Raw genomic sequence first — 144,179 nt, forward strand, 5'->3', positions numbered from 1 at the left:
TTTATATGCTTCAAAAGGGGTTGTGACTGGCACAACCAGACCAGGTGAGTGTACCTGCCAGTATTCACTTCCACGTGTTTACCGGATAAGACCCTATTTGCGCCTTATCTTTCCACAGTTATCTCATCTACTGTAACCAATCATAGGCGCCGGTGGGCGGGGAAAGCAGGGAATACGAGATTGTTTAATGGGCGGCCGGCTTTTTCAAAACAGTAAAAGCCGCCGGAGCAGTGTGAATGCCGTGCAGAGCCGGGGATCGGGGATCGGAGATCGGTGAGTATGAGAGAGGGGGTAAGAGGGATAGACTGACATGGACAGAGAGAGAGGGACAGAGATAGTGACCGACTGACAGAGATTAGTGCATGACAGACATTGTGAGGCGCTTCAGAACGCAGCTTTTCAGCTGCGCTCTGAAGCGGACCTTTTTTAAGTTGCGGTGCAGAGCGCACACCTGCGCACATAGCCTCAGACATCAAAATCATATGAGGGATGTCACACGTTTCAATTGACTAGGTTCATACAACAAAACGTCCAATGTATGAGGAATAAACGACGTGTATGCGATCACCGTATTTTCGTTCAATCTTGATTGCATGTAGGTGTCACACGCAAATACGTCACGAACGATGCCGGATGTGCGTCACTTACAACTTGACCCCGACGACGGATTGAAAGATTTATTGAAGCGTGTAAAGCAGGCATTAGGGCTCATTCAGACAACCGCATAAATCGGACGTGCGCTATATGACTATTTATCAGCTAGCACACTGACCCATGTTATTCATTGAGGCAGTGCAGATGAACAATTTTTTTACTGATAGAATCAGTCTGTGAAAAAGATCGCAGCATGTTGCGATTTCACACCTGAAATCGGAGGAGAATCACCCATTCAAGTCTTTGGTTGCAAAGGAAAAAATTGGATTCCACAGTACAGCATCCAATTTTTATGGGTACATTACAATTCTGTAATGTAAGAAACTGTAACTGGTCCTGTAAATTATTAATAGGTGCTACTGTAAAAAAAATGGATTGTACATAGACAAACACAAGTGAGAAGAAAAACACCCCACTTTCGTACAAGAAAACTGGACAGATTTTTATACCATTGTGTGGACCTGGTATTCAAGAGAATAGTGATTGTGAAATATGCTCACCCTCTGACTATCCACCACTTGGATTTAAAAGTGCCTTTTAAATTGCTTCATTTGGAGCAATTTATTTTTAGATATGCCAACCACTCGGGGACCACATCTCACTACTTCACCTCCTCACTTAGGGCAGCGGAACCAACCGAGAGGGCAATGCTGACTGCCCAGGACTCTCGCTCATGGGACCTACCCCCACTCCTCCACCTCGGTAGTTAGAGCTCTGGGACCTTCCAGGAGGACATATCGCCCTTTTGGATCTTCTGTCCAGTTGCTCATATATGACTCTTTTCACATGTCATTATATGTACTGCATATCTGCTCATGGGTATAGTATGGTTGTTAATAGTAATATTGACTTCTGCATCATTTCACTCACCCTACTTCTTACAAAGTACATTAAACGCCAGTGTCATCTCAGGCATGAAGAAGGTCAAAGAACATTATTGTCATTTACAGCTACAGCCTACACCTAATATGGAGTAATTAAATCTGCCCTGATGATAGGAATACAAAGTTCACAGTCCGAATAATTCCTCTCGGTCTTAAGGCCACTTTACACGCTGCGATCTCGCTAGCGAGATCGCTAGAGTGCGTACCTGCCCCCATCATTTATGCGTCACGGGCAAATCGCTGCCCGTGGCGCACAAAATTGCGCGGACCCGTCACACTACTTACCTGTCTAGCGATGTCGCTGTGACCGGCGAACCGCCTCCTTTCTAAGGGGGCGGTTCGTTCGGCGTCACAGCGACGTCACTAAGCGGCCACCCAATCAAAGCGGAGGGGCGGAGATGAGCGGGACGAACATCCCGCCCACCTCCTTCCTTCCTCATTGCCGGCGGCCGCAGGTAAGGAGATGTTCCGCGTTCCTGTGGTGTCACACGTAGCGATGTGTGCTGCCGCAGGAACGAGGAACAACATCGTACCTGCAGCAGCAACGATAATTGGGAATAGGGGAGGATGTCAGCGATTAGCGATTTTCCACGTGTTTGCGACGATTTTCGATCGCACGTAGCTGTCACACGCAATGACATCGCTAACGCGGCCGGATGTGCGTCACGAATTCCATGACCCCAACGACATCGCTTTAGCGGCCTTTACTCTCTATGACCTGTACAATTTCCAGAGGAAACAGACTGTTGAATACTGTGTTAGAAAACATACTAGCAATAGAGAAACTGGTCTTCATTGCCCACTGCACCCAAACAGAGATCAGCTAACTGTTTTGAAACAGCTCTGATAAAATATAAACTGAGCTGTGATTGGTTGCTATTGACAATTAATAATTTATTATTTACCCCTTCACAACCTTGGACATACTGGTACATCATAGGTTGTGTCCTTTTGAAGTGGGCTCACACGCTGAACCCACATCTGGGCCTGCATATGTCGGCTGATCTGATCAGCCAACATCTGCCTCTAACAGCTGTGGGTGGATTGGAGGTCAATCTCTGACAGTGGGATTTAAAGGGGTGGTTCACTACTCATCATAGTGGCCACACATCGATGTAAACCTCATAAAGAAGGCTTTTTTCAAACACCTTGTTTAGTCAATTGTGCCTCTGAGCGGTGCTATTGCGGTTCGCTCATCCCCATCACATGATCCCCAGGCTCCGTGACCTCTGAAATCTGGTGATGTCATGTAACGGCAGACCGGGACCACAGACATAAAATGGTTAACCCAAACCGACTAGGGATAGTCGCCCACTAAGCAGGATCCCAAGGTACCCTGAAACCCTTAAATCCCTACACAGTGATCTGGATTTACAGCAAGATCCAGGAGATCGCTGCCTACAGAAAGGCTAGAGTCCAGAGACAGAGATAGTCGCCAGGTAGAGTCAAAAACAGGAAGGCAGCAGGGTACAAAATCAGAAGGCAGGATGAATGCTCAGAAAACAGACCGATGTCAAAACCAGGATGTCTGCAAGGTACAAAATCGGAAGGCAGGATGAACATCAGGAAAACAGGCCAAGATCAAGCAGGGGACAAGGTTTACATTGATGTGTGGCCACTAATACTGCGTAGTGAACCACCTCTTTAACACGTTCCGACAGAGATCACGCCATTCCCAGGATGGATGTGTGAAGAGGGACTAGGTGGGTTTTGTATTGGAATCCACATAAGAAAGACATTGTGTGCACATACCCCAAGAATTCATAGAAAATGTTAAAGAAAACTCAGAGGGAAGACTTTTGGAAATACAAGTTCAGTTTTAACCAAAACATCTTTATTACAAACACATATATTCTCCATTTGCAAAAAATAATAGTTGCTGGAAAACAATATTCTAATAGAAAGACCAGAAAAGCTAGAAATTATTTATTATTTCGGATGATGCTAATTGCGTAGTTGATATTAAACTTAAAGAAGCTTTTTAAGAAAAATAATATCTCATTAAAATTAAAACAGTAATATACAGTATATCATAATTATAATGTATAAATTTTACATGATAAGTTATTATTTTTACATTAGTCTGTAGTAAAGAAGCTTCTCTCTTATAATTTATCTTTAACACATATGCACAGACAATACAAGGGCTCCAGAAAAATAAGTATGGCGATCTTCTCCAGTGGCGATCTTTTCCGGTCATTTTATTAAGCAAAATTGTCCTTCTATAAAGGTGTTGTATTCTCAAAGGCCTCATTGTCCACTCCTTCACAAAACTGTAAGCTCTCGATGTGATCTCCATTTTCATCCCCTTCTGTGGATTTCATCCCCTCTTCACATACTTCATTGTCTTCAGCTCTTGCTTTCTTTCTGCTTCTATTATGAAGAAAAAAGCGGTCATAAAAATATATACGGTGATCATTTTATTTCTTAATTTTACTTATTTATATAGTAACACCATATTCCACAAACATTATTATGGTCCTCATAGAGGCTCACAATCTAAATTCCCTATCAGTAAGACCTTGAGGTGTGGGAGGAAACCGGAGTACCAAGAGGAAACCCATACAAACATGAGGAGAACATACAAACTCTTACAGATGTCCTTGGTTGGATTTAAACCCAGGACCCAAGTGCTGAAAAACAGCAGTGGTAGATGATAGATACAGCCTCTCTTTTACTAAAAGAAAGCCCTTATCACAGACTATCAATTATTGTATCATGAAAAAACTATAAGAGAATTGTGACGCCCTGGCCTATCAGGTCTTCACAGGGTATTGTGCAATCTGCCCTTCTGCACAGTATCCGCATCCTCCTTGGTTACGGATCCCTGTTCTTTGGTGTTGTTAAAGAGCTTAGCCAATCAAAATCCTAGGAACACTCTGCACCACACCCACCAGACACACCATTGAGAGGCCTGAAGGGAATAGGGCCGCCCTCTTGGGGGGTTGGTAGGGGAGAGTCAGAAGTGTTAGAGCAGTCAGTGAGTGGAGAGTGAAGTGTTGGAGGGGAAGGAGAGAGGAGGTCAGGAGCAGGGCTCCTTGATAATACTAGGTGGCAGACGTTGGTCTGGACCTGGTAGGAGCTGGAACCGCGGTCGCAGGGGGATCGTGTCAAGGGGCACGGATCTGCCAAAGAGGGCAGCTGGCGGCCTTAAGCCATCTCCGGGCAGGAGCCAGGGCACGATGGTGTACGCGGACCCCAGGCTGGGAAGTAGCTTCAAGCGTCCTGGTAATTACCCAACGGGGGTAAAGTCTTCAGGATTCATCCCTCACCCGCTCCAAAATCGGGGGTACTAGCGTAACGATGGGGTAGGACTTTCCCACTATATCGTCCAGAAAATCCCAAGCGTGAACCCTGAGAGCAAGCTCACTCCGTTAGCCATAAAGGTGAGCGGGACCTGATTAGTTCCACACTATAGGGTCCAAACAGTGAACAAGGTGCCACGGAAAAGGCCACAGGCTAACAAGCAACACCAAGAGCACGGATCCACACGTGCTTCCTCCTTGCTGCAGCGGTGCTCAGAATTATGGTTTACAAGCTGTCGGTGTCAGTATTCTTGGGCTCAGTGAGTACACAGAAAACCCTTTCCTCCCCAATGGCACCCTCTCACTACCATCACCGGGCCCCCGGGGCAAAACCCCCTACCCATGGAGGGGTTAAAACACCTTGCTGCCACACCACCGCCACCGGGCTCGCCCTACAGCAGTGGTGGTACTCCACCTTACCACACACCGTGGATGGCGTCACAAACTTTTAATCCCCCTGTACATATCCCTCCCTTTCACTTCGAGTGTCCGTGCAACTCCCCGGGTCCGGAGACCCCTCGAGCCACCGCAGTTCCGGATCCGAGCGGCTCGGCCGCTGTCACTGGTGCGGTACAGAATGGCCAACATTTATCAAACATAATTTGCCCCAACCTAATAATCCCTCCACCGAGTGTAGGCATATAACCCGTGGAGAGAAACAGTGACCACAAAAATCGAATAAAATTATATTTTATTGAATCAAAAAATTAAAAACAAGTAACCACAATACCTGGGTGATAAAAGACAGGAGAATTCCCAGATTGTGGCAGCGGAAGCGAAATGACAGTGCATATACAGAGACTATTGCATGTTATCGTATGGCATACATAAACAAGTACAAATGGTGCTGTGCATGTGCCTAAAAAATAAATTGTATGTTAATGAGGGCGGTATGAGGATAAAAAAAGCCATGTTGAATTATGAAAAACCTTCCTCCAGGTGAGATGTGGAAGTGGAAAGGGAAAATAAAGTAAATAGTTGCAGGTGGCCAAAGGGGATATCCACTGTTAATCACAGCAAAATCACTATGTAAGTATACCTCAAGAATGTGAATCTGTACAGGTCCAAGTGGTCGGTGCATCTGCTGCCAACCCCGACACGTATTTGGTGACTTCCTCAGGGGGTGCTGGGTCCCCTATTAATGTTAACCTTTTTTCTTTATAACAATTTGGGTTTTTGCAACAGCTATTTCAGTTTCATATATCTAATAACTGATGGACTCAGTATTATTTCTGGATTGAAATGAGGTTTATTGTACTAACAGAAAATGTGCAATCCGCATTTAAACAAAATTGACCGGTGCAAAAGTATGGGCAACTCAAAAAAAAAGTGACATTACTATTTTGTAGATCCTCCTTTTGCAAAAATAACAGCCTCTAGTCGCTTCTAGCTTTTAATGAGTTCCAGGTTCCTGGATGAAGGTATATTTGACCATTCCTGTTTACAAAACAATTCCAGTTCAGTTAAGTTTGATGGTCGCCGAGCATGGACAGCCCGCTTCAAATCATCCCACAGATTTTCAATGATATTCAGGTCTGGGGACTGGGATGGCCATTCCAGAACATTGTAATTGTTCCATTGCATGAATGCCTGAGTAGATTTGGAGCAGTGTTTTGGATCATTGTCTTGCTGAAATGTCCATCCCCTGCGTAACTTCAACTTCGTCACTGATTCTTGCACATTATTGTCAAGAATCTGCTGATACTGAGTTGAATCTATGCGACCCTCAACTTTAACAAGATTCCCGGTGCCGGCATTGGCCACACAGCCCCAAAGCATGATGGAACCTCCACCAAATTTTACTGTGGGTAGCAAGTGCTTTTCTTGGAATGCCGTGTTTTTTTGCCTCCATGCATAATGCCTTTTTGTATGACCAAACAACTCAATCTTTGTTTCATCAGTCCACAGGACCTTCTTCCAAAATGTAACTGGCTTGTCCAAATGTGCTTTTGCATACCTCAGGTGACTCTGTTTGTGGCGTGCTTGCAGAAATGGCTTCTTTCGCATCACTCTCCTATACAGCTTCTCCTTGTGCAAAGTGCACTGTATTGTTGACTGATGCACAGTGACACCATCTGCAGCAAGATGAAGCTGCAGGTCTTTGGAGGTGGTCTGTGGATTGTCCTTGACTGTTCTCACCATTCTTCTTCTCTGCCTTTCTGATATTTTTCTTGGCCTGTCACTTCTGGGCGTAACAAGAATTGTACCTGTGTTCTTCCATTTCCTTACTATGTTCCTCACAGTGCAAACTGACAGTTTAAATCTCTGAGACAACTTTTTGTATCCTTCCCCTGAACAACTATGTTGAATAATCTTTGTTTTCAGATCATTTGAGAGTTGTTTTGAGGAGCCCATGATGCCACTCTTCATAGGAGATTCAAATAGGAGAACAACTTGCAAGTGGCCACCTTAAATACCTTTTCTTATGATTGGATACATCTGCCTATGAAGGTCAAAGCTCAATGAGGTTACAAAACCAATTTAGTGCTTTAGTAAGTCAGTAAAAAGTAGTTAGGAGTGTTCAAATCAAGAAATTGATAAGGGTGCCCATACTTTTGCACCTGTCAAATTTTGTTTAAATGCGGATTGCACATTTTCTGTTAGTACAATAAACCTCATTTCAATCCAGAAATATTACTCAGTCCATCAGATATTAGATATATGAAACTGAAATAGCTGTTGCAAAACCCAAATTGTTATAAAGAAAAAAGGTTAACATTAATAGGGGTGCCCAAACATTTTCATATGACTGTATATGCCTACACTCGGTGGAGGGATTATTAGGTTTGGCAAGGTACCATAATGACTCTTTGCGGAGTTTTTTGATTATATAATTTGCCCCAAGTCTTATGTTCACACGTCAACAGTGCAAATGATGGAAGTTCTGTCTGATAGAAGTGTGAAGCTGATAAGCAGTCACTGATGGGCTGCAGTGGTCACATTACATAACAATGTCACATATCTGCTGGGAGATACAGTGTCGAGATTACAGTCCAGGAGATATGTATATATTTATATTTTTTTTGCCATTTTATCTGGATATTTTAGTATTTAAAAGGGTGGTCCAAAGGCTGAAGAAATTTCAATCTAATTCACAATCTATTTATTGCCCCGATCTAAACTAATTTCTAATATGGCTACATTAAAAATTTCCTACCCTTCCCTGCCAAACTATTGATTTTTTTTAACTACTTCCTGTCTGATGATGCTTTTGTTTGAGATTCCCAGTGCATGCTGAGATATTTAAACAAAGCATCATCAGATCAGTGAACAGATGCTGCGGTCACTGTCACAGCCCATGTCACATCCCTGAAATCAGCGCAACTAGTGACTCTCATTTCAGGGGCTGCTCTGTCCCTCCCTGCTCATTGTGCACTGTGCGATCTGCACAGTGACAGCATCAGCTCTATTGCCAGCTCAGTTCAATAATAATCTGCGTACAACATAATGTTGTCAATACTCGGCATGCAGGAGGGTAGAGATGTCACTTGCAGGGGCATTGCTGGTCTCTGAACGCTGCCAAGTACTCTGAGAGACTGACAGTGTGCACTGCCCTGTATTGCCGGCTCTACTGATCTGAGCTGGCAACAGAGTGGACACTGTCACTGGGCAGATCGCATAGTGCACAGGAAGTAGGAAGGGACATTACAGGTACAGAGCAGCCCCTGAAATGAGCATCACTGATGACGCTTCGCTTCAGGGAGGGGGCAGGGGCTGTGGCAGGGACCACAGGCTCTGCCTCTTGTTCTGATGACGCTGTGTTTGAGTATCACAGCATGCACTGAGATTCTCAAACGACACATCATCAGACAGAAAGTAGGGGAAACAACACCAGTAGATAGATGTAATCAGGGAAGGGTAGGTCATTTTAATGCAGCCATATTAGAAATTAGTTTAGATTATGACAACAGATAGATAGGGATTTAGATTAAAACATTTTAGATCAATGTTTCATATTTTGCAAATTAATGCAAAAATTGCAACTTTTTATGGTTGTTAATTGGTATACTTCCCAATGTTAGAAAAGAGCAGCAATAGTGTATGGTAACAGAATTTTGCACACATTTTTGGGGATGTTAGAAATGGTTGTAACATAAATTTATTGTTCCATAATCTTTCTAGAATATCTGACTTTTGGACGATTTTAATGGAGAAAGGCAATCATAATCATGACAAAATGTTAACCGAGCCTTCTTTTTGTTTGCCATATTTAAGTTTGTCTAAGTTATTAAAATTAATGTAACAAATGGAGTTGAGCAATGATAAATTTGGCTTACGCATTTAAGATAATGAATATGTAATTTGCTAAAAACTTTGAAGTAAACACAAAAATAAATGTGCTCCAATGTATTTACAAAACGCATTTTTATGACAGTTATCAAAGCATTTGTGCCAAACTCCATTTATTAACCCTTCAGTGGCAAAAGCCAATTTTGGCCTTAATGACCAAGGCAAATGAGGCAAATACTTTGATCATATCATCATTAGTTCGAGGTATATGAGCGTATAAAAAATGATCGGTCTGATTTTCATCCAGAAAAGTGGTACTTATTTTTCTCACTTGACATCCTTGTGCTGCTCATGTGCAGTCCGTTTTTTAACTCAGGAACTATTAATCATTTACAGGACCATTTACAGTTTTCCTATGCTACAGAATTGTAATGTATCTGTAAAAATAGGATGACTAAGATATTGGGGCACAATCACAGAACCAGCAAAATAGTTGCAAATAGTCAATGGGGTCGAAAAAACAAGTTGAAATAAAAGAGATACACAATACCTACAAACAATTTGAGAAGACTCAAATGTGAAAGTACCAGGACACCATTATCCTCCAGTGCTGTCATATTCCAGATCCACGATCTCCCTGGAGGCCCAAAAGTACAAGGTAATCAGTGTTCAGAAACACAGCTGAGGTAAGGAAGGCCGAAACTGATCATCACTGAGCAAGGCACAGATGGAAACGTCAAGACTAGGCCAAGAAATATTTGGAGACCGCTTGTTCAAAGTTTTTATGGACTGATGAGATGAGAAAAACTCTTGACGAACCAGATGAATGGACCGTAGCTGGATCAGTAAAGGGCATAGCCCTCCACAGACCTCAGAAACCAGTAAGGTGGAGTTTTGCACTGTTATGTGCTGGAGTAATTAACATGAGCCAGCTGGACATTTTCACGTTGAAATTGGACTAATTACGCTGGGGAACAAATGAAAAAACTATTTTTGGTGCCTTAGGTTGTAGGCTTGATTTTAGGTATACTCAGTCCTCTGAATCAGTGATTCATTTTTTTTGTAGCAGCTCTACTTTTTAAGATTTTTTTTCCTCAACAGAGGTATTAATTACAGAATCAAAAATGGTCATAAGGTATGTGGCAAATGCTTGAATACTTATTAAATGCAATGCGCATTAACCCCTTCACGACCGGCCGTTTTTTCGCTTTCTGGTTTTGTTTTTTTTTCGCCTTTCTTCTTCTGAGAGATGTAACTTTTTTTATTTTTCAGTCAATATGGTCATGTGAGGGCTCATTTTTTGCAGAACTAGCTGAACTTTGAAATGAAACCATCAGTTTTACCATATAGTGTACTTGAAAACGGCAACAAAATTCCAAATGCAGAAAAATTGCAAAAAAAGTGCGATAGCACTATTCTTTTTGAGATATTTTATTCACTGTGGTCACTCTATGGTAAAACTGATGTGTGGGTGTGATGCCTCAGGTCAGTGTGAGTTCATTGACACCAAACATGTATAGGTTTACTTTTAAATATGGGGTTAAACAAAATCGGAAGTTTGTCCGAAAAAAGTGGCGCACGTTTTACGCCATATTCCGTGACCCGTAGCGTTCTCATTTTTCGGGATCTATGGCTCAGTGATGGCTTATTTTTTGCCTCTCGACGTTTTTAACTGGACCATTTTTGCGCAGCTGCTACGTTTTGATCACCTATTATTGCATTTTGTGCAAAAATTGTGGTGACAAAAAAAGGTCATTTTGGCGTTTGGAATTTTTTTGCCGCTACGCCGTTTACTGATCAGATTAATTGATTTTATATTTTGATAGATCGGGCGTTTCTGAACCCGGCGATACCAAATGTGTGTATATTTTTTATTTTTTTAACCCTTTAATTTTCAATGGGGCGAAACGGGGGGTGATTTGAACTTTTAGTTTTTTTTTTTTGTTTTTTTTTTAATTTTTTAAAACTTTTTTTTTTACTTTTTTTTATTTTACTAGTCCCCCTAGAGGGCTATAGCAATCAGCAATCAGATCACTCTGCCCTATCTGCTGATCACAGCTACACAGCTGTAAACAGCAGATATGCTCACTTTCGGCTGCGGGCCGAGTGAAACTGAAAGTAGTTCATGTGTAGTACAGGAGTCATCACATGACAACACGTGACTTCCGGTATCGGGCGGTAAGTAAAAGTTTACCGCCGATGCCGTTATCATGGCGCTGTCACATATTGACAGCACCATTTAACGGGTTAAACGGCACGAGCAGATAACGATTCTGCTCGTGCCTAGCAGGCACACATCTCAGCTGTAAAAATCAGCTGAGATGTGCGTCGATCGCGGCATGCTGCCACCGGCAGACCGCGGGCAGTGACATTATGACCGCTAGGACGTCATATTACTGCCCACGGTCGTTAAGGGGTTAAAATAGTTATTAAGGTATTAGTCAAATACATAACTGACCATCTGTGATTCTATATCAACCAAGCAAATGGCGGCCGTTGGTAGTTCCAAGAGGAGCAAGAAATGTGAGCTTTTACACAATGGAAACTAATATGGATCAATCCCAATAGGTCACTCAACTAAGATGACAAGAGAAAAACACAATTGCTCTGAACCTACAGAAAATGTCACAACACGAACATCAGTTGCCAATCTGTGTGGATCTAAAGATTGTGAATATTCTTCTGGAAGGCAGACTGGATACACTAAAGGGTGCTTTACACGCTGCGACATCGCTAACGATATATCGTCGTGGTCACATTGTTAGTGACGCACATCCGGCGTCGTTAGCGACATCATAGCGTGTGACACCAAGGAGCGACGATCAACGAGCGCAAAAACGTGAAAAATCGTTGCTCGTTGACACGTCTCTCCTTTTCCAAATATTGTTGCTGCTGCAGGTACGATGTTGTCGTCGTTACTGCGGCAGCACACATTGCTATGTGTGACACCGCAGGAACGATGAACATCTCCTTACCTGCGTCCACCGGCAATGAGGAAGGAAGGAGGTGGGCGGCATGTTCCGGCCGCTCATCTCCGCCCCTCCTCTGCTATTGGACGGCTGCAGTGTGACGTCGCTGTGACACCGCACAAACTGCCCCCTTAGAAAGGAGGCGGATCGCCGGCCAGAGCGACATCGCAGGGAAGGTAAGTCCGTGTGACGGGTGTTAGCGATGTTGTGCGCCAAGGGCAGCGATTTACCCGTGACACACAACCGACGGGGGCGGACACGCTCGTTAGCTATATCGGTACCGATATCACAGCGTGTAAAGTACCCTTAAGCGTCCCTGATTAATCTATCTCTGTGATAGATGAAAATATACGTACTGGTTGAGAAAACAGAGAGAACACCTGGTATAGGAGAAAAGAATAGAATTGTAGAACCATTGGTTGACAGGAATAAGATAATTTTACCACTACTGTACATCAGATTAGGTTTAATGAAGCAGTTTGTAAAGGCTCTAAACACAGACGGAAGATGCTTTCATTACATCTGCAGACATTTTCCAGTGCTAATCATGGAGAGGCTAAAGGCGGGTATTATTGACGGTCGTTCCTGAAATCAAAGGACTTATAGAAGTTCACACCTCAAAGATTCATTGAATAATTCTGAGGCAGATGTGTCGTGGGCGGGGAGGGCGCTGTGCTCACCACGCTCGGGTCCGGCGCTGCTGCTGCTGCTGCTCGGTGGCTCGAGCGGTGGGCCGGATCCGGGGACTCGAGCGGCGCTCCTCGCCCATGAGTGAAAGTGGGTAGTTTGGGTTTGGGGAGTTGGTCCGTGACGCCACCCACGGTTTGTGGTGAGGTTGGGACACCACCGCTGCTCTGGACGGGGATCCTGGGAGCGATGACAGGGAGCAGCCGAGATGGTTCTCTCCCCTCCGTGGGTAGGGGGGTTGGTGGTCCCGGGCCCGGTGAGGTGTCGGGGAGGCAGGGTTGGCGAGGTGCAGGGTCGCGGAGGCAGCGCGGTGCCAGATGGCACGGTGGTACTCACTCAGCCAAAAATGGATACAGAGTCTCCGGTAAAACAAACGGCTGGATGGACGGGTCCCGCAGCCAGCTGCTGTGGTCACTCCCGGTAGGTTGGTGGTGGCTGCCTTTCCCTGCACCTGTTGTGTATCTTCGGTCCCGATGGTTTCCCACCAGTAACCCGCTCCCCAGCTTGGATATGTGCCAGAAGAGCCCCTTTTTGCCCGCAGGCTCTGGCCCTGGGAATTCTAGCCTTGGCGGTAGCTGTATTTCCCTTTCTCTGTTTGGACGGTTGCCTTCAGTCGGGTCTTTGCTGCTAGGAAACCCTGGAGGTTCCGGTCGCTAACGGATTTGACCGGTTTAACGGCGACTCCAAGCCTGGTCGGGGTCCGTAGGCCCTGCCGGTTTGTGCTGGCTTCTCTTCGCTCCCCGGTTCGGTACCGGCGGGCCACCGCCCATCCCCGGTCCTACGGTTCTGCATCAATCGGCCTCTCCTGCAGACGGCCCCCACTGTCTGCCAACCTTGCTCTTGGTGCCCGGGCCACGTACCCGGACACGGTCAGATTGCTCCTCTACTACTACTTCACTCCTTCTCCTTCACTCTCCCTAACTGATCTGACTTCCTTTTCCGCCTCCAGGACTTTGAACTCCTCAGTGAGGGGGCCAACCGCCTGGCTCCACCCCACCTGGTGTGGACATCAGCCCCTGGAGGGAAGCAACAAGGATTTGTGTGTGACTGGTGTGCCTATCTCGGGGTGTGGGGTGTGTTGTTGCAGTACCTGTGACGACCTGGCTTGTCCAGGGTGCCACAGATGCATGGTCTCCTTTCACTATGGTATTATCTCCACAGCCACCTTTATTGTTTCCCAGAAAACCTTGATGACCTAAGTGAAGAGTAGATGAACTACCACCAAGATTTAAGAACTATAGGGAAAGATTCTGAGATACCGACAAGATGACACGTTACTGCTCGTCTATTCTAAGTGATTGTCTTGGCGCAACTCATAGCAAAAAAATCTTTAAAGCGCCGAGGTATCTCATTAAATAGACAGTATCAATGCCAACCTTTTATGGATGTTTAATTCTTATTCTGTGATGTAAATTGTTCATAAATAAAATAAATCTACATGTATGAATCTGTTCTAATAACTAAGAAGACAAAAATAATAATGTTTAGTAGACATCAGTCCTAGTGTTCAATCTGATTTATGCATACACATTGGGTATATCACATCTCATTAATTAGGGCCGACAGAAGAAAAATAAGGGCAGATTTAGAACCAACAACAAGAACTGACCTGAAACCAGGTTAAATATCTCAGGCACGATTTTTCTTGTTCCCCAGTGTTATCAAGCCCCAAACTTACTGCCAGTATTTAGAAGACACTTTCATTAAGCAGTGGTACAGGAGAAAGTCTGCATCCTTCAAGAAAACCTTGATTTTTATACAGGACACTGCTCCATTACAGCATCGAAGTCTCCTCTACTACCCATAATGAGATGCATGTAATGACATAGTTTATGACATTTATGCTATTATAAAAATAAATACTGGAGATTTACATAGCAATGTCTATTCAAGAACATAATTCAGATAACATGCTTTTCAATACCTGTGTCCATTGTCACCGCCTCAGATGCAGGGTTTAGGCTCAGTGCGCATGATCAAAAGTCCCAGCACTTCCCGTCATGCGCACTATGAAGGTGGGTGTCCCGTCTTCAGAGAGGTCTAGTGTGCATGACTGGAAGTGCCGGGACTTCTGATAATGTGCACTGAGCCTAAACCCAGCATCTGAGGCTGTGACAACGGACACAGGTACACGCGTCCATGCCAATGACGCTGGGCACTGAATAGTATGTTAGCATGTCCACAGGTGTGTGCTTACATGCTAAGAGGGTAGACTAGTCAGGGATATAACACCCTTGTGACTAGTCCCTGCACTCATTAGCATATGATAAAGGATCTTTAGAAATACTTTTTCTGAATATCTCTCTATCTATGCTAGTGTATGCAGGGACAGTTAAGCAAGAATTAGCAATAGACACCCAGAACTGCTCGTGGTTCTAGGCATAGGGGTTCCCTTTAAGGACATTTATATTGAAAATTGGTTTAAACTGAGCTCAATGATTAGCTGCAGTTCTGTCGAAATGACGATGTCAACGCTGCAGACAATAACAGTCACCAGGCACAGCATCAAATTCTGAGTTATAGACCTCGGGAAAGTGAGAAAACAACAGTTTGGGCACAGAAATTTTCTGAAAATGGAAAACCCTAATCAGAGTTTGACAAGTCTTTATTGCATAATATACCAACAATTTCCTAAAAAAACAACTACCATATACCGTGTTTTTCCCAAAAAAATACACTGTCTTTTACTTTTTTTTGCCCCCCAAAAAAGCGCTAGGGCTTATTTCTGGAGTAGGTCTTATTCTTGGAGAAGCATGGTTGGAGGTAATGTTACCCTGCAAAAAAAGCAGACCCCTCAATTCCCAGGAGACTCATACTTACCAGACCCTGGACGTCTGTGTGGCTCCCAGGTCCTCCTGTGATCTCCGGTGGGCGCCCCCAGCAGCTATGCTGCACGCCGTCCTCCCCTGCTTCTGGCCGACACACTTACACACATCAGATCACACACACATCAGATCACACACACCCAGACTCACACACTCACTCACTCACTCACTCACTCATCACATCCAGCGTTACAGAATCCCTCCGGCCGCAGGGAACGATGGGAGGAAGTCACGTGTCTGCAGGTCCTGTAAGAAAGCACTGCACTCACAGGTCCTTGTGCTCTGCTGCACAGCCTCTCAGGATTCTGCCAGCGAGAAGAAATCGTGAGAGTGAGAGAGTGTGTGTGTGTGTGTGTGTGTGATCTGATGTGTGTGACCTGATGTTTGTGTGTGATCTGATGTTTGTGTGTGATCTGATGTGTGTGGGTGTACAATCACTGCAGGTCCTCCTGCTCGGCGTCTGGTGAGAATGATTGCGAAGTGTCCGTTGTCTATAATGAAGTGTCCTACAGTATCTGTAACTTTTTTAGCTGCATAGTCACTTCATTATTGAACCGCGACTAGGGCTTATTTTTGGGGGAGGGCTTATATTTAAGCCTTGCTCCGAAAATGCTGAAAAGCCCTGCTAGGGCTTATTTTTGGGGGAGGGCTTATTTTTGGAAAAACACGGTATCACATCAAAAAGAAATATTCATTGGAGGGGATAGATCTTTTTTAAGGGAGAATCTACCAGTTTTGTGATAAGATTATCCACGCCTTTGTTGGTTTTATGGGTGACACGATGCTCACTTTCCATGCCAAGAGACACTAAACTCAGAAACAAAAAAAAAACCTTAGAATTTCCTTGACCCTTGATCGGGAGGTACAAAGGCTCATTATTTCACATGCATTGCAGGGAACATTTGTTTTGAGATAACTAGATAAGAAACTCACAGATCATGAATTATGCCTATCTTAAGACTTTATGACACAGTAAGTGGAAATTTCTACACTCAGAAATCATTAACTCTTATTGCATTTTATTTTTATTTTGTTAACATGGATTCAGTTCATGTTAGCATGATAGGAAAGCAATTACGATGATCCATAGCTATTAGTTGGTAATCAAGTATCTATATTTCTAATTGAGGCCAATTAAACTGTACTGAAAATGAGATCATCGATAACAAAGAGAAAATATTATATATCATGAAACAAAACTGCTCAGTATGTATTGTGCAATATAATTTACCATGGAAGTGCCAATCAGGGCATTACTGCCATTACTGGTGTATGGGGCTCAGTGAATAGAAACAAAAAGGGCAGAACCCGGACTGGGCAAGACATGCTGCGTAACATGTGTGACGCCCTGGCGCCGCCAGGTGGTCACACACCAAATAGGCCCCCGCACAACACCTTCCCTCACAGGGTTACACCAAGCCAACAAAACCCTAGTCATCCCCCTCAGGGTAGGACAGGCACACCAGTGGGCGGGACCAGGCGGATGGAGAACGCCCACCTAGGGGTCTAGAGAACCCGGGGCGGGAAAAGTAGTAGTTAAGCTAAGTTCAGTTTGGAGTGAAGTTCAGTGAGTAGAAGTGGAGTTCAGGAGGAGTGAGGAGGAGAGGAGAAAGTGCAAGTGAAGACAGAGAGGAAAGGCGTCGGGGTTGGAGCCCCGGCGTACTGGCTAGGTGGCAGACAGTGGCCCGTGTCTGTCAGGAGATGGGAAGACGGCTGCCGGAGATCCGAGGTGGACCGGGACAGGGTTGGAGCCCGCCAGTACCGACACCAGAGAACCGAGCCGGAAACCGTGCACAGAGGGGGTACTTGGACCCTGAAGCCAGGACCGGCACCAACGGCCTCGCTAATTAACCAATTGAGGATAGGATTACAGGTCCTGTCCCAACCAAAGTCCCAAAAGAAGACAACAGCCCACCGCGGGGGATAGGGCATCCGCCAGGGCCCGTAGATCCCAAGGGTCAGTGTCAGCATCAAGGCTCCCATCCGTAGTTCTGGGAGCGGACTCCCGAGTTCCACACCAAGAAGTCCAAAGAGAACTGAAAATAGTGCAGAGTAAAGTGACACAGACCATCACCCCGGGTGAGGGACCAGAATACACCCGGGCTGCGGCGGCCGGCCACCGACACCTTAGTTTACCATTGGACTCGTGTGATTCATTTGACTGTGAGTAAACTAAAATTCCCCGGTCCGTACAGGCGCACCGGCCCCTGCAGCCACCGTCCTCAGCACAGAGACACTGGGCCCCGGGGCATCCATCCCTACCCACGGAGGGGTTAACATCCAGCTGCAATCCCATCGTCCCTGGGTGCTCCCCAATAGCAGCGGTGGTGCCACATCTCACCACACACCGTGGTGGTATCACGAAGTACCTACGGCAATCCCCGTACATAAAAGTCCCCTGTTATTCGAAGTGTCCGCACGACCCCCGGGTCTGGAAGATCCCTCGAGCCACACTATGGGTCTGGATCCGAGCAGCTTGGCTGCTGGCATGGGAGCGACACACATGCGCTGAAGCCGTACAGCCGAGCCCCTGTATAAAGAGCATGGCAGACTGCATGACACGCTGGGGCATTATTACTTTACTTAATTAAGCCCTGTTGCACAACTATCACGGTTGCAAAGGTCGTGACAGCCAGCGGTCCTGTGGGTGCAGGGGGACTACCAACCCTAGCACCTCCTTCAAAAATGTATAAAAAAAACCAAAATACGATAATCTGAAATCAGAAATACGTATTGTAAAAAAAATTATCACAATCTGGTTCCAATTTGTTTAAAAAATGTATGTGACACGTCCCTTTAAAGAAATAAAAATATACCTAAAAAGAGTATTGGATATTTTAATTTTTTTTTAACAGGTTAGAGGAGGGCTCTGCAAGAAAAGTTTACATGGTCGTGGTGGCCAGCTTAAAAAATAATTTGGCCAAAAAAAAAGCTGATGGCTATGTATGTGGCATGATTGGTGAGGATGTGATGCAGAAGTGGAGATTTTCCAAGTGTGGCGGTGGGACTTTAGAAAGTTCGATGGGTTGATCCTGGGCGGAGTCTCAAGGGGCTCAAAAATTGTGGCAGCATAGGGCCCTGAAATTCCCTGATGACATGATCTGGACATGAGCTTTATGAAATAATTTAAATGCTACTTGTAATTTTAAGATTGATTTTGAATATTCTTACAATTTTAAAAGATTAAAAAATTACAGTATTAAAAACTGAAATGTACAATGTATGTAGGTGCCAAGATGCAAAGGAGCTACAGTAATTGCTAAAAAAAAATGAATCTTTTCTGTTTGTTGGAAAAAAACATTTTCATTACAGATATTTTCTACATTGCAATTTGAGAAGTGATGGATGGACAGACTTACTTCATGCGCTTGATTCCTGATATCACAAATAGAATTGCTACCACTCCAAGAAGACCAACAACCACGCCAAATACAATCAGCCATGATTTGCTGGAAGACATAACCTCAGGAGCCAATGTGGGGGGTATGGATAGGAATTCCAGGGTGTTATCATCTAATAGAAAGGCATTGTTTATCCGGTTTCTTTCAAGCCTTTAAAAATAAACGATGTATATCACAGTAAAAATGGACATGTTGTATTTCAAAGCAATCAAAAAAACACAACTTCAATCCCCAGAAACGTTTATTGACTATAACAAACCTTTATCTTACAACATAAAAATGCAATGACAACTTTAAATAATTAGTATGAAGTTATCAATTTAGTTTTACTGTATAATGTACAGCATGACAAAAAGTGCAAAGGAAATCAGAAATTTCTTTTCTCTATTTCAACTCCCCTCCCTCAAGATAAAATATCAACATTTTATATGAAAAACCTAAGGGGTACTTTGCACGTTGCGACATCGCTACTGCAAAATTGAAAGTGACGCATATCCGGCGCCAGTAATGATGTTGCAACGTGTAAAGCCTAGATGCGCCGATTTACGATCGCAAAAGCGTTGTAAATCGGCGATCTATGTAACGTCGATCATTTCCATAATTTCAGAAGGACCGATGTTACGATGTTGTTTCTCGTTCCTGCGGCAGCACACATCGCTGTGTGTGAAGCCGCAGGAGCGAGGAACATCTCCTACCTGCATCCCGCCGCCAATACGGAAGGAAGGAGGTGGGCGGGATGTTTACGTCCCGCTCATCTCCTCCCCTCCGCTTCTATTGGCCGCCTGCCGTGTGACGTTGCTATGACGCCGCATGACCCGCCCCCTTAGTAAGGAGGCAGTTCGCCGGCCAGAGCGACGTCGCAGGGCAGGTGAGTGCATGTGAAGCTGCCGTAGCGATAAATGTTCGCTACGGCAGCTATCACCAGATATCGCATGTGCGATGGGGGCGGGTACTATCATAGGCTAGCGATGTCTCAGCGTGCAAAGTACCCATAAGGGTATGGGCCCACGTAGGAGAGTTGTGGCACATTTTCTGCACACAGAACTGTATGTTTTGGAAGGAAAAACGCAGCAGAAAACATGCACATTTTTTTATTGCTTTTTTGCATTTTTAAATGCATTTTTCTGGTGTTTTTCCATTCATTTTTCTAGTCATGGCGATTGCGGGGGTTCCTATGCTGTACCTGGAATGACACTGAGACGACTCCAGGTTACTGAGCTACGGAGAGCCACAGACACAATGCCGGATGCATGGTGTGAGAGGCGAAGTGTCAGTGTTGCGAGTGAAGCGCTGACAGATATAGTCCATTGCAGTGATTGAGCTTGAGCAAAAATACAGCGTGGGCACAGAGCCTAAGGGCTAGGACACACGGTGAGTAAAATTGAGCAATTGGGATACAATAAAAAAAATCACATTCCACTTGGACCAATGTTACTGCATCAGGCAGTTCCCATCTGCAATTTTTTTTCAGGCGGAATCGCACAGAGAAAACAATTGCAGCATGCTGTGGGTGTCAGCGAGAGACATATCACTCGCACCCATCCAAGTCTAAAGGGTGCTTTACACACTGCGACATCGTTAGCGATTGCTAGCGATGTTGCGAGCGATAGCACCCGCCCCCATCGTTCGTGCGACATTTGGTGATTGCTGCCGTAGCGAACAATATCGCTACGGCAGCGTCACACGCACATACCTGTTCAGCGACATCGCTGTGACCGTCGAACAATCCCTCCTTCAAGGGGGAGGTGCGTTTGGTGTCACAGCGACGTCACAGCGGCGTCACAAAACGGCCGCCCAATAGAAGAGGAGGGGAGGAGATGAGCGGCCGGAACATGCCGCCCACCTTCTTCCTTCCTCATTGCCGGTGAACGCAGGTAAGGAGAGGTTCGTCGTTCCTGCGGTGTCACACATAGCGATGTGTGATGCCACAGGAACAATGAACAACCAGCGGCATGCACCCACAACGATATTATGAAAAGGAGCGACGTGTCAACGATCAACGATTTTTGACATTTTTGCGATCGTTGATCGTCACTCCTAGATGTCACATGCTGCAATATCGCTAACGACGCGGGATGTGCGTCACAAACACCGTGACCCCAACGATATATCGTTAGCGATGTCGCAGCGTGTAAAGCACCCTTAAGGGTGCAAGAGAAACATTGCAATGCACTCGGATGACACCAGAGTGCAGTTTAATATACTCATCAGCTGACAATGGAGGAGATGGAGAGATTAATCCCTACTTCTCCTCCAAAGCTGTGAACAGATTGCAGGATCGGATCACAGTTGCATGACATTTGGTTTACGCTCACAGCAAAGTGGGGGCCGAGGTTCATTAGCATATCGCATCCGATGCTCTCATATCAGATGCCATACACTCGTGTGGCCCTAGCCTAATACAGCTACGTCACCTGTAAAATAGACTTATGGCTTTTGGAATTAAATGGCAATGGCAAAACAAATGGTCAGTGGAAAAAAAAAAAGAAAAAAAGAAACCCTGTGGTCTTAAGGGGCTAAAATTCATTAACCTATAAGCAGAACCTGCCACCAGGTTTTCCTTATATAAAATAAAGCTGACAACTTTACCGCCTATAGAGAAAAGTACTGTAATCTGTTTGTGTCCGGAGAGAACAAAAAATGACCCAGAAGTCAAGGCGGCGCATGTGCACTACAGAACTTTTCTCTGTGCTCAGCAATGCAGAACGAAGAATGCCTGCGCAGGAGCAAAATTGGGGCGCTTTGTGGATGGCGCAGGATGCACCATCCATATTAGGCAGGAAGACGGCGATGGTGGGGAGAAAGCAGGTGCCGAGCAAGACCAGCAACACCCATTGACAGGGCTATGTCATATGCAGGGATAACAAGTAAGCTGGAAAAAAATAAATGCACAAGAGGGTCTTATCCGGATTAATTAGTTACAGGAGGTCTAGGATAGACTCACCTCGTGTGGTTGTTAGAGTTACAAACTCTGTAGAAAGATACATTTCTGCAGTAGAGACCCACGTGGAGACAATCATGGGTAAAGAGGAAAGGGTTAAAAGCTCTATGCTGCCGTGAGGATGAAGTCAGGGAACAAATGAATATGATGTATAAAATAATTTCTTGTCAATGCGTTTCAGAGCCATCTAGGCTCCTTCCTCAGGAGAAATCATATACCAAAGGAGTTATATATGTCCTGAGGAAAAGCCTAAACGGCTCTGAAATGCGTTGTCGATAAATCATTTTCTGAATCATATTCATTTGTTCTCTGACTTCATTCCTATGGCAGCGAGGAACTTTCAATGTTTTTTTCTCTTACCGGTTATATGCAGGGATAAAAGCATGTTTTGGGATATGAATAGGGGTTTAGGGTTTGTATAAAGGTTGCTAGACTGTTGTGATAGAGGTGGTAAAGGTGGTCCTTAGTTTATATTGGGAAAACTATGACATAAATTCATCATTACAAGTAGTTTGGGCTGGTACAATCACCTTATTAATAGGGTTATTCCATCAGAAAAACCTATACTCAAAAATAGATCCCAGGCCTCTCTTTTCTTTGACAATAACTGGACATCTGATCCCTATAAAAACTCCAGTTTGTGGCAGTGTGGCGCCCTTGCGGCTTCAGGTGCCACAGGGTGTTATGATTCAGGGACCGAGGAGAATCAAAAAAATGCGGAATCCCAAATGGTAACAGAGTGGCTGGAACCTTAATGGCTTGCAGACCTAATCCTGACCCACAACTAGAAGTAGCCGTGAGGCGAGCCTACGATGACCTAGTCGTCTCGACACAGCCGGAGAACTAAATGTTCTCACAGATAGAGATATAAGAAAGCTAATCTGCCTCAGAGCAGTCCCCAAAGATAGATAGATAGCCCCCCACATGTAAAAGCTACGGTGATATGGAAAAACACAATACAAAGCTAGAAAAGATAGATTCAGCAAAGGTGAGGCCCAAACTATCTTTATAGGAAAGGATAGGAAGGAGCAGTGTCTGCAACCGTAAAAACCCTAATATATATCAGCACTTCTGATATGGAAAAATCCTGAGGTCACACAACCTCTCCCCCACTGTATCAGCCCTCTGATGTTACTGGGATCAAAAAACACTGATATAGATGGAGGACTGAATTAATACCAAGCATGAAAAACACAATACCTTGCAGAATCATGGAGCTAAGTATACAGACACTCCAAACAGGGAATGATCCAATTCCACCAGGAACTCCACACAGGCAAATAGGAATCAAGCATTAGTATCAAAGCAGAAAAAAACAACAAGAAAGTGGAAAACAAACAGCACAGGTACAAAGACCACTGACATCTGAGAGGAGTTCTGGTAGTAAGCAGAGCTGGTTACAGAATGTCCTTAACACACAGGAGACCATTGAGCACCGGCAAGTGACAAAAGAAAACTACTCAGTTATATACAGTTAGGTCCAGAAATATTTGGACAGTGACACAAGTTTTGTTATTTTAGCTGTTTACAAAAACATGTTCAGAAATACAATTATATATATAATATGGGCTGAAAGTGCACACTCCCAGCTGCAATATGAGAGTTTTCACATCCAAATCGGAGAAAGGGATTAGGAATCATAGCTCTGTAATGCATAGCCTCCTCTTTTTCAAGGGACCAAAAGTAATTGGACAAGGGACTCTAAGGGCTGAAATTAACTCTGAAGGCATCTCCCTCGTTAACCTGTAATCAATGAAGTAGTTAAAAGGTCTGGGGTTGATTACAGGTGTGTGGTTTTGCATTTGGAAGCTGTTGCTGTGACCAGACAACATGCGGTCTAAGGAACTCTCAACTGAGGTGAAGCAGAACATCCTGAGGCTGAAAAAAAAGAAAAAATCCATCAGAGAGATAGCAGACATGCTTGGAGTAGCAAAATCAACAGTCGGGTACATTCTGAGAAAAAAGGAATTGACTGGTGAGCTTGGGAACTCAAAAAGGCCTGGGCGTCCACAGATGACAACAGTGGTGGATGATCGCCGCATACTTTCTTTGATGAAGAAGAACCCGTTCACAACATCAACTGAAGTCCAGAACACTCTCAGTGAAGTAGGTGTATCTGTCTCTAAGTCAACAGTAAAGAGAAGACTCCATGAAAGTAAATACAAAGGGTTCACATCTAGATGCAAACCATTCATCACTTCCAAAAATAGACAGGACAGAGTTAAATTTGCTGAAAAACACCTCATGAAGCCAGCTCAGTTCTGGAAAAGTATTCTATGGACAGATGAGACAAAGATCAACCTGTACCAGAATGATGGGAAGAAAAAAGATTGGAGAAGAAAGGGAACGGCACATGATCCAAGGCACACCACATCTTCTGTAAAACATGGTGGAGGCAACGTGATGGCATGGGCATGCATGGCTTTCAATGGCACTGGGTCACTTGTGTTTATTGATGACATAACAGCAGACAAGAGTAGCCGGATGAATTCTGAAGTGTACCGGGATATACTTTCAGCCGAGATTCAGCCAAATGCTGCAAAGTTGATCGGACGGCGCTTCATAGTACAGATGGACAATGACCCCAAGCATACAGCCAAAGCTACCCAGGAGTTCATGAGTGCAAAAAAGTGGAACATTCTGCAATGGCCAAGTCAATCACCAGATCTTAACCCAATTGAGCATGCATTTCACTTGCTCAAATCCAGACTTAAGACGGAAAGACCCACAAACAAGCAAGACCTGAAGGCTGCGGCTGTAAAGGCCTGGCAAAGCATTAAGAAGGAGGAAACCCGGCGTTTGGTGATGTCCATGGGTTCCAGACTTAAGGCAGTGATTGCCTCCAAAGGATTCGCAACAAAATATTGAAAATAAAAATATTTTGTTTGGGTTTGGTTTATTTGTCCAATTACTTTTGACCTCCTAAATTGTGGAGTGTTTGTAAAGAAATGTGTACAATTCCTACAATTTCTATCAGATATTTTTGTTCAAACCTTTAAATTAAACGTTACAATCTGCACTTGAATTCTGTTGTAGAGGTTTCATTTCAAATCCAATGTGGTGGCATGCAGAGCCCAACTCGCGAAAATTGTGTCACTGTCCAAATATTTCTGGACCTAACTGTAGTCCCAATCTGACTCTGTTCTCTATAGGTGTGTGGCTTTCATTCCACAAATCAACTGCATCGCCAGCACTAACCACAAGAGGGAGGCCCAAACTGGAAAACATATTCACAACAGTACTGCACCTCAACCGAGGTGGAGTATTTTTCCTGGATAAGGTGGAGGTAATTCTCCGGTGTACATCACAATCCATTCAATACACAGTTTAGTTGTCATCACCACTGGGACTGGTGTTATGATCCGGTAACCATGGAAGATTACCAAAAAATCCTATTAGTAGAAAAACACCAAGAAAAACAAGAGTAGTTGGAACCTGAGCCAACCACAATCACCTAACTATCAGACCACACTAGAAGTAGCCGTGGAGCGTTCCTAAACACCTAGACGCCTAGTCACAGCCGGAGAAACTAGCTACACCTCACAGATAGAAATGAGGAAATCTACCTTGCCTCAGAGAAGTCCCCAAAGGAATAGCCAGCTCCCGACATATAGAGATTACGGTGATGTAGGAAAACACGATACACTGACGAGGCCTGACTACCTAGATACAAAGGAAAAAAAAGTCTCCTGATAGTAAAAATGGCCCTGGAGGTCAAACCTCGCCTCCACTATATCAAATACTCTTGTAAATAATGGGAGAAACAAAATACCAAAAAGAACACAAAAATACAAAAGTGCAAATAATCAAGTTTGACAGGGGGAACCCCCATGCTCACCAAACTAGAAAAGCAAATCTTCACCTGCAAGAAAACAGATACCAAACAAAACAAAAAGAAAAACAAACATCCTAAGGTGTAAACCAAGAAACAAAGCAAAAGCTTGCAAACTTATCTGCGGAGGTCTTGCACAGGAAAACAGGGAAGACAGAACTATAAGCCAGGTTCAGAGACTGAGGAAAATTCAACTATCACCGGCGCCAGCAAGGCAAAAAGTGCTCTCCTATATACAGCAGACTTGTCTGCAATAGGTCTTCCTCAATTCCCAATTAACGCCGACACCTGTCTGAGTCACAGACTCAGACTCAGCTTCACTACCATTCCTGGCCACCAGAGAGAAATCCAAAACAGCACCCACACAGACGACATTCACAACAAACTGGGCTAGGGTTGGTGCTGGGGGTGGCCATCATGAGGTATGGGACCTCCTGCCCACTAGTTAAGCAACCCGGGAGGCAAGCCACTCCTCAGGGGAAGTGAGGAGCAACATTACACATAATAATTCAAGTCTGGACCACGGTCCAAGCAAGACGCACCTATAGGCAAGCAAGTGCAGCAAGGAGCCAGCGGTCTGGAGCTGCAGGCTCGACCCGGGTTTTTAACCAGAAGGAAGATCCCAGGGCTCGAGGAGAGTGCAGACGGCACCTGCGACCCATTCCATGGCCCAGGAGCTGGGGTGGAGGGACAACCAATAGAAAGGGCATACAGAAGGAACACCAGCTGTGACCGCCGAACTAACTGGGATCAGCTGGAGCCCATCACAGCGGAGACCTGCATTCCAAGGGTGACGACCTTACAGTGAGTAAAGACCATTGACTGCAATCTCTGTGTTGCTCCCTTTCTTACTGCACCACCAGCCCTGCACTCCGGCAATAGAATACTACCACCATCATCCTCCCTGGGGCCTTGCTCTATCTGTGGAGAGCTGCAACACCCGAGCTGTGTCACCATCCACCCCAGAAGAGAGACATCCCGCAGAAGCGGCTAATAACTGGCCGCATACCACAGGTGGCGTCACGAATAACTACTCCCATCATCCCCATCCCTTCATCTTTATTGATACCGCCGGGGTCACGAAACCAGGCCAGGCTGCTGTGACGTCCCAAACCGACTCTCTTCAGTTGCTGCATGGAGCTGTCAGGAGCGGCGGTATCTTCTGCAGCTCCTGTCACCTCCATGTAGCAGAGCTGGAAGCGACGCTGGAACTCCGTGGATTACACCGGACATGGTGGGCTTTTTCGGGCTGAATAAAGTGGTGAATGAGGGTATTTGTTAGTGATTTTTATTGCAAATAAAGGATTTTTTCAGGTGTGTGTGTTTATTTAATGTAACTTACAGATTAATCATGGAATGTATCTCGGGGAGACAATTGACATGATTAATCTAGGATTTAGTGGCAGCTTTGGGCTGTCATTAACTCCTTATTACCCCGATTGTAAACGCACCAGGGCAAATCGAGAAGAGCCGGGTACAGTCCCAGAACTGTCGCATCTAATGTATGCGGCAATTCTGGACGACTGATGACTGATATTGTTAGGCTGAGGGGCTTCCCATAACGTGGAGCTCTCCATCCTGAGAATACCAGCCTTCAGCCGTATGGCTTTATCTGGCTGGTATTAAAATTGGGGGGAACGCACGCCGGATTTTTTATTAATTTATTTATTTATTTCTATGCTCCATAGTGACACGCCCACCGGCGGCTGTGATTGGTTGCAGTTAGACAGCTGTCACTCAGCGTGTGGGCGTGTCTCACTGCAACCAATCATATTTGCCGGTGGGCGGGGAAAGCAGGGAATACGAGATTGTTTAATGAGCGGCCGGCTTTTTCAAAATAATAAAAGCCGCCAAAGCAGTGTGAATGCCGTGCAGCGCCACGCTGGTGATCAGGGATCGGTGAGTATGAGAGAGGGCTGCTCACCTCCGTCACTCGGGGAATTAGCGGTCACCGGTGAATCCTTCACGGGTGACCGCTAATCATTACACGGCACACAGACAGAGCTGCAGCATGACAATGAATTCGGGTGAAGTTCACCCGAGTTCATCCTCATCGCGCAACTCTGTCTGCTGTCAGCCGACATGTAGTAACGACATTTTGCATCACACACGCAACATTTCTCACAAACACATGCCAGTTAAGTTTCACACGCACACACGGACATTTCACACGCACATACGGCTAGCATACGGGATACACATGCAGGCCACATATACCATAAAAACGGACCTAAAAACGGAAAACGGACCCGAAAAACGACCCGTATTACACGCACGTGGTTTTCAAGGATGTGTGTTTCAGGCCTTAAAGAGGGTGTCCCATAAAGATAACTTGAGAGCAGATTTAATATTAGTCAACATGCATGTGATATAGGGTGGTCTGTAAGAGAGGATACCGTCCTGGCAGCCCTAAACATCCATGCATTGGTGCCAGGGCAGCTAAAGTCATCACTCAGTGCATAATGAGTGTCAGATGTAACCGTGCCCCTGGCAATGACTGACAGACGACTCCAATGCTAAACCTGCTGTAAGTCACTCCTGGGGTCTGGTTATAGATGCCACGCACTATGCAATAAAAACATCCATTTAGTCGAGATTTAGATGAGAACCAGCTGACAACTACAATATTTCTTTACACAGACCAAGATTTATTTCAATAACTAATAACGGGTAGACCTCTGGGTAGACTTCTGCCATATGCAGGCTCCCAGCCGATGATATCAACTTTTCCTTGTCTTCCTTTGTGTGCATGTTTTGCATATAATTCCAGTGCAGAAGATTTGTCGAAAAAATAACACGGCAACAAGTGTAACTACTAGTCTCCATTATAGCAATTTTAGTGTCTTTTGATAAACAGTGAATTACAAAAGAGCGTGGGAAATACAGTACATCCCAAAAACTCAGTTCACCCCTCAAATTTTCGTAATTTTTTAATTATATCTTTTCATGGGCCAACACTGAAGATATGACACTTTGATACAAATGAAGAGCCCGGACTGCTGACCCGAAGGGGCTTAAGGGAGGGCTACATGACTAGGAGGGATGCCAGGCCATAGGGTTAATAAGGGGTTAATGGAGAAAGTCAGTTTGGGCGCGAAATTTGGGGGTGGTGCTAAGGGGCAGTTAGGATCAGAGGTCAGTTTGATTGGTCAGGGGGTGGTGGCTATAGGGGGTAGTATATAGGGCAGGTCAGAGGGGGGGTGGGTCATTCCTACCTGGACGGTGACTGGAATCGTTCCCGCCCGCCCGCCCTAATTGTGGATTCGACATCGATGAAGAAAAGACGGAAGATCGTATTTGTCGCAGCGGCGGAAAGGAGGGGGGTGTCTGAAGGTGGGGGTTTGCACAGAGGAGAGGACGGAACCCAGTGCCGGAGCGGGTTACCTCTAGCGGTGCAATTGTTTGGTAAACGGGTCCTTGCTGGGTTGAGTCTCAGCGGGACATAGTGGGGGCAACATCTGGCTTGGGCTCTCGAGTCGGTGTGTTGCGGCTGAGGGTCAGGAGACGGGCTGATGTTGCAAAGAACATTTTGGTTAACCTTCAGGTACCCCCCCCTTCCTTTTTTCGGGTTCTTCAATGAAGAGTTGTCTTGTTACATGGCTGATGTTTATGTTATGAATAAATGGGGCTGCTGTGGCCTTTATATTCCAACGTCACACAGTGTTTGTGTTTATTTTAGATAAGAACCCTAGGGGGTAGGGGGTTGTTGGGGAAGGTCAAAGGCCTTCAGTCAGACATTCCGGAGTCATGTACAGTAGTCAGTGTACAGCTTGTATAACAGTGTAAATTTGGTGCCCTCTAAATAACTTAACACAGTTATTAATGTGTTAACCACAGGCAACAAAAGTGAGTACACCCCTATGTGAAAATGGCCAAATTGTGCCCAATTAGCCACTTTCCCTCCTCGTTGCCATGTGACTCATTAGTGTTACAAGTGCTCAGGTGTGAATGGGGAGCAGGTGAGTTACATTTGGTGTTATCACACACACTCTCATACTGATTACTGGAAGTTCAAAATGGCTCTTCACCATAAAGAATTCTCTGAGAATCTGAGAAAAAGAAGTGTTATTCTTCAAAAAGATGGCCTAGGCTATAAGAAGATTGTCACACCCTGAAACTGAGCTGCAGCATGGTTGCCAAGACCATACAGTGGTTTAACAACAGAGATTGCACTCATAACAGGCCTTGCTATGGTCAACGAAAAAAGTTGAGTGCACGTGCTCAGCGTCATATCCAGAGGTTGTCTTTTCAAAATAGATGTATGAGTGCTGCCAGCATTGCTGCAAAGGGTAAAGGGGTAGGGAGTCCTTCTGTCTGTGCTCAGACCATACACCGCACACTGCATCAAATTGATCTGCATGGCTGTCCTTTCAGAAGGAAGCTTCCTCTAAAAATGATGCTCAAGAAATCCTTGAAGACAAGCAGACTGAGGACATAGATTACTGGAACCACGTCCTATGTTCTGATGAGACCAAGATAAACTTATTTGGTTGAGATAGTGTCAAGTGTGTGTAGCAGCAACCAGGTGAGGAGTACAAAGACAAGTGTGTCTTGCCTACAATCAAGCATGGTGGTGAGAGTGTCACTGTTTGGGGATGCATGAGTGCTGCCAGCTGTGGGGAGCTACAGTTCATTGTGGGAACCATGAATGCCAACATGTACTGTGACATACTGAAGTACAGCATGATCCCCTGTCTTTGGAAACTGGGCTGCAAGACAGTGTTCCAAAATGATAACGACCCCAAACACACCTCCAAGGCGACCACTGCCTTGCTAAAGAAACTGAGAATAAAAGTGCTGGACTGGCAAAGCATGTCTCCACAGATAAACCCTATTGAGCATCTGTGGGGCATCCTCAAATGGAATGTGGAGGAGTGCAAGGTCTCTAACATCCACCACTTCTGCAACGTTGTCATGGAGGATGGAAGAGGATACAAGGGCTCATATGAAGCTCTAGTGATCTCCATGCCCAAGAGAGTTAAGGCAGTGCTTGAAAATAATGGAGGCCACACAAAATATTGACACTTTGGACACAATTTAGCCATTTTCACTTAGGGGTGTACTCACTTTTGTTGCCAGCGGTTTAGAAATTAATGGCTGTGTACTGAGTTATTTAGAGGGCACCAAAATTACACTGTTATACAAGCTGCAAATTGACTATTTTACATTTGATCAAAGTGTCATATCTTCAGTGTTGTCTCATGAAAAGATATAATAAAGCATTAACACAAATATGAGGGGTGTACTCACTTTTATGATATACTTTACAAATGTTTTATTATGTGATAGGTAGATATACTTTTGCCACAATATGCATTCACCTGTGATGGATTCTGCATGTACCTTATAGCATTCTTTACTTTTGCACTTTGTAGAGGTTCTGAGATGTTTGATGGGGATGTAACCAGGAACCAGAAGGACACTCTTGGAGTAACATTGCAGATCAAAACATTTGAAATCCTGTGTACAAGATGAAAATTTAGTAAAATCTGTCAGTAGTATCCCAATTTCAGCTATTAAAATTCAATAGGCAGGATGATTCTCTTCCCTAATGTCATGTGTCGGGGGACAATCAGGAGGGACATTAAATTGTCGGCCAATCCTACCGATCTCAGAGGCATCAGCCAACTTTAGTCTAACTAATTTATATGGGCGCCTTAAAGGTGACAGCCATTATTATTATTATTATTATTATTATTATTATTATTACTACCTAGTTGTAGAACTTACTGAATTGCATTGTCCACATGAGTTCTCATCGCAAATACCATCATAGCTTTAAAGAGAAACTCTTCATCAGCGTTCCATGGATACTGTAAAAGAGGAAGAGACAATAGTGCCACCATACTGATTTGAATACATGACCAAATGTATCTGGTTAATTTTTGCACATGAATCCACAGTATAACTAATCTGAATATATGTATATTATTTGTCTACTGATCATTAACATTAACATTAAAACCACATTTAGGTCCTAAAGCAAGGATCTGAGTGACAGGAGCCAAATTATGACGGCTAAACACCTCCAAAATGATGTATCTTTTGGTGTCTTCCTTGTGTGAAGTTGTACTTTCTCCCTATAGTGATCTAAGAAAGGACAACTGAGGAAAACTGTGACCAAAGGCTAGCCTGGTCCAGTCCCTCGGAAGTACTGTAGTACAAAGTGCTTTAATCAGATTACGGTGTATTTCCCAGACCAGCCAAAGTGCTTACCGTATGTTGTGCTTGCAAAATGAGCGTAAAAACTAGACCATGGAGCAATACAAGAAAATAGCCTGGTCTGATGAATTAAAATGTATTCTATATTATGCAGTTGTTGATATGAAACATGAGAAGACAAGCAGGCAGAGACAGCGTCATTCATCTGGGAAACGTTCTGCTGGAAGAACTGGGTTCATGGCATTGATATGGATGTTATTTTGACACATACCAACTATCTACAGTTGGGAAAAAAAGTATTTAGTCAGCCACCAATTATGCAAGTTCTCCCACTAAAAAAAGATGAGAGGCCTGTAATTGACATTGTACCGTAAGTAGACTACAACTATGAGAAACAAATCCAGAAAATCACCTTGTCTGATTTGGTAAGATTTTTTTTTTTTTTAATTATGGTTAAAAATAAGTATTTAGTCACCTGAAAACATGCAACATTTCTGGCTCTAACAGACCTGTAACTTCTTCTTTAAGAGGCTGCTCTGTCCTCCACTCATTACCTGTAGTAATGGCACCTGTCTGAACTTGTTATCACTATAAAAGACACCTGTCCACAACCTCAAACAGTCACACTCCAAACTGTACTATGGTGAAGACCAAAGAGCTGTCGAAGGACACCAAAAATAAAATTGTAGCCCTGCACCAGGCTGGGAAGACTGAATCTGCTCATCACTCCAAACCTTGTTCCAGGAGTTTGGAGGCTTGTTTCTGTGCTGTTTGGTGTACTGTAGGCGAGATACTTTGTGGCATTTGTGCAGTAATGGCTTTCTTCTGGCGACTCGACCATGCAGCCCTTTTTTCTTCAAGTGGCTACTTATTGGGCATCTTGAAATAGCCACACTGCTAGTTTTCCGTGAGTCCTGTATTTCAGCTGATGTTACTTGTGGGTTTTTCTTTGCATTACAAACAATTTTCCTGGCAGTTGTGTCCAAAATTTTTGTTGGTCTACCTGATCGTGGTTTGGTTTTTACAGAGCCCCTGATTTTCCATTTTGGTAATCAAAGTTTGAACACTGCTGACTGGCATTATCAATTCCTTGGATATCTTTTTGTATCCCTTTCCTGTTTTATACAATTCAACTATCTTTTCCCGTAGATCCCTTGACAATTCTTTTCTTTCCCCATGACTCACAATCCAGAAATGTCAGTGGCTGGATGAAAGGTGGAAGAGTCTGTCTGGATCCCAGAAACTCATTCAGCTTTAATGCACACACTGATTACAAGTGATGGGCGAACCAGCCGATGTTCGTGTTCAGGAGACTCGCCCAAGCTTTATGTGAAGTTCGCGTTCGGGTTCTGAGATAACGCGAAATTGCGTCGGAACACCGAACTTGGACTTTATAGTTATGGGATGGGCGGTCTGTAAAATAAAGAATATAGTTAATAATAAACATTGTCACTATATTTACAGGTCCTGTAAAGCATCCAGTGGATCTGATCAGCCGCTGTCTGCCGACCGCTTCTGCTTCTGGGTCCGATCACTAACTTCCGGTGATATTCACTGCACTGCTGGTCACACATCAGTCTTTAGCTATTTTCTGCCATGTTCGCGGTGATGTCAGGGTTCACCCGAGTCCATGGCGAACATGGCCAAAAACAGCCGTAGACTGCCGAGTGACGAGCAGTGCAATGAATACCGATTGAACTTTGACTATCACTGTGAGTGTCAGCCTGCTTCTTGCTCTGTAAAGACTGTCTGCACAGAGCGATGAAGCAAAGCTGACATTGCTGTCCCTGTGGACTACATTGGATAAAGGATTTTTTTATAATAAAGATGGAGTCTATAAATCTTTTTTTGTTTTATTTCTTATAAAAAAAAAATTCTGTGTTGTGTTTTTCTTTTTACTGTCTACTAGAAATGCATGGTGGCCATGTCTAATTTGGCGTGACACCATGAATTTCGGGCTTAGTACCAGCTGAGAATACAAAGCTGGTATTAACTCCTTTATTATCCAGCATGCCAACGCCATCAGGGCCGCTGGACGAGCCGTGTAAAGCACCTGGAAATGGCACTAAGAAACAATGCGTCATTTTCAAGGGCGGCTACGAGCTGTGGAGAATCCCAGCCCCCAGCTGCCTGGTTTTACTTGGCTGGTGATCAAAATACGGCGGTAGCCCAAGCATTTGTTTTCTAATTATTTTTTTAAATAATTAAAAAAAATTAATGGGCTTCCCTGTATTTTGATTGCAAGCTAAGGTAAAGCAAGGCAGATGGGGGTGGCAGCTGATAGCTGTCCACTTTATCTGAGCTGAGAATCAAAAATACCTTGGAGCGCTACGTCATTTTTTTAAATTATTTATTTATTTTTATACAACTATATATTGTGTATATATGTATACAGCTCTGGCAAAAATTAAGAGACCACTTCCAAATTTTCAGTTTTTCTGATTTTTCTCTTTATAGGTACCGTATATTTTTGAGTAAAATGTAAATTGTTTTTTTATTCTATAAACTACTGACAACGTCTCCGAATTTCCAAGCAAAAAATGTTGTATTTATTTTCTGAAAATAGTAGTTTAAAGCATAAATCAACAATTTACATTTTACTTAAAATGGGAATCCTCTTGTACCTGGCGGTACTCGTGCAGTCACAACGTGCCATGAACATAGCCTTTTTATGTTACGCTTGTCTAAAATGTCAACATCAGAATTTATACTACAAGCTAGAAAAAAAATGCTTAAATGAGGTCTAGAATAATGGTATTTGTGGTAGTTATATTGTTTTATTTCTTAGTTATCAATCACAACTTGAGTGGCGTAAGCCCAATGAGTCAATTATAGTCATACAGTGTGGCTCATAAAAGTTTTGGACATTGACTTATAGAGTAGTTATCTCCAATAAATGGCACTTAAGAGACAGTGCTCTTCATCTTGAAGGAGAGACAATTTGCATTCTTTTTTTTCCGGGAGCATTGCCTGGGCTGTAAAGGTCAGTTTGTGCTGCAAGATTATCTTTAAGGAGCGCTAATAGGAATATTAATTTCACGATAATCTAGCAATATAAACAAGCTGTTGATCACTTGAAGAATCAGAAAAAGCTTGATCATCAAGTGAAATAATCTGTCATGGTTTTTGCCTCCCCGTCCATATGGCTAGGGGGCGGAGCCTTCTCTCAGGCCTCACTTCCGGAGCTTGGATGCTTTAAATACTGTCATCTCCAGTGAACCAGCGCCGGCTCTAAGCTTAGCACTGCTTTGCCTGTGATTTCTGGTCCCTGTAAGTGTAATCCTGATCCGTCTCCTCTGTGTGCCTCGTTCTGTCTGTGTTCTGTCCCATAGTCGTTTCTCCATTCCTCTGTCCCACCTCCTTCCTTCCCACAACAGCTCCAGTTGTTATCCCCTCTCCTACCTCCCACTCGGTTGCTTCCTCTGGTACTGAGTGACCTTGACCCTGCCTCTGCTTGTTCCTCCGGTCTTCCTGCTCCCCGTACTGTGTATGACCCAGCCTGCCCGACCATCCCCGCACGCCCCATGGCTTCTGTTTTCCAGCTGATGCTGTGAGGCACTGCACCAGCACACTGTGTGTGCACCTCCTTGCTTATTCAGCTCTGTGTAGTGTCTTTCCCTGCAGTGCTCCAGCTCCCCCTGGTGGCAGCCTGACATAATCTTTTGTGCTGCTGAAAAGATCATCGTTCTTGGCAGTGCATCGCCGGGTCTAAACAAGACTCACACTGCCGAGAACAATGGCAGTCTATGCTCTCTGAGCAATCTACTACAGATCATTCTGCGAACACCTGAAGCCGTCAGCCTTTGTAAACTGGCTGTTAAATGACTGCTGATCAGCAAACAAGTAGCTGATCGACGGTGATTTAGTAGTGCTATTAGGTGTCACAAGGAGGTGTTTGCAGGCATTGCCAACTGTCATGGCGGCGTCAGGATCTGTGGAAACTACAGATTCAGGCACTCTGCCTGCTAACATCTCTGATGTCTTTGATAAAGTGCAGGGAGACGCGGGCATAAACCCACAGATTTAGGAAGGCTAGCAAGAGTTAATCTCTGCTGCTTTGCTTGTTAATCTCATTGATGACATGCTGTGGCTGACCCAGTCATGTTCGTTCACCTCCTATATATGCTGGCTGGACTATTTAATTAATGCCAACTATAGTTTACCTATACTGCTCTGGTGAAATGTTGTGATCCAGACTTACTGGTAGCTGTTGTGCATCATTGCTGTGAGCAGTTGTGGCATTAACCCTTGTTGTCTTCTTGTAGCTGCCTTCCTGCTCTTGCTTTTCTACTTAGTCTCTTACTGTTTATTCCTGTGAGTTTGCAGTGTGTCTGATTTTTGGTTTTCCCCTGTCTGTCTTAGGCCTCTTTCACACGTACGTGCCTCCGGTACGTGTTTGGCAGTTTTCTCACGTACCGGAGACACGTACACACATGGACCTATGTATTCCTAATGTTTTGGACACACGTAAGTATGTTCGAACGGAATGTGTGTCCGTTCCGTACTTACGTGTGTTTCTCACGCCGATATGTCCGTTTTTCTCCGTCATCACGGGTGTCACACGGAACGCAAACGTGTCACACATAACATACAACGCAAACGTGTCACACATAACATACACGGACCACACGGATGTGTTCCGTGTGACACACACCGGAGAAAAAACATGTGTCTGCGAGAAAAAAAACAAAACATTACTCACCTTCTCCTGCCCTGCTGTCTCTGCCGCTGCTGTCACTTGCTGCCGACCGCCGCTCGTTATGCTCATTGAATATTCACTTCACTGCGTCCGGAAGTAGCAGCAGCGGGGAGTCGGCAGGACCGGAGACCAAAGTTCAGCACCACGGACAGCGACGCCAGGGACAGGTGAGTAGAAAGTTCCTGTTCTCCGTATGTTATCATGGATAACACACGGATAACACACGGAGAACACACGTAGGCCATGCACACAGCACACCGAGGGCTATGCGCACCTCTGACATATCTGTGAAAAACGTGCGTGTTTTTCTGGGACATGTGAAAGAGGCCTTAATCTGTATTTCCATCACACTCATTCCTCTTCCTTCCCTGGGGGAGGGGGGATAACAGATTAGATTTGGTCAGGAGAATAGTAATCAAAAAATAACCTCAGCACCAATTAAGACAAATAAAATTCATAAATGCTGCAAAAAGTGAATCATTTATTCCAATTTGGCAGCACAGAAAATATCCAAAGTCGACTTTTCGACCTATGCAAGGTCTTCGTCAAGGATATCTGTCCACTGGGAGCCAGACAATGATGTCCAAAAGCATACAGGGAAAGCAAAGCGTGGGGGGATGGCAGCTGAGCTGCAGGGGATCCACCACGTGTATGGAGCGCTGGATGTGTGACACCTTGCATAGGTCGAAAAGTCGACTTTGGGTATTTTCTGTGGTGCTGAATTGGAATAAATGATTCACTTTTTGCAGCATTTATGAACTCTATTTGTCTTAATTGGTGCTGAGGTTATTTGTTGATGACATTGAGAACACAGTCCTTTCCTCAAGCACAATATTTGCAAAGTGCTGGCTTTTCTTCGTTTGTCAGGAGAATAGTAAGGCATAGGACAGTTTTGATAATCTTAGGAAACCCCTTATGACACCTGCAGAAACCCCTTAGAACCAGGTGGTATTGCAGCCTAGTTTCAGACAGAGTGTGAGGAGAAGAGACATGGCTTCTGTGGATCCAGGAAAATTGATTCTGTATGTAAGGCCCCCTTCACACGCACGTGTCTCCGGTACGTGCTAGGTCCGTGCCCGCATGTACCAGAGACACGGGCACACGTAAACCCATTAAAATCAATGGGTTTATGTGCACGCACGTGTTTAGCCATTGACCCGTGCCTCCGTGTGGAGCACACGTGAGCCCGTGTGCTCCACATGGATACATTTCCGTGTTTCTTCGGCAGCACGGGTGTGGCCCGCCCACGTACCACACGGATGTAGTGTGGATGCGGGCCCACATGACACGCACCGGAAAAACACACGTGTCATTTTAAAAATAAAAAAACACATACTCACCCCCACCAGCCCTGCAGTCTCTGCCGCGGCTGTCACCTGCATCAGTCCCCCAGTGAATTTGAACAACGCATCTTCTTCACTGGGGGCCGGAAGCAGCATCAGCGGGGCGTGGCCTGTGCCGGACACTGTCAGTCAGCACCACAGACAGCTCCCGAAGGAACAGGTAAGGCGGGGCTTTCCGTTCTCCGTGTATTATTACGTATAACACACGGAGAACACACGTAGTGCCATAAACACGGCACACGGAGGGGAAAACGCACCTTTGACACGTCCATGAAACACGTGCGTGATTTTCACGGACGAGTGAAGGGGGCCTAAAGGAGCGCCCATCAATCTGGGACATAAAAATAAATACCATGACCGGCATCTGAGGGATGCAGCTTGGAATCGGTGGCACATGCCGTATTTGGAGAAGAGTAGGAGGAAGCTTCCAGGTCAAGGAAGAAAATTGGTAAGTACATATGTGAACTACCCACCCCAAAAAATAAGTGCACCTGAAAGCATAGCTTAGCATGCGTATTGTGTGACATGATTTCATCGTGTCAAGGGAGTATGTGATAGAAGTCTACCTTAAAAATATAGTGCATTTTTTCTAACTGATTGTGTGACGCCCTGGCAAAGCCAGGTTGTCACAGAAAGAGTTAATCCTCCTTGGTAACCTGATCCCACACCAGTGCAGCAGGACAAACCACATCCCCCAGTGTAAGAACAAAACAGAGCAGGAGGGGAGGGGCTGGAGCAGAGTGTGTGGAGAGAGAGACAGGAGAGGAGTCCGGAGTTGTAGCTCCCAGGCTGCTACAGAAGCGTGCTCCGAAAGGGCCGGGACAGGCTGTTAGTGAGGAAGGGGCCAGAGGTAGCCGGGGCAGGGTAGCGGCCCGCCGGTACCTAGGGTGACCCGGATCACTGCAGGGGAGTGAACTCCCCCGTTCCCGGCTGAGGAGAAAGAGGAAGAGAGTGGAGAGAGAGGCACCTGGCTGCAGGGAAAGAACAGGGGCTGCTGCACTGTGTGTGGGACACTAACACGCTCCGTACCGAAGGCTGCGGACTCCGGCAGTTTCTGGTTAATTCCTGACTCTGTGTGAATTTTCTTGCAAAGCGAACTGTGAGTAACAACATCCCCCGGTCCAACCGGACGCACAGCTCTCAGACTGTCTCCATCTCCTCCCTGCACCACCTCACCGGGGTCCCGGGACACCAACACCCTACCCGTGGAGGGAAATCATCACCTTGCTGCCCACCACCATCCCCGGGATCCATTAACCGGCAGCGGCGGTGCTCCGTTACCTCACCGCACACCACGGGTGGCGTCACGGACAATCTCCCTTACCTAATCCCCTTCTTACTGTGGAGCCTGGGATCACAGACCGTGTCACGCCACCGTGATACCCACAGAAGTGACCCCGTGGCCCGGATCTGAGTACCCCTTATCCCTGGGCGTCACATTTTGGCGTCACGAACAGGATCCTTACCCATCCAGTTACCTGGAGGAAGTGCGCCTTGTTCTGGACTGTCAGCGGTGCTCCGCTGCAAAATTTTTGACAGTCGCCATCTTTGCCGCCATTTTGGGCACGAAAATCTCCCGCCCAGCGCCTTCTTCCCCAAGCGGTGGGCGCGAAAAAGAGGCTCCGCCCCCTGAGAACGCGGGCGGAAGTGAAGCTCCCGAGGACCGGAAGCGAAAGGAAAACTTTAAAAAGTTGCTAGAAGGACTGCTCCCGAGTACCAAGGGGGAGCAGTAGGAAGGAACTGCAGTTCATGTGACCAGGACTGTAAAGGCAGGGACGCCAGGACTTTGCCTAATTCCATTCCTGGACAAGCAGTAGCCGCAACCCCGATGACATCTCACACCGCTCCGGCAGTCCGCCCAGTCGCAACGGTGATGACGTCGGCTCCGGCAGTCCGCCCGGCCGTAGCAGAGGCGACACTCAACCGGAAGTCTGCCCCAGATGCAGCGCCGGCCGCTCCCAGGTACCCCGTCCCGGCTGTGGAGCAGCCAGAGTGCACCTGCAAAGAGGAGGAGCAGGCCACTGAGCGATGGGGCCCTCGGCAGTTAGCGAGGCTGGTTGTAGCCGACGCCGAGAGCATCCAAGTGGGCCTGGCTCCTGAGCAGGAGGCAGATCACGGAACCCGTGCCCCGTACTGGGAGTGGCGGCAGCAGCGGCAGTGGTAGCGGAGCATGGACGGCTACCCATAAGTTTAAAATTGACTGTTTTATGGACTGTCACCCCTGCTGAGCGTCCTCAAGTTCCGGAGGAGGCCATCTGCACAGCAGGTGGGGGCGGCAGAACAGTTTAGAGTTTAAGAAAACGTACCTCCCGATGTGGGAAGATGTATGATTGTAATGTGTTGATTTTTCCTTTTTCCAGTTTCAATAAATGTTGGTGCCCAGACAGCCCGAGGGCGGGCTGTGTTTTGCCAAGGGGGTGTGTGACGCCCTGGCAAAGCCAGGTTGTCACAGAAAGAGTTAATCCTCCTTGGTAACCTGATCCCACACCAGTGCAGCAGGACAAACCACATCCCCCAGTGTAAGAACAAAACAGAGCAGTAGGGGAGAGGCTGGAGCAGAGTGTGTGGAGAGAGAGACAGGAGAGGAGTCCGGAGTTGTAGCTCCCAGGCTGCTACAGAAGCGTGCTCCGAAAGGGCCGGGACAGGCTGTTAGTGAGGAAGGGGCCAGAGGTAGCCGGGGCAGGTTAGCGGATCACTGCAGGGGAGTGGACTCCCCGTTCCCGGCTGAGGAGAAAGAGGAAGAGAGTGGAGAGAGAGGCACCTGGCTGCAGGGAAAGAACAGGGGCTGCTGCACCGTGTGTGGGACACTAACACGCTCCGTACCGAAGGCTGCGGACTCCGGCAGTTTCTGGTTAATTCCTGACTCTGTGTGAATTTTCTTGCAAAGCGAACTGTGAGTAACAACATCCCCCGGTCCAACCGGACGCACAGCTCTCAGACCGTCTCCATCTCCTCCCTGCACCACCTCACCGGGGTCCTGGGACACCAACACCCTACCCGTGGAGGGAAATCATCACCTTGCTGCCCACCACCATCCCCGGGATCCATTAACCGGCAGCGGCGGTACTCCGTTACCTCACTGCCACGGGTGGCGTCACGGACAATCTCCCTTACCTAATCCCCTTCTTACTGTGGAGCCTGGGATCACAGACCGGGTCACGCCACTGTGATACCCACAGAAGTGACCCCGTGGCCCGGATCTGAGTACCCCTTGTCCCTGGGCATCACAATTGTACTTGTTTCTTTACAGTTGACGCATGTAAGCGACGATGGAACTCAAGTCGTGACCAGTACCGTCATCAGCTCATAAAAAAGGACGAAGTGGGGAAGGAGGGCTGCAGAAGCAGCCGTATTTATACACCAAGCAGCTCTCCTTCCTCAAGCCCGTGATGTATTTGAGAATGTAAATAAAATATAAAAAGAAGTGTAGAAATACATATTTGTCAAAATGTAGACATTAATGATTGTTTATATGTTTTATTACAAAACCAGAGACAACCTGGATGATGAACAAACGACAGACAGTCCGGTCTCTCCATCTTCCCCAACACCTGGACCAAGTTTGGCATGTGACATGTACTATTTAACAAAAAAACACATACTGAACAAAAATATATCATACATTTGTGGGTCCTCACCGGAATGTTGGACCAGTGAGGACCTACATTAACTTACCTCAATGTAATGATGAGCTGTTCTTCAGGTGAAATGCAGCGCATCATGTTGGTATCCTGGAAGGTAAGTCCAGGACGCAAAGTTGATAGTAGCAGATCAAAACTTTCCACCAACAGCTGAGTAAACAGGTGGAACTTATCAGGGTGCTGGCGCAGGTCCGAATACAGGGCATGGAAGTGGCCTACTGCGTCCCTGTGAGACAATAGGGTGAACCTAGTACCTCCTAATCCTCCTTGGTCCTCAGACAACAATATAGATTGCTGTAAAGAAGCCAGTAGTGCAGAACCTTATCAGTAGTTCTTTTTGCCATGATAATGACAGGAAAAGATACTGAATAGTGTACAAGCACAAGAAAATCACCAGAGCGCTATACACTGTGAAAATCAATAGAAAATAACACTGGAGTGAACATGTAACCGCCTTATGTAGGTTGAAGCTATGGATCCTGGGTAAATTAATGTAATTTCCCTCCTTGCGTTTTTTTGCGGTCCGCAAAATAATGGAATCTACATGGATGCAGATGTGAAGCCCCACAGGGACTGTTGTGTCGGTGCATTACCTTCAGGGACTTCACATGGATGGAACAGTCTGGTCACATGTAAGATGTCTTCTTAGGATTGTCGTGACGCCACTCTCGGTATTGCGGTCAGTGGGGACCGCCACTGCAGATTAAGGGGTGCCTGGGGCTGATGGTGGGTGCAGTCAGTTGTAGTGGCCTCCCGAGAGTGAGGCAAGCCCCAGGACCCTGTGTAGGTGTGTGGAACCTAAGGCGCAGAATGACTCAGGCACAGTCCAAACAGTCTTTCAGGGATTTTACTCAAATTAGGTGGCAGGGTGAGTAACCCGGGCGTAGCTGGGATGAACCAGGCTGGAACCAGGTGTCCTTCAGGCTGACTTGTGAGGATGGCTACTGACTCGCCTTCTCTAGCCCTTCTGTTGTTTGTGATGACCCCGACTTGCAGTCCCTACGGGGGTCACCCAGGGAAGTTGCTGCTCCCCTCGTTTTGGCCCGTTTGCTTGTAGCCTGGACCAGGTCACTCCGGCTGCTTGCCTCCTGTGAACTATGGGCCCTCTCTTTGCTACGTGGCTGCGGACTCTGTGGTGTTGTCTTGGGGTTTGAAGTGCCCCCTCAGGTAGGTTTGGCAGAAGAAAGGTGAATCTATCTCTGCACTGGGACCTGTTACCCGTGCGGGCCTGGTACCTCACTTGTAGTCCCCTTACTTTGCCACCCCGTTGCTCTCTCTAGCCATGGGTGGATTGCGGGCAGCACTACCAGGTGACCGATCTCCCCCGTCAGTAGTCACTGCGCGGACGCTGTTAGATTGCAGCAGCTCCAGGGCCCTCCGTCTGCTCTCCCTGAGCTCCACACTAAACTGGTCACTGCTCCTCCTCTCCTGTTTTTGCCTACGCAACCTAGCAACCAGGCTCTCCACCACACCCCTTGAGTGGACATGGAGGCCATGCCCCCCTCCTGGAAGCTCTCAGGAGTCCTCCCAAAGGTACATATGTGAGACCTGTTTACTATGCGCCTGTGTAGTCACACCTCGGTCAGCCTTCTGGATTACCTGTATTGTACTGCCCCCAGCATGGGTGCAGTACTCAGTGGTGCCTGACCAGGTCAGGGGCGCCACACATAATGTAGTCCGCAAAAAAACCCAGAAACAACACGGACGCAGAATGTAGTCCGTATGCAGAACGGAATGGATGCGGCTGTCACACAGATGCATATATGAAAAAACGGATCTGTTTTTTGCGGACCACAAAAACGGGAATGTTCTGTGAATGTACCCTAAACCTAATTAAGTATGACATATCTAAAGGGGTATTCCCGAGAGTCCAAAATGGCCGCGGTCAGCAGCAGACGTGCACGAGGGAGCTCCTGACCATCTGATGCCATCCAGCCCTCCAGCCGTCAATAATCAGCCCAAGACCCACCACCTGGGCTACGGAGATCGGGCGGACAGAGGGGGACCCTAACTTGGACTGCAACAACAGTGTTGGAACCCTGTGGAGTCCCCTTGAGACGGAGGAACCACGCAGCAGGCCGCAGGGCCTGAGCAATAACAATACTGGGAACGAAGGGTGCTCGTGCAGAGGCGACTCTGAAGGCGACAGAGGGCTCAGACTGAGCGAATTGGGATCGCCCTGAGCCGTCACCTCATCCACCAGAATTGGCCCCATCAGCCAGAAGATTCGGCAGCCAGAGAGGGGAGAGGAGGGACCGCCGCCATCTTGAAGTCCTGCACTCACCTTCCTGATCCCGCGGTCCAGAGGAGGACGCAACAGCCGCACAGCCGCGGACCACGGACCGGGAGGCCCACGGGAAGTGGAGAGGAGACGGCCGTCTGCCCGGCCGTCGGACAGAGGGAGCCGGAGCGAGGAGGTTGGTGAGGCACGCCGGACCTTCCGGGGGCCGCTGGGGGAACGGAGGCCCCGACCGGAACCCTCGCGATAGCTGAGGGTGACGCCGTGGGGAATCCTGCCGGGTCCGGAGAGGAGTTTGGGCGGTAGGTGATTGTCCCCGTGCCCCCGGACGACCGCTCGCGCCCGCGCGCCTACCCGGAAAGAACCGGGAGAGCTGGGGATAGTCCCCGCCAGGCTCCTCACTCACCGGGAGGGCGTCCTTCTTCCCTCCCCACCCCCCCCCCCCCCCGCTCCCATAGCAGAACATCGCAGACCTGCCTGGGTGCCAGAGGGCTGTCAGGCCTGGGCCCGTGGTGAAGCCGCTCTCAGGAACCGGACAGGGGACTCTGGGGGAGTCCTGAACCGTGAGCCTCCACCCTCCCCCCCCCTCTCCTCTCGACATAAGGGCTGCACCTACAATATAGCAAGAGACATTCCACTCTTTTCTCTGCCGCCTGAGGGTCTGCCAGAAGCGAGGTTTTTACATTCATGAGCACAGGAAGGGCTCTTAAGCGGTATTCCCAGACCTAGAGCTATATATCTTCCTGGACCCAGGGACTGCTGACGGGAAAACATAGGAGAGGGATCATAGAGGACACCCCAGTGGTCCTACATCATATAGAAAAGCACAGCCCACCTGACACTCACCCCCCCCCCCATAGGGGTATGTAAAGCGGTGCAACCCGTACTGCTCAGAGGGAGCGGAGAGACCGGACCCCCATTATACTGGATATAACATAATATCATAAGAGCTGACTTCGACATGGTCAAATTTGGTAATAAAATGGCCAGTGCTCTGCCTAAACCAGCGGTGACCACGACCCAAGCAGATGTAGACAAATTCCTCAAAAAACATCTCCTGCCAGCAGAGGCGGGGGCTGAATGCCCTCAAAACTCATCTGCTAATACCATACAAGAAATGGAAGATGACGTCAGTGACGCAGAAGACATGGATTCTAGCAAGAGCCTTCCAATCTCCAGGTCCTTCATAAAAAGGATTCTCAACAAAGCCTTGGAACCGGTAGTGAAGGAGCTCTCTCACATCAAACAGGATATTGGCCAGATAGGCCACAGAGTGGAAACACTAGAAGCCTCTCAAGCCACGATCACCACAACATCCAACGCCATCATCTCTTGTCTTCACCAACAAGAAGATAATGTCAACCAGATCCATACCATCCTGGAGGACCATGAGAATAGAGAGAGACGGAACAATCTCAGAATAAAAGATCTCCCAGAAACGGTAGTAAATGAAGCCCTGATTCCAGCTCTTGTAAGCATCTTCTCTAGCCTGATAGACACTGACTCGGCACCACCAATAGAGCTGGTCAGAGCTCACAGATCTTTGAGACCCCGTCCCAGGCAGGGGGAACCGTCAAGAGATGTCATTTGCCGTTTCATGGACTACCGTATTAAGGAGCTCATTCTCAAAAAAGCAAGGGAAGCTGGATCTATAAAATATGAAGACTCCGAAATCAGGATTTTCCAAGACCTAGCTGCCACTACTCTGACCAAGAGGCGAATATTGAAACCCTTCACAGAGGAACTACGCCAACGCCAATTCCCATACCGCTGGCTATATCCATTTGGCATTGCAATAACAGCAAAAGGGAAACATTATCAGGGCAAAACATCAGGCGATATTAGGCAAATCTGCGAAGATCTGGGAATCACTCTGGAGAAATATCCTGAATTAGAAATCCATAGCTCAGCAAATGCGCTACAGCAACTTCCAGAGCCGTCACCCTGGCACAGCGTCATCCCGAAGGCCCAAAGGCCTAGACGCAATGCGGCACAGAAGCTCCAGACGAACTCAGGAAACAAGCCCCATGAGAAGGCCTAGGCTCAAGCCTTTTATTGCCAACCAATGTTTATGCATGTTAAAAGCATGAAGTCACTTTAGGGGCCCTACACTTTCTGCTCCCTCGTGATGCATATCTATTCTTATCTAGTTGATGAAAATGTTGTTATTGTTGACTTTAACATTTTGTTCTTTTTCTGTTCTTTCCTTCATCCCCCATCTCTTCTGCTCCCCTCTTTCCCAGTATGGTCGTGGGTCTGGTCCATTCACCCCACAGGAAAAAGAGCCGTCCACCCGCAATCGTCACTATGCAGACACAACATAAGGTATTTAATGTGACAAGTTTTAACGCTCATGGGTTGAATTCCCCCATACCAAGGGCACAAACCTTATCCAATTTCCACAAGAAACATATTGACATAATCTTCCTACAAGAAACACACTTCTGCAAGGGCAAAATTCCAAGCTTTGAAAAAGCATACTATAATACGTGGTTTCATGCTCCCTCCCCAAATAAACGGACCAAAGGGGTGTCGATAGCATTCGCCAAAGACATACCCTTTTTACCCCAACATGAAGTAATTGATCCGGAGGGCCGGTTCATTTTTGTTAAAGGCCTATTAGCGGGTTCAATGGTAACTATGGGAAATATTTATGCTCCAAATGTCAAACAGGTGAGGTGGCTGCTCTCTACACTCAAAAAATTTAAGACCTTTTCGGAAGGCATCCCAATACTATGTGGAGACTTTAATGTAGCTTTGGAACCAAAGTTGGACTCAACTACAAAAAAGAGCCACATATCACTCAGGGATCTTTCTCGAGTCAAAACTGCTCTCCTCTCTTTATCCCTGACTGATGTATGGCGACTACAGCATCCAACCACCAAAGATTTTACCTTCTTTTCTCACCCTCATAAATCATATCACAGGATAGACTACATTTTTTTACCCAGGTTCCTACTATCTAACGTCACAGACACAACAATCCAATCTACGCCGCACTCTGATCATAGTTATGTCACGGCAAGTTTTACACTACAGAGGGCATATCTGATCCACCGCACATGGAGGCTAAATGAGTCAGTCCTCTCCTCAGAAGACAACAGGAAACGTATTTCTGATCGTCTCCGTAATTATTTTGCGGAGAATAAGACGCAGGACATCAAAGCACCACTTTTGTGGGAAGCACATAAAGCGGTCATAAGGGGAGAACTGATTTCCATATCCTCACACCTTAATAAACAGAGGAAACGTATCCTACAGAATCTATATGAAGAAATAACTATATTGGAAACCCAACACAAAAAATCTTTGTCCCAACAGACTTTAGAATTACTGACTGCCAAACGGGTGGCACTAAGGGACATACTCAACAAACAATCGGCCAAGTTGCATTTGAACTGGAAAAACCGCATATTTGTACATGGGGACAAGGCCTCCAAACTTATGATGTCATTAATAAAAACAAGACAAGCCCGCACGTTTATACATACACTCAAAACATCACAGGGACACCGCACTCAGGACTATTCGCAAATCTCAAATGAATTTTTACAATTCTATAAGAGCCTATATCAATCCCGACCAGAAGAATCAACAACAGAATCAGACAAGAGAAAACGCGGCATACATAACTACCTAGCCAAATTAAGCCTCCCGACACTCTCCAAAACACAACAAGAATCCCTGACAAAACCCTTTTCTCGTGCTGAGGTTCAGTCCACCTTGTCCAGATGCCCCATGGGAAGAGCACCAGGCCCAGATGGCCTACCAACCATGTATTATAAAAAGTTTTTTGACATCTTGGGGGACCATCTCCTGGCAACATGTAATGCTCTGCTCCTGGGTGATCCTATTCCCAAACAAGCTCTGGAAGCCCATATTTCATTAATACATAAGGAAGGGAAGGACCCGGAAAGCTGTGGAAGCTATAGGCCCATCTCGCTATTGAATGTGGACCTAAAAATTTACGCTAGCTTAATAGCAAACCGGGTTGCGGAAATCCTTCCTGACCTTATATCTCCGGAGCAATCCGGATTTATACGGGGAAGAGAAGGGAAGGATAATGCACTACGCTTACTTCATCTGATGCAATATGCTAGGACTCGGAGCTTGCCCCTTGTGCTATTGGGAACGGATGCCGAGAAGGCGTTTGATAGGGTGGACTGGACCTTCTTGCAGGGCACGTTGGAGGCTTTTCAGTTTCCTCAGTCGGTTATACATGCAATACTACAGATGTACACACTCCCCACAGCCAGAATCAAAATAAATAACACGCTGACTGACTCCTTCGACATCAAGAATGGAACCAGACAGGGATGCCCCTTGTCCCCCCTACTTTTTGTCATGGTAATGGAGCCTTTGATATGCTCCATCCAACAAAATCAGGGAATTGAGGGGATCAACTTACAGGGGACACACCACAAGTCCGCCGCCTTTGCCGATGACTTGTTAGTAGTAATGTCCAGACCTGAAAGAGGCTTCCCTGCCTTCATGAACACATTAGAAGAATACAGCCACTGGTCCAACTTTAAAATTAATCTCTCCAAATCTGAAGCACTGAGTCTAAACGTTCCGCGCAATGTCATCAAACGTCTCCAGAAGTTGTTTCCATTCAGGTGGCCAAAAAGCCACATTACCTATCTCGGCATCAAAATAGGGAAAGCCCCCAAATCACTTTTTGACCTAAATTATAAGCCTCTCCTTCCCAAACTCGCCACGCAAATATCATCTTGGAAAGCGCCTTTCATCTCTTGGATAGGCCGGAAAAATCTTATCAAAAGCATAGTACTCCCAAAATTCATATACCTCTTTCAAATGTTACCTATACCAGTCCCCAAATCTTTCCTCTCTCAATGTAATTCTTTAATTTCCAATTACATCTGGAACAAGCACAAACCAAGAATCAATTTTCACACTCTAAGTCTCCCAAAGGACAAAGGGGGAATGGGTCTCCCCAACATATCCGGATATTATAAAGCTGCTGTCCTCTCCAGAGTAGTAGACTGGGTCAGATGCCCCCCGAATAAGTTGTGGACGTCAATAGAGGAACACCTGGCCCCCTCCCCCTTACGAGCTCTTTTACTCGCCCCCCCTTGCCAGGGAAATAAAAGGTCTTGCACCAATGAACTGACTAGAACACTCTTGGACAATTGGAATCGTAACATAGAGCTTCTGGCCCCTCCTCTTTCACCACTTACCCTAGTCTCCGATATTCTTGACTCCAGCCTAAATCTCGCCAACACTGCGAAACATACATATCTGAGTAATGCAAAGATTCCAGTCATGGATCTACTAAAAGACGGTTCTTTGGTCTCAAGGCAGGAGATGGGTGAGATTCCCCTCCTCTCTAAACTCACATTTCTTCATTATATGACAATAAAACGCGCAATTCAACCATTACTGTCACAGTCCAACCTCACTAGACCCTTAACCGCATTTGAATCATATTGCTCGCAAACAAGGTCTCCTAAAAAAATCTTATCTCGCTTATATAACACTCTACTTTCAAAAGAATTGGTAGTAAAAAGAGCTTACATATTGAAGTGGGAAAAAGATTTGAACACCACATTTACTGACGCTCAAACGAATCAAATTTATAGTGCCTCGCATGGACCGTCATGTTGTGTGAGGGTTCAAGAGAGTTCCTTCAAAGTAGTGGCGAGATGGTATATAGTCCCGGACACGGCCGCTACTTGGCAGTCTGCCTCTTCGGATATCTGCTGGAGATGTAAGGGGGATAGAGGAACGTATATGCATATTTGGTGGACGTGCCCTCACCTCCAGATATTCTGGAAGATGGCAATCCAGCTGATCTTTGACCTTACAAACAAGCAGGGGGATCCAGAACCCATGCATCTGTTACTAAATTTCCCATTGTGGCCTAATGATAAGGCTAACTCGAAACTAGTGTCCTTTGTGAGCTCAGCTTGCAAACTGCTGATTGCTCAAATGTGGCGCACGACTAATATACCCACCATCTCGCAGCTGTTACAGAAAATTGACCAACTATACCACGCGGAGGAGCTCTCTGCCCTCTCACGACAACAATTGTTCTTCTTTGGGCAAATTTGGAATGTCTGGAAGGATTACAAATCCAAACCTTCCTTTTTGACGGCGATTGCGCAGGAGATGACATAAAGAAACCTAGGTTGTCTCCTCCCCCCCATTAGGGGACCGAGTGAGCTGACGACCTGGTCCTGAGTGCTGTGAACATATGGTGAATGGACCCTAGACCAACACCCTTTCCCTACCCCATACCCCTCCTCCTATTTTTTCTCCCTTTTCTCAAATCTCTTAAACCCTCTAACCCCCTTCCTGGGGTTGAGGGGCGGGGGCTGGGGGCTTGGCTCAGATTCCTCAGCGATTCCTCCCCCCCCCCCCACCCCCTTATATTTTCTTGCTCCCGCTATATGTATTCTTCCCTATTTTCTCTCCTTTAAATTAGAAAATAGGATAAAACAGTTCTTCTTTTTTATAATGTCATGAGAGCAAGGCATGATCTGGCTCACTTTCTGCTATTCGCCGGGTATAATGACTTTTGAGTGTTTTGAGACTCTGTTCCACAGACGACATTGTACCTGGAAGGCGGCTTAATGCAGTTTACTGGAATTTGTTTTCTCAAGGATGCCAGTGATGTCCATACTTTTTGTTATGAGCATATATTCTGTTTATATTGGTTCAATAAACAAAACATTAAAACAAATAAAGGGGTATTCCCATCTCCAAGATCCTATCCCTATATATACTGCGTGTAATTATAGTAATATTAGCAAATACCTCCAATTAGAAATGTAGTATACCGTGTTTTTCCAAAAATAAGCCCTCCCCAAAAATAAGCCGTAGCAGGGATTTTCAGCATTTTCAGAGCAAGGCTTAAATATAAGCCCTCCCCCGAAAATAAGCCCTAGTCGCGGTTCAGTAGTGAAGTGTCCGTGCAGCTAAAAAAGATAAAGATACTGCAGGACACTTCATTATAGACAGCGTCACCCCGCAATCACTGACTTAATGCTGAGCAGCAGGACCTGCCGTGATCGCACCCCTGCACATATTCGATCTCACCCGCACACATCAGCTCTCACCCGCACACATCAGCTCTCACCCACACACATCAGCTCTCACCCGCACACATCAGATCACATAGCCGCACATCACATATCAGATCTCACACACACAATCAGATCGCACACATAAACATCCGATCTCACTCACATTGCATCACACACATACTCACCACATCCAGCGACACCGATTTCTTCTGGCCGGCAGAATCCTGAGAGGCTGTGCAGTGCAGCGCAAGGACCTGCGGCCAGACACGTGACTTCCTCCCACCATTCCCTGCGGCCAGAAGTATTCAGTAAGGCTGGATTGTGTGTCAGAGTTTGTGTCAGCTTGCGTGTGTGTGTCAGCTTGTGTGTGTGTGTCAGCATGTGTCAACGTCAGCCAGCAGCAGGGGAAAACAGCGTGCAGCAACCACCGGAGATCACAGGAAGGACCTGGGGGCCATGCAAACGTCCGAGTCTGGTAAGTATGAGTCTCCTGGGAAGGGGGGGGGGGGGTTCTGCTTTTTATGGGGGGTAAACTTACCCCCAACATGGTTCTCCAAATATAAGACCTCCTCCAAAAATAAGCCCAAGGGCTTTTAGGGGGGTGGGGGGGTAAGAAAAAGTATAAGACAGTGTCTTATGTTTGGAAAAACACGGTAGTTCTGATTAGTTACAGTACAACCACCTTCATGAAAGTATGTAATGTATATCTTTGCCCTTTTGAAGAAATATTTCTTCTCTTTTTTTTGCCTGTTGCCATCCTCTGTATGAACTTATTAAACCAGATACTGCAATGTTTCTCAACTCCCAGCTAATCATAAGTCACCATTATGGGTTATTATTATGTTTTATCGTTATAACAAGGGAAATGAATTGTAGAATACATAAAGCCTAATTGTAAAGATAGTGAATTACCTTCTCTTCCGTCTGCTCAGTAACACAAACATGTGGTCGTGCCGTAGGTAATATTTGATGAGAGAGAAGGGCATAATGCACTGCACATGAATTACAATACAGGTGACTGAGCGGAGTTTGTTGACATTCTGAGATGTTGGTTACAATATGCACATAGGGGAGATATTTTACTATACACGTAGAGGTTTATCACTTTTTTAAAAGACTTACATGTTTCATATTTGTTTATGTAAAAGCAAACAAAAACTTTCCCTAGCACATCACTGTGTTTCATTACCGTGGTGCCCAGAGGTCACAACACCCAAACATTGATGCACGTACGGTATTCCTCCTAGTCTTTTATCTACCTGCCCGTCTGTTTGTGCATCAGTCTATCTACATGACAATGACATCACTGTGATCTTTATTCATACCTCTTTTAACTCCTTCACCACTGGCTGATTTTGAACTTTCCGGGGGTTTTTTCGCCACTCTTTTTCCGAGAGCCATAACTTTTTATTTTTCAGTCAATATGGTCATGTGAGAGCTCGTTTTTTTGCGGAACAAGTTGTACTTTTAAATTAAACTACTAGTTTTACCATATAGTGTACTGGAAAACGGCAAAAACAAATTCCATATGCGGAAAGATTGCAAAAAAAAAAATGCAATTGCACAATTGTTTTTGAGATATATTATTCCCTGTGTTCACTATATGGTAAAACTGATGTGTCCATATGATGCATCAGGTCAGTACGAGTTCTTAGACACCAAACATGAATAGGTTAATGTCACGGGCGGGGAGGACGCCGCCGCTGCGCTCACTAACGCTCGGGTCCGGCGCTGCTGCGACTGCTGCTCGGTGGCTCCAGCAGTGGGCCAGATCCGGGGACTCGAGTGGCGCTCCTCGCCCGTGAGTGAAAAGGGTGGTTGGTTTGGGGGATTTAGTCCGTGACGCCACCCACGGGTTGTGGTAAAGATGGGCACCACCGCTGCTGGTGACGGGGATCCCAGGAGCGATGGTGGGGAGCAGCTGGGATGTTGTTTTCCCCCTCCGTGGGTAGGGGTCAGTGGTCCCGGGGCCCGATGGTGTGACGGGGAGGCACGATTGGTGAGGTGCAGGGCTGCAGGGACAGCGCGGCGCGGTGCCGGATGGCACGGGTGTACTCACTCAGTAAAAGATGCACAAAGTCCTCGGTAAACCAAACGGCTGGATGGACGGGTCCCGCAGCCGGCTGCAGTGTCTCTCCCTGGACAGGTGATGGCGGCTGTCTTTCCCTGCACCTTTGTGTACTTGTTTGACTACGATGGATCCCCAACGGTAGTCCGCTCCCCGGTGTATGGATGCCGGAGGAGCCCATTTGCCCGCAGGCGCTGGCCCTTGGGTCTCTAGCCTTAGGCGGTAGCTGTATACGGTGTGGGCGGTTGCCTTCTAACGGGTCTTTTGCTGTTAGGAAACCCCTGGGGTTCCTGTCACACTCGGATTTGACTGTTGACGGCGACTCCAAGCCTAGCCGGGGTCCGATGGCCCTGCCTATGTGTGCTGGCTTCACTTCGCTCCCCGGTCGGTACCGGTGGGCCAACGCCCGACCCCAGTCCTACGATTGCGCGTTGATTCACCTCTCCTGCAGACGGCCACCACCGTCTGCCAACCTTGTTGTCAGTGAATGGGCTACAAACCCAGACACTCTCCACTTCACTCCTCTCACTTCAACCTCCGAACTAAACTGTCACTTTTCCCGCCTCAGGCCTGTGAACTCCTCGGTGGGTGGGGCCAACCGCTTGGCTCCGCCCTACCTGGTGTGGACATCAGACCCTGGATGGAGGCAACAAGGATTTTATGTTTGGCTAATGTTACTGTCTAGTGGGGGTGGGGGTGTATGTATGTTACCTGTGACGACCTGGCTAGTCCAGGGCGCCACATTAACTTTTATCTAAGAGATTAAAAAAAATCAGAAGTTCGTCCAAAAAAGTGGAGCACGTTTTGCGCCATTTTCCGCGACCCGTAGCGTTCTCATTTTTCAGGATCTAAGGTTCAATGATGAATTATTTTTTTTGTGTCTCAAGCTGACATTTTTAACTGTACCATTTTTGTGCAGATGCTATGTTTTGATTGCCTGGTATTGCATTTTGCAAAAAATTTGCCGCAACCAAAAAACGTAATTTTGGCGTTTGGATGTTTTTTGCTGCTAGGCCGTTTACTGATCAGATTAATTGATTTTATATTTTGATAGATCAGGTATTTGTGAACATGGCGATACCAAATGTGTGTATATTTTTTATTCTTTTAACCCTTTAATTTTCAATGGGGCAAAAGGTGGGTGACTTGAAGATTTAGGGGTTTTTTATTTTTCCTTTAATTTTTCAAAACTTTTTTTTTTTATTTTACTAGTCTCCCTAGAGGACTATAAGGATCAGCAGTCTGCTCACTCTTCCATATCTGCTGATCATAGCTACACAGCTGTGAACACCAGATATGCTCATCTCCTGTCTCACACAGCTCTCGGACGGGTGAAACAGGAAGTGAGTCATGTGAGCTACAGGAGTCATCACATGACCCTGTGCTACCATGACAACCATCGCATCCATGTGATCATGTCACATGACTTCCGATGACGGGTGGTGAGTAAATTTTAACCGCGACCGCGATTCTAATGGTGCTTTCACATTTTGGCAGCGTCATTTAAGGGGTTAACAGATACGGGCAGATCGCGGATCTGATTGTGCCTGCTAGGCACATGTCAGTTGTATAAATCAACTGACGTGCCGGATGGGATTAACACTATGACGGCTGGGACGTAATTTTACTGCCCACGGTTGTTATGGGGTTAAACACATTTGCATTAGGCTATGGTCTGTTTTGGTCAGTATTGTACATCAATATTTGTAAGGCCGTAGTTATACTTGCGAAAGACTCGCGCAAGTCTCGCATCGCATCACCCGGCACAGCCTGCCGCCCTCCGGACAGGAGCGTCTCAGCTGCATAGAAATACATGCAACCGACCCACTCGTGTCAGGAAAGTGTGCGGCTGTGCCGGGTGATGCGATGCAAGACTCGCGAGAGTCTTTTGCAACTATAACTACGGCCAAAGACAAAACCAAGAGTGGGTAAAAAAATGCAGAAATGGTGCCCGTGTTTCTATTATACTCTCCTCTGAATGTTCCACTCCTGATTTTAGCTACAAATACTGAGGTACAAAACTCACCAAAAGCTTATCGTAGGAACATAGCGTTATTCTGGGACTGTAAAATCCCTGTGTGAATTACTATGGAAATGTGAGATCACTATGTGAATTATTCAGGTACTGTGAGAACACTGTGTGTATTATTCTGGTACTGTGAGATCACTGTGCATTGTCACTCCGTGCATTATTCTGGTACTGTGAGATCACTGCGTGCATTATTCTGGTACTGTGAGATCACTGCGTGCATTATTCTGGTACTGTGAGATCACTGTGCATTATTCTGGTACTGTGAGATCACTGTGCATTATTCTGGTACTGTCTGTGAGATCACTGTGCATTATTCTGGTACTGTGAGATCACTGCGTGCATTATTCAGGTACTGTGAGATCACTGCGTGCATTATTCAGGAACTGTGAGATCACTGCGTGCATTATTCTGGAACTGTGAGATCACTGCGTGCATTATTCTGGTACTGTGAAATCCCTGTGCATTATTCTGGTACTGTGAGATCACTGCGTGCATTATTCAGGTACTGTGAGATCACTACGTGCATTATTCAGGTACTGTGAGATCACTGCGTGCATTATCCTGTGTAGCGGGGTGGGGGTCCCCCAGGACGACAAAGAAGCAGTGACCCAAATAATCCAATCCAAACAGCTTTATTGTCCTCGCTGTACAGGTAAAGTCATCCGGAACACAGCCGGGTTATGCACCGTCCATACGGGTCCCCGTCACACAGGCACCCCTTGCCGTAGGAGACGGTCTTACGATGCCCCGTTCGGCTGTTCTAGGAGGGTCCACAGACTTATAATCGCTCCACGCAGGCCTGGAGCTTTTCCAGGACTCCTGCTCTGCAGCTTACAGAACAGACTCTATTACAAGTTCATAGAGGAAGTTCAACCACTTTCCCCACTCTCTGGCACCTGGTAGCAGACACCTCTAGCTGAGGTTCCTTCTCGGCCCCAGGGCCCTCTGCAGACCACTGGGTCTGTATCTCCTCCAGGAGAGGTTCGGCCCTACAGCCCTGGTCTGGCTGCACTCTCACCTCAGTCTCGACTCAGACTTAATATCGGAGCCCTGTGCTCAGCCTCCACACAGGTTGCTCCATCTAGAGCTCTCGGCTCTGCTCTCACTCTCTAGAACACACACTGCCAGTCTCCTAAATCAAGCTGGCCACACCCACAGGTGGAGGTCTGTGATTCTCAGCCCTGCACAGCACCCTGGGATTATTAAAGGGAACCTGACCCTTATATGCAGCAAGAAGCCTTTGTGGACCACAAGTCCCATAGCAACCTCTTCCCTTTAGATATCGCAGGTACCTTCTCCACTGTGACATATAGCGACCATTTACCACATTGGTGGTCGCTACCTCACACCTGGTACTGTGAGATCACTGCGTGCATTATTCAGGTATTGTGAGATCACTGCGTGCATTATTTAGGTACTGTGAGATTACTACGTGCATTATTCAGGTACTGTGAGATGACTGCGTGCATTATTCTGGTACTGTGAGAACACTGCGTGCATTATTCAGGTACTGTTTGTATGAAATGACAGGGACATCAGAATGTATGTTTTACTTGGGCGTGTTGCCTTGTGTGTACATTGTCCTGTCTGCAGGTTAATCACCCCCTGCAGTGCTTCTGTCCCTAGGTCTGGGGGAAGGGGGCCTGGAATCGACCTAACCTCTCTACTTAGCTGAGGGATTATTCAGTCAGGCTGAGAAGAACAAGGGAGAAGGAGTAAAATGTATCCTCTGTGGGAGAAGCTGCGGCTACAGGCAGCACCCCAGAGAGACATTGAGAAACTCCGATTTCCGTGGAAAAGGACTGCTGGAGAATTGTGACTGATCCCCGGAAGATTTATCTCATTACTGGACTATTTTACCCTCCGTGTGGTGGAATATTTTCTGGACCTTCTGATTTGCTTGGAATAAAGAATCTTTGGATTGTTCACTCATCTCTCGCTCTGTTGATTGTGTTATCGGAGAAGGACCCCGTGACAACTGGTGGCAGCAGTGGGATCAACAGAGAACAGCCCAATGGAGAACCACCCAAAGAGTGAGTACAGAAATTGGACCGCATCCAGTCTACAGGAGAGAGCCAGAGATCTGGGCCTGAACTACCAGGGACTGACTAAAGAGGACTTACTTGACCTACTGGTGGGTGCAAGCCAGACCCCCTCCTCCAAGATGTCTAATGGACAAGCACTGGGGACGGGGATACCTAAAAAGCCAGTAGTTAGTGTGGTTTGAAGAAGAGATGGTGGTTCTGGGCCCAGGAGTCTCTCAGCAGCATAAAGAGGAGGCTTCTCACCAAGCACAGCAGAGACAAGAAGCAATGGAGTCCGGTAGAGGGAGTAATATGAGTTGGAGTATAAACCCAGCGATCTGGGAGCTGTATGGATTACCCGAGTGGACTTCAAGCCATTTGATGAGGCTTCCGGAGATGTGGAAGGGTTCTTCAAGGACTTTCAGCAGCAGTGTGCCGTGATGGAGGTGCCCCATTCTGGCTGGATGCGTTTGTTAGTGGGACACCTGACACCTGAACGGAAGCCTGGCAGACGCTTATCACACCCTTAACTCACAGCAGAACCAGGATTACAACATTGTAAAACTGACTATCCTGGAATACCATGCTATCACCCCAGACTCACATAGGGCTCAATTCCAAAACCTCCCATGCACCACAGGGGGATTAATTAGGATGTATGCCCATAAAATGTCCCTGGCATGTTGGAGATGGCTCTAAGCGGAAAATGCCTTCACTATGGAAGATTTTATACAGGTATTTCTTATAGAACAATACTTTTACAAGTGTCTCTTAGAAATACAAGAATAGGTCAGAGAGCGCACGCCACGTACCTTGGATAGAGCTGTAGCCCTGACTGATGAGGCCCTTACTATCCGACGTCAATGGAGGAGGCTTCTGGATAATAACCCACAGCTTGCTCCTGCACCCCAGCCCTCTCCAGTTATATCTGCCCCTCCAACCAGCCGCAGAACGATGACAACCATGGCTCACAATCCAGAGCCCCAACAGTTCCAGCCACGCCCTGGGAGAATCACAGAGAGGAGATATTATGGGTGCAGGCAACCTGGCACCTGCAATCCGGTTTTCCCTCAAGGACCCAAGAGAGCCTCAAGCACCTCCATTGGAGTGTACCGCTGACCCCTGCACCATAGATGCCCCTTTTGGAATGTATGGCCTCTGGCACAATGCAAATAGAAGTACGATGCAGAGGAGATGTTATGGATGTGGGCAACCTGGACACATGCAATCGGGTTGTCCTGCAAGGATTCGAAGGGTGCCCCATGTACATCCACCTCGTCCGGTGCATCTTGTGCACTCCATCTTGTCTGAGGAAGAGCTACCACCTCCACTTCCACCGGAGTGGACCGCCAACCCCTGCACCATAGATATCTCTTCTGGAGTGTACGGCCTCCAGCCTTTGTCCGCAGGCAACGCAGGGCAATAGCAACGGATGCAGGATGTCTTAATCAATGGATATAAAGTGTTGGGATTTAGAGACACAGGGGCCTTCCTAACTATAGCTAACCCTTGTGTAGCTCGACCTGAGGCAATTCACCAGGGCCCTGGAATCCCCATTGTCCTGGCAGGAGGGACTCGCAAATATATACCATGAGCTTCGGTGCATTTGGATTATAGTTATGGGGAAAAGTTGTGCTGGATTGGAGTTATGGGAGGACTGCCTGCCGATATCCTCCTGGGAAATGACATTGGAAAGTTACAATGCCGATTTGTGGGTGCAGAAAGCACAGTTTGAGTGAAGGAGGATACAAAGGGAAACTTGTCCTTACAACGGTTTTTCCAAAAGATTTCCATGATTTAGGCATGACGTCTCCATAATAAAATGCAAATCTGAAAAAAAATAAACACCACAAACAAACAAACAAAAAATACCTTCATAAGAAACAAATTCATGGTGTTATTATGAGCTAAAAAATGCTGTAAAAACACTGTAAGGCCTCTGCCACACTCACGTGAAAATCACGCACGTGCCGAGAAACACGTATTTTCCCTGCGTGTTGCGTGCAGGTAAGTACGTGTCTCTAGTACGTGCGGGCCACGTGTGTTCTACGTGTGCTATCCGCGATAGCACACGTAGAACCGGTAATTTACATACTCACCTGGTCCTTCTTGCTGTCCGCGCTGCTGTCTGTGGTGCTGATCTTCGGCTCCAGCCCTCCCGTCTCCCCGCTGCTGCTGCTGCCAGGCAGTGAAGTGAATATTAAATGAGAATAATGAGTGGCGGTCGGCAGCAAGAGGCAGCAGCGGCAGAGGCAGGAGGGCTGGAGAAGGTGAGTTAATGTTTTGTTTTTTTTTCACTGACACGTGTGTTTTCTCCGGCGCGTGTCACACGGGACCGCATCCACACTACACCCGTGTGGTACGGGTGCGGGCCGTGTGACATCCGTGCTGCCGGAGAAAACACTGACATGTTAGCGCTTTGAAAAACGCACACACGTACAAACGCACACGGACACACGTTCCGTGTGGTTTTACGTGTGTGTGCCTGCTACAATAGGGTAGCATTGCTTAACGTGTCTCCGTTAGAGATGAGAGAACCGGTCCCGGTTCGGCTCGAGGTCGGTTCGCCGAACGGGGGTCCCGTTCGAGTTCGGTTCGTCGAACGTTCGACGAACCGAACTCGAACCAATAGGCTATAATGGGAGGCAATCACAAACACATAAAAATGCATTATAAATGTACACAAACAGTTAATAAACATTGCTATAACACTTACCGGTCCCCGCGATCCCTTCTGCACTCTGTCTCCTGCCGCTATTCCATCCGATGATCTCTGAATCCTCCCGCTGACCGGCACTGCCAGCAGAGATGCAGGACCTATCGTGACGTCAAAATAGCCATGTGACCAGTCAAGTGGCTATTATCTCATTGGCTACAGACTGGTCACATGACTATGACGCGTCATGTAGGACCTGCGAGTGCATCTCTCCGGTACACGGTGCACATATGTGTATCGCCGTGTACCGGCGACATGCTCTAGCACACGGTCAACTCCCCGTTCCGTTAGGGACCGGCTGACACAGCCGGTCATTAATGGAGATCACCGTTGCCATAGCAACGCAGTTAGCGGTGACGTCACCGCTAACCGCAGCTCCGAGAGCACCGTTGCTATGGTAACGTGTCTGTCAGCGTTACCGCTGTTACCGCTGACAGCCAGCACTGATCACTCATGGAGTGAAGGCTGCACGCTGCTTCCCGATTGTAGTGAGGATTGTAGTGAGGATGAGGTTCCCCAGCCCCAAGTGATGAGCTGGTGAACCTCATCCTCACTACAATCGTCACTACTACTACACTAGTGAGGATTGTAGTGAGGATGAGGTTCCCCAGCCCCAAGTGATGGGCTGGTGAACCTCATCCTCACTACAATCGTCACTACTACTACACTAGAAAGAAAGAAGACAGAAGAGCAGGATCGTGGAGGGCTGACAGCGGGTAATAAAGATGGAGTCTCTAATGTGTCTGTGTATTTATTTCTATTAAAGTATTTTTTCTCTGTGTGGTGTCTTTTTTTTAACCCTTTATTGGAGATTCTTAATGGCCGGGTCAAACGTGCCTGACATTAAGAATCTCTGGCTTAATACTGGCTAGTAAAACAAAGCCAGTATTAACTCATAATTACCCAACAAGCCACCCGGCTCCAGGGCTGTTGGAAGAGTTGGATACAGCGCCAGATGATGGCGCTTCTATGAGAGCGCCATTTTCTGGGACGGCTGCGGACTGAAATCCGCAGCAGAGGTGCCCAGAAACCTCGGGCTAACCTGTGCTGCGGATTCCAATCCCCAGCTGCCTAGTTGTACCCGGCTGGACACAAAAATGGGGCGAAGCCCACGTCATTTGTTTTTTAATTATTTCATGAAATAAGTGAAATAATTAAAAAAAAATGGGCTTCCCTATATTTTTGGTTCCCAGCCGGGTACAAATAGGCAACTGGGGGTTGGAGGCAGCCCGTGGCTGCCTGCTGTACCTGGCTAGCATACAAAAACATGGCGAAGCCCACGTCATTTTTTTGGTGGGCAAAAAACTTCTGCATACAGTCCTGGATGGAGTATGCTGAGCCTTGTAGTTCTGCAGCTGCTGTCTGCTCTTCTCCATACAGACAGACAGCAGCTGCAGAACTACAAGGCTCAGCATACTCCATCCAGGACTGTATGCTGAAGTTTTTTGCCCCCTGAAAAAATTATGTGGGCTTCGCCATATTTTTGTATGCTAGCCAGGTACAGCAGGCAGGTACGGATGCCCCCAACCCCCAGTTGCCTATTTGTACCCGGCTGGGAACCAAAAATAAAGGGAAGCCCATTTTTTATTATTTCATGAATTTCATTAAATAATTAGAAAACAAATGACGTAGGCTTCGCCCCATTTTTGTGTCCAGCCAGGTGCAACTAGGCAGCTGGGGATTGGAATCCGCAGCACAGGTTGGCCTGAGCTTTCTGGGCCCCACTGCTGCGAATTGCAGTCTGCAGCCGCCTCAGAAAATGGCACTTTCATAGAAGCGCCATCTTCTGGCGCTGTATCCAACTCTTCCAGCACCTGCCTGCTATACCTGGCTAGCATACAAAAATATGGCGAAGCTCACGTCCTTTTTATGTAGTTTTTTGGCAAAAAAAATAAAAAATGCTTCCCTGGATTTTCCATTGCCAGTGAAGGTAACACCAAGCAGTGGGGGTTAGCAGCCAGTAGCTGCTTGGATTACCCTTAGCCAGCAATACAAAAAATGCAGCGGGAGCCCATATATATTTTTTTTAATTATTTATTTAAATAACTAAAAATAAAATGGGCTTCCCTGTATTTTGATTGCTGGACATCCCAGTGCTGTAAAAATAAATCTTTAAAAAAATGACGTAGCGCTCCGCGGTATTTTTGATTCTCAGCAGATAAAGCAGACAGCTATGGGTTGCCACCCCCATCTGCCTGCCGTTACCTTGGTTGGCAATCAAAATACAGGGAAGCCCATTAATTTTTTCTATTTAAAAAATAGTTAAAAAAAAAATGACGTTGGGTCCCCCCATTTTTGATAGCCAGCTAGGGTAAAGCAGACAGCTGTAGCCTGAAAACCACAGCTGGCAGCTTTACCGTGGTTGGGGATCCAATGTGGAGGTCCCCTCAGGCTCTTTTTTATAATTATTTTATAAATATTAATAATTACACAATAAAAGTAGGGTCCCCCCCAAATTGGATCACCAGCCAAGGTAAAGCAGACAGCTGTGGTCTGGTATTCTCAGGGTGGGAAGGTCCATAGTTATTGGGCCTTCACAGCCTAAAAATAGCAGGCCGCAGGCACCCCAGACGTGGCGCATCCACTAGATGCGCCAATCCTGGCGCTTCACCCCAGCTCATCCCGTGCCCTGGTGCAGTGGCAAACGGGGTAATAAATCGGGTTGATACTAGCTGTAAAGTCACCTGAGATCAAGCCCAGCAGTTTGTGATGTCATGGCATCTATTAGATACCCAACATCATAAACTGTCAGTACTAACAAAAAAAAAAAAAAATCGACAAAAGAAATTTATTTGAAAAAACAGTCCCCAAAACATTTCCTCTTTCACCAATTTATTGTAGGAAAAAAAATAAAGGGGTCCCACGACGACTCTGGACCGTCTAGAATATGGGGGGGAGACACTCAGGGAACGTATCCCCCATTTTCTAGGAGTGCGGACCCTTCATGTGAGGAGTGTGGGTGCAATGAATCTGCACTCACTCTCCCCGGGTCCACAGCAGCAGAGTCCATGTCGTAATGGTTGCTACCAAAGCTGCAATGCCCTGCTCATGAGGTAAGGGCATGCCTAATCAGGAGAACTACTGTAGAGGAAGCTCTGCTCACTGGTATATAGGTGCTCAGAGGTAATAATAGATAAAATTAGTGAGTAACCTCGGCACTCTAAATCTCCCAGACTAAGTCAGTAAGTCACAACGGATAGTAATGCAAAATCACTCTTTATTGGTCCGTATTAAGAAAAAAAATTTTTCATAAGCATATATGTTTTTGTCCAAAACAAGTTACAAATGACGTTTCGGCCTGAGCCTTCGTCAGATTGGACTTATCTGCTTGTAATCATGAAAAATGACAATAATCAGTATCACATAAGAGTGAGAGAACAATAACATAAACTCGAACAATGTAGAGGTACAATTGGGATGCAGCAAAAAAATTGCAACACAGCAAGAAATGAAACACATGATACAAATGTCATAATACAGTACAAGGACAATATAGTAATGACAAATATGGGGTCAGAGTAGGCTTAGACAGCTCTGGTACGAAAGAGATGTCAATCATAAAGTAACATGTGCAGTAGGTGTAGAGCTACAGTATGCATGGCAGAGCTAATGGGTAGACTGACCATAGAAAAAGAACGGAGAAAAAGTGGAGAAAAAGTGGAGAAAAAATGGAGAAAAAGTGGAGTAAAAATGGAGAAAAAGTGGAGAAAAAGTGGAGAAAAAGTGGAGAAAAAAATGGAGAAAAAGTGGAGAAAAAAAATGGATAAAAAGTGGAGAAAAAGTGGAGAAAAAGTGGAGAAAAACTGGAGAAAAAATGGAGAAAAAATGGAGAAAAAAATGGAGAAAAAGTGGAGAAAAAGTGGAGAAAAAATGTAGAAAAAGTGGAGAAAAAGTGGAGAAAAAGTGGAGAAAAAAATGGAGAAAAAATGGAGAAAAAGTGGAGAAAAAGTGGAGAAAAAATGTAGAAAAAGTGGAGAAAAAAATGGAGAAAAAGTGGAGAAAAAGTGGAGAAAAAGTGGAGTAACAATGGAGAAAAAATGTAGAAAAAGTGGAGAAAAAGTGGAGAAAAAATGTAGAAAAAGTGGAGAAAAAGTGGAGAAAAAAATGGAGAAACAATGGAGAAAAAGTGGAGAAAAAGTGGAGAAAAAATGGAGGAAAAAGTGGAGAAAAAGTGGAGAAAAAGTGGAGAAAAAATGGAGAAAAAATGGAGAAAAAGTGGAGAAAAAGTGGAGAAAAAAATGGAGAAAAAGTGGAGAAAAAAATGGAGAAAAAGTGGAGAAAAAGTGGAGAAAAAGTGGAGTAAAAATGGAGAAAAAGTGGAGAAAAAATGGAGAAAAAGTGGAGAAAAAGTGGAGAAAAAATGGATAAAAAGTGGAGAAAAAGTGGAGAAAAAAATGGAGAAAAAGTGGAGAAAAAGTGGAGTAAAAGTGGAGAAAAAGTGGAGAAAAAATGTAGAAAAAGTGGAGAAAAAGTGGAGAAAAAATGTAGAAAAAGTGGAGAAAAAGTGGAGAAAAAAATTGAGAAAAAATGGAGAAAAAGTGGAGAAAAAGTGGAGAAAAAATGGAGAAAAAAATGGAGAAAAAGTGGAGAAAAAGTGGAGAAAAAGTGGAGAAAAAAATGGAGAAAAAGTGGAGAAAAAGTGGAGAAAAAATGGAGAAAAAGTGGAGAAAAAGTGGAGAAAAAGTGGAGAAAAAGTGGAGAAAAAGTGGAGAAAAAAATGGATAAAAAGTGGAGAAAAAGTGGAGAAAAAATGGATAAAAAGTGGAGAAAAAGTGAAGAAAAAGTGGAGAAAAAGTGGAGAAAAATGGAGAAAAAATGGAGAAAAAAATGTAGAAAAAGTGGAGCACCCTTTGGTGCCTTTCATGTGGCACTAAGGGGTGCTTAGCTTTGTATTTAGCCAAAAAAATGAAAAAAAAATGACGTAGGGTTCCCCCTAGTTTTCTAGCCAGCTAGGGTAAAGCAGACGGCTGCAGCCTGCAGACCACAGCTGGCAACCTCACCTTGGCTGGTAATCCAAAACTGAGGGCACCCCACGCTGTTATTTTAAATTAAATAAATAATTAAAAAAAAAACAAAACACGTAGGGGTCCCCCAAAATTGGATCACCAGCCAAGGTAAAGCAGACAGCTGGGGCCTGATATTCTCAGACTAGGGAGGTCCATGGTTATTGGACTCTCCCCAGCCTAAAAATAGCAGGCCGCAGCCGCCCCAGAAGTGGCGCATCCATTAGATGCGCCAATCCTGGTGCTTCGCCCCAGCTCATCCCGCGCCCTGGTGCGGTGGCAAACGGGGTAATATATGGGGTTAATACCAGATGTGTAATGTCACCTGGCATCAAGCCCTGGGGTTGGTGAGGTCAGGCGTCTATCAGATACCCGACATCACCAACCCAGTCAGTAATAAAAAAAATAGACGACAAACACATTTTTATTTGAAAAAACACTCCCCAAAACATTCCCTATTTAACCAATTTATTAGAATGAAAAACAAATCCAGGTCTGCTGTAATCCAAGGGGTTGCCATGACGATCCACACTGTCCCAGTCAATGAAGAGCAGGATGTTCCCCATTGGCTGGGAGAGCAGTGCAGTGACCTGAGCTAACATCAATGGGTCAGCCCAGGTCACTGCAGGGCATGACAAGTGCTGCTGTCAGCGAGGTACATTACCTGCGCTGATCTCCAGCACACTGACAGCCCCTGTCACTGAGTTCAATGACCGGCGCCTTCACACCAAGTATCGCGAGAGGCCCGTGACGTCACCGCTGGTCAGTCTCGGGTCGGAAGCGAGAGGTGATGTGACAAGCGGCGGCCATGGAGGACAGTGACAGCGCTGAGGTCGGGATGGCGGGACTTCATCACCGCAGGTAAGCCGAGCGGGACCATGTGTGTGTGTGTGTGTGTGTGTGTGTGTGTGTGTGTACGTGTGTACATGCCGCGGGCAGGAGGGGGCGGAGCGAGCTGAGCGGGGAAGTGTCGGCTTCCTGCACGTAACTAGGATAAACATCGGGTTACTAACCAAAGCGCTTTGCTTGGATACCCGATGTTTATCTTGGTTACCAGCTTCTGGCAGGCTGCCAGCGATGGCTCCTGCACACTGTAGCTGTAAAAAGCCCTGCTTTTTGCTGCTAGAACCGTTCTCGAACGTATCTAGAACTATCGAGCTTTTGCAAAAAGCTCGAGTTCTAGTTCGATCTCGAACAGGCCCCAAAATCACTCGAGCATAGAACCGCGCTCAACTCTAGTCTCCGTGCCACCGGTACGTGTAAAAAATGACAAACACGTGCCGGCGGCACGGATGTGTGTCGCAGGCCTAAGGGTGTGTGCCCACGAACAGTGTTTGCAACATTTTGTACGCAGCATACTTCAGCTGCATCCAAAACGCTGCGTTGTACAGTACAAGCATAGTGGATGGGATTTCTAGAAATCTCGTGCCCACTGTGCTTGTTTTTTCCACAGCAAACACTGACCTGTGGTTCGGCTTTCCAGACTGCAGCATGTCAATTGTTTGCTGCGGATTCGCATGCGTCCTCCGTAGGGAGAACACAAGCGAGAGACCGCAGCGCACCGAACCGTGATCGTGGGTACGAGCAGCTGCGTTCTCCTGCGAAGGAGACTCACGGACCTTCAGGTCAGGACCTGCTGTGTCCAGGGTTTACTGAGTCCTGATCGTGGGCACATACCCTAAGAATGAAGCCTCATGGAATATCCTGACAGCACCACCCACAATTTAAACTTTCATTTCTAGGAATTACTAATGATCATACATTTCTTCTTGTCTTAGCGATGCATGTATATTAATAGCAAACCATAATGACAGCACTAATGTCAACTTTGTTTAATAAATTAATGTGTTACTACAAAACTATTACTAGAAGTGAAATATGTGCTGACTGAGCTGCCGAGTGGAGTTTCATTAACTAGTGTTAAAGCTGTCACCTTCCAAAAAAAAAAAAGAAGACAAACCCTTTGAAGTTATAGTCACACAAGGAGTGAGAAAAGCAAAGCAATCATTCTGGGGATGATAGTAACAGGAAAAAGTTAATGAAGCACCCCCATCAAGATTTCATTCATTAAATTTGTGTTATATGGGCAAGTGATGTCATATCTTCACCTACCGCTGCTCCTTCCAGTGCCAATGCGCCATTCTGCTCCTATTCTCAGTGAAATCACCGCAGTTGTGATTAGCCGGGTCATTCTTTGCTCTATGCTTGAATTGGAAGTCTCTTTAAAAATTTAAGTTTATGGAGTCTTGCTCTCCTCTATAGGCTTCCATTGTAAAAGACTAGAGTTGAGCGAGTACCTAACTATTTGTACTCGCTATATTCATAATGAGTACTGTCTAATAATCGCTTATTCGTTCTGAATAGCGTGTGTAATGCAAGTACTATTTGCTACTTGCACGGCATTCAGGTTACTCATTACTTTGCAAGTTTTTTCCCTTTGACTTGCATTGCACACACTATTCGGAACGAATAAGCGAGTATTAGACAGTACTCGATATGAGTATAGTGAGTATGAATAGTTAGGTACTTGCTCAACTCTATAAAAGACACATCCGGCACAAGCAGAGTGTAGTGTGATGCAGACAGTCTGAAGACCAGTAACGTAACGGAGAAGAGAAGAGCGGCGCTGGTTATTGGAGAGACTGGCGGTAGCTGCAGGGCTGTGGAGTCGGAGTCGGAGTCGTGGAGTCGGAGTCGGAGTCGGAGCTCATTTTGGTGAAGTCGGAGTCGGAGTCGGAGTCGGTATAAAATGCACCGACTCCGACTCCTAAAATATATAATAAATTGGGGACAGGAGTGCAATGCAGAATGTGCTGAATATTTTACTAAATAATAACATTTAGTATAATGCTTATATTTAAGTGAAAAATTGATTGTAGTACAATGTGAACATCAGACATTTAATTGTTTTTATGATACAATAATCAAGATATTTGGATAGAACATAAAATATTTATTGGAATACAACTTTAGAACACAAAAAACTAATAAATTGTAAATATGTAAAATATATATATATATATATATATATATATATATATATATATATACAGTGTATATACACACACAAGATATATATGTAATCTACTGTATATTACATAGTGTATTACATATTTACAATTTATTACAGTTTTTTGTGTTCTAAAGTTGTATTCCAATAAATATATTTTATGTTCTATCCAAATATCTTGATTATTGTATCATAAAAATTATTAAATGTCTGATGTTCACATACACATATTCATGTACTACAATAAATTTTTCACCTAACTATAAGCAATATATGTAGGAGTCGGAGTCGGAGCCGGAGTCGGAGTCGGAGCCGGAGTCGGAGTCGGTGCAAGAGAATTTGAGGAGTCGGAGTCGGAGTCGAAGGTTTGGCTTACCGACTCCACAGCCCTGGGTAGCTGAGTATATTAATACACTCACACTATATTATATGCCCATATACACAGATTTAATGAATAAAAAAACTTAATGGAGGTGCTTCTTTAATGAAAAGCTAATTAGTCCATGTCCATATGCCAATGCTAAATTTTGGAGACTTAAAGGAGGTGTCCAGGACTTTTACATTGATGCCTGCTTTTAGGGTAGGTCATCAATTTTTGATCAGTGGGGGTGTGACGACTGGCACCTAAGCCGATAAGCTATTTGAGGTGCCGGCGGCAGGCAGAAATGCTCCCTTGCACAGCACCGCGCCATCAACTGTGTAATGGTCGCAACCGGTTACTGAAAATCTGTCCCCTATTAGTTCAAATAGGGGTAAATGTGTAACTGGAGGGAGGGGACTATACATTGGACAGAGCTGTACTGAGCAGCTCCATAACTGAACATTTCCGCCTGCTGCTCACACTGATGGGGGTGCTAGGTGCCAGAGGTGCCCTAACTTTCAGATATTGATGAGCAACAAAGGGGACAGATGTAACAAAGTGTTTCTAGTCAAAAAACTGGCATCTTGTTAATCAGTCTCTAAAGACTTCTCAATATTTAAGGTATAGAATATTTAGAGCTACCTCTACTATATATGGCTGTGATAAGAGGTCTGATGCAGTCCCAAAAGTGAGATAGAGGCCTTCACCAAACTTAAGGTCTAGTTAGAAAATCTGATATCTAACAAACCCTTTTTCACCAATTATTGGTTTGTATAAACATGCCTATAATCCTCAGATGAATGAGCAAAACACTGATGAAACAGCAGCGATTGGAGTTAGCTCTGATTGCTACTACTAGCGGCAGGGTCCAACTTTGTAACATAAATCTGCATCTGCCAGGTTTGCCACAAGTCAAGAAAGGGTTAAATAGCGGTAATCTATTATAACAAAAATAAAAGGCTGAAAGTAGAACTGCCACCAGATTTTACAATATAAACTGAGTACATTATTAAATAAAACCCTTATATCTGATGAGGCTTTAATAATATACACAACAATGGCTGAATAATAATCATTTACAAAACTTTACTTTCAATCTCTGCCCAACTAGCCCATTTGGTAGTTTCTCAGTGTTCCTCATCCCTCTTGATGCTAAGAATTCAAATTACTCAGTACAGGCTGGATCTGTCAGTCAGGCTGGATGGACGGAGACTGAATACATTTTAACTAGGGCAAATGCTAGCTTTTCTGCTGCCTGAGGTAAAAGTTGAAATAACACCTCTCCATGCAGAACAATTTAAACCTGCAGTGAACAAACTCCTTAAGGGACTTGAACCAGCAATTGTGTCATCACTTAACTTGTATACTGCAATACTGTAGTATTGGATTATACAGAACAAATCACTGTTTTCTATAAAGGAGTATAGCACCAAAACCACCAGCACATGAATGCAGTACCAGAATCACCATCAGTACAAGAATAAAATCACCAGAACCACCATTCGTACAGGAAAACATCACCAGAACTACCCTCAGTATTTGAATGCACAACCGAAACATCCTTTCATATATAAATGCATCACCAGAACCACCATCAGTAAATGAAAACCTCAACAAACCACTATCAGTACATAAACACATTATTAAATCAACAACAGTACATAAATGCATCCCCAGAACCATCATCAGGAGAGGAATAAAGCACTAGAGCCACCATCAGTACATGAAAACATTACAAACATCAACATCAGTGCATGAATACATCACCGGTACCAACATCAATACATGAATACAGCATAGATTAGCTTAGATTCCTGGGTTGTCTTGCATGCACTGCTCTTTTGAGGTCTAGCCACAGATTTTGAATGATGTTTAGATCAGAGGACTTTGAGGTCCATTGTAAAAAACTGTCCGCTTGCTTCTGTTAAGGTAGTCTATTGTGGATTTTGACGTGTGTTTAGGCTCATTTTACATTTGTAGAAGCCATTCCTCATTTCAAATTCAGCTTTACAGATGGTGTTATGTTTGCAACAAGAATTTGTTGAAATTTCATTGAATCCATTCTTTCCTCTACCCGTAAAATGTTCCACATGCCATTGGCTGCAACACAAGCACAAAGCATGATTGATCCACCTCTGTGCTTAATGGTTGGGCGACATGTTCTTTTTCTGGAGACTTGGTGCCCTTTTTTCTGCACACATATCTTTTATTATTGTGGTTAAAAAGTTCTATTGTGACTTCATCAATCTACATGACTTGTTTAAAAAATGCATCAGGTTTCCTTAGATGTTCTTTGCATACTTTTTAAACTTTATGGTGATTAGGCAGGAGAGGTTTTCTTTTGATGACATTTCCATATTTGTGAAGGTGCCTCTGAACATAAGAACAATGTTCCACATCTCTAGAGTCTGCTAAATCTTCCCGATGGACCTTTGCAGTCAAGCGGGGGTTCTGATTTGCCTCTCTAGCAATCCTACAAGCAGCTCTCACAAAAATGTTGCTTGGTCTTCTTTTGACCTCCACTGTTCCTCTTAGTTGCCATTTTTCAATAACATTTTCAACTAAGGAAAGGGCAACTTGAAAACTCTTTGCTATCTTCTTATAACCTCCTGCTTTGTGGGCCTTCATCATTTTCAATTTCAAAATGCAAGGCAGCTGCTTAGAAGAACCCATTGCTGCTTTTTTTGTCAAGACTAGGTTTTTATAAAGCTGTGAAATTTACATCACCTGGCCGTTTCTGATGAGTATAGTGAACAAGCTGTGACGACATGGACTCTGTCAGTGCCGAGCATGGGTTAAGTTTCTTAAAATTCAGCCAGACATGATGATATCTTGTTTATAAACGGGGGATAAGCCTCTATTTGTTTCTACAAGACTCTTAGGAGTCTAGTGTTAAAGTTCTTATTGATTCATGTAATTGCCTTGGCCAGTGAAGGTCAGTAATTGCCTTGGCCAGTCCTCCTCCTTATACCCCTGAGCTCTCCATTCAGACCATTGGGGTCTTCACGATTGGTGGATAAGACTGGGCTCTTATTGGCTAGATTTCAAACCGTATACAAAATATCCCTAGTATAATGGTCTCTGGCAGAGACGAGGGAGAGACAGCTAAGTTACATCACATCTAGCAATACACATAGTAATACAATGGGAGGTGTTATGATCCGGAACCATGGAAGACCACCATAAATCATTGGTAAAAGGTGACAAGGTGACAAGAGCATTGGCAACTAATCTGGCCACCATGCCCTTACTAACCATCAACACTAGAAGTAGCCGAGGGGTGAACTAACATCCTGTGCACTGCGAACCCAGCCGGAGAACTAGCTATCCTAAAGGAAGGAAAGATGAATAACTCTCTGCCTCAGAAAATAGATAAGGAATAGCAAGCCCCCCACATTCAAAGACTGCGGTGATATAGGAAAACACAATACACAGATATATGATAGGATTAGCAAAAGGTGAGGCCCTACTGACTAAATAGGACAGGATAGGAAAGGGACTGATAGTGGCCAGAGAAAAACCCTACAAAAATCCAAATACCTGATAGTACAAAAAAGCCCTCAGATCACTAGATCTGAACTCTGTCCTATACCAGGTGCTCTTGTCATACCAATGAACAGAAAGCAGGAATCATTACAAATCCAAGAAGCAACAAACACATGGACTCATAGGAGCAACACTCCAAACATAGCCGCAGGGAGCTTCCCAGCTAAGCAACTGAGAAGGAAGATCCCTGCATGCAAATAAACTAAAAACAACCACAGCAAATGACAAACTCAGATAAGAGCAAAAAGAACCAAGCAACAAATAAAGAGCAAAGCACTTATCTGAGGTAGATGTGGTCTGGAGCAGGATGAAGCAGGCTGGTGAACAAATAACAACTGACATCCGGCATAGCCTGCTAGCAGATCAGGGTTTAAACAGGCAGAGAGTTAGCAATGGAAACGCCCATAGCTCAACACACCTGGTCTCTGACCAAACCATTTCTGGCCATAACTGACATTCACAACAGGGAGGTTCGCATAGTTGATTTGTCTGCGTATCTGACCTTCACTGGCCAAGGCAATTATATGAGTCAACAAGAACTTTAACACTAGACTCCTAAGAGTCTTGTAGAAACAATGAGAGGCTTATCCTCCATTTATAAACAAAATATCATCATGTCTGGCTGAATTTTAAGAAACTTAACCCATGCTAGGCACTCGTCACACAAGCCATAACCCCAACAGGCTAATTAAGGTCTAAAACCTTGGTCAGAGTTATCTGAGTACACAAATCTCCAAGGGTGTTCAAACGTTTCCATAGGCCTATTTTCCTTTTGCTAATTCTTCAAATGTAAAAGATGAAAATATATATTTTTATCTAAAATACAAAGGAAATGTAACATCTTTAACTTTATGCCTTTTAGAAATTAATTCCTCTTAAACTTGCTTAACTGTTCACAATAATAGTAATTTTGACCAGGGGTGCCCAAACCTTTACATGCCACTGTACAGCACACGGATAGCATCAGTGTGCAATCCTTGTGCTGTCCGTGATTAACATTGCAATGAATAGGAAAAGCGTTGTGATTTATTTATTATTTCATATGTTGAAATCATTGATAAAACACGGATGGGAAAAATTGAAATTTTTTTTTTTAGTACGCAAGATATTACTGACATCTGAATAGGCCTAACTGGATTCCGGGCAATCTCTAACTAGTATTTACAGTGAGTTCTCCAATCACACAAGAAGTTTGTTTTTCAAAAAGTGAGTCTTATTTTATTGCAGTTTGTTCACCTATCATATATTGCACATACAGGTGTATATTATTCTGCACCTGGATCCTGGTATCTCATCTAACCCTAATGTTACAACAGTCCCTGTAGGAAATAACAAGATACAGCAATTTATATAACAGCTACTTTTTCAGGTCATAGTCCAGATTTGAAGGAAACATTGCTAAAACCTTTTATAGTGTATTTACAGAGAATACAGCAGGTGAAATAAGTATTGAAGAAGTCACCAATTGTCTAAGTAAATATATTTATGAATGTGCTATTGAAATGAATTTCTCACCAGATGTTGGTAACAACCCATCCAAGCCAGACAGGCAAAAAAAAAAATCAAACCATAGATGTCCATAAATAAAGTTATGTCTTATAATAAGAAATGACACAGGGGAAAATGTATTGAGCACACAAATAAAAAGAGGTGTAAAAAGCCATGGAAAGTCATGACACCAGCTGAAATTATCAGTAATTAGAAAGCAATCCTGCCACTTAGTGAAAATAATATCTGCTGGTTAAACTGATGGCCTATATAAAGGTGTTTCATTACCAATGTGCCGTACAAGAAACATCTCATGACGGGTAAAACCAGTGAGCTGTCTGAAGATCTTCACAACCTTACTGTTGCAAAATGTACTTATATCATTGGTTGCAGAATAATTTCTAAACTACTGAAGATTCCAGTATAATTCAGAAGTGGAAAGAACATCATTTCCCCATAAACCAGCCACGAGCACAAACTCCTCGCAATATTTCAGACAGATAAGTAAAAATAATTATAAGAAGTGTTTTCTACAAGCCATGGACCACCGGTGGAGAGCTATAGTAAGACCTGGAATTAGCAGGTACAACTATTTCAAAGAAAACAAGAAGTAATGCACTCAACCTCCATGGCCTGTATGCACGCTCACCACGCAAGACTCCATTGCTGAACAAAAAGCATGCTCAAAGTTCATTGAAAGTTTGTTCAACAACATTTAGATAAGCCTGTGAAATATTGGGAGAATATAGTCTGGTCAGGCGAGACCAAACTTGACCTCTTTGGATCTTATAATACACACCCTGTTTGGAGGCCAAAAGACACTGAATAACACCCCATAAACACCAGGTCAACAGTAAAGATTCGAAGTAGGAATATCATACTGTGGGGCTGTTTTGCAGCACTGGCAAACTTCATGTAATTGAAGGAAGGATGAATGTACAAATGTGCTGTCATTCTTGATAAAATCTTCTGCCATTTACCAGGATGATGACAATAAAATGAGAGAGGACATTTCAGTAAAACAATTATCACAAATATACAGACATGAAAACTCTCAACTGGTTTCAGAGAAAGAAAATAAAACTACTAGAATGGCCGAGCCAATCACCTGACCTGAATCTAACACAAAATTTATGGACAGATCTAAATCTCAGAATTCATAAAAAGAGCCCCTTGAGGATCTGAAGACAGTTTGTGTGTAAGGATGGGTCAAAATCACACCGAGTAATGAATGCCACTAGTTTCTCCATACAGGAAGTGACTTGAAGCGGTCATCACCAACAAAGGCTTTTGTTTGAAGCATTAAATACATTTCTGTAAGTGTGCTCAATACTTTTTACCTGTGTCATTTCTCATTATTAAACATAATTAAATTAATGGACATTTATGGTTTGATTTCGTTTCCTGTATCAATTGGATGTGTTGTTACACCTGGGGAGAAATTCATGTGAATAGCACCTTTAGATATATATTTATTTAGAAAGTTAACATGTTCAATACTTATTTCAACTTTAGTGGGGCCTCAGCCAAGATAGCTGATACCAGGAAACAACATTATTTTTTTGTTGGCTGAGGCCCCGCCCCTTCTGGTCACATGGGTATGACATCAGGACAGGTCCTTCTAGTCACAAAGTAAAACGATTCCATAATAAAATTAGCATAAATAACAAGGAGAGGGGATAACTATGAATACCCACCCCAGTTATCAGCTGATTGACAGCTACTGTCATTCAAGAAGCTGCGCATTTTACAAGCTTTACTTGCTTGTGTTTCAAAACCTATACATCTTAGCTGACCACTAAAGGTATTGTGATAACACGCTCGGGGATCGCCTTTTATGGGTTCAAAGGGCACGTAGGTTCGGTATTCACCTCAGGCAGACAGTCGAATTCTAGGTGTAATTGACGCTTGGTCAGGTTTATTGCAGTGAAGCACAAACAAAAAAAAAACACCAACAAAATAAATCCTTGCCTGTCCAGCGCTAACTATACAGGATGATATCCTAACTACAGACTGGAGGGCTTATCCCTTCCAGCTAAACCATGCAAACATCGAGCAATGCTCCCACTCACAAGTGTCTCCTACACAGACAGGCTTTCTGTGTTCCCAGATGGAGACCCTCCCCCAACTTCCCAGCCTACTTTTACATCCATCCTTCACCTCCCATTAAGGCTGCTTAAACACTACGTTTTTTTAACATCTGTCATGAACGCTTTTTTAACGCAAAAACGGATCCAGTGCAAATGCGTTTTCCTTTCAATGCATTTGCAATGGACCCGCGTCAACATGCGTTCACCTGTGTTTGCGTGCGTTATAGTAAGGATCCCGCGGCTTGCAGTTTTTTAAATTTTTTCAAAAACGCTACTTGTAGCGTTTTTGAGCTGCGTCCAAATACTGCAAATTGCTGGATCATGACTAAACAGCACGCAAACGCATGTGAACGCTGGCATGCTGATAGACAGGATCCTGCTTGCTCTACTGAGCATGCCCAGAAACTAGCCTCGCGTGATCAGTCCCTCTCTCCACCTCCCTCCCTCCCCCTCCCTCTCTCTCCACTTTCCCCCGCCTGAGAGCGGAGGACGCCCCTAACCAAGGTAAACATCGAGTAACCGCGGTCTTAGTTACCCGATGTTTATCTTGGTTACGTGTGCAGGGAGCAGGCAGCCGGCTCCTAGCAGCTGCAGACGCTCGTAACCAATGTAAATATCGGGTAACCGCGGTCTTAGTTACCCGATGTTTATCTTGGTTACGTGTGCAGGGAGCAGGCAGCCGGCTCCTAGCAGCTGCAGACGCTCGTAACCAATGTAAATATCGGGTATCCAAGCGAGTTACCCGATGTTTACCTTGGTTACGAGCCTCCACAGCTGTTAGATGTCGGCTCCCAGTCTTTCACGTTCAGTTCCCCTCACTCCTGATCTCATGACTCCAATGCCCGCCCATAAACTTAAAGTGACAGGATCCTGCAAAATAACACATGCGTTTGCATGCGTTTTTTTTGCTGTAAAAGCAGGATCCGCTTTTGCAGCAAAAAAACGTTCAAAAAAACGTAGTGTGAAAGCAGCCTAATCCATTAGTAGCCAGGTGATCCTGACCAGGCTAAATCACATAGGACTGATACTGAGACGAGATATACCTGCTCTCATCCACTAATCCCACATGAGTCTCAGGGGTACTTCACACACAGCGAGATCGCTACTGAGATCGCTGCTGAGTCACGGTTTTTGTGACGCAGCAGTGACCTCATTAGCGATCTCGCTGTGTGTGACACTGAGCAGCGATCTGGCCACTGCTGTGAGATCGCTGCTCGTTACACACAGCCCTGGTTCGTTTTTTTATTGTTGCTCTCCCGCTGATAAGCACACATCGCTGTGTGTGACAGCGAGAGAGCAACAATCCTGAATGTGCAGGGAGCAGGAGCCGGCGTCTGACAGCCTGCGGTAAGCTGTAACCAAGGTAAACATCGGGTAACCAAGGTGGTTACCCGATATTTACCTTCGTTACCAGCCTCCGCAGCTCTCACGCTGCCAGTGCCGGCTCCTGCTCCCTGCACACGCTAAGCTAAGTGGTGTGCGCTGGTAACTAAGGTAAACATCGGGTAACCATACCCGATGTTTACCTTAGTTACCAGAGTCCGCAGCTTCCAGACGCCGGCTCCGTGCAAGTGCAGCGTCGCTTGCACGTCGCTGCTGGCTGGGGGCTGGTCACTGGTCGCTGGTGAGATCTGCCTGTTTGACAGCTCACCAGCGACCATGTAGCGATGCAGCAGCGATCCTGACCAGGTCAGATTGCTGGTGGGATCGCTGCTGCGTCACTAAAGTGTGACGGTACCCTCACAGTATGTATAGAATCAGCCTGATAATGCCAGTATAGCACTGGCTTTAGATTACATAAGAAAATCCTGGTGATCGGTGCGCTTTAAGTTACTTTTGAAAATATTTATAAAGATATTGTCTTTAGGCTAAACAACTCTTTTAAAGGGAATCAACCAGCAGATTTTTGCCCTATAAACTAGAGGCAGTGTCATAATGATGCTAGAATACCTTTAGATAAGAAATCCAAGGCTTGATTGCAGAATAATCCTTGTTCAAACCTTCAGAAAATATGTAATTTGTGCACAGGCTTGAGTATTGGGGTGGAACTTTGTGGGTTGGATCATCTTTGATGATTCCTCCTCTTGCCTTGCCTCCTTTTTTTAATTAAAGTTTGCACCGCCGCCATTACCGCTGTTGGCGGTGCAGGCGCATTGCTAGTGTGATGCTGTCTTCAGTAAAGTGGCACCGGAATCAGCGCATACGCGTTCTGAAATTTCCGGCACCACTTTACTGAGGACACTGTGGCGAAGACTATTAGCAGCTGTGGAGCATGCACAATTGAAAAAAAAAATCAATGATTTGACCCACAAAGTCCCGCCCCGATGCTCAAGGCACTTCACGAATGATGTCATTTCTGATGGTTTAAACAAGGATTACTCTGCAATCAAGCCTCAGATTTCTTATCTAAAAGGAATTATACATAAGTACTAAGATGAAAAAGGTGAAAGATTTTCCCAAACATTGAAAGTAAACTCTTATCCACAGGATAGCTAATAACTTTTTAATTTGTGGGAGTTTGACTACTGGAACTCTAGTGATCAGCAGAATGGAGCTCTGAAATGTCCCACGTGATGCGAGCATGCACACCTCTATTCATTCTGTAGGATATACAGAATATACATTCTGTATGCAGCCAAATAGCTGCATACAGCACTCAATTTATTATTCTTCGGACTGCTAGAAAAGAGTAAGTGGTGACCAGTGTCCACTAGTGATGAGCGAGCACTACCATGCTCAGCTGCTGGCTTCTCGTAAGGAGCAGTTGGACAGGACACTAGGATAAGCATGACTCAAGTACCTGAGTATAACGGACGTCAAAGGGGGAACTCAAGCAATTTTCCAGGAAATCTTCCATTATACTTGGGTACTTGGGTTGCATCCAAATGCTTGTTACGAGAACAGAGCACCTGAGCATGGTAGTGCTCGCGCATCACGAGTTAACTTACAGGTACTGAAGACCGGTGCATGGTAGTGCTCGCTCATCACTAGTTATCAGTACCAATCACCCAAGCATGGTAGTGCTCACTCATCAATATTTACGAGTACTGAGAACCCAAGTATGGTAGTGCTTGCTCATCACTAGCTACGAGTACTGAGTAACCCAAGCATTGTAGTGCTCATTCATCACTATTTACGAGTACTGAGAACCCAGGTATGGTAGTGCTCACTCATCATTAGTTACAAGTACTGAGCACCCGAGCATGTTAGTGCTCGCTCATCACTAGTTACAAATACCGAGCATCAGAGCATGGTAGTGCTCGCTCATTACTCGTTACGAGTACCAAGCACTCGAGCATAGTAGTGCTTGCTCATCACTAGTTACGAGTCCCGAGAACCCGAGCATGGTAGTGCCCGCTTATCACTAGTTACAAGTACTGAGCCCTAGAGCATGGTAGTGCTCGCTCATCACTAGATATGAGTCCCAAGCATGGTAGTGCTCACTCATCACTAGTTACGAGTACTCAGCACTCTAGCATAGTAGTGCTTGCTCATCACTAGTAATAAGTCCTGAGCACCCGAGCATGGTAGTGCCCGCTCATCATTAGTTACAAGTACCGAGCACTTGAGCATGGTAGTGCCCGCTCATCATTAGTTACAAGTACCGAGCACTTGAGCATGGTAGTGCCCGCTCATCATTAGTTACAAGTACCGAGCACTTGAGCATGGTAGTGCCCGCTCATCATTAGTTACAAGTACCGAGCACTTGAGCATGGTAGTGCTCGCTTATCATTAGTTACAAGTACCGAGCACTTGAGCATGGTAGTGCCCGCTCATCATTAGTTACAAGTACCGAGCACCCGAGCATGGTAGTGCCCGCTCATCATTAGTTACAAGTACCGAGCACTTGAGCATGGTAGTGCCCGCTCATCATTAGTTACAAGTACCGAGCACTTGAGCATGGTAGTGCTGGCTCCTCACTAGTGACCACACATTCATTGTCTCCTTTTCTGGATTGGTTCATGTGGTCTGACTATCAGCAATCAGAAAGTTATCAACTCTCCTGTGGTTAACGATTAGCTTTTAATTTTGTGAATGACACTGAAACCATTTTAAACATTTTTCCAATTCTTTATATTATATAAGACATTGTTCCAAGTCAGCTGCTATGAACTACTGAAGTAGGGCAAGCAGCTCACACAGTACACACCCTGATATTCACAGCTTATATTGACAGGTATATTCACAGCTTATATCGACAGGTGGTGTGCAGAAACTGAGATTGACCAACACGCAGATATTTGTTTTTTTAATTCATTTTATTAAACCCACAGATATTCTAGCCCTATAAAATATATTTTTGCATTGCCAAAAAAAGCTATAAAGAAAACATATTTTACTAGGCTTCATGAAAATTGCAATAGCATGTTGAAAACCGTAATGTTCACTGAAAAAATTAAATACTGGTTATGTTCAGATTATTTATGTAACTAAATCTGCTGCATATTAGAGTCCCAGCATTATAGATGAGGTTTTTCAAAGTGAACATCACCCTTTTTTAATGCACGGAGAGCATTTCTCCTCTATGTGCACATACCCTAAGCACGGGTCCCCAACCTGTGGGAGACATGTGTGCCTCGCAGGCCCATGATGAGTGGCTTGCGGCTGTCTGCCTGCTTGGTACATTAACACCAGGTCTAGCAAACAGCTATGAAGATGAGGTCTTCAAATGGTGAGTTTTGTGTGTAGTCATACATAGAAGAGCAAATCTGGATATTTAACGGGCAGCATCAATCAGTCTCCAGCTTGAGGACTGCGTAAAACTGGATGTAATAGTGTTTGTGGCGGCTGTGCTTTATAAGAGTATACTGAATTGGGGTAAGATGGGTGTGGCGCCCCTGAAGCTTCAGTCGCCACAGGGTACTGCATCTCCCTTAAGATGTAGAACTCATCCCGGGTAAGGAGGGGTTAATCGCTGGTGTTTCTCACATTCACAAACCACAAACAGTTAGGTGCTTTCCCACTGCGGGGATGGCCTGGGGTAGACAGGGGGTGACCATCATGAAGCATGGGACTTTCCCGGTCACTAGGACAACCACCTGGGGGGTGGGCACCACATGGGGAAAAGGAAGGAGCATCTTCACACATAGTTAGCCCCAGGCACAGCTTGGGGTGAGGAGCATAGCCGGGGACTTTGGTCCAGGCACATTCTCTCTACCTTCACACTTCTGGGAGCACAGCAAGACCTGTGGCTTGGAGCAAGCTGCTCGGCCCGGGCTCTCTACAGCTACACGGAATTCCAGGGTCTGCGGAGAGTACAGGAAACACCCGCAGCCCGTTCTATATTCCACAAAAACTGGGATTGGAGGGACCCTGACCAGAAAGGACTCACAGTGGGCACACCGACGGTGACCTTGAATTGCTCAGGATCGACTGGGGCCCATCACAGCGGTTAGTGGCATCTCCCGGGTGTAACCAGGACCGTGAGTAAAAAAAACCTTGAACCCGCAGAGACTGTGTCCGCCTGTCCTTGCCATCACCGTCGGCCCACGCTTCAGCGCCCGCCATCACTACATCCCTCATCATCCTCCCCGGGGCTCGCTCCACCTGTGGGGAGCAGAAACAACTTAGCTGCTGCGACCATCAGCCCCGGAGGACAGCGACAGCCGTGGCGGCTAATTCCTGGCCGCATAGCACAGATGGCGTTACGAAACAAACCTCCGCCATTATCATTCCCCCCTTCTTTATTGTACACCTTGGGGCCACGAAGTCGGGTAGGCAGGGCCGTAACTACAACCGAGGCAGCCGGGGCACTGCCCCGGGGCCCAAACCACCCAAGGGGCCCAAAACTGATGGTAAAAAATTGTATTTTAATACTTTAATTGCTCATAAAATACCCAGCTCCTATATTATTCGAGTTTAAAGTTAATAAAGATATCGAAAAGATCCATGAAAGTGCAAGCGTAAATGTTTTTTGTTCGTTTAGTTTAAACGGGGAAACGCTATTTCGCTTAGTAACAAGAGCTGACAGTAGACTGTTAGCTGATCGTGTGGTGTCGCGCCATGCGGTGACTCAGTCGATAGTTCAGGCAGCGGCCGCGACGCGACGTGCACTGACACTGAGGTCTTGTTTTGAGAGGAGACAGACAGTCTCAGCAGACACAAATATCTCTGTGACAAACTGTGAGAAGCCCTGCCCCTCTCCAGTCTACAGGTCCATACTGCTGCGAGAGGGAGGGGGAGGAGGAGGAGGAGGAGTGGGAGGGGGAGGGAGGGGAAGTCTCCATAATCACTCATTCCTCCCGGCTCCGGGTCATTCAGTATCATAATCTATCTTCTCAGTCATCTGCCTCTTGTTTTGAATAATCAGAGCTGTGTACAACCCCCACTCTCCTTCCAACCGGGAGGGAGCAATAGCGACTGCTGATGTACCTGTGGTCGGGGGGTTGTATTTGATGTCTGGCACCTGCTGGGGGAGGCAGAAATGTCAGCTCCAGTCTCTCTCCTCCTGGAGAGAGCGGCTGGACACAGTGCACATATCCTGGGCAGCCGCACTGTCTCTTTGCCAGTAGGTGGCCGTGGCACCCTGCACCTGGCGTATAAGACGACCCCTGACTTCTGAGAAGATTTTCAGGGGTTAAAAAGTAGTCTTATTTATACGCCGTCGCCGGAAAATACGGTACTGTGATTGTGTGTGTTAATAAAATAGTTTATTATGAAACGAATTTGGCACCAGCCAAGTGGAAATAAAAAAAGACAGACTGCAAAAAGAAGAAACTTGGAGGCTGAAAAAAGTTCGAAGAACTTAGCAGCATGGCTGGATGTTGAAAACCATTCGACAGGGAATGATGATAAGAAAGGTATGTATGATTTGATTGGTTACATTTGCATGATGTTTGTTTTTTCTCTGAAAGTTAGGAAACAAATGTTTAAGTAGCTGTTTATAACTGAACAAATTGGTAATGTTTAAGTAATGTTATGTTTAAGTGAACAAAGTTTAAATATATACTGTTGAAAAATACTTAATATTTAATAAACATATACAGTTATTTGAAAATTGTGCAATATTTCGAATTATTCACCTTATTAATTTTCCAAACATATTCACTGAATATTTAACTTCTAAAACTTGCATCATAAACAAAATCTATTAAAGGTCTTGCAGAGCGTGGTGAAGCCTATGTGTTGTATACAACAATGCGTAGCAGGCGTCACCACGTTCCGCACAACCTCTAGTAATTGAAATGTTGAGGGGCCCCACTATGAAGTTTTGCCCCGGGGCCCCGAAGTTTATAGTTACGGCACTGCGGGTAGGGCCACCCCTGTGACATCCCCAGACCTGACATCACCAGGCCCAGCAACAAGTAAACAAGTTTAACCCCTTGCCCCATTGATGCTACATGGGCACTGGCGTAAAGATTGTGGTCGCAGAGGTCCCGTGGGTCAAGATGGTCCACCAACCCTTCTCCTAGTTCAGCTAGTTGTGTATCCGAGGGTGTACATCCAGCTGAAATGCATTGCTGTGCATGGACCCAATGTGTCCTTGCACTGCAATACACAATACCGTCCTCTCTTTGGCACTGACATCGACATGCCTGTGACTGGGAGCACATGGCAGGGTTGTCATATGTCGCCATATCAAGCTACAGAGGAGGATGCCGCACTACGTGGGTGCAGGGAAAGGTGAGTGAATTTTATTTTTTATGCATTAGAGCAGGGGTGGGCAATTAATTTTCCCATGGGGCCGCATGAGAAATTGGGATGGTTTTAGAGGGCCGGACTAATATAATTAACTCAGTTTTACCCAATACTGTATATAGCATATATACTATCCCTTCATATACAAACAGTAAGTTACAGACTGTGTGACCCCTCGTGGCCCTGCACGCACACATGTCCTTTTTTTCTCTGGCAGCACGGGTGTCACACGGATCGCACACTGATGTGATCTGTGTGACATCAGTGTGACAAATACCAGAGAAAACACGGGTCTTTTTAATAAAAAGATTTTCTATATTTACCTCTCTCCAGCGCTGCTGTCTCTGGCTCTGCTGTCTCTGGCTCTGCTGTCTCTGGCTCTGCTGTCTCTGGCTCTGCTGCCTCCCGCTCCTTATCGCTGGTAATTATACTCACTGAATATTCACTGCAGTGAGCAGCTGGAAGCAGGGACAGCGCTGGGGACCGCATCGCTGGGTGAGTATACAGGTGTGTGTGTATGTTGAGAACCTGGAAGCCGGAGCATCTCGGGGACTCGTCACAGTTCCCAATGAACTCTGATGAACCCATGAAGCTGTAGCGTGGGTGTCGCAGGATGGTCATCAAAGTTCATTGGAAACTCTGATGACCTCCTGGAGGTCACTGTGCTTGCAGAATACTCACCTGTCCTTGCGGTGATGTCCTCAACGGTGCTGTGCCCGGTGCTGTCATCGCGATGCTCCGGCTTCCAGGTCCTGAGTGCGGTGAATAATCAATGAATGAGCAGTGGTCAAGAGCGGGAGGCAGCAAAGCTGAAGAAAGCAGGTAAATATGGAAAATCTTTTTATTTCACAGACTCGTGTTTTCTCCGGTACCTGTCACATGTATGCAAACAGGTACCGGAGAAACGCAATCAGGCCCTGTAATAGCGGTATGGCGCACAGGGGGCGGGGAGAGAGCACGTGGTACCCGATGTAACTCCAGTACCACTCGCAGTTACGGGCTTTTCTCTCTGCACGCACGCACACATACATACACACACGCACACGCTATATACATATATACACAAACAATCCCCATATACTACATCACTACACCCCCATATACACCTGTAATATACATCACTACACCCCCATATACACCTGTAATATACATCACTGCACCCCCATATACACCTGTAATATACATCACTGCACCCCCATATACACCTGTAATATACATCACTGCACCCCCATATACACATCACTGCACCCCCATATACACCTGTAATATACATCACTGCACCCCCATATACACCTGTAATATACATCACTGCACCCCCATATACACCTGTAATATACATCACTACACCCCCATATACACCTGTAATATACATCACTGCACCCCCATATACACCTGTAATATACATCACTGCACCCCTATATACACCTGTAATATACATCACTACACCCCTATATACACTTGTAATATACATCACTACACCCCTATATACACCTGTAATATACATCACTACACCCCTATATACACTTGTAATATACATCACTACACCCCTATATACACTTGTAATATACATCACTACATCCACATATACATCACTAGACCCCTATATACTACACCTGTAAAACTACATCACTACACCCAAATATTACTCACCAGTTACCCCCCCTCCCCTCCACTCCCCCCATTGTCCCCTCAGGTTACTAGTCACCACTCACCTTTCCCTCCTCAGGCACCTCCGTACGGGCTCCCGCTGACATCCTTCTTCTCTTGTACGGCTCCCCGCTGAGCTGCTTCCTCTCTCCGTACGGGTTCCGGCTGCTGCTTCTTCTTCTCCAGCCGGGGCGGGAACTTTTCAAATGACACACACGCGCGCCGTACTGACGACATCAGGGCGCGCGCGTGTGTGTCACAGAGAAAGTGACGGCAGGAAACAGAGGACAGATTCCTGCGTTCCGGTGCTGCAGTATCTGTCCTCTGTTCCCTGCCGGCACGCAGCGTGTGATGAGGGCAATCTGACCACGGGCCGCCCGGAGCCTGGAGCTCCGGACAACAGGTCAGATTGCCCTCATCAGTGACCGGCCAGCAAGGACGCCCGGAGCCAGGCGGGCCGGTCACAGAGAGTAGGCGGGCCGGATGTGGCCCGCGGGCCGCCCCTTGCCCAGGTCTGCATTAGAGGCATTACAGAGACTGTATATACTAGGAAGGGACCCAGGGTAAAGACATATATAGCAGGATGTGGGACATATTGTCCTGTGGGACATAATTTCCCACGGGATCACCATAATTTCCCACGGGATCAATAAAGTGTATTGTATCATATCGTATCGTATATTTACCAGGAAGGGGACCAGAATGGGGGACATATTTACAATGAAGGGGCTCAGGATGAAGATATATATAGCAGGCTGGGAGACATATTTACTAGGAAGGGGCCCAGGATGGGAATATATATATACATATATATATATATATATATATATATATATATAAAAAAATATATACAGTATAAGGATGGGGGACATATTTACCATGAAGGCGCTCTGGATGGAGATGTGTATAACAGGCTGGGGGACATATTTACCGGAAAAGGGCCCAGGGTGGAGAACATTAGTAAACGATGGGGAACATTACTACATGGGGGGAGCCAAGTCCAAATTTTGCACAGGGGCCCATTGGACTGTAGTAATGCCACTGCACACCTGGACATAAATATACTGCCTTGGCCAGACAGTTTTGCCATTTATAATGGTAGTAATGGGAGCTCTGGGTGTCACTTATCTGAGGGGAGGCAAGATCTGAATGTCACTGCTCTGGAAGCCCAGGATATGGCTCCAATTTTTCTCCAGAGAGGGACTCCACCACATCCGCTGGAAAGATAACCACAACTGTCTCCAGAGACAGCTCCTTTACAGGTCAGCATAGAACAAACTATCACTGGCATATGGAAGAGCCAGGAGTGAGCTTAGATAATGAATGGGAGAGGCCAAATATGACCTGTGTTTGGTAGTACTACTGCCCGGATGGTAAGTGATCATGGATTGCTACTGCTTACACATTCTAATAACCAGATGCTGTGGTATGGATTTTTAAGCTTTTACATTACAAAAGTTTGTGACATGTACATATTGTGAGTAGAGTTGAGCGATGTTCGAGTTGAACGGTTCGCCAATTTCATGTTCGAGTGATTTTGGGCGGTGTTCAAGTCGTTCGACGAACTCGAACGATTTGCTTAAAGTTCGGCAGTTCGAGTTACGTTCAAGAACAGTTCAATCACCAAAAGCGTGGCTTTTCACAGTAAGTATGTGCGCACGTTACGTATCTGCATGCGTCCTGCGTCCCTAGCACAATCCCTTTTTCCTACTCACCGATCACAGGCACCTCACTGCAAGGCTGTCACAAATCGCCAGCGGCTTTTCCTCTTTTGAAAATGGCTGCCGCTTCATTATTCAATCAGGTATTCTCAGCCTTCCCCGCCCACCGGCGACCATGATTGGTTGCAGTCAGACATGCCCCCACGATGAGTGACAGCTGTCTCACTGCAACCAATCACAGCCGCTGGTGGGCGTATCTATATCGTGCAGTAAAATAAATAAATAAATAATAAGAATAAAAAAAAAAAATGCGGTTCCCCCCAATTTTGATACCAGCCAGGATAAAGCTGGAGGCTGGTATTGTCAGGATCGGGAGTGCCACGTTATGGGGAGCCCACCAGCCTAACAATATCAGCAGGGAGCCGCACGGAATTGCCGCATCCATTAGATGCAGCAGTCACGGGACTCTAACCAGCTCATCCCGAATTGCCCTGGTGCAGTGGCAATCGAAGTAATAATGGGGTTAATCATGACAAGTGTCTCCCCGAGACACCTTCTATGATTAATCTGTAAGTGAAAGTAAAGAAACACACACAGCAAAAAATCGTTTATTTGGAATAAAAGACAAAAAAACACCTCATTTACCTCTTTATTAATCCCCAAACAACAATCCAGATCCAAAGTAATCCACACGACGCTTTCAGCTCTGCTACATGAAGGTGTCAGGGAGCACCGTAGAACACGAGCGCTCTGTGTCCTCTCAAAGTAGCACCTAAAGTGAGCTGCGCTGTCACCGGAGACTTCACACTGCAATGCAGACGTCAAGATTACCAAATCTTCCTATGTTTATCATTAGAGGCAGTGGCTCAATGGTTAGAGCACTCGTCTAAGAAGCATTAGTTCAAGCACGAGTTCAAGTCCCAGCTGTCCCGGTAAAGAATTTAATTTATTTTTAATTTTAAATTATAATTATTATTTATTTATAATTATAATTTAATTTAATTTAATTATGCACTGAGGGAAGGAGCCGGACATCAGCTGTTAGCCGCGGGCCACACCTCTAAAATCGGAGCAGTTCACGGAATGAAGCTGCATTGCTCTCTCCTCTCTCTCTCTTCTCTCTCTCTTCTCTCTCCTCTCTCTCTTCTCTTCTCTCTCTCTCTCCTCTCTCTCTCCCTCTTCTCTCCTCTTCTCTCCTCTCCTCTTCTATCCTCTTCTCTCTCCTCTCTAAGTCTCTCTTCTCTCTATCTTCTCTCTCCTCTCCTCTCTATCTCTTCTCTCTCTCTCTCTTCGCTCTCCTCTCTTCTCTCTCCTCTCTTCTCTTTCTTTTCTCTCTCTCAGACCTGGCGATGATCAGCTGATGCGGTCACCTGACGGAATCAGCTGACACTATTAGCCGAGCGGTGAGGCCGGCTTTTTACTGCCCGGCCAGCTAAACTATCAGCTGCTGCTGTCAGACAGGAGTCTGCACAGAAGTAGTAGTTTTTGGGGGGTTTTTTGCACTGATGCATCAGCTGATTGTATAAAAGCTGTTTATACAATCAACTGCTGTGTCATGTGATTCAGGCCCTTGAACCTGATACATCATCTGATCACTTTGCCTTCCAGCAAACCGATCAGATGATATTGGATCCGGATTGGATGGCGCGGGACCCTTGACCCAGGATTACTGCAGAGGGGGGTTCTTTATTTCAATAAAGATGAAGTCACTAATTGTGTTGTGTTTTATTTCTAATAAAAATATTTTTCTGTTGTGTTTTTTTTTATCTGTACTAGAAATTTATGGTGGCCATGTCTAATATTGGCGTGACGCCATGAATTTCGGGCTTAGGGACAGTTGATAATATACACCTAGCCATAACCCCATTATTACCCAGCAAGACACCCACCACCAGGGCAGCTGGAGGAGTTGGATACAGCGCCAGAAGATGGCGCTTCTATGAAAGCACCATTTTCTGGGGCGGCTGCGGACTGCAATTTGCAGCAGGGGTGCCCAGAAAACTTGGGCACCCTGAGCTGCGGATTCCAATCCCCAGCTGCCTAGTTGTACCTTACTGGACACAAAAATTGGGTGAAGCCCACATCATTTTTTTTTAATTATTTCATGATAGTCATAAAATTATTAAAAAAAAAAAAAGGGCTTCCCTATATTTTTGGTTCCCAGCCGGGTACAAATAGGCAGCTGGGGGTTGGGGGCAGCCCATAGCTGCCTGCTGTACCTGGCTAACATACAAAAACATGGCGAAGCCCATGTAATTTTTTTGGGGGGCAAAAAACTCCTGCATACAGTCCTGGATGGAGTATGCTGAGACTTGTAGTTCTGCAGCTTCTCTCTGCTGTCTGTCTGTCTGTATGGAGGAGAGCAGACAGCAGCTGCAGAACTACAAGGCTCAGTATGCTGCATTCAGGACTGTATGCTGGAGGGAGATACGGGGAGCAGAACTACAAGGCTCAGCATACTCCATCTAGGACTGTATGCAGGAGATTTTTGCCCCCCCCCAAAAATGACGTGGGCTTCCCCATATTTTTGTATGCTAGCCAGGTATAGCAGGCAGGTACGGCTGCCCCCAACCCCCAGCTGCCTATTTGTACCCGTCTGGGAACCAAAAATATAGGGAAGCCCCCCTTTTTTTTTTTTTTTATTTCACAAATTTGATGAAATAATTAAAAAAAAAAAAATGATGTGGGCTTCGCCCAATTTTTGTGTCCAGCCAGGTACAACTAGGCAGCTGGGAATTGGAATCCGCAGCACAGGTTGGCCCGAGCTTTTTGGGCCCCTCTGCTGAGAATTGCAGTCCGCAGCCGCCCCAGAAAATGGCGCTTTCAAAGAAGCGCCATCATCTGGCGCTGTATCCAACTCTTCCAGCAGCCCTGAAGCCGGGTGGCTTGTTGGGTAATGATGGGTTAATACTAGCTTTGTTTTACTAGCTAGTATTAAGCCAGAGATTCTTAATGTCAGGCAAGTTTGACCCGGCCATTAAGAATCTCCAATAAAGGGTTAAAAAAAAAGACATCACACAGAGAAAAAATACTTTAATAGAAATAAATATAAATACACAGACACACTTAGAGACTCCATGTTTATTACTCACTGTCAGCCCTCCACGATCCTGGTCTTCTGTCTCCTTTCTCCTTCAACCCATGCAGCTCTGCTACATCAGACAGCACTGCATGGGAGGAAGACGCTGCTGCTCCATGCAGTCTAATCACTCAGTGAGTGAGCAGAGGCTGCGGGCTGTAAGCGGTGACGTTACCGCTGCCACTGTTACTATAGCAACGGCAATCTCCGATCACGTGATTCCCGGTGCCGCTATTTACCGGCTGTGGCAGCCAGTCCCTGCATGTGGGCTGAGTCTGTAAAGAGCGCCCACATGCAGGAACGGGGAAGCCGACCATGTGCCAGAGCATTTCGCCGGTACACGGAGATGCTGGAACAAGCACCGCGTACCGGAGAGATGCACTGACAGGACCTAGCATGACGTCTAGCCATGTGACCAGTCTGTAGCCAATGAGATAACAGACACGTGACTGGTCACATGCTATTTTGACGTCGCGGAAGGTCCTATCATCAGTGCTGGTTTCCAGGAGGACGCAGCTATTATCGGAAGGAAAAGCGGCGGGAGATCGAGTGCAGGACGCGTCGCGGGGACCTGTAAGTGTAATGGCAATGTTTATTAACTGTATGTGTACATGTATAATGTGTTTTTATGTGTTTGTGTTTGCCTGCCGTTGTTTTCAAAGGGGTTCGAAGGAGTTCGTCGAACTGAACTCGAACGCTAGGGGGGTGGCTCATCTCTAATTGTGAGGCACATTTATTTTCCCCTTCCCTAAAAAAAATGACAAAGAAATGCTAGGTACAGTACCAAAGAACAGCAACGGCAACAGGTCGCAGCATTAATGCGGCATATCACAAATTGTTCAAATTTACCGGTTCCATCGAATTTCCAGAAATTTGTCACAAATTCAATTAGCATCAAACAATTCACACATTTAATTAACTATGACATTTTAATTTAAATCAATAAATGACGTAATGATGACTCCCATCTGTGGTTCTTTAGTTTATGCAAAACTTAGGACTTCTGGGACTTGTAGTTTTGCAACAGTTGGATGCAGATCAGCAAAATAATACATAAAGTATGTAAAAAAAAAAGTAAAACTGCACTTACCGCCTTATCCCCCAGTGCTTTTTTTATATTAAAGCGGACCTTGAAGGCCTCTGGAGCATCTGGAAGTTAAATACATAGATAATTAGCAGTGAAATAATATTATAATCTCCATTTTTGTTATATATTGTTAGTATTCAATCAATTAAATATTAAAAGGAACCTGGCAGCTGATTCATCAGCCGTCCATACAAAAGGTAAGTCTTGATGTGGTTGGATGGCTTTTGCACTTTTTGATCAAAATGTCAACTAAGTACTTTACTTTTAAATGTGCATAGCAATAGTGGAGTTCATGTATTTGTTAATCGCAATTGTGCTGATGCAACACATACAGTAATGGCCGACAGTTTTGGCACTCTTGAAAGTATTCCAGAAATATAAGACACACTGGATTAAAAGATGCACCCCAAATTCAGAGGAAAAAAAGGGGGGAAGTCCGTCTTATAATTTCGGTGGTGTCTTATCGGGAGCGGGCAGCAGCGGTGGTGGAGCGGGGTCAAAGGAGGCAGGGGTGGTGGTGTGGGAGCGATGCTGTGGGGGCGATGCTCTGGGGGCTGTGCTGGAGCTGCGCTGTGTTGGTGCTGCAGGCCACTGGAGGTGTGTTGTGCTGGGGTTTAAGGAAAATGGCGCCCGAATGTGGAGATCTTGAGCTCATCTGTCCCGAAGACACTTTCCCAGAAGGATTTTGGATTAAGTATACTTTTGCAAACTGCAGTCTAGACTCTGTGTCAGCAGTGGGGTCCTCCTGGATCTCCTGCCATAGCGTTTCATTTCATTCAAATAGCGTTGAATTGTTTATGCTAACACTGATGCCTCCTGAGCCTGCAGGACAGCTTAAATTTCCTTGAAACTTGATTGGGGCTGCTTATCCACAATGCAGACTATCCTGTGTTGCAACCTTTCAGCAATTTTTCACTGCCATCAATGTCCAGGGATATTAGCAACAGTACCTTGGCTTGTAAATTTATTGATTATGTTGTACACTGTGGTCAAAACAACATCAAGATCTATGGAGATTGACTTGTAATCATGAAATTGTTGCCAATTTCCCAAAATTTGGGTTCTTAAGTCCTCAGACAGTTCTCTTCTCCTCTTTCTGTTCTCCATGCTTAGCGTAGCACACACAGAAACACAATGCAAAAACTGAGTCAACTTCTCCCCTTTTTATCTAGTTCAGGTGTGATTTTCATATTGTCCACACATGTTACTTGACACAGGTGAGTTGAAACGAGCATCACATGCTTGAAACAAACTTGGTTACCCACAATTTTGAAAAAGGTATTGTAGGCATTAGGTATTGGATAGTGTTCACACTGGCAACATTTTTAGTCCAGTAAGGCCCCCTTCACACATCAGTGATTCTGGTACGTTTGTGCTTTTTTTTTTATACGTACCAGCAGACCCATTCTAATCAATGGGTCTGCTCACACATCAGTGATTTTTCACTGAACTTGTCTCCGTGCAGCGTATACCCGTGGCCGTGATTCTGCACGGAGACAAGTCAGTTTATTTCTGGCATCACTGATGACCCACGGACCACACTATGGTGTGATTCGTGTGTGATCAGTGAAACACTTACCAGAAAATCACGGACATATTAAATATTTTCAACTTACCTTGCCTGCGATTCGCTCTGCAGCCTCTGCTCTCGGCAGCTTCTGCCTGGCTCATGAATATTCATGAGAGCAGGAACAGCCGACCAAGAAGTAGCTGCTGAGAGTGGTGGACGGACGCTGCAGAGCTGGAGACTTCAGCACCATGGACAGCAGGAGCGAAGGCAGGTGAATAATGTCCATGTGCAATCACGAATCACGGATCACGGATTGCACATGGGCAACCCACGGAACACGGAGGGACATGTGCGTGTTTTACACGTCAGTGAAGAACGTCAGTGTTTTTCACTGACGTGTGAAACGGGCCTAAGGCAAAGTTTATTAGCTCCATAAACCCTAGAGGGACCATAGCACAAAGGTAAAGACAGCAGAGCAGTACAGTACATATGGCAGGTTAATACTCCAGTAGGTACTGTATATGACCAATAATCCGGCAGGTATATGGCCACCGACATACAGGTCAGTATGAAATTTCTCTAGCTGCCACACTCTGGTAGACTGTCCACCCTCAAATGGTACGTTTTCTCTCTAATGCCTGCTTTACATGTTACGATTTCGCATACGATATCGTATGCGATCGTAACCTCCCCCATCGTATGTGCGGCACGTTCAATTTTGTTGAATGTGCCGCACAAACGATTAACCCCCGTCACACGTATTTACCCGTCCATACGACCTCGATGTGGGCGGTGAACGTCCACTTCCTGGAGTGGGAGGGACGTTCGGCGTCACATCGACGTCACACGGCAGCCGGCCAATAGAAGCGGAGGGGCGGAGAAGAGCGGCACGTAAACATCCCGCCCACCTCCTTCCTTCCGCATTGCTGGCCGGGAGCCGCAGGACGCAGGTAAGATCTGTTCATCGTTCCCGGGGTGTCACACACTGCGATGTGTGCTGCCCCGGGTACGATGAACAACCTGACGTTCAATTTATGAGGAATGAACAACGTGCGTGCGATGAACATTTACCATTCATTAGCACTCGCATGTAGCTGTTACACACTACAATGTACTTTACGATGCCGGATGTGCGTGACTTACGACGAGACCCCGCCGACACATCGTAAGATATATTGTAGCGTGTAAAGCGGGCTTAAGACCAAAGACAGCTCAGCTTCTTGGCTAACTCCCCGGTCACTCCATTCATAGAAACACTCCGGCATGTCTCTGTCCCAGCTACAGTTCACATCTTGGCTGGTCAATCATGAGGTTACAAATTCCCCTCTGCTACATCCAGCAGACTGACTGGCTCATCAGCTCCACATGCTGAACTCATTTTCTGGTTCTTTAGCAAAATACTGCAAGACCTGCAGAGCTGGGATTAACCCTGTCCTACCCATATATGCTACATATCCCTCTATCTGCCCAAAGCCAAGGGCTAGGCACCATTATTATTATTATTATTATTATTTATTTTTATAGCGCCATTCATTCGCTTTACAGTGAAAGAGGGTATACAACAATCATTAACAGTACATAACAGACTTGTATAGGAGGAGAGAGGACCCTGCCCGCGAGGGCTCACAGTCCATCTGCCAACCCACAGTGCTATACCTGAGTCCCCTTGCCAGGATGAGGAACAGTGCTGCAAGCAGGGAAGGTGAAGCAGGAGGTGCACTGGCAAATGCTACAGTCCATGGTTCTGAGTCACTTTTATCATTTTTCCTTCTATACATTCTCTCTCCAGAGATACTTGACAACATATCCCTATGTGGAACCCAGCCCAGAAACACAGCCACCCACAGTGGCATGTAACACACACAGGGAGCCATCACAATCACCATCACCAATCACACATAAACAGTTCCCATCAAACACTATCTGCTGGCTGAAACTTTATATATTTTCCAACAACCACCACTCCAGTGTTCTAATGGTACATTGTGTTTGCTAACTGTGTTAGAAGGCTAATGGATGTTTAGAAATCCCTTGAAAACTCTTGTGCAAGTATGTGAGCACAGCTGAAAACAGTTTTGCTGATTAGAGAAGCTATAAAACTGACCTTCCTTTGAGCTAGTTGAGAATCTGTAGCATTACATTTGTTGGTTCCATTAAACTCTCAAAATGGCCAGAAAAAGAGAACTTTCATGTGAAAATCGACAGTCTATTCTTGTTCTTAGAAATGAAGGATATTCCATGCGAGAAATTGCCAAGAAACTGAAGATTTCCTACAATGGTGTGTACTACTTCCTTAATAGGAGAGCACAAACAGGCTCTTACCAGAGTAGAAAGAGAAGTGGGAGGCCGCGCTGCACAACTGAGCAACAAGACAAGTACATTAGATTCTCTAATTTGAGAAATCGACACCTCACAGGTCCTCAACTGACAGCTTTATTAAATAGTACCTGCAAAACGCCAGTGTCAACATCTACAGTGAAGAGGCGACTTCGGGATGCTGGCCTTCAGGGCAAAGTGGCAAAGAAAAAGCCATATCTGAGACTGGCTAATAAAAGGAAAAGATTAAACTGGGCAAAAGAACACAGACATTGGACAGAGGAAGATTGGAAAAAAGTGTTATGGACAGACGAATCAAAGTTTGAGGTGTTTGGATCACACAGAAGAACATTTGTGAGATGCAGAACAACTGAAAAGATGCTGGAAGAGTGTGTGACGCAATCTGTCAAGCGTGGTGGAGGTAATGTGATGGTCTGGGGTTGCTTTGATGCTGGTAAAGTGGGAGATTTGAACAATGTAAAAGGGATTTTAAATAAGGAAGGCTATCCATTTTGCAACACCATGCTATACCCTGTGGAAAGAGCGTGATTAGAGCCAATTTCATCCTACAACAGGACAATGACACAAAGCACACCTCCAAATTATGCATGAACTATTTAGGGAAGAAGCAGGCAGCTGGTATTCTATCTGTAATGGAGTGGCCAGCCCAGACACCAGATCTCAACCCTATTGAGCTGTTGTGGGAGCAGCTTGACCATATGGTACTCAAAAAGTGCCCATCAAGCCAATCCAACTTGTACGAGGGGCTTCTGGAAGCATGGGGTGAAATATCTCCAGATTACCTCAGCAAATTAACAGCTTTAATGCCAAAGGTCTGCAAAGCTGTAATTGCTGCAAAGGAGCATTCTGTGCCGAAAGCAAAGTTTGAAAGAGAAAATTATTATTTCAAGTAAAAATCATTATTTCTAACCTCGTCAATGTCTGGACTATATTTTCTATTCATTATGCAACTCATTTGATAAATAAAAGTATGATTTTTCATGGAAAGAAGGGAATTTTGTTTACTTACCGTAAATTCCTTTTCTTCTAGCTCCTATTGGGAGACCCAGACAATTGGGTGTATAGCTTCTGCCTCCGGAGGCCACACAAAGTATTACACTTTAAAAAGTGTAACCCCTCCCCTCTGCTATACACCCTCCCGTGCATCACGGGCTCCTCAGTTTTGGTGCAAAAGCAGGAAGGAGGAAACTTATAAATTGGCCTAAGGTAAATTCAATCCGAAGGATGTTCGGAGAACTGAAACCATGGACCAAAAGAACAATTCAACATGAACAACATGTGTACACAAAAGAACAACAGCCCGAAGGGAACAGGGGCGGGTGCTGGGTCTCCCAATAGGAGCTAGAAGAAAAGGAATTTACGGTAAGTAAACAAAATTCCCTTCTTCTTTGTCGCTCCATTGGGAGACCCAGACAATTGGGATGTCCAAAAGCAATCCCTGGGTGGGTAAAAGAATACCTCGATAAAAAGAGCCGAAAAACGGCCCCCTCTTACAGGTGGGCAACTGCCGCCTGAAGGACTCGCCTACCTAGGCTGGCATCTGCCGAATCATCGGCATGCACCTGATAGTGTTTCGTGAAAGTGTGCAGACTCGAACAGGTAGCCGCCTGACACACCTGCCGAGCCGTAGTCTGGTGTCGCAATGCTCAGGACACCGACGGCTATGGAAAAATGGGCCTTCAGCTCTGCAGGAATCGGAAGCCCAAAAGAACGGTATGCTTCAAGAATCGGTTCCTTGATTCACCGAGCCAAGGTTGACTTGAAAACCTGAAATCCCTTACTCTGGTCCGCGATAAGGACAAGAGCGCATCAGACCGGTGCAGGGGCGCCGTGCGAGAAATGTAGAGCCGGAGTGCTCTCACCAGATCTAATAAATGCAAATCCTTTTCACATTGGTGAACTGGATGCGGACCCAAAGAGGGTAAAACGAAACGGGGATACCTTAGGGAGAAAGGCCGGGACTGGACGTAGAACCACCCTATCCTGGTGAAACACCAGGAAGGTGGCTTTGCATGACAGCTCTGCCAGCTGAGATACTCGTCTGAGTGATGTGACTGCCACTAGGAAGGCCACCCTTTGCGAAAGAAAGTGGGCAAGACAAACGGCCAGGGAGTAAAACCCTGATCAGAGCACCAGGATAAGAAGATCCTCCAAGTCCTGTGATAGAACTTGGCGGACGTTGGTTTCCTGGCCTGTCTCATGGTGGCAATGACATCTGGAGATATCCCTGATGACGCTAGGAGCCATCACACAGTGAGGATTAGAGCCGTAGAATTCCGAAGGAAATATGGCCCTTGATGCAGCAAGTCAGGTCGGTCAGGGAGTGCCCACGGTTGACCCACCGTGAGGTGCCACAGATCCGGGTACCACGATCACCTCGGCCAGTCTGGAGCAACGAGGATGGCGCAGTGACAGTCTGACCTGATCTTGCGTAACACTCTGGGCAGTAGTGCCAGAGGAGGAAATACATAAGGCAGTCGAAACTGCGACCAGTCGTGAACTAGCGCCTCTGCCGCCAGAGCTCTGTGATCCTTGGACCGAGCCCTGAATGCCGGGACTTTGTTGTAGTGCTGAGACGCCATTAGATCGACGTCCGGCGTTCCCCAACGGCAACAGATCTCTAGAAACACATGCGGGTGAAGACCATTCCCCTGTGTCCATGCCCTGGCGACTGAGAAAATTCTGCTTCCCAGTTTTCTACGCCCGGGATGTGAACTGCGGAGAAGTTGGAGGCTGTGGCTTCCGCCCACAGCCGCATCTGCCGAACTGCTCGGAAGGCTTGACGACTGCGTGTGCCGCCCTGGTGGATGATGTACGCAACTGCCTTGGCGTTGTCCGACTGAATTCGGATCTGCCTGCCGTCCAGCTACCGCTGGAACACCTTTAGGGCTAAATCCACTGCCCTTATCTCCAGAACATTTAACCGAGGGGAGGACTCTGTCGGAGTCCAGGTTCCCTGAGCCGAGTGGTGGAGGAAGACCGCTCCCCACCCTGACAGACTCGCGTCCGTCGTGACCCCAGCCCCGGCTGGGGCCCGGAAGGATTTTCCTTCGCCCAGGAAGTGGAAAGAAAACACCACTGAAGAGAGGTTTTGCTGCAAGGGAAAGAGAGACGTTCTTGTCTAGGGACGTCGACCTCCTGTCCCATTTGCGGTGTCCGAAAGAATCGGACGCAGACGAAACTGCGCAAGGGAACTGCCTCCCTTGCTGTCACCATCTTCCTGGGACAGTGCATGAGGCACCTCAAGGGGTGACTGGGCCCGAAGGAGAGATTGCACCCCTGTCTGTAGTGAACGCTGACTATACAGCGGAAGCTTCACTATCGCTGAGAGAGTATAAAACTCCATCCCGAGATAAGTCAGTGATTGGGTCGGTGTCAGTTTTGACCCTGGAATTTTGATGATCTACCCGAACCCCTGGAGAGTCTCCAGAGCCATGGCCAGGTTGTGATGACATGCCACCCAGGAGGGTGTCTTGACTAGAGGATCGTCTAGGTAAGTGATCACCAAGTGGCCCTGTAGGACCGCCACCACTGCTGCCATGATCTTGGTGAAGACCCGTGGGGCTGTCGCCAGGCCGAATGGCAGTGCCACGAACTGAAGGTGTTCATCTCTGATGGCGAAACGCAGAAAGCGTTGAAGCTCGGGTGCGATCGGCACATGGAGATAAGCATCCTTGATGTCAATTGATGGTAGGAAGTCTCCTTGTGACATCGAGGCTTCAGAGTGTTCACCGCCTGAAAAAGTGCATCGGCTCACTCGGGGGGCGGAGATGTTCTGAAGAAACGAGTCGGAGGACGAGAGCAGAGCTGTATCCTGTAACCGTGAGACAGAATGTCTCTCACCCATCGGTCTTGGACTGCGGCAAGGACGAGACTGTCTAGTAACTTCATCCAATTGCTCGCCAAACAAACGGTCACCATAAAATGGCAAACCGGTTAAGAACTTCTTGGAAGCAGAGCCTGCCTTCCATTCACGTAGCCACATGGCCCTGCAGACTGCCACTGAATTGGTGGATGCTACCGCTGTACGGCTCGCAGAGTCCAGGAACGGCGTTCATGGCGTAGAACGAAAAAACCTACGCCTGAGAAGTGGAGGACACAACCTGCGTGGCAGAGTTATGTGCAACCGCAATAATCTCAGCCGGAGAAGCTGAGATAGCTTGGAGTGCCCTCACGGCTGCGAAGGCTGGAGCAAAAGATGCGACTATGGCTTCATAGATGGATTTCATCATAAGCGTTATTTGCCTGTCAGTGGCATTCGTGAGAGATGGACATCTGCCCCTAATACTACGGATCTAGCCGCCTGCCTAGAGACTGGAGGATCCACCCTGTGACACTGAGCCCAACCGTTAAGCACGTCAGGGGGGAAAAGGGTAACGCGTGTCAATAAGGCGCTTAGTAAGCGCTTGTCCGTCAAGTTCTGTGCTACTGGACGGCCCCTCTGGAGTTAGAGTGATCGAAACACGCACTCCTGATGAAGTCGGGGAAGGTTCCCAGCGGCCCGCTTAGCCTATCAGAGGCCGCGGTCCGTGACGGAGTTCTCACCGTGGGATCTGGGTGTTACCCCAGGATGTTGTACCGACTCAGAGGGACCCGGGAGCGATGAACTCACAGCTCCCTGGCCCTGTGGTATCGGTCTGGACTGCAAGGCTTCCAGTATCTTAGCAGACCCCCTGTCCATAGACAGAGTCCTGTGATGTGAAAGCTATTCAGAGATTTGCTGATTTCATCATGGAAACTCTGTCGCTGTCATCTGTGCAGTGCCCGTAATATAGCCGCACAAGAGGTACCGGTTGTAAAATAAGCCAGTGCCTTGGCACCCTTACTCTTTAAGAGCAGACAACAGCATGTCGTCCGCAGAGTAATCAGTGAGGGTATACAGCCAAAAACAAATAATGCTGCCGAACAGTGAGATCATATACCATATAAATAAACATATATATATACACTGCGGCACCAAGGGGGGGACAGCACCTGAAAAACTGGTGCCCCCCAGTGCTCAGTGAGGGGGAAGGAGGATACCAACGTATGCTCCAGCCCTCCCTGCCGACGTCCAGTCGGCCGTCCCGTCGTTACCCCTGACTGGCAGGCCCGAGAACGGGAGTATATAGCACTAGGCCGTAAGAGCCAGGGACTAAATTTAAAAACGCGGCCGGCAGACATGGCGCGGTCGGCGCGGTAGTCCCAGTCTCACAAACCAGTCAGCAACCGCTGCGGCGTTTGTAACACAGATGCTGCATGCACCGTCCCTCAGGGGACACAGAGTACGTTATGATGCAGGGCTCTGTCCCTGTAGTCACAAAAGTGCGTGAATCTGGTGGCCTATAGTGATCAGTGAGGGGGGGCGGAGGACAGCGAGGTGTGCTCCAGCCCTCCCTGTCGGCATCATACCGACCGTTCCGCCCTTCTCCCTGACTGGCAGGCTCAGGGGCGGGAGTTTAACACACTAGGCCGCAAAAGCCGGGGACTAAAGTAAAAACCGCGGCCGGCAAACATAGTCCCGGACAAAAAATCCACACCGCAGTCGCAGCTGCGTCTGAGGCCAAGGTGCTTCATGCACCGTCCCAACGGGGACACAGAGTACCTGTAGATGCAGGGCCATGTCCCTGACGATACTCCGTCTCCTGTCCGGCAGATTCCCCCAGGGGCTGCGGATGTGGCTTGTGGCCACCAGATTCTCTGCCCCGGGTCTCCCTCAGCTGCAGCCAGAAGTTGCTGAAAACATGGCTGACGGCGTTCTCTGAGGGGGAGGGAGGCGTGGGCGTAGTCACAAAAAGTGCGGGAATCTGGTGCCCCAGCGTGGGTAGTGAGGGGGGCGGAGGACAGCTCAGTGTACTCCAGCCCTCACTGTCAGCGTCATACCGACCGTCCCGCCCTTTTCCCTGACTGGCAGGCCTGGGGGCGGGAGAATCCCATACTAGGCCGCAAAAGCCGGGGACTAAAGTTAAAATCGCGGCCGGCCGGCAGTGCACGGTCGGCGCGGTAGTCCCGGACCCATACGCATGCCGCAGTCGCTGCAGCGTCTGGGCCCAAGGTGCTTTATGCGCCGTCCCAACGGGGACACAGAGCACCTTGCACTAGAAAGTGCGGGAATCTTCCAGTGCAGCGTCCCTCCCTTCCCCTGACTGGCAGGCCCGGGGGTGGGAATATGCGGTACTAGGCCGCAGAAGCCGGGGACTAGAGTTATAAGCGCGGCCGGCAAACAAGCGCGGTCAGCGCGGTAGTCCCGGCGCACTAACACGCCCAGCAGTGCTGCAGCGTGTTATGACACAAGCGCTCCATGCGCCGTCCCCAAGGGGACACAGACTACCTCACAGTAGCAGGGCCATGTCCCTGACGATACCCAGCTCCTGTCCAGCAGATTCCCCAGGGGCTGCGGAGGGAGCACGGTCCCAGTGTCTGGAGACCGATTATGGATCCCACTTCACCCAGAGCCCTGCAGGGATGGGGAAGGAAAACAGCATGTTGGCTCCTGCCTATGTACCCGCAATGGGTACCTCAACCTTAACAGCACCGCCGACCAGAGTGGGGTGAGAAGGGAGCATGCCGGGGGCCCTATATGGGCCCACTTTTCTTCCATCCGATATAGTCAGCAGCTGCTGCTGACTAAATTGTGGAGCTATGCGTGCATGTGTGCCTCCTTCGCACAAAGCATAAAAACTGAGGAGCCCGTGATGCACGGGAGGGTGTATAGCAGAGGGGAGGGGTTACACTTTTTAAAGTGTAATACTTTGTGTGGCCTCCGGAGGCAGAAGCTATACACCCAATTGTCTGGGTCTCCCAATGGAGTGACAAAGAAAGACAAAATTGTCTGGGTGACCCCAAACTTTTCAACTGTCGTGTATATTTTTTTACATATTTAGAAAACCATGTATAATTTCCTCTACATTTTCCAAAAACCTGATAGTTAGTGATGATAATTCACATAAAATCTCAAGAAAATACATTCAGTTAATGGGTGTAATGTGAAAAAATATTGAAAAGTTCACGGAGTCTGAATACTTTTTCAAGTTACTCAATATCTATTGTGGCGTTCTCTTTTAAGAAGCAGTATATAGTTAAAATCACATCAAATGTTAACATTTACAAGATTAAGGATCATTCTTAATAATTTATACTGTAAACCTTACAGGAGTACAGATGTATTTATTAACGAATCCCCCCTAGCTCAAAGAAGGCAATCTAATGGCTTCCAAATATTATTGAACATAGTTCCCAAATAGACAAAGTATAGTCTCATCTTTTGAAAACTTTTGTCCAGCGTGGGTGCAGAGGCTAAGATTCACACCAATGACTAGAACAAAGGGGAAGAGACGCTCAGCTGAGCACAGCTCCCTTCTAAAACTGAAGACTTTCTATAGAGCCTATCTTCAGTTTTGGAGAATTGTAGCTTCTGTTTCTTTATTGAAGCCATTGTTGGGCTCTTCATCACCCCATATACATCCTTTTTTTAAATCTAATAATGTTATTAATCTTTGCAATGTAGTCCTGTAACATAGATTAAGAAATCTGTATTAAGAGGGCAGCAATGAACTTCACCTCCGCTTACAACCTCCTACTTCTTCCAATTTTGATAGGACTATCATCAACCTGAGACAAGACACAAACTATTGGTTCGACACACAATAAGATCCAAAGCAATTTCCTAAAAAAAAAAAGCCAGAACTCTTTCCAATGGTCTCCTTTCACCGACCACTCCCAAAGTACAAGCATCAGAACGTTATTCTCTAATCCACATGTAAGGCCGACGGTTTCTGCTTAAACCAAAGCAGGGGTCTTCTATTCACAAATAGTTGAAACCCTCTAGGGTCAATTTAAGGATCTGATACCTGTAACCCAGTTGGAACAAACAGCCAATACATATTTGTAAGAAATAGAGATTTGCCCATATTTTCTTTTCCTATCTGCTCTGAGATAAAGTGATACTGTGATTTACCTGGTCTGCAGAGTTCTGAGATAGAAATGCCGAACAAAGGGAGAACCAGAAATAGAGATTTTCCCAGCATCCTAGTAGAATGTAAATCCCTCCGGAGAAAGACTCCGCTGGCCACTGAAAAGCTGTCTTAAAAACTTTGCCTGGAAAAAGGGCTTAATTATTAATCTCTTCTACAGCCAAATGATCTGTAAAGCCTGTGTTTTTCTAACCATTTGTCATTTGGAATTAGACACTAATTATACAAATTATTTGCATTTGCTTACCATTGCTCTGTTCACCCTGATTAGCCAACAATCATTAATAAATTAAAATGATTACACCATCAGTCCTGATAGCGCTGTAAAAGGTGGCGGAGAAGGGGCACTACATGTCAGGTACAGTTGTGAAAGTACTCTGTGGGCTCTTCTGGAGGAAGCGATAGGCCTGGCTCATTTCTTTATAATCGACAGGTTCTGACATCACAGCGAGGCGTTAATACAGATATTTACACAGTTGTCATTTAACTAACCCCAGATGTTGGAGACCTTCTTCTCCGAAGAGGATGATGGTGTTTTATATTAATCAGTTGTAGATACAAATCTTCCTTTTATACCAAAATGAAACAGCCTGAATTGCTTCCTAATATCCTGATCCGAGACGATAACCCCATTCAGATGGATACTTACCCTAACATTACAGGTCGAACAGGGTAACTTCATTAAGATGGGTCCTTAGCTTCAACTACCAGTTCGACAAGGTAACCTCATTCAGATAGATACTTTAACTTTGATGCTCAAAGTGGCCACCGTCAGCTGCAATGCACATCTGGACTCTGGACAGCATACTGTATCTTGCTGCACGTTGTGCAATATGGTAGGTGACACGTTTGCACAAGCATCTGTGATACGTCGTTGTAGGACCTGCAATGTTGGTGGAGGGGTCGCATACACCTGCTGTTTGATGTGACCTTACAGAAAGAAGTCCAATGGGGTCAGGTCAGGTTAGCGTTGAGGCCACTCCACGCAGCCACCATACCCAATGACTTGTAGGAAGGTCTCCATGAGGCATCGCTTCACGTCCGCAGCCTTGTGAGTTTTACACGTTCTAATCATAGCATTTCTGTATACAAACTGTCGATTCGTATTGAATTGATGATGCCCTACAACTTTGTAATTCACTTTTTTTCTCTATCTCGTTCCGTTTTCGAGATAAAAATGCTAACTCCATTGTTTTCCACCAGTTGGTGGTTTCATTGCGTAGCGCATGGCTACTTTACTATACCTAGACACCACTTCTATGCCTATAGCTGCCGCCGTTCTCAAGTTAATGGCGGTAGACAGGATATGGGTGGACACACTGTATAATCAGTAAACAGTTACCTAAAATCATATTATTTAAAGGGGTTGTCTCACATGGACATCATATCGGGAAGTCCAATGTACATAACTGTAGGGTGAGACAAAAATACTGTCAACTACTGATCACTAACAATGATAATAATAATAATAATAATGATAATGAAGTTTATTTTTATAGCGCCAACATATTCTGCAGCACTTTACAATTAAGTGAGGGGTTGCACAGACAAAAACAAAACAAAGTAACACATAGTTCAGCAGCTGCAGTAGGAATGAGGTTCCTGCTCGTAACCTTACAATCTATGGGGAAATAGGGGGACACAAAAAGTAAAATGTGCTTGTAGTGTGTAGTCCAGTTGTGCCGCCCCAGCAACAGATCGAATCGCTTGCATCCGGGGGTAGTGTCCGTTCGTGGCTCGAGGGTCTCCCAACCCGGGGGCTTAGGGGCCTCAATCTAAAGAAAAAGGGGGATATTTACAGGGGAGTTGTACTTCGTGACGCCACCCATGGTGTGCGGTAACTGGGAGTACCGCCGCTGCCGTTGGGAGTACCCGGGGTGATGGAGTGGGGCAGCAAGGTGTTGTTGCCCTCCACGGGTAGGGGTAGGCCCCGGGACTCTGGATGATGCTACTGGGTGCCGTGAAGGGAAAATCACTCAGGTACTCACTCAGCCAATAAGCAAACGCTGATGTCGCAGGCGGGGAGGACGCCGTCGCTGCTGCGCTCTCACTAATGCTCGGGTCCGGCGCTGCTGCGGCTGCTGCTGCTCGGTGGCTTGAGCGGTGGGCCGGATCCGGGAACTCGAGCGGCGCTCCTCACCTGTGAGTGAAAGGGGTGGTTGGTTTGGGGGATATAGTCCGTGACGCCACCCACGAGTCGTCGTGAAGATAGGCACCACCGCTGCTGATGACGGGGATCCCGGGAGCGATGGTAAGGAGCAGCTGGGATGTTTTCCCCCTCCGTGGGTAGGGGTCGGTGGTCCCGGGGCCCGGTGATGTTGTGACGGGGAGGCAGGGTTGGTTAGGTGCAGGGTTGCAGGGACAGTGCGGTGCGGTGCCGGATGGCACGAGTGTACTCACTCAGCAAGAAAGGTACAAAGTCCTTGGTAAACGAAACGGCTGGATAGACGGGTCCCGCAGCCGGCTGCAGTGCTTCTCCCCGGACAGGTGATGGCGGCTGTCTTTCCCTGCACCTTAATGTTCTCCTTCTGACTACTATTGATTCCCAACGGTAGTCCGGTCCCCGGTGTATGGGTACCGGAGGAGCCCGTTTGCCCGCAGACGCTGGCCCTTGGGTCTCTAACCTTAGGTCGGTAGCTGTATACCCTCACGGTGTGGGCTGTTGCCTTCAATCGGGACTTTTGCTGTTGTGAAACCCCTGGGGTTCCAGTCACATTCGGATCTGACTATTGTCGGCGGCTCCAAGCCTAGTCGGGGTCCGATGGCCCTGCCTGTGTGTGCTGGCTTCACTTCGCTCCCCGGTCGGTACCGGCGGGCCGTCACCCGACCCCGGTCCTACGGTTCCGCATTGCTTCACCACTCCTGCAGACGGCCACCACCGTCTGCCAACCTTGCTGTCAGTGCCTGGGCCACAAACCCAGACACCCAAGTGCTTACTCCTCACTCCTCAAACTCCAACACTAAACTACTGTCACTTTTCCCACCTCCAAGCCTGTGAACTCCTCGGTGGGTGGGGCCAACCGCTTAGCTCCGCCCCACCTGGTGTGGACATCTGACCCTGGAGGGAGGCAACAAGGATTTTGTGTTTGGCTGGTGTCCCTGTCTAATGGGGTGGGGTGTTTGTGTGTTATCTGTGACGACCTGGCTAGGCCAGGGCGCCACATTCCCCCTTGGTGAAATGCAGACCTTCTGCGGTTTGCCCGTCCATCACCGGTTTTATTTTTCAACTGTAAAAAGATAAATTAACATGTAAAACATTTTAAACATACGCATATTTGTTAGGACACTTCAAACGTTGCACATATATAACATTTTTAATACTGACGGACGGACGGATGTCTTCCGCTCTCCCACCCAAGCAACCTAGCCCTGATGCTGCCCCTAAGAAGTGGGCAGCACTCCTTAACCCCAGTCCAGGTTCAGGCTGCCCGAGCGGGAACGGGTACGGTGACTAGCACCCGGCTGTCACTTCAGGGGACCCCACGTCCTTGGGGGACCCCTGACCCCCGGAGGATGGCCACCGGTCCTGGTGGTAGCTGGGTCCCAGCCTACTCTGCTGCGGGCCCTTCCTCCAATCTGCCTCTCCTGAGGCGGCAACGATTTCCATCCCATAAAACTATTTACATGCCCACCAGTTCGTGGGTGGCCTGCCAGTTCTCGGTCATGTCCATGAGTAGTCTCTCATGCAAGTTGTAAACACATAGGGTCCCTCCGGGGACAACTTGCCGGCAACGGCCGGAATAATCACGTAGACAATCAGGTAAAGATTCACGGTTCATTAGAGTCATTCAATCACATATTTACACGCTTAACATATGACACCCCTAAATGGTAGTTTCCCTGTACCTAAGCGGGGGTTGACCTAGGTTGGGGCGTGTGGACCTTCTGGGCCCAATGCTATCAGTGGAGGTCAAGGGGACAGAGGAGACAGCTCCTCTTCCCGTCTACTGCGTGGGGCCGGCGGGGGCTCAGGGGGCTGGATACAGGTGCAGCCCTGGGCACTGGTTCACTGGCGGGTACTTCCGTCTCCTTTTCCTCCACGGGTTGTGGGAACATTATCACCGGAATGAGCACCGCGCCGTTCTGTGTAGGCCAGTCCGCTGGGAAATCACTCATTACTGTGTGGATCACCTCTTTCTCCTTCTCCCCGGTTTATCTGGGGGTTGGAACTTCAGCTGCTATCTTCAACGGCGACGGGCACCTCTTCAGGTGGTCCCTGAACACCGTGGCCAAAGTCTTCCCCTGGTCACGACTAATCTGGTAGGCCTTCTCATTCTCCCATTCAGTGGGCTGTATGACATACGGGGTCTTTTCCCAATGGTCGTCGAGCTTATGGGTTCTTCTTTTTCGTTTCAGCACTACATCTCCAGGTTTAATGGGGCCAGCTGGAGCCCACTTGTTGAAATACTGTTCCTGCTGTTCCCGGCTCCGACACAGGTTCCTTTCCACGTACTCCTGGACCTGTCGGTACTGCGCTCTCTGCCGAGCGTCCCATCCAGCAGTCGAAGGGAGGGCTTCTGGAGCTTCCAAACCCATTTCTAGGTCTACTGGTAGCCGGCCTGGCCGAGCTCTCATCAGGTACGCTGGTGTACATTTGGTAGAGCTGGAAGGGATGTTATTGTACATATCGACCAGGTCGGGCAGCTTTTCTGGCCACAGGTTCTGCTCTTCTAGCGGTAACGTCTTGAGGAGACCCAGGACCAGATGGTTCATCTTTTCACACATGCCATTGGTCTGGGCATGGTAAGGCGTGATCCGAATTTTCTTGCAGCCGTACAACTGGCAGAATTCTTGAAACACCTCCGCTTCAAAAGCCGGGCCCCGGTCGGTAAGCACCCTCTCCGGCTACCCGTGCGGTCGGCAGAAATAGGCCTGGAATGCTCTAGCGGCGGAACAGCCGGTCAGGTCCTTGACTGCGACAACCACCATAAATCTTGAATAGTGGTCTACAATGGTCAGGGCGTAGGTGTACCCACTTCAGCTAGGGGTGAGCTTCACGTGGTTGAGGGCGACCAGCTCCAGCGGCTGATGAGTAATGATTGGGTGCAAAGGGGCCTTCTGGCTGGCCTCGTCCCTTCTTCTCAGTGCACAGGGACCACACTCTCGGCACCAGGCCTCCACAGACTCCCGCATCCCACTCCAATAGAATCGCTCCCTCAACAGCATCTCCAGCTTCTTCCACCCAAAGTGCCCGGCACCATCATGGTAAGCCCGTAGAACTGTGGGTACACTAGCTTGTGGAACCACCCAGGGCCGGCGTCAGCACCCGGCATACCCGGGCAAATGCCGGGGCCCTGGAGAGCCGGGGGGGCCCACTCGGCCTCGTCAGCTCTGGTGCACCTTGGCCGGGGCCCACTCTCCTTAGTTCTGCGGTCCCCGGGCCGAGTTCCGGGGACCGCAGTCCTCGGCAGGAATCTGCGGCGCCGTCTCTTTAAGGCGCGCAGACTTCCTGGTTTGAACTTCATCTGTGGGCGGAGCTACAGACCGGCGTCCTGCTCAGTCCCACAGATGAGAGTTGCAGTGCCAGCCAGCGACCCCCAGCACAGCGTGTCCCTCCGGCGCTGTGTGGGCCCCCTCTCCACCGTGACCTGAGCGGTATGTGCCCTCCCCAACCCCGATTTATGCCCCCCCCGGAGCCGCGCGTGTCTGTCTCTGTCTGTATGTAGCAGAGCTAGGTGTGTATGTATATAGCAGAGCTATGTGTGCATGTATATAGCAGAGCTAGGTGTGTATGTATATAGCAGAGCTAGGTGTGTATGTATATAGCAGAGCTAGGTGTGTATGTATATAGCAGAGCTATGTGTGCATGTATATAGCAGAGCTAGGTGTGTATGTATATAGCAGAGCTATGTGTGTATGTATATAGCAGAGCTATGTGTGTATGTATATAGCAGAGCTAGGTGTGTATGTATATAGCAGAGCTAGGTGTGTATGTATATAGCAGAGCTAGGTGTGTATGTATATAGCAGAGCTAGGTGTGTATGTATATAGCAGAGCTAGGTGTGTATGTATATAGCAGAGCTAGGTGTGTATGTATATAGCAGAGCTATGTGTGTATGTATATAGCAGAGCTATGTGTGTATGTATATAGCAGAGCTAGGTGTGTATGTATGTGGCAGAGCTAGGTGTGTATGTATATAGCAGAGCTAGGTGTGTATGTATATAGCAGAGCTAGGTGTGTATGTATATAGCAGAGCTAGGTGTGTATGTATATAGCAGAGCTAGGTGTGTATGTATGTGGCAGAGCTAGGTGTGTATGTATATAGCAGAGCTAGGTGTGTATGTATATAGCAGAGCTAGGTGTGTATGTATATAGCAGAGCTATGTGTGTATGTATATAGCAGAGCTATGTGTGTATGTATATAGCAGAGCTAGGTGTGTATGTATATAGCAGAGCTAGGTGTGTATGTATATAGCAGAGCTAGGTGTGTATGTATATAGCAGAGCTAGGTGTGTATGTATGTGGCAGAGCTAGGTGTGTATGTATATAGCAGAGCTAGGTGTGTATGTATATAGCAGAGCTATGTGTGTATGTATATAGCAGAGCTAGGTGTGTATGTATATAGCAGAGCTAGGTGTGTATGTATATAGCAGAGCTAGGTGTGTATGTATATAGCAGAGCTAGGTGTGTATGTATATAGCAGAGCTATGTGTGTATGTATATAGCAGAGCTATGTGTGTATGTATATAGCAGAGCTATGTGTGTATGTATATAGCAGAGCTATGTGTATGTATATAGCAGAGCTAGGTGTGTATGTATATAGCAGAGCTAGGTGTGTATGTATATAGCAGAGCTATGTGTGTATGTATATAGCAGAGCTATGTGTGTATGTATATAGCAGAGCTATGTGTGTATGTATATAGCAGAGCTATGTGTGTATGTATATAGCAGAGCTATGTGTGTATGTACATAGAGTTATGTGTGTATGTATATAGCAGAGCTATGTGTGTATGTATATAGCAGAGCTATGTGTGCATGTATATAGCAGAGCTATGTGTATGTATATAGCAGAGCTATGTGTGCATGTATATAGCAGAGCTATGTGTGCATGTATATAGCAGAGCTAGGTGTGTATGTATATAGCAGAGCTAGGTGTGTATGTATATAGCAGAGCTAGGTGTGTATGTATATAGCAGAGCTATGTGTGTATGTATATAGCAGAGCTATGTGTGTATGTACATAGCAGAGCTATGTGTGTATGTATATAGCAGAGCTATGTGTGTATGTATATAGCAGAGCTAGGTGTGTATGTATATAGCAGAGCTATGTGTGTATGTATATAGCAGAGCTATGTGTGCATGTATATAGCAGAGCTATGTGTGTATGTATATAGCAGAGCTATGTGTGCATGTATATAGCAGAGCTATGTGTGCATGTATATAGCAGAGCTATGTGTGTATGTATATAGCAGAGCTATGTGTGTATGTATATAGCAGAGCTATGTGTGCATGTATATAGCAGAGCTATGTGTGTATGTATATAGCAGAGCTATGTGTGTATGTAGCAGAGCTAGGTGTGTATGTATATAGCAGAGCTATGTGTGTATGTAGCAGAGCTATGTGTGTATGTATGTGGCAGAGCTATGTGTGTATGTAGCAGAGCTATGTGTGTATGTATATAGCAGAGCTATGTATGTAGCAGAGCTATGTGTGCATGTATATAGCAGAGCTATGTATATAGCAGAGCTATGTATGTAGCAGAGCTATGTGTGCATGTATATAGCAGAGCTATGTGTGTATGTATATAGCAGAGCTATGTGTGTATGTATATAGCAGAGCTATGTGTGTATGTATGTGGCAGAGCTATGTGTGTATGTATATAGCAGAGCTATGTATATAGCAGAGCTATGTATGTAGCAGAGCTATGTGTGCATGTATATAGCAGAGCTATGTGTGTATGTATATAGCAGAGCTATGTGTGTATGTATATAGCAGAGCTATGTGTGTATGTATGTAGCAGAGCTATGTGTGCATGTATATAGCAGAGCTATGTGTGTATGTATGTGGCAGAGCTATGTGTGTATGTATATAGCAGAGCTATGTGTGTATGTATATAGCAGAGCTATGTGTGTATGTATGTAGCAGAGCTATGTGTGCATGTATATAGCAGAGCTATGTGTGTATGTATGTGGCAGAGCTATGTGTGTATGTATGTAGCAGCGCTGTGTCTGTATGTATGTATCCAGCAGAGCTGTGTGTGTTTGTCTGTATGCATGTATGATGTGTATCTATGTATGTCAGTGTATATGACTGTATAGATGTGTCAGTTCTATATGTATTTTTGTGAGTTTGTCGTTAAATATGTATATGTATGTGTACGTATGTGTGTCTGCGTGTGGATGGGGCCCACTGGGACTCTTCCGCCCGGGGCCCACAAAAACCTGGAGCCGGCCCTGGAACCACCAGCTGACGAACCTTTTCATGGGTCTTCGGGTTGATCAGTTCCCGATACAGTATCCCCTGGTCCAGATGCAGCCGGGCTCGTTCTTTCCACAGCCGTTGGGACTCAGGCGGAGCAGCGGGGTCCAGCCCAGTGGAACCTTGTCAATCATGGTCTTGACCACTTGGACGGCAGGCGCTTGGTCTTGGGCTTCTTGCCATCCCTGACTTGGCAGCGGGTCCAGGCTCGCCTGTTGCTGCTGGACATGCAGCTTCTCGACTGGTGGCTGGTGGAATGCGGGCAGCTCGATTTCTTCGAGATCATCACCTTCCGGTCCCTCATCTGATAGGTGGGGCATCCGGGATAGCGCATCCGCGTTGGTGTTCTTGCGGCCGGCTCGGTACTTGATCGTGAAGTCATAATTAGACAGCCGGGCTACCCACCGCTGCTCCAATGCGCCTAGTTTGGCCGTGTCCAGATGGGTTAACGGATTATTGTCCGTATAGGCGGTGAACTTAGCGGCTGCGAGGTAATGGCAAAATCGCTCAGTAATGGCCCACACCAGAGCTAGGAACTCAAGCTTGAAGGAGCTGTAATTCTCAGGGTTCCTTTCCGTGGGCCGGAGTTTTCTGCTGGCATAGGCGATCACTTTTTCCCTTCCGTTCTGGACCTGGGACAGGACGGCTCCCAAGCCCACATTACTGGCATCGGTGTAGAGGATGAATGGGAGATTATAGTCGGGATACGCCAGGATTTCTTCCCCTGTCAAGGCCGTCTTCAGCTGGCGGAAAGACTCTTCGTGTTTCGCTTCCCAGGCCAACGGGGTTCCCGAGGGCCTGCCACCCTTGGCCTGTCCCACGACGAGGTCTTGCATGGGGGCGGCCATCTTCGTATACCCCTTAATGAAGCGACGATAGTAGCCCACCAGGCCCAGGAACTGTCTCACCTCTCTCACCGTGGTCGGTCTCGGCCAGTCCTGAATGGCAGTGATCTTCTCGGGATCTGGGGCGACGCCTTCCGCGCTCACCATGTGTCCGAGGTACTGTACCCTGGGTTTCAGTAGGTGGCACTTAGAGGGCTTCAACTTCATCCCATATTTGGCTAGGGACGCGAACACTTCAGCCAAGTGTTCCAGATGAGTCTCGTAAGTCTGGGAGTACACGATCACATCGTCCAGGTACAGTAGGACCGTTTCGAAGTTGAAGATGTCCCAGGCAGCACTCCATGAGCCATTGGAAGGTTCCAGGGGCATTGCACAGCCCAAACGGCATGCTGTTGAACTCGCAGAGTCCCATGGGAGTAGCGAATGCCGTCTTCTCAAGGTCCTCTGGTGCAACCGCTACCTGCCAGTACCCGCTAGTAAGGTCAAGGGTAGAGAAGAAGTTAGCAGTTCTCAGTGCAGCTAGTTACTCTTCAATACGGGGGAGAGGGTAGGCATCTTTATGCGTGCTCTGGTTGATCTTACGGTAATCCACACACATTCTCATGTTGCCGTCCTTCTTCTTGACCAGCACCAGCGGGGCTGCCCAGGAACTACAGCTATCCCGAATGACCCCTGCCTCCTTCATGATCCTCAACATGTCTTTAGCGCATTGATAGTGTGCTGGCGGAATGGGCCTGTACCTCTCTTTGATGGGTGGATGTAGGCCTGTAGGGATATGGTGTTGAATTTCCTTAATTCTCCCGAAATCTAATGAGTGCTTGCTGAAAACCTGCTCATACTCTTGCACTACCCTGTATACCCCCTCTTTGTGATGTGCGGGTGTGGTTTCAGTACCTACGTATAGTTCCTTCACCACCCCTCCAACTGTGCAGAGGGTGTATGGCTACTGACAGGGGATGCCGAGGTAGGAGGGACAGCTTCGTGAATGGTGTGAGGGTCTAAAGTGAGCAACTTGGCGAGGGTAGCATAACGGGGGAGCCTGTCTTCCTCCTCTCCACAATTCAGTACTCTTACAGGCATTCTCCCCTTTTTAACGTCAACCACCCCTCTGGTCGCCATCACCATAGGCCAGTGTTCAGAAGGCGTGGGTTCCACCATCATAGGGTAGTCGCGCCCCTGGGGGCCTACTGCTGCCCTGCACCAGATCATCATTTCACTCCGGGATGGCACTACTAAGGGGGCCACATCCATCACCCTCACTCCACCAATCTCTCCGCCAGTCGAGCTCACTTGTTGATGATACAGCAGTGCCCGGATCTCGCGCTGCACAGCCCTCTGCCGGCCTCCTCCTGCGGTGGCGGCCAACTGCTGCAAAAGATTCAGCACCTCACTCATACAATGATCCATTACGTTGGTCCCCAAGATTACTTTCGGGGTATGATCACTGGATTCATTCATTACCACAATCATCCCTTGATTCTTTAACTCCGCACGTCCCACAGTCAGGGTCCCTTGCTTGTAGCCCACCTGGGTTAGCGGGAGTCCATTGGCTGCAATCAGGGTCAGGCTATCATCAGAGGGGGCAAGTTCGTCAGTACCCCAATACTGCTGGTACAGGGTATATGGTATAGTGGTTACCTGTGATCCTGTGTCCAAGAGGGCCATGAGCGGGACGCCGTCCACTGCCAGGGGGATGATGGGGCGAGCTCCGACGTACCGGTCTCGCTAATCAGGGGGGCCATTGGTGTCTACTCCTGAGGATTGGCCCTTGGCCCCAGGGGTTGCTCGTTTAACGGGCACCGCCTAGAGTAGTGGCCAGGCTTGCTGCACCTGTAACAGATAGGAGGCCTATACCGTGAGTCATTGGTCCTTCTCCGCTGCATCCAGGGGACGTCCTCCGGGCTGTTGGCGAGCTGGATCCCTCCTGGGGGCTTGACTCTCGATGGAAGCTGGAGTGCGTCGAGGATCTTGGCTAGGTCTCCATCCATGCGGCGGACCTGGGCTGCTAGTTCCTCCATCATCCCGAGGGCTGCAGCAGGGGCCGGTAGAGCCGGAGGTAGAGGCGCCACCGTGATAGGAGTGGTCTCAGCCGGCCACGGGGCCGCCTCAGGAGCTTGATGGCCCGCTCTTTCAGTACTGCAAAGTCCAGATTGGGGTGTTCCAAGGCCCACAGTCGCAGCTGCTTGAGATCTTCCACAGACCCCGGCCCCTGCAGGAATTGCTCTAGTAGCATCTTATTACTGTCCACATCATTGATAGTGTCCACCCGCTTCAGCGTACGGAGGACCGTTTGCAGGCGCAGGGCATAGTCTCTTACATTTTCCGCAGGCCGTTGTCGGCACTGATAAAACTGCATCCTCAGCTCTGCTTCGGTGCGGGTCTCAAAAGCGATTTGTAGTTTTTCGAAAATGGTAGTCACTGAGGCCTAGTACGCGTCGGTCCAGGTCTCCGCCTCCTGCTCACCAGCGCCGGTTAGCTGCCCTAGCACTACCGCTGCCCGTTGCCTATCAGCCAAGGGATATAAATCAAGGCCCGGGCTAATCTTTTTCCGGAACACCTGCAGAGCATCAGGCTTCCCATCGTACTGTGGTAGCCAGTTAGCACCGGGCACATAGGGTAGAGAGAAGGGCATCACCTGGGCGACCGCTGGACCCGCGGCCCCCCCGCTCCTACGACCAGATCAGGGGCTATCCCGTTTCCATCTACGGGTGCGGCGGGAGCTGCAACCGCCATTCCTCCAACAGCTCAGTCGGGCGCAGACATCTTTTTCCCGTCCCCCCTTGGTACTCTTCAGCACTTCCGTTTGTTGGGGGCGGGGCTTCGCTTTCGCGCCTTCCCTGCTCAGAGAAGATGCTTGAGGGGGAGATTTTCGCGCCAAGATGGCGGCGCTTCAAAATTTTCGGCTGGACGCCGCCGGCGGAGATCACAAGGCGCACTTCTACTGGTAAGTAGAGGGGTTCAATCCTGTTCGTGACGCCAAGTTGTCGCGGGCGGGGAGGACGCCGTCGCTGCTGCGCTCTCGCTAACGCTCGGGTCCGGCGCTGCTGCGGCTGCTGCTCGGTAGCTCGAGCGGTGGGCCGGATCTGGGGACTCGAGCGGCGCTCCTCGCCCGTGAGTGAAAGGGGTGGTTGGTTTGGGGGATTTAGTCCGTGACGCCACCCACGGGTCGTGGTGAAGATAGGCAACACCGCTGCTGATGACGGGGATCCCGGGAGCGATGGTAAGGAGCAGCTGGGATGTTGTTTTCCCCCTCCGTGGGTAGGGGTCAGTGGTCCCGGGGCCCGGTGATGTTGTGACGGGGAGGCAGGGTCGGTGAGGTGCAGGGTTGCAGGGACAGTGCGGCGCGGTGCCGGATGGCACGGGTGTACTCACTCAGCAAGAAAGGTACAAAGTTCTCGGTAAACCAAACGGCTGGATGGACGGGTCCCGCAGCCGGCTGCAGTGCTTCTCCCCGGACAGGTGATGGCGGCTGTCTTTTCCTGCACCTTAATGTTCTCCTTCTGACTACTATGGATTCCCAACGGTAGTCCGCTCCCCGGTGTATGGGTACCGGAGGAGCCCGTTTGCCCGCAGACGCTGGCCCTTGGGTCTCTAACCTTAGGCGGTAGCTGTATACCCTCACGGTGTGGGCTGTTGCCTTAAATCGGGACTTTTGCTGTTGTAAAACCCCTGGGGTTCCAGTCACATTCGGATCTGACTATTGTCGGCGGCTCCAAGCCTGGTCGGGGTCCGATGGCCCTGCCTGTGTGTGCTGGCTTCACTTCGCTCCCCGGTCGGTACCGGCGGGCCGTCGCCCGACCCCGGTCCTACGGTTCCGCATTGCTTCACCACTCCTGCAGACGGCCACCACCGTCTGCCAACCTTGCTGTCAGTGCCTGGGCCACAAACCCAGACACCCAAGTGCTTACTCCTCACTCCTCAAACTCCAACACTAAACTACTGTCACTTTTCCCGCCTCCAGGCCTGTGAACTCCTCTGTGGGTGGGGCCAACCGCTTAGTTCCGCCCCACCTGGTGTGGACATCAGACCCTGGAGGGAGGCAACAAGGATTTTGTGTTTGGCTGGTGTCCCTGTCTAATGGGGTGGGGTGTTTGTGTGTTATCTGTGACGACCTGGCTAGGCCAGGGCGCCATAATGCCAACCGGGTAAACCAAGTCTCTGGCTGCCTCTCAAAGGGGAGCTCGTCCGGGTCCCGTCCCCTGCAATGCTGCCTGGTGATCCGTGACCTGCCTCCTGGAAGTATAAATTCACCGCAGTGGCCCAGTAGTCTGGAACATGCCGGGCCCCGCTCTCCACTGTGGCCTAGTGTGGCAGCCTGCTCTCAGGGCTCACGCTTGGGATTTTAGTGGGCTGCTTGTATGGAAGGCCCTATCCCCCTCGTTGCACTAGTGCCCCAATTCTGGACCTAGTGGGAACAGTCCATAAAGGCTCCCTTCTCCGCAGGTTAATTGCCGGGTTGCCTGAAGCTGCTCCCCGACCTAGGGTCCGTGTACCCCGCCGTTCCTTTCGGTCCCAGACCAGTGATAGGACAAGGCTGCTGACCGTCCTCTTTGACAGGTCCTGGCATCTAGCCTCAATCCCCTGCAACCGGGGGTCTGACTCCTCTAGGTCCAGACCACTGTCTGCAACCTAGTCAGCTTCTCCTGGGAGCCACTACTCCCAGCCTCCTCTGAGCTCCTCTCAGCTCGAGGGCTACTTCACTTCTCACTCCTCTTCACTACTACTCTTCACTCCTTACCTCCCCTTCCTGACCCCTAGGTGGGTGACCCTATTCCGCTCAAGCCGCCCACTGGTGTGCCCGGTGGGTGTGCTGCAGGGTGTATCTAGGATTTGATTTGCTGTTGGAGGCAGCACTGTAGGATGGGGACCCAGAACCATGAGGGATTTGAATACTGCACTAAGGAGAAAGAGCGTGCAGTACCCTGTGACGACCTGAGTAGTCCAAGGGCGTCACACAGTCATCATGATCAATTATGGATTTCATATAATTTGAATGATCCAGTCATTAGACGGTAACCTTTTAGGTGCACTTACATACTATTGGTTGTATGGAGGATGTAAGGACAGAAATAGGAGGGAGAAGGTCATAAATTGCATTTAGAGGGTGGGCACAGGGGAGAGTTAGGTTAGCGAGTTAAGATGATAAGCTGGTCTGAAGAGATGTGTTTTTATCGCACGCTTAAAAATGTGGGGTCTGGGTATTGATCGCATCCTATGGGGTAATGCAATCCAGAAAACTGGTGCTGTGCGAGATACATCTTGGAGATAGAGGTGTGAGGTTCGGATTATGGAGGATGTTAATCTAAGATCATTTCTGGAATGGAGGGGGCAGGATGGATGATATACAGAGATAAGGGATGAGATTTAGGGTGGTGCAGAACTGTAGAGAGCTTTGTGGGTGAGGGATATGAGTTTGTATTGTATTCTGTAGCTGATGGGCAGCCAGTGTAATGACTGGCACAAGGTGGAGGCATTGGTGAAGCGGCTGGACAGGAATACCACCCTAGCTGCTGCTTTCAGGATGGATTGAACAGCCAGGGTGCTCTCTACTCCTGTTTCTATCTGTGCCTTGTATTGTTTGCTTAATGTATTTGTCCCCATTATGCACACCCCTTTTCACATGTAAAGCGCCATGGAATAAATGGCGCTATAATAATAAATAATAATATTAGATTGAGAGGAGAAAGTTTGGTCAGAGGGAGACCCAACAGTAATGAGTTGCAATACTCCAGACGAGAATGAATAAGAGCGACAGTGAGGGTTTTTGCAGTTTCAAAGGTGAGAAACCGCCAAATTCTGAGGATCTTTTTAAGATGCAGTTGACATAAGCGAGTGATTGTATATGGGGAATAAAAGAAAGGTCTGTGTCAAATATAACCCCAAGGATGACTGAAAAGACAACAGACGCTAATAGGGTAATAGCGTAAGAACAATGGTAAGTAATGTCAGATGTGCTCCCCTGATGTAGTTGTGAAAATAGTCACAACTGCTATAGAAAGCGTGTAGGTTACGGCTGCAGCAGGCACCACGAGGAGATCAGCCTCAAAAATTCAAAATAGAAGTGGACTCACGTGCTGTGGTATGAAGTTGGTTAGCACTAATAGTCAAACTATGATTTTATTATTACTTGTTTCAGAGAACACATTTCCTTTCTCAGATAAATCACAGATGTAGATATGTGATTTATCTGAAAAAAGAGATGTGTTCCCCGAAACGCGTAATAATAAAATCACAATTTGACTATTACTGCTGACCAACTTCAGACCACAGCACAAGAGTCCACTTCTAATTTGAATTTTTGACGCAATATAACCCCAAGACAGCGAGCCTGCCACTTGGGGGATAATGATTGCGTCATCAAAGGTAATTAAGATGTTGGGTATCGGTTGGTTAGTAGAGGGAGGAAACACAAGTATTCAGTTTTGGAGAGATTTATTTTCAGACAGAGGGAGGACATACTATGAGGGATAGGATCCCACTCCGTATCAGTCTATAAGAAGAATCCGGCTCTCAAATAAATAGTAAAAAATGTATCAGTGTGCCGTGGGATAGAGTGCACCGATTTGATAAAGGTCTGAATTACCGAAACATCATATATGTTTTGCACACCTTGCATTTTGAGCTGTGAATTAAAAATACATTTCCTACTATTTACCGTATTTTTCGGACTATAAGACGCACCTGACCGTAAGACGCACCCTGGTTTTAGAGGAGGAAAATAGGAAAATAAAATTTTAACCAAAAAATGTGGTCATGACACACTGTTATGGGTACGAGGATCTGCTGCTGACACTGTTATGGGGGTAATGTCCCCAAATCCTCTACTAAGGTACCCCATTCTGGTAAGGATCCTCCTGCCTTGTATATGATCCTGCTCATATACCCGCCATCCTGCTCATAATATACCCCCCATCCATCCTGCTCATAATGTACCCCCCATCCATCCTGCTCATAATATACCCCCCATCCATCCTGCTCATAATATACCCCCCATCCATCCTGCTCTTGATATACCCCCATCCATCCTGCTCATGATATACCCCCATCCATCTTGCTCATGATATACCCCCATCCATCCTGCTCATGATATACCCCCATCCATCCTGCTCATGATATACCCCCATCCATCCTGCTCATGATATACCCCCATCCATCCTGCTCATGATATACCCCCATCCATCCTGCTCATGAAATACCCCGATCCTGGTATATGGCCTGTGGCACAGAAAAAAAAAATAAACGTTTATACTCACCTTTCCTCACTCCATGAAGCACCGATCTCTGTCTCAGCTGCAGCCCCGCCGTGTGGAGCCGTCCCCGTGTGTGGAGCCGTTCCCCTGCAGCATCGCGCGATGTCTTCCTGTCTGAGCCCGGTCAGCTGAGCTGGTGGACACTAGCGGCGCACACAGCGATGACGTCATCGCTGTGCGCGCCGCTAGTGTCCAGATCAGCTGACCGGCACAGACAGGAAGACATCGCGCGATGCTGCAGGGGGATGGCTCCACACACGGGGACGGCTCCACACACGGGGACGGCTCCACACACGGGGACGGGTGAGTGTACTGATTCACTGCACCCCGCGCTGATAATGATGCACGGGAGGCAGTGAATACAGCCGCACATGATCACTCCAGGCTATAGTTGCCAGGGGTGATCACGTCCGGCTGTTAATTATACGCGCACCTCCCCCGCCTATCACCCCGCCCACCTGTCAGCGCCGGTTTCGCTGAGAGATGATGGGAGGGAGGATAGGCGTGCATATGTAATGAGCGGGCCCACGTGGTCACGGCAGGCGCTGCTGCAGCCTGCTCGTGCCCCCGATGGCCCGCTCCACCGCAGCACCCACATTCCCGGCCGCAGCCCTATAGTCAGACCATAAGACGCACCCCCCACTTTCCCCCAACATTTGGGGGGGAAAAAGTGCGTCCTATGGTCCAAAAAAATACGGTATTTGACTGTCGGATTCTTCTCATATACTTTGAGAGACAGCAGACAGACAATCCCTGGTATTTTGTAGTAGTGCAGGGGTGATGTTAGGAGATGATGTGTATAATTAGGCGTCATCAGCATAGAGATGATACTGGAAACCAAATATGCTGATAATCCTTTAATATAAGATATAGATCTACTGAACGCATACAGTTAATGCAAGTGCTTATGTATATAATATTATATATGAACATAATACAGTGGAACCTCGCTTAACGAGTAACCCACTTAACGAGAATTTCACTTAACAAGCAAAGCTTTCTGTAAATTTGTAACCCGCTTTACGAGAAAGCTTTGCTGTACGAGCGAAATCCTCTGCACACACTTCCGGTTCCATACATCCACCGCGCTCTAACCCGCTCTTGCAGTCCACACAAACACACACATGTACGTACAAACACGCACAAACACACACAAACACACGCACGCACACACATACAGTATTATGCTCACCTTACCTTCCGTTCCATCGCCGGCCTCATGGTTCTTGTAGTTCCCGGGTACATCGCGGCGAACTACAAGTACCATGAGGCCAGCGGTGGAACGGAAGGTAAGGTGAGCATATAATATGTGTACCTTCCGTTTCATCGCTGGTCTCCTGGGTCCTGTAGTGCGCCGCGCTGCTCCACTCCACTCCAGGCATCGGCATCCATAGCGACGAAGCAGGAACTTCCTGGTTCCTGTCACCGCTACTCAAAGGCAGCGCGCTGGCCAATCAGAGGCAAGCAGCTCTGCCTTTGACGTCAGCGCTCTGGCGGGAAGTTCCGCCCTGGTCGTTATGGTTACCCGATACACGGCCCGCACCGGAGAACAGCAAGTCCCAGGAGACCGGCGATGGAACGGAAGGTAAGGTGAGCATATAATATGTGCGTGTGCATGTGTGCTTGTGTGTTTGTGTGTGTTTGTGTGAGTTTGTGTGTGTTTGTACATGTTTGTGTGAGTTTGTGCATGTGTGGAATGATAGCATAGGGGACCAGGATGGGACATTTAACACATTGTGGAACGAATTGTCAGCATTGCAATGATTTCCTATGGGAAATCTTGCTCTGCTGAACGAGTAACTTGATTAACAAGCACAGTCCCATAACGGATTGTTCTCGTTAAGCAAGGTTCCACTGTATATACAATATTTTATATGACTATATATATATATATATATATATATATATATATATATATATATATATATTATACAGCCCTGGCAAAAATTAAGTGACAACTGCAAAATTGTCAGTTTTTCTGATTATTCTCTTTATAGGTATAATTTTGAGTAAAATGTAAATTGTTCTTTTATTCTATAAACTACTGACAACATGTCTCCGAATTTCCAAGCAAAACATTTTGTATTTATTTTCTACAAATGAGAACTGGTCAAAATAACAAAAAAAAATGCATTGCTTTCAGATCTCAAATAATGCAAAGAAAACATGTTCATAATCATTTAGAAACAACAATACTAATAATGTTTTAACTCAGGAAGAGTTTAGAAATCAATATTTTGTGGAATAACCATGATTTTTAATCACAGCCTTCCTGCATCTTGGCATACTTTCCACCAGTCTTTCACACTGCTTTTGGGTGACCTTATGCCCCTCCTGGCGCAAAAGTGTAAGCAGTTCTTCTTTGTTTGATAGCTTGTGACTATCCATCTTCCTCTTGATTGCATTCCAGATATTTTCAATGGGGTTCAGGTCTGGAGATTGGGCTGACCATGACAGGGTTTTGATGTGGTGGTCCTTCATCCACACATTGATTGATCTAGCTATGTGGCATGGCGCATTGTCTTGCTGGAAAAAAAAACATTCCTCAGAGTTGGGGAACATTGTCTGAGCAGAAGGAGGCAACTGTTTTTCCAGGATAACCTTGTATGCGTTTTGATTCATACATCGTTCGCAAAGATTAACCTGCTCAATTCCAGCCTTGCTAAAGCATCCCTAGATCATCAACGATCCTCCACCAAATTTCACAGTGGGTGCAAGACACTGTGGCTTGTACACCTCTCCAGGTCTCAGTCTAACCATTGGACGACCAGGTGTTGGGCAAAGCTGAAAATTAGGTAAAGAAAATTCAGCAAACATCTTTGCAAAGGACGTATGAATCAAGCCGTCCTTTGCAAAGATGTTTGTTGAATTTTTGATGATGATCTGGGGATGCTTCAGCAAGGCTGGGATTGGGCAGGTTAATCTCTGCGAAGGACGTATGAATCAAGCCGCATACAAGGTTATCCTGGAAAAACAGTTACTTCCTTCCGCTCAGGCAATGTTCCCCAACTCTGAGGACTGTTTTTTTCAGCAGGACAATGTGCCATGCTACACAGCTAGGTCAATCAATGTGTGGATGAAGGACCACCACATCAAAACCAACCCTGTCATGGAAATTCAGAGACATGTTGTCAAAGTTTATAGAATAAAAGAAAAATGTACATATTACTCAAAAATATACCTATTAGGAGAAAAATCATAAAAACTGAAAATTTGGAAGTGGTCTCCTTATTTTTGCCAGAGCTGTATATATGTGTAAGTGTGACGCCTTGGCCTATCAGGTCATCACAAGGGTGCCGTGCAATCTTCCCTTCTGCATGGTACCCCCTCCTCCTTGGTTACGGGTCCTGTCCATTTGGTGTTGCTAAGAACAGGTATACACAAATCCTGAGGAACACTCTGCACCACACCCACCAGACACCCATTGGGCGGCCTGAGGGGAATAGGGCCACCCAGATGGGGGAATGGTAGAAGGAGGGCCAGAAGTGTCAGGGAGAGTAGTGGAGAGTGTCAGTGAGCCGTGACAGGACAAGGTCACGCTCTGGAGCTGACCTCCCGTACCCGTCTCAGGTGCCAGACGTTGGCCTGGCCCGAAGGTGCTGAAAACCCGGTCGCAGGGGGTAGTGACAGGGGGCACGGTACTGCCACAGAGGGCAGACCGGCGGCCTTGTGCTACAACCGGGCAGGGGCCAGGGCACGAAGGGGTACGCGGACCCTAGGCTGGGAAGGAGCTTCATGCAGCCCAGTAATTCACCCGACGGGAACAGAATGTTCACGAACGCACCATTCCCCACCCGCTCCAAAATCGGGGTACTAGCGCAGCGAGGGGGATAGGACTTCCCACATTCGTCCAGAAAATCCCAAGCGTGAACCCTGAGAGCAGGCTTACCTTGCTAGCCACGCAGGTGAGCGGGACCCGAGTAGTTATAGGCAAAAGGGATCCACACAGAGTAAACACAGTGCCAAGGGACAAGGCTTCAGACCAACCAGCAACGCCAAAAGGGCACGGACCCAGCGTGCTCGTACAAGAGTGGCAAGGCATTCAAGACTTTGGTTTACCCGGTGTCCATGTCAGCATCTCTGGACTGTGTGAGTACCTTGTGTCCCTCTACTCCCGACGGGTCCCCAGCCAACCATCACCGAGCCCTGGGACATCATCCCCCTGCCCACGGAGGGGTTAACATCACACGCTGCCATCCCATCGCTCCCGGGCGCTCCCTCACAAACGCAGCAGCGGTAGTGTCCCGCCTTACCACAACCCGTGGGTGGCGTCACGAACATTATCCAAATCCCTACAAAATTTCCCCCTTTTTATTCCAAGCGGCCACGCGACCCCGCCTCAGGTCCGGGAGACACCTATAGCCACTGCGGATCCGAATCCGAGCAGCCCGTCGGCTGTCGCGGAAGCGGCACACCTTGGAAATCTTGGCGTCATGAACAGGATGCGAGCAGGACCCACTAACTTGGGTGACGTGCGCCTTGAAAAGTTAAGTCCGGGAGTCCAAAACCTTTTTCCCCAAACGTCCGCCATTTTTTCCCGCTGTTTTCGCGCCAAAAACGCCATCTTTCCCGGAAAGCACGCGAGGCCGAAGCACCACCCTTCGTCCCCAGCCTGAAACAGGAACCAGAAGGTCCCAGAGGGCCACAGCGCGCGAAGGAGTGCTGAGAGAAAACCAAGGGGGCGCGCGAAGATGTCAGCTCCGGATGACGGGAGTGTGGTGGCGCTGCCTCCACCCGACCAGGGTAACGCTGATGCAGCGGGTGCTGCACCGGTCGCAGGAGCGGCGGCACTGGCACCTGACGCCGTTGTGCCCATAATGCCCATAACTCTGCCCTATGTACTGGGCGCAGCCTGGCTTACCCAGTAGGATGGCTGGCCAGACGCGCTGCAGGGATTTAGGAGGAAAATTTGCAATGTGCTTGACATGTATGCCCTGAATGGACGGCAGCGGGCGTCGGTAGAACTCGGGCAGCTGACCGGCGCGGCCGAGCTAGATGTGGAGACATGGACTGAGGCGGATCGGACCTCAGTAACTGCCATTTTTCAAAGACTGGGAGCTGCGTTTGAGACCTGCACAGAAGCAGAGATGCAGATGAGGTTTTACAGTTGCAAACAACGGCCCCAAGACAGCATTAGGGACTATGCCCTAAAGTTACAGGCAGCGCTGCGGACCCTGAGACTGACTAATGATATCGGTGAGCCGGAGGGAAATAGAATGCTAGTGGAGAAATTCCTGCAGGGCCTTGAGTCAGTGGAGGACCGCAAGCAGTTACGGCTGTAGGCCCTGGAACACCACGCTTTGGACTTTGCTACACTGAAAGAACGGGCGATTAGGGCCCTGCAGCCCCCAGAGGAACATGATTCCCCACTCCCGGCTCGGCAAGTGGATGCATCCCCGTTACAAGTGAGGGCACCTGCATTGGCCCTGCCTGCACCAGCCCTACCACCAATGTCAGTGGCTGTAACCAGTGACTTGTCAATTCAAGTCCAGCAGCTAACCAGAGACGTCGCCCGGATCCTGGAGGCGATGCAGTTAAAGTCCAAGACCACCACGTCAAGGGAGATCCAATTGGCCGACTGCCCCGAGGATGTCCCCTGGATGAGGAAGCGGACCTCAGCATACAAACGATGGAGCGGCGACCGGTACAGCCCACCTGTCTGTTACAGCAGGACCGGCCACTACGCAAATAGATTTCCTTTAAACGGGCAACCCCTGGGGCCAAGGGCCAATCCCCAGGAATAAATTGCCAAGGCCCAGCAGATTGGAGAGAGTGGTATGTAGTGGGACGGCTCATCGTTTCTATTACCCTGGATGGGATCCCGACCTCTGTACTCCTTGATACCGGCTCTCAGATAACAACTATTCCTTATGTACTCTATAAGAAGTTCTGGTTGGATGACGACTTGACCCCACCAGACGACAGCCTGACTATCTATGCTGTCAACGGATTACCTGTGACTCAAATTGGGTTCAAGGAGGTGACCATTAAAGTGGGCCGTGTAGAGTTAAGGGGGCTTTACACGCTGCGATATCGCTAACGATTTATTGTCAGGGTCACGGTGTTTGTGACGCACGTCCGGCGTCGTTAGCGACATCGCAGCGTGTGACACGTATGAGCGACCTTAAACAATCGCAAAAGTGGCAACAATCGTTGGTTTTGGAGAGGTCGTCCAAAAACCAAATATCGTTGCCTGCTTAGTAGCGATGTTGTTCGTCGTTCCTGCATCACACATAGCTATGTGTGACACCGCAGGAGCGACGAACATCTCCTTACCTCCGTCCACCGCTCATCTCCGCCCCTCCTCTGCTATTGGACGGCTGCCGTGTGACGTCGCTATGACGCCGCACAAACCGCCCCCTTAGAAAGGAGGCGGATCGCTGGCCAGAGTGACGTTGCTGACCAGGTATGTGTGTGTGACGCTGCCGTAGCGATAATGTTCGCTACGACAGCGATCACACAATATCGCACACACGACGGGGGCGGGTGCTATCGCGCGTAACATCACTAGCAATTGCTAGCAATGTCACAGCGTGTAAAGCACCCTTTAGTCTGGCAAGGCTTATTGTAGTCCAAAATGACCCTAGTGATCGGAACCCTAAGATCATTTTAGGAACAAATGTGATAGAGAATTGCATGAGTGATGTGTTGTTTTTGCTTCAACAGTTGTCTGAGACTGCAGAAGCATGGCGACAGAGTCCTGCAATGTGAGATCCGAGCCTTCCTGCAGCGGCAACAGGCAAATTTCTCTGGAGGGGAGATAGGTGGTGTACAGGTAATGGATGCAGCTTCTCTAGTGGTACCCCCAATAAGTGAAATGTTGATCTGGTGCAGGGCAGCCGTAGGCTCCCGGGGACAGGATTACCAGGCAGTGTTGGAGCCACTGCCCTCAGAGCATTGGCCTACAGTGTTTACGGCCAGAGGGGTAGTCGATGTCCAGAAAGGGAGGGTGCCCGTGCAAGTACTCAACTGTAGGAAGGAGGAAGTTACACTGCCCATGTATGCCACCATAGCCAAGCTGTTTACAGTAAGTCCAAACGACATCCATGCAACCAAACTCACAGGAGATGCCCCACCAGGCACCCCGTGTTAACCCTCAGGACCCAGAAGAAAAGTGGTGTCAGGAACTACATGTGGGCACTGACGCTACACCTACACATCACAAACAAGGGGTCTACAGGGTTGTCAGGGAGTATGAGCAGGTTTTTAGTAAGCACCCATTGAACTTTGGGCGGATTAAGGGAGTACAACATCACACACCCACAGGCACTCACCCCCCCATTAAGGAGAGGTATAGGCCCATACCACCTGCCCATTACCAATGTGCGAAAGACATGCTTCGAAGTATGAAGAAAGCAGGAGTGATACGGGATAACTGCAGTCCCTGGGCCGCCCCACTGGTCCTTGTAAAGAAGAAGGATGGGACCATGCGGATGTGTGTGGACTACCGCCAGATTAACAAAATCACCCATAAGGATGCTTACCCTCTGCCCCGAATTGAGGAATCGTTAGCCACTTTAAAATCTGCTACTTACTTTTCCACTCTTGATCTTGCCAGCGAGTACTGGCAGGTGGCAGTCGCTGAAGAGGACAGGGAAAAGACCGCATTTGCGACTCCGATGGGCCTGTGTGAGTTTAACAGCATGCCAATCGGGCTGTGCAACACACCCGGGACATTCCAGAGGTTGATGGAGTGCTGTTTGGGCCACTGTAACTTTGAGACAGTCTTGCTGTATCTGGATGACGTCATCGTCTACTCCAAGACGTACAAGGCCCACCTGGAACATCTGGCCGAGGTGTTTGATGCCCTGTCCAAATACGGGATGAAACTCAAGCAGTCCAAGTGCCATTTGCTCAAACCAAAAGGTTCAGTACCTGGGGCACGTGGTGAGTGCTGAAGGCATGGCGCCAGACCCCGAAAAAATCAAAGCCATCCAGAGCTGGCTACCGTCAAAGAAGTGCGGCAGTTCCTGGGCCTTATGGGGTATACCGCAGGTTCATCAAGGGCTATACCCTGATGGCAGCCGCCTTGCAAGACCTCCTGGGGGGTCAAGCCACACATGGAAGACCTTCAGGACCGCCATTCCAATGGGGTCCGGAACAAGAAAAGTCTTTTGAACAAATGAAGTCAGTCCTAACTGGGGATTAAATCCTGGCCTACCCTGATTATGGCCTCCCGTTCGTGTTATACACAGATGCCAGTAATGTGGGACTGGGAGCCGTCCTGTCCCAGGTGCAGAAGGGTAAGGAAAAAGTGATTGCCTATGCCAGCCGGAAGTTGAGGCCTACCGAGAGGAACCTGGAGAATTATAGCTACTTCAAGTTGGAGTTTCTGGCGCTCGTATGGCCTGTGATGGAGAGGTTCAAGCACTACCATTCCGCTGCCAAGTTCACTGTGTACACGGACAACAATCCGCTGACTCACCTGGATACAGCGAAGCTGGGAGCCCTAGAGCAGCGATGGGTTGCACGATTGGCTAATTACGGCTTCATCATCAAATATAGACCTGGCCGCAAGAACACCAATGTGGATACTTTGTCCAGAATGCCCCACTTGCTGGATGAAGAAGGGGATGAAGACAATCTGGAAGATGTTGAGCTACCTGCCTTCCATCAACCCTCTCCAGCAGAGCGGCCTTGATCGAGTATCCACCAGCAAGAGATAACTTGTGACCCTTTGCCTGACCATGGCTGGCAAGAAGCTCAGGACCAGGATCCTGCAATCAGGCTAGTCAAGTTGCTGCTATCCAGAGCAGATGCCCGTTTGGGACCAGGTGCTCCAGAAGAAACCAGGAAATTGTGGCAAGACCAGAGCCGGCTTTACTTATACCAAGGCAAGTTGTGTGGAAATTTGACCAATTCCAAGACCCATGAGAGGATCTGCCAGATTGTAGTTCCCAAATCATATGTTCCAGTGGTGCTGGAGGCCTACCATGACGGAACTGGGCACTTTGGATGGAAGAAGCTGGAGATGTTGCTAAGAAGTCGCTTTTACTGGATCGGGGTGAGGGACTCTATCGAGGCCTGGTGTAGGAATTGTGGTCCCTGTGCCTTGAGGAGGCAAAATGGCACCAGTCCGCGAGCACTACTACAGCCGATCATCACTCAGCAGCCTCTGGAGATTGTGGCTCTGGACCATGTTAAGTTAAGCCCCAGTCTCAGTGGATACACGTACGCGCTCACCATGGTTGATCACTACTCACGGCTCCTGGTAGTAGTCCCTGTCAAGGTCTTGACAGCCAGCACAGCGGCGAAGGCATTCCAGGCCCATTTCTGTAGGCCGCATGGGTACCCTGATCGAGTCCTGACGGATCAAGGCCCTGCTTTTGAAGCCGAGATATTCCAGGAGTTCTGTAGCCTGTATGGGTGCAAGAAGATCCGCACTACCCCTTACCATTCACAGACGAATGGGATGTGCAAGAAGATGAATCACCTGGTGATTAACTTGCTGAAGACCCTTCCCTTGGAGAAGCGGAACTTGTGGCCTGAGAAACTACCGGACTTAGTAAACATGTATAACCATATCCCGGTGGGATCCACCAAGGGTACCCCAGCGTACTTGATGAGGGCTTGGCCTGGAAGACTCCCAGTAGACTTAGAGATGGGGGTTGAATTACCTGAGACCTACGCACCTGGAGAAGATTGGGACACGCGTCGCCAGGCTCAGTACAAGCAGATTCAGAAGTGTGTCGAAGAAAGCTTGAGACAAACATGGGAGCGGCAAGAAAGGAACTTTAACAAACAAGCTAGAGCAGCTCCCTTTACTCCCGGTGAAGTGGTGCTAAAAAAAAAAGGAGACAGCACACGTTGGATGATCAGTGGGAAAAAGAGCCGTACGTACAGCTGTCCAACTTTGATAACCACAAAACCTGTTTGATCAGCAATGACCATGGAAGAACTACGGCTATAGTATCTCGGGACCATCTAAAGAAGTGCCCAGAACCACTCAGGGTGGCAGAAGAGCCTCAACCCCAGTCTCCAGTGGTGGAAAGAGGGAAGAAGGTGATTCGCACCATTCAAGGTGACTTTCCGGAAGACTGGTCTATGCAGAGTGGAGCAGTAATAGTCCCTGTGTTAACATTCCTACAACCCGTGGAAGAAATAGAACAGGAGGGGCTTACTGACACTGCACCCACTCCAGAACCTAGAATAGCACCTATCCCCTTACCACACAGCAAACGCAGAGTCTTACCTGCAACACCCAGTATAGAGGGCGAGGAAGCTGCAGAAAGTGTAGCCCTGCCATCAGAAGGGAGTGAGAGTCCAGAGTTAAGAAGGTCCACTCGTGTAAACTTTGGTCAACCTCTACGGAGGTACAGAGAGGAATGTTAAAGTAAAAATGCTAATACAGTAAAAGTTAACGATGTCATAGAACTGTTAGGTATCGGTGTTTTTGTTTATTATTTTTCACAGTTTGTTGTTTTCCATATAGAAAATGCTAGAAAATGAGTGCTTAATGAAACGGTTTTAATTAAACGGGAAAGTAACCTGATTTTCCTCTAGATTTGCTACAAGAGTACAACGTTACATGGACTTTGTTGATTTTACAAGGACTTCGGTATTATATTAGTTAAGTAAACATGGACCACGGTCACAGGACTGGCGTGACCAACACAAACTTGTGTCTTGTACATAATTGCACCTCCTGTGCCCACAAGAGTCGTCTGACACATCCCGGGACCTTAACCCGACCAAGGACCAATTTAGGTTACCAGGGGAACCAGGTTATTTGGGCGGGGGGTTATTGGGATCCGGGACGTTGGGACTGGACTGTCGCAGGAAGGGACTGCAACGGGGAAGGTTGAGCCTCCGCTGCCATCAAAACCAGTGGCGTCCCCCTGTTGGTAGATGAACTCTAAAGTTTGCAACGTTTAAGAAAAGAATCTCCCTAATGTGGGATGAAGCTGTTTAATAAATGTTATAATGTTAACCCTTTTTCTTCCTTCAAAAATTTAATACATGCGTGGTGTCCTATAGCTCGTGGACGAGCTATGTTTAACCAAGGGGGAATGTGATGCCCTGGCCTATCAGGTCGTCACAAGGCTGCCGTGCAATCTGCCCTTCTGCATGGTACCCGCTCCTCCTTGGTTACGGGTCCTGTCCATTTGGTGTTGCTAAGAACAGGTATACACAAATCCTGAGGAACACTCTGCACCACACCCACCAGACACCCATTGGGCAGCCTGAGGGGAATAGGGCCACCCAGATGGGGGAATGGTAGAAGGAGGGCCAGAAGTGTCAGGGAGAGTAGTGGAGAGTATCAGTGAGCCGTGACAGGACAAGGTCACGCTATGGAGCTGACCTCCCGTACCCGTCTCAGGTGCCAGACGTTGGCCTGGCCCGAAGGTGCTGAAAACCTGGTCGCAGGGGGTAGTGACAGGGGGCACGGTACTGCCACAGACGGCAGACCGGCGGCCTTGTGCTACAACCGGGCAGGGGCCAGGGCACGAAGGGGTACGCGGACCCTAGGCTCGGAAGGAGCCCAGTAATTCACCCGACGGGAACAGAATCTTCACGAACGCACCATTCCCCACCCGCACCAAAATCGGGGTACTAGCGCAGCGAGGGGGATAGGACTTCCCACATTCGTCCAGAAAATCCCAAGTGTGAACCCTGAGAGCAGGCTCACCTTGCTAGCCACGCAGGTGAGCGGGACCCGAGTAGTTATAGGCAAAAAAGATCCACACAGAGTAAACACAGTGCCAAGGGACAAGGCTTCAGCCAATCAGCAACGCCAAAAGGGCACGGACCCAGCGTGCTCATACAAGAGTGGCAAGGCATTCAAGACTTTGGTTTACCCGGTGTCCGTGTCAGCATCTCTGACTGTGTGAGTACCTTGTGTCCCTCTACTCCCGACGGGTCCCCAGCCAACCATCACCGAGCCCCGGGACATCATCCCCCTGCCCATGGAGGGGTTAACATCACAAGCTGCCATCCCATCGCTCCCGGGTGCTCCCTCAAAAACGCAGCAGCGGTGATATCCCGCCTTACCACAACCCGTGGGTGGCGTCACGAACATTATCCAAATCCCTACAAAATGTCCCCCTTCTTATTCCAAGCAGTTGCGCGACTCCGCCTCGGGTCCGGAGACCCCTCGAGCCACTGCGAATCCGGATCCGAGCAGCCCGTCGGCTGTCGTGGGGGCGGCACATAAGCATATATAGGCAACCTGATTATGCACACATGACAGGCCCATAGAAAATTTCTATTCACACATCAGTTAATTAGCAGCCAAGCAATATGCTGAGTATATTATCATTCATAGGTGATAAATTAACAGCAGCGGTACCTGGGGTTACATAATACCCTGTGAATACTGTACAAATTAACCAAATGTAAAGTGCATCAGTAAAGTAATAGGATGAATGCTTAGGAGGCAGGCATTGATGTGGTAGTCATAGAATAATGCTGGGGCTATCACACGTTCCTATGTGCTACTTTTGTTTGCTCTACATTTTTGTTATATATAAGTAAGCAGCAATGGAGGACTGGAAAGAAAAGTGGAAAAAAATAAAGTCTAGAGAATCTGTCGCGGGCGGAGGGGACGCGCTCGCCACGCTCGGGTCCGAGGCTTCTGTTGCCGCTGCTCGGTGAATCGAGCGATGGGCCAGACCCGGGCACTCGAGCAGCGCTACTCGCCCGTGAGTGAAAACGGGTGGTATGTTTAGGGAGATTGTTCGTGACGCCACCCACGGGACGTGGTGATGATGGCACCACCGCTGCTGGTAACAGGGTTCCCGGGAGAGATCGTAGGGTGCAGCTGAGATGTTGTCCCCTCCGTGGGTAGGGGGGATGGTGTTCCCGGGGCCCAGTGATGTAACGGGGAGGCTGGATGGCTGGGGTGCAGGGACTGTGCAGCGCGGTGCCGGACTGCACTGGTGTACTCACTCAGTCAATCACTGACAAAGTCTCTGGTAAACCAAAACGGCCGGATGGACGGGTCCCGCAGCCGGCTGCAGTGTTGTTGTTGTGCTCTCCCCGGACGGCTGATGGTGGCTGTCTTTCCCTGCACCTTTTAGAATGTTCTGACTCCTGTTGTTGTCCACCGGTAGTCCGCTCCCCGGCGTAGAGGTGCCGTAGGAGCCCGTTTTGCCCGCAGGCGCTGGCCCTTGGATCTCTAGCCTGTGGCGGTGGCTGTATATCCTCACGGTGTGAGAGGTTGCCTTCTATCGGGACTTGGTTGTTGGGGAACCCCTGGGGTTCCTGTCACACTCGGATTTGACTATTGACGGTGGATCCAAGCCTGGTCGGGGTCCGATGGCCCTGCCTGTGTGTGCTTAGCTTCACTCCGCTCCCCGGTTCGGTACCGGCGGTCCAACGCCCGACCCCAGTCCTACGGCTCTGCAGAGTTCCGCTAACTCCTGCAGACGGCCACCACCGTCTGCCAACCTTGCTGTCAGTGCCTAGGCTCCTACCCAGACACCTGAAGTGTTTACTCCTCTCACTTCCACCTCCAAAACTGATCTGACACTTTTCCTGCCTCCAGGCCTGTGAACTCCTCGGTGGGTGGGGCCAACCGCCTGGCTCCGCCCCACCTGGTGTGGACATCAGACCTTGGAGGGAGGCAACAATGGTTTTTGATTGACTATTGTTACTGTCTAGGGTGGGGGGGGGTGTATGTTGGTATGTATGTGACTACTACTACTAGTCCAGGGCGTCACAAATCCACTAAGGGATGTCAACTGTATAGAATAAACTACTGGTAGCTACTAAGAAGTCGAAGTTATAATGTGGTTGTCATGAGTGTTTCACAGCCTAATGTGACCTCAGGGGGATCTGGGATCAGAAGGTCACAGCGTATAGTTTATCACAGATCCTATATGGTGCTTGTCATTTACTCTCAGTTGGAGGTTAATTAATTCCATATGGTGCTGAAGGGGTTAAGGTTCCTTTCTATCCTGCTGTAATCAGGATAGATAGGAACATGTCGTAACCTCACCTGCAGCCATTCGCTTCTGCTATAAATATCCACTCCTCATTCCCACCTAGGTCGGCTATAGTTTACTCTATACAGTCCACTTTGAAGGAGCCTGTTTCTGGTGACGCTTAGTGTCACAAGTGTTAGATTGGCTGATATGATCTTGGGGCGATCTGGGATCAGAAGGTCACAGCACATTGTGGTCCATACAAAGTGAGTTTGTCTTGAGCTATCGCAAGCACTCAAAATCCATACTGTGTTTCATAAGACATTACTCAATAAACATGTTGTGTCTTTGGAGCCGTCATCCTTACCGCCGCCTCCATTGTTAATGGTAATTTAGAGTTTCAGGTGGAAAGAATCATGGATTCTTATTTTGTTGTGTAAGTGCCCGCTCGCTATTTACCTTGAGCTGCAGCATATTTAATTTCATCAGGTACTGAAGGGGTTAAAGGTTCACTTCTATCCTACAGTGATCTAAAATGTAGTTGAAACCTCAGCTGCAGCTACTCCATTCTGCTTTAAATATACTTCTCACTCCTCCCTAGGTCGGCTATTGTTCATTCTATACTGTCCACTTTGAAAGAACCTGTCTCAGGAGAAGCTTAGGTGTTCGCTTCTGTTGCAGCTGAAAAGTTTCCTGCTGGAGAAGTTATGTAGTGTAATTTGTTGTGTATTCCTCCACCTACTTGTCTTACCTTCCTCATGTTGTCTTATTACAGTTGCAAGACGCTGGCCTTCACTAGTCAGGGTGAGTTAAGGGCCAGTGAGGGCCTGGGCATGTGACGGTGCATGAGAAAGAAGCTGTCTAGGTGCATTAGAGAGAAGCTTTTATATACTGTATGTAGTTAGCTCCAGAAATTTTTGAACAGTAACACAAGTTTTGGTATTTTAGCACATGTTCAAGACACAGAACATGTGCAAGTAATATAATCAATATGGGCTTAAAGTGTAGACTCCCAGCTTTAATTTGCGGGTATTCACATTATAATTGGAGGAAGGGTTTAGTTATTATAGCTGCCTCAAGGAACCAAAAGGAATTGGATAACGACCACAAAAGCATCCTAATGGGCTGCATAGGCTTTTCCCTAATTAAGCCATACCTGATGTAGAAAGTAAAAGGTCTGGAGCTGATTCCAGATGTGGCATTTGCATTTGGAAACTGTTGCTGTGAACCCACAACATGTGTTCAAAGGAGCTCTCAATGGAAGAGAAACTGACCATTATTAAGCTGAAAAGAAGAAATCCATCAGCATAAATGTTAGCAGTGGCCAAATAAACAGTTTGGTACATTCTGCAAAAAAGAACACACTGGAGAGATTGGGAACCAAAAAGTCCTGAATATCCATGGAAGACAGCAGTGGTGGATGATCACAGAATCCTTTCCATGGTGAGGAAAAACCCCTTCAGAACATTCACCCAAGTGAAGAACACTCTCCTGGAAGTAGAAGTAGGTGTTTCAGAATCAACGTCTACCATAAAGAGAAGACTCCATGAGAAAAAAATACAGAGGGTTCACCACAAGGTGCAAACCAGTAATCAGCCTAAAAAAATAGAAAGACCAGATTAGACTTTGCCAAAAAACATCTAAATAACTCGCCTAGTTCTGGAAAAGCATTCTATGGACAGATGAAAGTAAGATCAACCTGTATGAAAATGATGGGTAAAAGAAAGTATGGAGAAGGCATGGACCAGCTCATGATGCCAAGCACACCACATCCTCTGTAACACATTGTGGAGGTAGTGTGATGGCCCGGTATTCATGGCTTCCAATGGCCCTGGGTCACTACACTGTGTGCAGAATTATTAGGCAAGTTGTATTTTAGAGGATTTTTTTTATTATTGATCAACAACTATGTTCTCAATCAATCCAAAGGACTCATAAATATCACAGCTTAATATTTTTGGAAGTTGGATTGTATTTTGTATTTTTTTTTTTGATTTGGCTATCTTCGGAGGATATCTGTTTGTGCAGGTAACTATTACTGTGCAGAATTATTAGGCAACTTAATAAAAACCAAGTATATTCCCATCTCACTTGTTTATTTCCACCAGGTAAACCAATATAACTGCACAAAACTTAGAAATAAACATTTCTGACATGCAAAAACAAAACCCCCAAAAAATAGTGACCAATATAGCCACCTTTCTTTATGATGACACTGAACAGCCTACCATCCATACATTCTGTCATTGCTTGATCTGTTTACAATCAACATTGCATGTAGCAGCCACCACAGCCTCCAGACACTGCTCCGAGAGGTGTACTGTTTTCCCTCGCTGTAGAGCTCACATTTTATGAGGGACCATAGGTTCTCTATGGGGTTCTGATCAGGTGAACAAGGGGGCCATGTCATTATTTTTTCATCTTTTAGACCTTTACTGGCCAGCCACGCTGTGGAGTAGTTGGATGCATGTGATGGAGCATTGTTCTGTATAAAAATCATGTTTTTCTTGAACGATACCGACTCCTTCCTGTACCACTGCTTGAAGAAGTTGTCTTTGAAACTGGCAGTAGGTCTGGGAGTTGAGCTTCACTCCATTCTCAACTCGAAAAGGTCCCAAAAGTTAATCTTTGATGACACCAGCCCATACCAGTCCCCCACCTCCACCTTGCTGGCGTCTGAGTCGGAGTGGAGCTCTCTGCCCTTTACTGATCCAGCCTCTGGCCCATCCATCTGGCCCATCAAGAGTCACTCTCATTTCATCAGTCCACAAAACCTTTGAAAAATCAGTCTTAAGATATTTCTTGGCCAAGTCTTGATGTTTAATCTTATGTTTCTTGTTCAAAGTGGTGGTTTTTCAGCCTTCCTTACCTTGGCCATGTCCCTGAGTATGGCCCACCTTGTGCTTTTTGATACTCCAGTAACGTTGCAGCTCTGAAATACAGCCAAACTGTTGGCAAATGGCATCTTGGCAGCTTCACGCTTGATTTTCCTCAATTCATGGGCAGTTATTTTGCGCCTTTTTTGCCCAACAGGCTTCTTGCGACCCTGTTGGCTATTTGCCATGAAACGCTTGATTGTTCGATGATCACGTTTCAAAACGTTTGGCAATTTCAGGACTGCTGCATCCCTCTGCAAGACATCTCACAATTTTGGACTTTTCAGAGCCTGTCAAATATCTCTTCTGACCCATTTTGCCAAAAGAAAGGAAGTTGTCTAATAATTAAGCACACCTTATATAGGATGTTGATGTCATTACACCGCACCCCTCCTCATTACAGAGAGGCACATCACCTGATTTACTTAATTGGTAGTTGGCTCTCAGCCTATACAGCTTGGAGTAGGACAACATGTATAAAAATTATCATCTGATGAAAATACTCATTTGCCTAATAATTCTGCACACAGTGTAGTATTTATTGATGATGTGACTGAAGCAGCCGGATGAATTCTGAAGTGGACAGGGTAATATTTTCTGCTCAGTGACAACTAAATGCAGCAAGGTTCATTGGACGGCGCTTCACAATATAGATGGACAATGACCCAAAACATACTGCAAAAGCAGCCCAGAATTTTTTTAAAGCAAAGAAGTGGAATATTCTGCAATGGCCGAGTCAATCACCAGATTTCAACCCCATCCAGCATGTATTTCACATCATTAACACAAAACATAAGGCAGAAAGATCCACAAACAAGCAGCAACTGAAGTCAGCTGCAGTAAAGGCAGCAAAGCATCAGTGGAGGAAACCCAGCGTTTGGTGACGTCCATGGCTTCCTCAGGCGGTCACTGTCTGCAAAGGATTCTCTACACAGTATTAAAGAGAACATTTTATTTATAGTATATTAAATTTGAACAAAGACTTTTGTGCCTCTGAAGTGAGGAGGCGTTGTAGAAAAATGGTTACAATTCCTTGTCATTTCACAGGATATTTTTCTTCATTTCCTTAAATAAAACCTGAAAGTCTCCACTTCAATTAGCTACTCATGAGCCAGATCAGACACCCCATACTTTGCACTGACGAGGGGCAAGCACCCCGAAACACCGTGTCTGCAAATTGGGATTCTGATCTGGCATATATCCTAAGTCATATGCAAAGGATTGTTAAAAATCCACTTTTAACTTTTAGGATCGCTACTTCCAATAGGTGGCGCTGCGCTAGAGTTTGTCTCCTTTCCTGGAGAGACAATTTGAACACTTCAATTGTTTAATTTAAATAAAATATAGTGGCCTGCAGAGCTGAAATCACAAAGATTCGATCACAGTCTAAATATTTCTGGCCATAATCATATATGTGTGTTTGCCGCTTAGTGGTTGGGCTCCTAAGAGTTTCTACTGTCTGTACACCGCCTTTTGTACATTAGACCTAATTCACTCCTCAGTTTTTTTTCACTTTCAAGAAAATTGGGACGGGTTACAGCAATGATTTTCTTCAGCGTTTAGTCCAATTTTTATTATTTTTTCGTATGTGAAAAAAACAAACAAAAAAACCCACTTGTTTTTCTGCCTTCCATTAGTCTGTGAATATCAGACTACACATGGATGGCATTGACTTGCTGTCTGAATTTTTCACAGATCTATAGACCTCTGCATGGCCGATTTTGATCCAACACATTTAGATCAAGATCAGACAGGTCTCGGCGATGCTCCAAGCGCTTATGCTCCAAACCGCATACGGCGTCCATAGGCTTGCATTGTACATCGCGCCGGATGCGTTTTTTTTGCCGCAGACAAAAAAATGCTGCATGCAACGTTCCATCCGGCCGCCGCATTGGCTAAAGATGCCGCATCCGGCAAAAAACGGACGCAACGCAAGGCCATGCGACACAATCCGGCGCTAATGCAAGTCTATGAGGAAAAAACTAATCCGGCGGCAAAAAAAAGGATGCGTTTTTTATGCAAAGCGCCGGATTGTGCCGCACTGCAAAAACCGGATGTGTGAACATACCCTAAGGCTACTTTCACACATCCGGTTTTTGCTCTGCGGCACAATACGGCGCTCTGCAGAAAAACCGCAACCGTTTTTTTTGCCGCCGGTTGCGTTTTTTTTTTGCATAGACTTACATTAGTGCCGTATTGTGCCGCATGGGCTTGCGTTCGGTCCGGTTTTTGCCGCATGCGGCAGATTGGAGATATCTTTCTATGGCAAATCACTAACATGGTGTGTTGTGACTAATAATTGCTATATAAGCAAACTGGATGGAGAAATCTGCACCTGCCTCCTGTGCGCTTCACCCACTCCTTATGAAAAGCAAATACTACTTCTATGGAGCCATCCAAACCACGTGACTCCCCCAGGCTGCGACTGCAGAAATGACCAGAACACCACGCCGATAACGCGTCACTCATCGATTCTCTCGGCGATCTGACTAGACTCCCGTCACGCCCTTGCATGTGAAGAGAGTAGACGTCGCTCCCTCTGGCCTCTGTGCATGCGCAAGAGCACCCAGGAAGGTCCTATGTCAGCTTCCGTATCCGTACTAGAGCTTCGGCCGAAACCAAGATGGCGGCTTCCGTGGAGGAAGCTTGTGCGGCGGAGGAAGCTTGTACGGCGGAGGAAGCTTGTACGGCGGAGGAAGCTTGTACGGCGGAGGAAGCTTGTACGGCGGAGGAAGCTTGTGCGGCGGAGGAAGCTTGTGCGGCGGAACGAATAAAGTAAGGGGTTTACGGTGTGCCTCGTGTGCACGGGGTCAGAGGGCGCCTTCTCCGTAGTAATTGTGGACCCTCTGCCTGGGAATACCTTGTATTCTGGGCAGTGACTTGCTCGGTTTTGGAGGAGTCTTCCGGTGTTCTCTATGGGGAGGGATATCTGGAAGCCTCTGATCCTAGAAGCTGCTGTCACTAGTGTAAACGTCTGCTTTAGGAGCTGCATGGCCTTATTTCTGTATTATGCTGTTCCTCTGTTATTCCTCCTGGGAAGACACTAGTGGACAGCCCCTGTCTAATCAGCTCTGGAGCCCATATTAGGCTAGGTTCACATTTCCGTTGTTTTAAATCCGTCAGGAACGGATCAGTCGTTTTTTTAGTTGGCAACTGATGCAACGGATGTGTTATTTCACAGGATTCCTGTGAAAAAACTGATCCGTAGCGTCCGTTACATCCGCTGTGCGTCCGTTTTTTTGACGGATCACTCATGATCCGTTTGTGTTTGGGACAGCCCAGTGGGTGTGCCAAAGATGCTGGGCATGCTCAGTAGAGCATGATGGAATCCAGCACTGGATTCCGTCGTAAGACTGATTGCGACGGAATCCAGCACCATAGACAAACATTGCAAGCTTGACGGATGGCGACGAATTCCTGCGCGGTGCGTTGATTTTTGACGGCCCGAAAAACGTTACATTCTGCATTGTTTCCGCCTGGCGGTCAGTCCAAAAACGACTGACCGCGGTACAGCGGATGCAACACAAGGTCATCAGTCGCAGTCTGCCACTAATACAAGTCTATGGGACACAACGGATTCCGCTAAACGGATTGCGTTGTTTACCATAGCCGCGGATTGTGACTGATACATTTTAACGGAAATGTGAACCTAGCCTAAAATAAAGCCAGTGGTCAGTCGCTGCCTCCTGCTGCGCCACTGTTGATGGCAGTGATGTAAGTGGAGAATTCGCTGCTCTCTTGTGTAAATTGCAATACTTTTTATTTAGAAAATTTCCCATGTGCCGGTGTATACATCACTATGTGGGAAGGTGCGGGATATATACAGCGGTATACATCACTATGTGGGAAAGTGCGGGATATATACAGCGGTATACATCACTATGTGGGAAGGTGCGGGATACATACAGCGGTATACATCACTATGTGGGAAAGTGCGGGATATATACAGCGGTATACATCACTATGTGGGAAAGTGCGGGATATATACAGCGGTATACATCACTATGTGGGAAAGTGCGGGATATATACAGCGGGATACATACAGCGGTATACATCACTATGTGGGAAAGTGCGGGATATATACAGCAGTATACATCACTATGTGGGAAGGTGCGGGATACATACAGCGGTATACATCACTATGTGGGAAGGTGCGGGATACATACAGTGGTATACATCACTATGTGGGAAGGTGCGGGATACATACAGCGGTATACATCACTATGTGAGAAGGTTCGGGATACATACAGCGGTATACATCACTATGTGGGAAGGTGCGGGATACATACAGCGGTATACATCACTATGTGGGAAGGTGCGGTATACATACAGCGGTATACATCACTATGTGGGAAGGTGCGGGATACATACAGCGGTATACATCACTATGTGGGAAGGTGCGGGATACATACAGCGGTATACATCACTATGTGAGAAGGTTCGGGATACATACAGCGGTATACATCACTATGTGGGAAGGTGCGGGATACATACAGCGGTATACATCACTATGTGGGAAGGTGCGGTATACAAACAGCGGTATACATCACTATGTGGGAAGGTGCGGGATACATACAGCGGTATACATCACTATGTGGGAAGGTGCGGGATACATACAGCGGTATACATCACTATGTGGGAAGGTGCGGGATACATACAGCGGTATACATCACTATGTGGGAAAGTGCGGGATATATACAGCGGTATACATCACTATGTGGGAAGGTGCGGGATACATACAGCGGTATACATCACTATGTGGGTGTGACGGGGGTGTACAACAGAGCAAAGGATGGACGAGGCCGAGGGACGATCCAACAGGTTTATTAACAGGAATGCAAGAACAGCACACGATAAGTCCACGTAAAACAGATTCGGGGGCCCTTCCCGACAATCCTCGGACCGGATTACAAAGCAATCGTCCTTACAGTAGTCCAAAGAGTTCCACACAATCCCACGGGCCGCCACACAGGCCTAGCTCCGTCCGTGTCCACAGCCACACAGGCTGGAGCTCCTGCTCCCTTCAAGTTTCAGCTCACTCTGCCTGAATCTCCCAGGTAAGCAGAGTTTACAGTAGTTGGACTCTAGGCCCACCTCCCCCTACTCCCAGGGATGGAAGTGCCTCAAGAGGATATAACCTTGCATTTTAGGGGGGTGATTACCTACAACAATAGAAATGTACACAGAAGTAGTTCAAATAAGACAATGAACCCAGCTTGAAATAGGAATCTGTACAGCATATACAGTGAGAGGGTAAATTACATCTTCACAGTGGGAAAGTGCGGGATATATACAGCGGTATACATCACTATGTGGGAAAGTGCGGGATATATACAGCGGGATACATACAGCGGTATACATCACTATGTGGGAAAGTGCGGGATATATACAGCGGGATACATCACTATGTGGGAAGGTGCGGGATACATACAGCGGTATACATCACTATGTGGGAAGGTGCGGGATACATACAGCGGTATACATCACTATGTGGGAAGGTGCGGGATACATACAGCGGTATACATCACTATGTGGGAAGGTTCGGGATACATACAGCGGTATACATCACTATGTGAGAAGGTTCGGGATACATACAGCGGTATACATCACTATGTGGGAAGGTGCGGGATACATACAGCGGTATACATCACTATGTGGGAAGGTGCGGGATACCTACAGCGGTATACATCACTATGTGGGAAGGTGCGGGATACATACAGCGGTATCCATCACTATGTGGGAAGGTGCGGGATACATACAGCGGTATCCATCACTATGTGGGAAGGTGCGGGATACATACAGCGGTATACATCACTATGTGGGAAGGTGCGGGATACATACAGCGGTATACATCACTATGTGGGAAGGTGCGGGATACATACAGCGGTATACATCACTATGTGGGAAGGTGCGGGATACATACAGCGGTATACATCACTATGTGGGAAGGTGCGGGATACATACAGCGGTATACATCACTATGTGGGAAGGTTCGGGATACATACAGCGGTATACATCACTATGTGAGAAGGTTCGGGATACATACAGCGGTATACATCACTATGTGGGAAGGTGCGGGATACATACAGCGGTATACATCACTATGTGGGAAGGTGCGGGATACATACAGCGGTATACATCACTATGTGGGAAGGTGCGGGATACCTACAGCGGTATACATCACTATGTGGGAAAGTGCGGGATATATACAGCGGGATACATACAGCGGTATACATCACTATGTGGGAAAGTGCGGGATATATACAGCGGGATACATCACTATGTGGGAAGGTGCGGGATACATACAGCGGTATACATCACTATGTGGGAAGGTGCGGGATACATACAGCGGTATACATCACTATGTGGGAAGGTGCGGGATACATACAGCGGTATACATCACTATGTGGGAAGGTGCGGGATACATACAGCGGTATACATCACTATGTGGGAAGGTGCGGGATACATACAGCGGTATACATCACTATGTGGGAAGGTTCGGGATACATACAGCGGTATACATCACTATGTGAGAAGGTTCGGGATACATACAGCGGTATACATCACTATGTGGGAAGGTGCGGGATACATACAGCGGTATACATCACTATGTGGGAAGGTGCGGGATACCTACAGCGGTATACATCACTATGTGGGAAGGTGCGGGATACATACAGCGGTATCCATCACTATGTGGGAAGGTGCGGGATACATACAGCGGTATCCATCACTATGTGAGAAGGTGCGGGATACATACAGCGGTATACATCACTATGTGGGAAGGTGCGGGATACATACAGCGGTATACATCACTATGTGGGAAGGTGCGGGATACATACAGCGGTATACATCACTATGTGGGAAGGTGCGGGATACATACAGCGGTATACATCACTATGTGGGAAGGTGCGGGATACATACAGCGGTATACATCACTATGTGGGAAGGTTCGGGATACATACAGCGGTATACATCACTATGTGAGAAGGTTCGGGATACATACAGCGGTATACATCACTATGTGGGAAGGTGCGGGATACATACAGCGGTATACATCACTATGTGGGAAGGTGCGGGATACCTACAGCGGTATACATCACTATGTGGGAAGGTGCGGGATACATACAGCGGTATCCATCACTATGTGGGAAGGTGCGGGATACATACAGCGGTATCCATCACTATGTGGGAAGGTGCGGGATACATACAGCGGTATCCATCACTATGTGGGAAGGTGCGGGATACATACAGCGGTATCCATCACTATGTGGGAAGGTGCGGGATACATACAGCGGTATACATCACTATGTGGGAAGGTGCGGGATACATACAGCGGTATACATCACTATGTGGGAAGGTGCGGGATACATACAGCGGTATACATCACTATGTGGGAAGGTGCGGGATACATACAGCGGTATACATCACTATGTGGGAAGGTGCGGGATACATACAGCGGTATACATCACTATGTGGGAAGGTGCGGGATACATACAGCGGTAGCCATCACTATGTGGGAAGGTGCGGGATATATACAGCGGTATACATCACTATGTGGGAAGGTGCGGGATATATACAGCGGTATACATCACTATGTGGGAAGGTGCGGGATATATACAGCGGTATACATCACTATGTGGGAAGGTGCGGGATATATACAGCGGGGTAAGTGACAGATAACGTTTTGACCTTTCACATGGTCCTATTCATATGGATGCTGCCGGGGTGAATTCCCATGTATGATCATGGTAGGACTGTAAAAAGTCCTTTGGGTCATTCCATGGTAACTTACGTTACATTCACAAGCCAAAAACTGAGTTAATACTGGCTACAGACTGTTCTCTGAAGGCAGCACAAAAATGAGTGACTGTATATTGTACATTGAACTATTCTCAATAGATTTCAACAGTTTGATTTTTCAACAATAGCAATTAAATACAAAATACAACTTACGTTCCTTTTTTGTGTAACGTAAGTTACCAAGTAATAACATTGTATTTTGTATTTAACCCCTTCACGACCTGCCGATTTTTCGCTTTCCGTTTTTTTTTTCCCCCATTCTTTTTCTGAGAGACGTAACTTTTTTATTTTTCAGTCAATATGGTCATATGAGGGCTCATTTTTTGCGGAACGAGCTGTACTTTTAAATGAAACCATAAGTTTTACCATATAGTGTACAGGAAAACGGCAAAAAAATTCCAAATGCAGAAAAATTGCAAAAAAAGTGCGATAGCACTATTGTTTTTGATATATTTTATTCACTGTGTTCACTCTATGGTAAAACTGATGTGTGGGTGTGATGCCTCAGGTCAGTGCGAGTTCGTAGACAACAAACATGTATAGGTTTACTTTTATATAAGGGGTTAGAAAAAAAATCGGAAGTTTGACCGGAAAAAGTGGCGCACGTTTTACGCCATATTCCGTGACCCGTAGCGTTCTCATTTTTCGGGATCTATGGCTCAGTGACGGCTTATTTTTTGCGTCTCGAGCTGACGTTTTTAACGGTACCATTTTTGCGCAGATGCTACGTTTTGATCGCCTCTTATAGCATTTTGCGCAAAAGTTGTGGCGACAAAAAAAGTCGTTTTGGCGTTTGGAATTTTTTTGCCGCTACGCCATATACTGATCAGATTAATTTATTTTATATTTTGATAGATCGGGCGTTTCTGAATGCGGCGATACCAAATGTGTGTATATTTATTTTTTTTTAACCCTTTAATTTTCAATGGGGCGAATGGGGGGTGATTTGAACTTTTAGGTTTTTTTTTAATTTTTTAAAACTTTTTTTTTCTTTATCGCTCCTAATTGGGAGACCCAG

The 144,179-nt window shown here is 47.0% G+C and overlaps 2 protein-coding genes across 2 annotated transcripts in view; one reads left to right on the forward strand and one right to left on the reverse strand.

The window, feature by feature from the left end:
- Nucleotides 1-3,410: 3,410 nt before the first annotated feature.
- On the reverse strand, nt 3,411-102,200 carry CLTRN (collectrin, amino acid transport regulator). The gene is made up of 6 exons (XM_075335161.1): nt 102,092-102,200; nt 90,312-90,370; nt 31,459-31,541; nt 31,072-31,188; nt 18,914-19,105; nt 3,411-3,911 (listed from the first exon to the last, which is right to left on the reverse strand). Exons 1-6 carry the CDS (start codon nt 102,159-102,161, stop codon nt 3,761-3,763), a joined length of 672 nt encoding a protein of 223 aa, XP_075191276.1. The 5' UTR covers nt 102,162-102,200; the 3' UTR covers nt 3,411-3,760.
- A 35,763-nt stretch (nt 102,201-137,963) lies between these two features.
- The window catches only part of ZRSR2 (zinc finger CCCH-type, RNA binding motif and serine/arginine rich 2), an 85,934-nt gene continuing 79,718 nt past the window's right edge, over nt 137,964-144,179 (forward strand). Inside the window, exon 1 of the mRNA XM_075335163.1 lies at nt 137,964-138,136. Coding sequence (XP_075191278.1) covers nt 137,985-138,136 — 152 coding nt within the window. The 5' untranslated portion in view covers nt 137,964-137,984. The remainder of the gene's footprint in view (nt 138,137-144,179) is intronic.

Source organism: Anomaloglossus baeobatrachus, chromosome 2 (assembly GCF_048569485.1).
Source record: "Anomaloglossus baeobatrachus isolate aAnoBae1 chromosome 2, aAnoBae1.hap1, whole genome shotgun sequence".
Lineage (NCBI taxonomy): Eukaryota > Metazoa > Chordata > Amphibia > Anura > Aromobatidae > Anomaloglossus > Anomaloglossus baeobatrachus.

Bases quoted from the DNA above. Each gene is read 5' to 3' on its own strand.
- CLTRN (XM_075335161.1), bottom strand. From the start codon at position 102,161: ATGCTGGGAAAATCTCTATTTCTGGTTCTCCCTTTGTTCGGCATTTCT. The intron at 31,542-90,311 runs GTAAGTGCAGTT...CCTCTTTTACAG, and splicing joins AAGCACTGGGGGATAAGGCG to TATCCATGGAACGCTGATGA. The intron at 31,189-31,458 runs GTAAGTTCTACA...TCTTGTACACAG, and splicing joins CATGTGGACAATGCAATTCA to GATTTCAAATGTTTTGATCT.